At 32.3% G+C, this 126,702-nt stretch overlaps 3 protein-coding genes across 5 annotated transcripts; 1 reads left to right on the top strand and 2 right to left on the bottom strand.

Moving 5' to 3' along the window:
- The first annotated feature begins 19,279 nt into the window (after positions 1–19,279).
- On the top strand, positions 19,280–91,053 carry LOC129983696 (poly [ADP-ribose] polymerase 1-like). 2 transcript variants are annotated; one of them, XM_056093281.1, is made up of 25 exons: positions 19,280–19,468; positions 22,805–22,949; positions 23,471–23,595; positions 28,559–28,689; positions 28,765–28,836; positions 34,555–34,633; positions 40,538–40,654; positions 41,862–41,944; positions 44,285–44,401; positions 44,903–44,968; positions 47,853–47,995; positions 52,653–52,801; positions 58,765–58,816; positions 58,960–59,019; positions 61,133–61,265; positions 66,537–66,738; positions 70,923–71,048; positions 73,799–73,882; positions 79,634–79,756; positions 81,068–81,289; positions 82,584–82,736; positions 85,687–85,808; positions 85,910–85,971; positions 89,688–89,805; positions 90,459–91,053. In XM_056093281.1, exons 1-25 carry the CDS (start codon positions 19,355–19,357, stop codon positions 90,532–90,534), a joined length of 2,874 nt encoding a protein of 957 aa, XP_055949256.1. In that variant the 5' UTR covers positions 19,280–19,354; the 3' UTR covers positions 90,535–91,053. The 2 variants fall into 2 exon arrangements, with proteins under 2 accessions (XP_055949256.1, XP_055949257.1); XM_056093282.1 differs by lacking the exon at positions 40,538–40,654.
- On the bottom strand, positions 91,035–115,436 carry LOC129983697 (constitutive coactivator of peroxisome proliferator-activated receptor gamma-like). Of its 2 annotated transcripts, XM_056093284.1 has the most exons (6): positions 115,350–115,436; positions 113,893–115,210; positions 102,694–102,904; positions 98,170–98,429; positions 94,809–95,015; positions 91,035–91,309 (listed from the first exon to the last, which is right to left on the bottom strand). In XM_056093284.1, exons 2-6 carry the CDS (start codon positions 114,310–114,312, stop codon positions 91,181–91,183), a joined length of 1,227 nt encoding a protein of 408 aa, XP_055949259.1. In that variant the 5' UTR covers positions 114,313–115,210; positions 115,350–115,436; the 3' UTR covers positions 91,035–91,180. The 2 variants fall into 2 exon arrangements, with proteins under 2 accessions (XP_055949259.1, XP_055949258.1); XM_056093283.1 differs by lacking the exons at positions 113,893–115,210; positions 115,350–115,436 and adding an exon at positions 104,446–105,686.
- A 10,288-nt stretch (positions 115,437–125,724) lies between these two features.
- Positions 125,725–126,288, bottom strand: LOC129983964 (uncharacterized). The gene has a single exon (XM_056093696.1). It carries the CDS (start codon positions 126,286–126,288, stop codon positions 125,725–125,727), a length of 564 nt encoding a protein of 187 aa, XP_055949671.1.
- Between the last annotated feature and the right edge of the window lie 414 nt (positions 126,289–126,702).

Here is a 126,702-nt window from a genome sequence, read left to right as displayed (position 1 = left end):
AATTTGAGCATCGGATGCGCTGTTCGTCCATCATCTATCTAATAATGTAGCCGCCTATACCTGATGAAGCAAGAGCCAACGCAATTCCGTTTTGAGATCGAATGTAAACCAGTAGCAAACTGAGGATAAACGTTTTTCCAGTGCCGCCACGCGCATCAAGGAAAAACAGACCATCTCTACCATTTGACACAGCATTTGTAATTGTATCGTAGGCCAATTTTTGCTCCGCAAGCAAAAGTTGTTCGTTTGCTACAACAACTGCACACAAATCATTAGCAATATACTGCTGTTCTCTTACTAAATCGCGATCACAAAGTTCAAATGCAGAACGTTGTGGTGCAATCATCCTTGAATGAGTTCTTTGTTGTTGATAGTTAAGCATATGGCTTCGATTTCGATCAGAGCTTGATTGAGAATATTGTCCGAAAACTCAAATCAATTGTCATTGCTAACAGTATGAACACGATGCAAAATATCTTCGCTCAAATCCTCTTTGAATTTTTCCCACAAATCTTTTGGATTGGATAGCGAACCTGTGGTCAAAATTATGGCGAATAATGTTCGAATTTGTCGTGGATGACAGCTGGCATCGGTGTTGTTTCCCAGTTTTGGTTGTTTTCGAGCAAATGAAGCTTTTGACAAGCTACTCTGTACATCTGGCATTCTACGCCATTGACTGTTCTCAAATTTGCACATGAGGTAGGACCGGACAACAGCATTTTCAAATAGTAACACTCGACATTATTTGGATATACTGTATAAATACTGCCCAGTACGTCCAATGAATACAGATTTTGATATCCTTCAACACGCATGCCTTGCTTACATAGTTGGAATTTCTTAGATGTAGCATTCCATGTATAGTACATTGGAACATCTGCGTACCATAATGTTTTGGCAAATAAATCTTCACGAAGAGCAAAAAAGCGTGAGTTCGAGAGCATATGCACTGGTTCAGCGACAACGTTTTTGCAGTATCTGCCGTGAAATAGAATCTTTGTCCATTTTCAAGATGAATAACAGTGGGATAACGACTGTCAATTGGAAAACTCAGAATACGACAAACAGCTTCATCGCTGCTGATATATAGACCTGATTGAAATTGATTCACTTCATCGTTGCGCGCATCAGGTCTATCAATACTGACTAATGCCATATCGTTGCCTTTATTAATGTATTTGCATATATACTTGATGGATTTGGTGGAATGACAATATTCAACGACGTTTTCAATAACAAAGGAGAATATGGCACAATCCATCTGTTGTCGATTTCTACGTCGACATTTCTCATTCTGATTGTTGTTGTATGACTTCCATCTTCTGGTTTTCGGCATTTATATTGAGGATATCTATCATCACCATTGCGTGTTTCATGAACCAAGTCTCTGGGAAACGTTTTCGTGCATTTGTTATCTAAAATACAAGGAGATTGTGGATTCATCGCTCCGCATGATCCATGTACCTTGCTCTTAGTCACAATATCGAACAGCAGTTGATCTTCTTCAGGATTAAGAATTTCTGCAGAAATGACATCATCAATTTGAGCTGCATGTATTTTCGTTTTGAGCCAAATGAGCATGTGGAAATCCTCTTTTCTGCCATTCAATCGCATACATCCAGCAGTGAATTTCACCATAAATGTGACACTTCACAATTAAGTCCATCAATTTAGTTAGTTTTTGCTTGAATATTCGTGCAATCAAATCATGTCGATCGGATGGTAGCTGACCGAGCAATAGAAGGTCTTTTATCTCATCCCATGCTGGATTGCACGTAAATGTAATGAAAAAGTTTGGGGCGGCCATACGAACGCACGTATGTCATGGCATCCTGTGTATGCTCATGCATATGGCGTGGGTGAATTGAACGTTGCTGGAAGTATGACCATTTTGCCAATGTCTGAAACATTTCCATCGTTTGAGATTGCATCGCGTAAATGAATGTATTCTTCAGAACGCAATGATTTTTGATTTATGCGAAGGAATAGCAAATGTTCGGATTCAATTTTGGCATACATTTTTACCACGTATTGATGGAATAGTTGACGGCATTGCAGAATATGATTTGTTCGATTCCGAGGTATCATAATGCGTTATGAATAATAATTCATCGATGATACTTTTTTATTGAGTTGTTCACCTGTAAGAATAGAGAAAATGAAAGATTTGGAAAATGGAAATTACATTTAGGAAAAATGAAAAGTTAAAAAAGAAAGTGATATTTTCATTTGAAAAAAATGAAATAAGGATATCTAGTTACCCTATAATTGGATTAGTTTGCGTAATACAGGGTTTTTATAATTAAACTTCCTCTATAAACAGCATCCTACAACGCAAGCGGGTGAACGGGTTGCAACAAAATTTGGTGTATAGACTATACACGAGATGAGCTCACGGAAAAAAAAATAATTTAGTTCCAAAATGTCCACCAAAGGACGCTTTTTCCAGAAAAACTTTAATTTAACACAATAAACGACCAAGACGGAATACAGAAACAATGTTAACATTTATTGATTGGTTTCTAATCACCTTGTCGTCTAACCGCATTAAGTAAAGGCAAGAAAAAAATAATAGTACGCTGTTTAAAAAAAAACAGTTCAGTTTGCAGAAACAAGAAAAGATTAGGACGAAATTGCACAAGAGGAGCAGTTCTTAATCATGTCCAAGACGATGTGCGGAAAGGTGCTTGCTCCATGTGACCACCCTCATTCCCCTGCAAAATTTCAAATCGATGGACAGTGTATTCAACAGCAGATCGTATCTGATCAGTTGTGATGCTTCGCACCTGAAGTGTTATGGAATTTCCAACTTTTCCCGGTTTTTCATTTTATTACTCATAATTTTTGTTCTGGATTGTTAATATTGTTTCTGTATTCCGTCTTGGTCATTTATTGTGTTAAATTTAATTTTTTCCGGGAAAAGCGCCCTCTGGTGGACATTTTGGAACCTTTTTTTCCCCCCGAAATTCCGTGAGCGCATCTCGTGTATAGTCTATATACCAAATTTCGTTGCAATCCGTTCACCCATTTGCGTTCTAGGATGTTGTTTATAAGAAGTTTGATTATAACCACCCTGTATTAAAGTGATATCCGTATTTCCCTTCCCATAAAATTATGGGGCACTGGGGCGTATGATCGATGTGATTCAGAGACACGTTGAATTGTATTATTCCGTCGCTGTAGAATTATATCACGTCCTTCACCAACTATCACAATCGCAACTTCATTGACGGTAGGTGCATTGTAATGTCCGGGATGCTGTCCGAGTGGTCTTTTGTCGGCTCGTATTTGAATTTCGTAATTATCCGCCAGTAAATTGTCGATTGAAGTTTTGAATAATTTTATCAATGAATTGCGTTGATGGAAAAATGTTTGTAAATAGAATATAATGCGGCGTTTGGTGCTTGGAACTGCATCGCAGCGTTGATCGATTTGTATATCATCGTCACCCATGAAATATATTTGTAAAAATTTATGTACAGCATCCGAAACGGGTAGAAAGGAACCAACACGCTGATATATATGTCAACTCCGAATGATGTCATTTGGAATGCTGCATTATACTTGCGGACGCTCTGAAAAAGTGTTTGGAATCAGGTGAGTCGCTTGATCCACCACCTGATCCATCAACAATGGATCAGGTGGTGGATGCAGTGTTGGCAATTTAACTTTGCCATTCGCGCAGCACATTCCTGGTGTTTCATTGCTGAGCTTAAGTGAACTGCAATGCCCACAGGCCTTATCCATCTTGCCGATATTTACACTGGGATGCACACTGTAATCGTAGTTAACATCATATTGAAATGCAGCAAGATTCCAATCAACACGTACTGTTTGTTGAGGTCGAGTAGCTCGTAAACCTCTTTCAATTCTTGTCGCATGTTGGTCTGATTCTGATGCGCGTGATCATGTAGCACAAAAACGTTGTCTTTCGACTTTTGCAGCATATTGATCTTGAGATTCTGAAGCACGTAAATTTGCAATTCATAAACGATCTGCTTTATTGATCGCTTGCCGTTCTTCGTTTGTTTGAGAAGCTCGAACTCACTTATTTCTCCGTACTTTGCTGGTAGATCTACTTAGTGTCAACGTTTGGGAGGCATATTATTTTAATGAAGCAATTAACACGATATACGCTTGTATAACCAAAATATCGTTTGATGATTCTTTGAAGTAATAGAGTTGAGTTGGTTTGTTATGGCACAAAAACCATCTTTGACTAAGCTGCGCCACATTCTCTGAAGAAATAGAAAAATTACTGTTTGCACGAGAAAATGTGCATTATATATAACTTATTGGCCATAGATAGTAATAATTCTATTTTGAATGTGTGAGATAAACTTTGAATTGCAATAATTCTACTATATAACCTTCGCGCAAGTGCATAATCTATAGCCTTCTATAACCTTCGCGCAAGTGCAATCAATACTTTGGCAATGTTTTATCGCAATCGGATGAACGGTAAGGCAGTGCATTAAATAAGAACAAACAAACATTCATTTTTATAAATTAAATTTATGTATTCTTTTAGAATTGTAATGCTTATTGTTCTTTCGGAATTATAAAGGAAGAATCTATTTTTTGTATCTTTCGTGATTCGTTTAATATTCGTTCAGAATTTTCAAGATTAATGTTAGAAAATGAGATTAAAATATTTTCTTTTAAAATCGATTAAACACAGAAAATATATTTATACCATAAAATCATTGATATAGTTGAATTATAATTTTTTGAAAATTAAGATCGTACAAATTTTATTTAAATAGTCTAATATTTACGGAAAATACTGCGAAAAACGCTAAAATTTTATTAAATTTTTAATTAAAATTTCCAACCCGTAGGATTGGTTCCCCTAAAACTCACATACTGTATAATAAAGCTGTTACCTCAGAGAACGACTTACTTAGCATTTGCATATAATAGCTACGAAATATTAACTTCTATCTTGAATTCAGCATTTTTACTGAATCTGTTGTCTCCATGGCGAATTATTTGGAGGTTAATCTTTGGTGAATAGATCCGAAAATATTTTCTATATATTAGATAATTATACTATTCCTATAACCATCGCGTAAATGCAAGTAATAAGTTGTCAAAGTTTCATCGCAATCGGATAAGCGATACGGCAAACGCATAACGTACGGACAAACCAAAATTAATTTTTATATATTAGATAGCTCAAAACTTGGCAGGTGTCTAGACTATAGATTTTAAATCTTTGTATCGAATTTTAACCATCTACTTATCTAGTTATCGTGTTAACTTGTATTCGAACAGCAGAACAGATAGACTTCCTCTATATACGAATTTTGCTCATATTTGATGGAAATCTATAAATTTCAAAAAATGTGTTTTTCAAATTCAAGGAGTCTAAAAGGTAAGGATTCGTCAAAATCTCAAGTTCGAATTTTTTGACGGATTACAATACTTTCTCTTTAATTCTTACACGAGAAAATAAAAATAGTATACTTAATCTAAGGTTACAAAATACATCTTAAGCTAAATTGACAAGATAGGAACCATAAAATACAAAAATGCTTTCAGAATTATAATTAGTTCATAGATTTATAGTTGATAAAAGCACTTTTGGAATAAAAAACAAAACTCCTACTTATCGGGTTACATTAAGCGACAAAATAACCTTGTTTTGATGTACACAAAGGATTTTAATGATTTATATATCAATAATCGAAGCGGGTATTTAATTCCAGAATAGCAAATAGCTATCACAGGAACAGACCTGATAGTAATTGATTTTAAAGAGATTTAGCATATGCGTCAACATTCTCATTTTTTGAAACGCCTCTACATGCAATATTGGAACTTTTTTAATTAAATATCACATCTCGAGCTTAGAACTTGGTAAGTTATAATTTGAAGTCACTTAATGATAGCATATTGATTTTAGATTCTGTTGCTATAGTGTTCATCAGATTCAATGTTTTATTTACTGGCTCGATAAAGTCAACGAAAATATAATTAAAAATATCAATGACATGAATGCTTTTCAAAAATTTGTACCTGTTATGTTGAGTTTACTTGAAATATTAATTCTATTTATTCTGCTGCATATTATATCTTGATTCAAAGTGATACACATGTCTAAGAAGATCTTTTAAAACTCAACTAGCTCACTTTAATGTACATCTTGAAATTATTTTAATTCATGTCAAAAAAATATATATATAGAATTGCCTTGTGCAGAAGATAAAAATAATGAAAAGAAGCAGGAGTGCAGATTTTAGAAAAAGAACAATACCAATTTGTAAACTGCAAATTAAAATCGAACCCCAATTTCATCTAAGAAGAACAGATTTACAAACTGGAGTTGTTTTGAACCCGAGACGATTCTTTTTATTGAAAATATTTTCATGCCTCTTTGCATCCATTGGCATAACATTTTCAAATAAAAAATTCACAACATATGTTGCAATAGTTTTCTTTCACGCTCTGAGATTGCTCGATTTTTCGAAATTTGTGACTTGTAGAATTTCATCGAAGAGAGATTATCAAACCCACACTGTTGTTAGTGATGTGTTGGCAACGATTTTATGGTGGAGTTTCTTTTTGCGAAGAAAGCAATTGCTAAACTTAATTAAGTCTCTCGTGGATGATTTACCTTGCCATCAATATAAGAAGTTGGTGCTTTTTATAACTGGAACTATCCCCGTATGCCCTTGCATTGTATATGCTGCCATCATAATTCGCTCAGATGTATCATCATACCAAGAGCATCCTTGTAAAGCGTATTGGATTCCTCTGAAAAACAATTACGGCATTTTTTTAGTTCATGTCATAGAAATATGCTCATTTTATACAGAATTAAATATGTTTTACATTTTTGCTTTGACGTATTGTTTTATATGCCTGTTGATCCTGAATATCTTCAAGAAAATCACAGTATCAACTTCGAACAACCGAATTTATTTTGAATGGATACGATTAAAAGTATTTCTAAACTACATTAAAAAGTTAGAATCAACATTATCGTTTCCACTATTCATCCTTTTTTGTAGAGTGACTCTTGTCATATTTTCCTCAATCATATTTGTTTTAGAAGAACCGGCGTCTTATAACACTTATATTTTGGGCATGCTAAACTTACAGGCCTTGCTGTGGATTGCCATCTTAATATTTCTGGCGGATCGCATTCAAAAGCATTGCTCTATGATGATTGATGATGTATTTAGAAAGAAACAGAAATTAAGATACTGGAAAATAACATTGAATAGCTACGACTACATACAGATCACGAAAATAAACGTTTTAACGGCTTGGGATGTTTGGACACTCAGACGAAGCTTATTTCTGGAATTCTTGTCTTCGATAATAACAATTGCAGCTATATTAGCTGATCGAAAATCCACTGAAATGAAGGAAAAATACTAACTTTGAATTTACTTGAGAGCTGATATAAATCAAGAAATCAGAACTGAAATATATATGTCCAAAGCTTTACAAAGAAATATTTTAGATGTTATACGAATGTCATAACTCGGTCAAATGCTTTCCAGAATACAAGGAAATAAATTAAGCAAATGAAAAAAAAAAAAAAAAGCTCAGAAAATGGAACATATCGCATTGCGTACGGGTCACGAGATACCTCGTTTTCATGTGTTTTCGGCTGAATCGATGGATAACCAAACAGAGGCAAATATTTTTGGTACGTCATCAGGGTAATGAAGCCTTATACATTCTTTTGACAAATGATTCGCAAAATAACTGAATGGCGACATTCCAAGCGTTTGGAAACAATCGGTCAGTATAGCCAGTACGTCGGTAGAACTATGTCGATCGTTTACTGTACCTTATAAAATGTTTTTTATTGTACACTTTGTTACTTCAAAGCTCATGTTTTAATTTGTAAGGAAGCAGCTTTTTAAAATAATATTAGATGTATAAATATATAGTAATATTAAGAAATAGATATTATGTAATAAGTAATATTTACGAATACTTATGTAAATATAATATCAAATGCAAATTAAAAATGTGCATATTTGCATTCTATTACTTGCCAAGCATGCTTCTAGAGCCTTCAAAAATAATCGGACCCTGGGAGCTCGTTGAGTGTACAGAGCGCCGTACACAGTGTGATATACTAAGAATTTCAAAAAATTGTTGAATATTAATTTATTTATAAAAACGATACACATTAGTTATGAACTATAAATATGTAAAAGATATTAGCAATCGAAACATCCTAATATCAATTTGGGGACTAGGAATTCTAAAATATTTTTAAAACTTGTTTCTCTCCATAATTTTTTTTTTTTTTTTTTATCGTCAGTCATTTCCTTAATGTTTTGAAACCTGTATAACTGAGATTCGGCGACTTTATGATCAGGCTGTAGCAAATCCGTTAATTCTTGTTTAAGTGATTTAAATCACTTGATTTTCTTTTTTACCATCCTGAATTTCCAGAACTAGATTTTTTTTAAATGATTTCAATGTAATATCTATATAGGCAGTTTTTAATCAACATATATTTTGGCAATTTTAAAATAACAAAACATTTAATTGTGGATTACTTTTAAGAGAAATGATGCTGTGCGATACCTCGATCTAAGCAGAGGCCAAGCGGGAAACTGGATGAGGCCACTAAAGAGCAACTCCACCTAGGCACGAAGGAACAAGCTACACTTGATGACATTGGACCCTTGCAAACAATAAAGAACCCTCTAGAGAAGGCGCATATTGGTACAGAAACAGAATAGAAAAAAATATTACATTTTACATTACATATTAAGTTGTAAAACATTAAAAATGCATAAAATACATTAAATGAGCGTTAACTTTTTACATTAGGAGAGAGCTAAATACAAAAGATTTGACAAAATGTCCCAAATAAGACATTTAATGACTGCAACATTTATGAGTTCCTCGACGTCAAGATGCATCCAATTTCTTGGCCTGATGATGGATGGCCAATTTCTTGGCCATCCATGATGCACAGGCATTTGATCACGTGATTTATAGATCCTTCTTCAGCGCCACATTGACAAGTCGAACTTTGGTCAAAGAAACGACTTTGATGTACAGAAAATACAACATGTCCAGTATATACTTCAATAAGATAAAAATCACCCACCATTCGGTTTCTCTTCAGAATCGTGCTAATCTTTCGCCGTTAGAGAGACGATTTCAGTATTTCGAATAGAAAAAATGTTTTGGCAAAAGGACGAACAAAATTTCAAAATTCTTTCAGAAAGGTTTAAATATTTTAATGCAAAGCTCGCTATAGTTGACTTGTGGATAAATCAACGAACGGAAAAACAAACTGAACCACATTTATGTGAAACCGAATCAGAAAACTTTAAATATTTAAAAATACTAATTATAATTTTTTTGTAGAATAATGATCTAAAATGTAAACATATTTGATTTTTATTTGAATAGGTTAAGATTTACGGCTTTCGTAAATCAAATGATAGTATAAAATTAAATTATCCTGAAAATATTGGAAAAACAAAACAAAACATTGGGGTCTCGATGGGAAGGAGTTGAAAATTGAAGTGCTCTAGGCAATAGCCTCTTTAGCTATCCAAACTTTCCTAATGGCATCGTTTTTTTTCTTTTCTTACTGTTTTTTCCAAAGGTAATTTAATTGAAACCAGCCTACATGTATTTCAAATTTTTATATTTCATAGTAAATGCTTTAAAAAATTTGCTTTTCAGTCGCTTTTACTGATATTCAATTTTATAGTTTCTGATTACAAAAGCTTTATGTAGTAATATGAATATTCCTAAAGGTTCAACTTTATAGTTCCATAATGATTTTATGTACTATATCATCTATTATTATTGAGGTAATGATATGAATATTCCTAAAAGTTAAACTCTGTAGTTCCTTAATTATTTTATGCATTATATCGTCTATTATTATTGAAGCAAAAATTAGCCTATTTCACACCTATTTCTCCTCTCTGGCGGTGCAAAACGGTGCATCATTTAGACGTTTTATTTATTTATTCATTTTTTAATTTTAACCTGTTAACTGGGTATGATGAAATATTTCACTGCAAAAGGAATTGAATTTAAGTCAAATACCCGGTTAACAGGCTAAAAATACCTACAGAATGGTAGGATGAAGATTAATTCTTCTGGAAAATTCAATTTAAAGCAATTATATATATTGGCAACGGCAACGGCGTGATGTTTCGGAGTACGCGGTGTGACGAAATGGTCACGAGCACCTCCACATCATAATTTGGAATAGCAATTATAATCTGTAAGTTTGAGGCGAAGATTAAAAAATAGAAACTAGTTTATACGAGTGCATAAAGCTCTAACGTCATGAAATTTGGTATAGTTATTTAAATAGTTGTTATAATATAATTATTAATAGAAAAATAATATTTTGATTATTTACGGGGGGAATAGAGAACTTTAATGGATTTATGTTGCATGCACATTATAATGGGTTAATTAAATATTTTGATTAGTTATTTTTAAAAAAAAATCCATATATTTATATTAGAGCCATAAACAAATCCTGGTATTAGATGAATAAGTATGTATCGAATTACTTTTCCGAATACAAAGGGTTGACATTTTGAATGCAGAATGTATCACCTGCGATTCACACCAACTGACTACGATTACCTCTTTTCTATTGCAGTTGAGAGTAAACTGATGGTCTGAATCACAGTTGTGAGTCATAGTAACCAACATGGTAAAGTTTTCCAAGGCAGATGATACTAAAATCAAATCCTATTGTAATACAACGGATTAAAAAAAAATGTTTATGTTCGTTTCATTTTTTTACCCTAAGACTGCATAAAGTATTCTTGCTTACTCTAAGAAGGCACCAAAAATTCTCTCCAGTCTATCAAAGTTTTTGCAAAGGCAGATTCTTTTCACTGTTATGTTTAAATATTTTGCTTTATATTAAATACAATACTATCCCGAGTATCCAGCCTAATGTGGCAGAAGGACAGGCCGAATAACAAAAAAGCCGAATAGGCCGAAGTTCTATGTACTCATTTCTTTACCCACCAATACTAGAAGACACAGTTTTTATACCAATACTCACTGTTATAATGCGTATTTTTCTACTTCTTATTGAGTACTAAGTTTTCCATTTTTCTCAATGTGAAGGCAGCCGCGGTCCGATGAATCATAGAAGCAGTTGCCGCGTCGAGTTAAAATAGAAGGTTCTGTACTGGTAGTTTATGCATGTTTATATACTGTACAGCACATTTCAAGAATTTATTAGAGAGAAAGTAAATTAGAAGATATAAATTGCCCACATTTTAGCATAAATTCTGTAATGCCTAATTTAAGCTCAGGAAACCTAAACAAAACATTATCGTATATCTTAGGCCTAGTTCTTAAGAAAAATGACTCAAATTGATTTTATTTTTCACTAATAAATGGTTACACAGATCTGAAAAAGTAACCTTAAGATGAGAGTCAAAACTTGCTGTTTTTTATTTTTGAAAAAGTCTGTCGGTAATGCTTATCATGTGAGAGCATTATTTTTTGTCTCGTGTTATTAATGGGGTCAATTCACGGTCACGTGTCAGGTACCAAACAAACCACTTCTGTTCAATTTTCAATCGTTCTGCACATGTCGTGATGTCTGCCGATAACGTTGACTTATTTTTTTTAAAGGTATTATTTTGAATTATTTTCTCCAAATTTTCTTAGTTATATAATTTTATTTCTTACTAGCTGACCCGGCAAACATTGTTCTGCCATATAAATTATTTCTAGTGAATATTTTGGTTGTTAATTAAAAAAATAACGACTGTATTATAAGTGTGTGGGGATGGGATCTATGACAGAAAGGGGAATGGAGCGCTGTAGACGACGATCGCCGATAAAAGTAAAAAAAAAAAAAAAAAAAAAAAAAACACCAACCATTCATTTTCTTAATACAATGAATGTATTTCATTAACATAAAGAACATATACATTGTTTGATCTCTTAAAAGTTAAACGTAAAGTGAAAAAAAGTAATACATTTTTTATCCTAAAGAAAAAAAATGAAATAAAGAAAATCAATATTCATTTCGAAGAGCAATTGAGTGTACGATGCTTCTTGTTAGTCCGTATTTTTATAAGCTCGATGGTTTGACAACTCTAGAACATGCCACGTATAATTGTCCGTGTGAAAAACATAGCGTGCCCAAATCTAAGCCACAAACAGACATCGTATGGCTTTGCGACTTATTGATTGTCATTGCGAATGCCAATCTAATAGGAAATTGAACGCGTTTGAATTCAATTGGCACGTCTGTGAGAATCATTGGAATTCGTGGCAGCAAAACATTTTCGGCTTGTAATTTGCCTTCCAAAATGGTGGTTTTGATAACGTTTTTCATCAATTTTTTAATGCCAATCGCGCGCCATTGTACAGCCTTCAAATTCCGAAGTAAAATAACCGGATACCAACTTTCAGTCGTAGAAGGTGTGATGACATGCCTGGGAAATCCAGTGAGCTCAAAAACTGCATTGGATAATTTACAGCTTCGTTAGCATCGCGAATTGTATCTATCGATTTGTATGATACCAAGTCGCCTGGAAATGATTGCTGTATATTGAAGTTTAAATTATCCACATTTTTTTTCTGCCAAGATGGCTCTTTCTACCAGCCACGCATGATTTATGTATTGTGTGCGTACATCGGAAAATATACGGTCAATGAGAGCATTTTACGAATCAACGATAGTGCAGAAATGAGTGGGTAATTTTATGCATCCAGTATTTTCATAGATAGCAACTTTTCAATCGCCGATATCTAACAATTGGTCCGAGAATGTGTCAGCAGATGGATCTTGTAGCATTTGGATGCTCATGTTTATTTTTAACTGCACATTTTCAACATTACGCCACAGTGGCGATGATTTCAAGCAAGCGTTGATCTCATTAGCATACGGTGAACGTGGATAGGAACATCCTAATTACCTAGCATTGGGAAATATACTTTACGACCTATTCTCATACCTACCAAATACACATAAAAAATTTCATGAAAATCGGTCGAGCCGTTTCGGAGGGGTTCGAACACAAACACCATGACATGAGATTTTTATATATTAGATATTAAAATTTTAATTTGTATTTTCAATGTAATTATTGTTTTTGCATAATTAATTAACATCTCTTTTTAAATCGTTTGGTGCCGTTTTATTCTTTCCTTTCCCATATCCTCCCCCCTTTTTTTATCCGAAGGATACCTTTTAACAAATGACTATTTCAGTGTTTTTGAAAAATTACATATGTTCTTTTTTACATATTATTTCAATATTATTGAATGTTGAATCTTATGAATATAGTTCCCCCAGTTAGATCTTTTTAAAAATAATTATTACTCTTAGATAAGTTAATATTTTAAAGCTTACTAATAAAATTATTACATTTTTTTTCTTATGTAACTACTTTTATAAATATTGAGACTCTGATGTTTTCAGTTTGCTGAGAGGAAAGAACATGAAACTGAAATTAGTATATATTGAATAAATTATGTTTACAATTTCAAATTATGAAATATAAAAGGTATGGATGCCTTTTTTAAATCTATGCAACTTATGAATAAATAATTTCATTTTAATTTGTAGAAATCATTAAAGGAAAACAAACAAAATCACGCTTTCATAATTTTTATTTACACATTACAAATATATACAGTGGCTCCCAAAAGTGTTTGTACACTAAAGAAATTTGCAGAAATTGTGTTCTATATTTCTTAATAAAGCATTTTATTAGTTGGTTTTTTTAATTAGCATCTTTAAATAGTTCTTAATAAAACTAAACAAATATTTTTATAAAAAATCTAGTAGTATTGTTCTAAAAAATAAATAAATAAAAAATGTCACAAAATTAGAACACACAAGTCTTCGTACATCCAAACATTATTCATTTAAATTCATTATAAAAATATATTTTTCGGCTTATTTTTTTTTCTAATTGAAAAATGTACTAAAATTGTTTGATTTCAGTATTTAATATCACAATTATTTATTCCATTTGCTTTATTCTTAGATATGACGCGCGTAAAAAAACGAGTTTAAACGTACGAAAATTAATTATATTTCATTTTAAAACTGGAAAATCAATTAGAGGCATTGCAACTATAACTAATCTACCTCATTCAACGGTGCAAAGCATAATAAAACGTTACAGAGAGGGAAAAAGGATTGCAAACAAGCCTCGTAATGGTCGCCCTCAAATTCTGTCAGCTAGAAATATGAGTAAATTTCTAAAAAATCCACGTCTGAGTGCAATAAATTTTACTTCACAATATAATGAATCAAATGGAACTTCTATTTCCAGTGAAACTACTCGTAGAATTCTTCGGAATGCTGGTATACATGGCCGCTATGCACGAAGAAAATTCTTTGTAAGTCAGAAGAACAGAATTGCTAGGCTTAAATTTGCCAAATCTATAAACCAGCCAGAGAGCTATTGGAATCGTGTCTTATTTGCAGATGAAAGTAAGTTTAACATCTTTATGTAAGACGGGAGAATCATTGTATGGAGGGAAAAAAAAAAAAAAAACGAAGAACTTAATCCCAAGAATTTAATTGGAACAGTAAATCATGGCGTTGGAGGTGTCATGGTTTGGGGGTGTATGTCAGCGGCTCGAGTAGGCAATTTAGTATTCATTGATGGTATAATGGATCATAGAGTTTATATAAATATTCTCAATAATAATTTAAAAGTGTCAGGACAAAAATTGGGCATTTTAAACAACTTTGTGTATTATCAAGACAACGATCCTAAGCACACGGCCATGAATGTTCGTCTTTTTTGCCTCTATCATTGCCCTCAAACCCTTAAAACACCAGCTCAATCACCGGATTTAAACCCTATAGAACATATTTGGAAAGAATTAGAGGTGCGAATAAGAAGTCGCGACATTAAATCGAAAATTCAACTGAAAGCAGTAATGATCGAAGAATGGAACAAGATCGGTGCAGAAGTAACCGACCGTTTAGTTAAATCTATGCCCAAACGTTTAAAAGCTGTTATAAAGAATAAAGGATATCCTACTAAATACTTAACATTTATAAAAATTTAGAAAATTTCATATTTAGTGATGTTTTTTTAAAGTGTATGATCACTTTTGTGTCCTATTTTTGTGCAATTTTATTTATTGTCATTTTTAAAAAAATAATTTTCATCGTAATTAAAATTTATTCTTCACTGCTTTATTAAGAACTGTAAAAATATGCTATGAAAAAATTTTCATGTAAAAATAAGAATATATAATGGTAAATAATGAGGTTTTTAATTGATTCTTGTTGGTGTACGAACACTTTTGGGAGCCACTGTATATATATATATAGAGAGAGAGATAAAATATATATGATAATTATTTGAAAAAATATGATCAAAGGTATGTTTCAATGTACTCATTAATTCAAAAAACTATTTACTATTTGTCAACATTTATTTTTCTAGACACTTAGAAATAATATAAACACAGTATGACAAGAATGTCAATGTAAATGATGAAACAAATTTTATTCAACAGAAACATCCTAGATACTTTTTTTTTATCACTAATAAAAAGCAGAACATTTATGAATTTTTTTTTAAATGCTAAAGTTACATTAAATGAATATCATAAAATAAAACAAAAACATACAATACAGTAAATTTAATAAACAAGAATAAGGTCATGATATATATATATATATATATATATATATATATATATATATATATATATATATATATATATATATATATATATATATAAACAGAGAGAGAGAGAGAAGTTAAATAGGATATAAAGAGGAGTTGAAAGAAACCCTTTTATGCTTTCACAGAATTTTATAATTCAAAATTCATATGTTAAAGAAATAGAAAAAAACGTGGAACATGCATGTAGCAATGAAGTTGGGAATAAAAATTATATAATAAATGCTGATATGGAAATTGATTTTCAATGAAAAGACCTTTATTTATTAAAACAGAAATCACTGAGGTGCACAGTGTTATAACCGGATATTATGATAACAGTCAATTTCAGTTTAAATACAATAAACTATTGAGATTTCCTTTTTAACAATAGAAAAGTTGTTTGATATAAATTCACTTTGGGTCCATCACAAATCTGCAAATGTAATTAGAAAACTAGTAATATTCACTTCCACCTAAGTTTAGCATTATAGCAGTTGTTATTTTTGCAACAGGAGTTTGTTTACATACATTAATTAAATTTCGATAAGATTTTGTAAAAAAATGCAACGTAATATTCATGTAAACATTTTAAAACCTTCTAAGCATATTCAAAATTATCAGAAATTTCATCAAATGTGAATAAAGTAAATTAGAAATGCACTCGCGATTTTGTTTGATTGTTTTTGACCGCAAATCGCTTACCGATTTCTTTTTCTTCGAAGAGTTTTTTTTATCAAATTACTGGAACAGCTATATTTAATAAATGGACAAACACTGAATGAATTCTTCAAAATGATCGGAGCATATCACCGACTTCGAAGGTTTGAAAAAATCTATACCAAAGCTATCAACCCAAGTCAGGACTGTTGAAAGGAAAATAAGAAAACATTTTATCATGACAGTCACTCTTGTGTTTCGCATTAAAGCATGCATCCATCAGCCTACCAGTATTTCCTCTGTTAACACATAATAAGAGGAAAGAAAATGACTCGAAAATTATAACTTCAAACGTAAATAAAAAATCCGCTTCATACTTGGTGGAGAACGTTAATGGCAGACTGATCGACGAAAGCGGTGCGGATGAAACTTAAATGCCATGCGCAAGAAGTACATGACATGTGACTTTTACGTCACATGAATTGATCCCATTCGACAGAAAAACATGTTCTCACATGACTCATATTTCGCAATCACCAACAATTAGAAAAGCGATGGTTTTTGACCATCACAAAATCAATCCATTTTTTTAAAAAAATTCTTGAGGCCAGACTTTTTTTTTCGTGAAAAACCAGTTTAAAGCAATTTTAAACAATCACGTGAATATCAGATTATGCATGCATCGATGTTTAGAAATGGATAGTTTCTTTTCATCTCAAGACTTTTCGAGTTCCAAAATTTTATGTCAAGATCAGATTTTTTTTTCTTTGCGAAAATTTGACTTAAACTGGTTTGGAATGACCATATGACTACTTTATTGCGCAATCGTCAACTTTTGGAAAAGTGCTGGGCTCTTTTCACCTCAAAAATCTTTCGAGCTCCAAAACTTTTTTTGCCTACTAGGTAAATTGAAAATTAATATATATATATATATATATATATATATATATATATACTTTTGAATATTACCTCCCGTCGTTGTTTCGCGTTCATTCCCATTTTCTTCTCTGTGCTTCTTCGGGCGATAACTTCTTATGATCCTGTCCTATATTGGTCAGAGAGAAGAATCGGGTACATGGCGGACATTCGTATCAAGTTGTAACTTTTTGTTGGCGAAAAGTCGGCAAATGTGACAAGCTTCTTTATCATTTTCTAATAACCCTAAAAGCGAAAAATTGATGCATCAAAAGCGATTAATCGCCAATTTTCTGCTGTTCATTTTGTGGCTTTAAAAACCCAAACATCATGTTCTCACATGAAAATCTGAAATTCGATTCATTACTTACATTCAACAATCATTGCTTTTTTCGGATGTTCTACTGTGTGCGATAAAAACTTCGAAAATTAATTTTTAATTTAAATTTCAGATTCAGTTTGGACATGGATATTTGCCCTCTACTAACTTCGTTGCTATTTTTAAATCCACTTGCAGATATTATTATATTATTACTCTTTGTAATTGTAATTCAAGAGTAGCCATCTTTATGTGACCGTTTAGTTTACAAGCTTCAATTTTTGCTAAAAATTTTTATTGTATTTTTATCATGTGACACATGATGTTGTTTTGGTTTGAGGGTTTTGAAGCTACAAAATGTACTGGCAGAAAATTGGCGATTTATCGTTTTTCGGGCATTATTTTTTTCGCTTTAAGGGTTATTAGAAAATGATGTAGAATGTTGTCACATCGGCGACTTATCAACAACGAAAAGTTACAACTTGGCGCTAATGTCCACTATAAACCCGATTCTCTTTTCTATATATATATACCTTTTAAGTTTTGAATTTATCTAGTTGGCAAAAAAGTTTTGGAGCTCGAATGATTTTGAGATGAAAAAAAGTCATCGTTTTCTAAATATCGACGCATGCTTAATCTCATAGTCACGTGATTGTTTAAAATTGGTTTTTAGAATCGATTGATTTTGAGATGGCCAAAAACCACCGCTTCTCTAAATGTTGGTGCTGCGAAATATGAGTCATGTGAGAACATGATTTTTTCTTTTGGATTGATACCAGGTGACTTAAAAAAATAAAGTGCTCACATGATAACTTGAAATTTGCGATAGCAGATTTCAATTTTTTTGTAACTTGAACTTAATGGCTTCTTCGGAAAAATATTTTTAAATAACAAATTTTGATAGACACAAGACTTATTGTATTTTACATCGTTCGCATTTTCCTAATTTTTTGTCAATATTTTTATACATACAATATATCACAAGAAAGAGCAACGGCGTTTAAAAATAAGTACACTAATATTTTTTCATTGCTTTTTTCTGAAATTAAACTTCGGTTGTAAATACAACAAATTTCAGAACATTTATTAAAAGTATTAAAAGTCTTTCCTTATAATGCAATCTACTCAATTTGGAAAAATAGGCTGAATCTCATATCTTGATCATCCACTGTGGAAAAAAAGTCGAAAAGAAATAGTATTCGCAACAATGAAAATGACTAAAGTTTTGACTTCAACATAGAAATATATTGTGTAGAATATGTTTAAAAGGTTTCTTCAGAATTAAATAAATAAATAAAACCTATTACACAGCAAAAAATGATATTGAAAAGGTAATTTTTGAAATTTGAAAATGACGTAGAAACCCTTTTTATGCTCAAATATTTTTAAATGTTATACTGAAAAAACTTCAAAATTTCGACTAGTTCTTAATTAATTAAAATTCTAACTAAAATTTTTCAAAAATCATTCCAAGATACCGAGATTGCCTACCCCCCCCTCACCAACTTATGCATATGCTAAGTGTTTTAAATCAAACGAGCAGTTCTGGCCTGTCACACACATACATACATGTATCTTTATTATTAGCAGAGATAAGAAAAAATAGAATAATAGGAAAAGATAAAAATGTATACTTTTTTTCTCTCATACTCGGCTTCTGTTATCGACAGTTTCGGTTTCTATTCTATTTTATTATTATCAGTTCGATAAAGCAAATACGTTTTTTCTTGCAATCTGGAACGATTCTTTTAAAAATAACACTTGATTCGTTTTCTTCACGTTCTGGAGAGTGTGCAACTTTCTCAGGATATTCTGTTCTGTAGATGGGATGGAATCTGAATTACCTTTCCGTGCAGAATATGCAATAACTGGAAGATCTTCTTGTAAGAAATGCAAACAAAAGATTGAAAAGAATTCCTTACGAATTGCAGTAATGGTGCAGGTATGCTCATGTGGAAATATAGTTTTGTTTATTTGAATAATACATTTGCATTTTAGGTATACTTATAGAATCGCCTGAAATTGTATTAATAATACTAGCCACCTTTGGCAACTAGTAGTTCGCAGAGATTAATAGTTGCTAAAATGTATTATATTTTGTTTGTTTCTTAATGACCTCGTCACCAAAGTATTTTAAACTTCAAATTTTAATTGATATGTAACTCATACTATTTTAAAACCATTATGCTGCTTTGTTCATTATTATTATTATTATTATTTTGCTTTTACTTGAAAAAGAAAATGGTTATACTTCAACTAATACAAAAAACTTCATGCTGAAACTAAACATTTTTATTTAAATGAAAAGCATAAGTAGAATCTGTCATTACTGAAGTTCTATATGTACTACAAAATATTTTATAGTTTATGGCATAACTCAGAGAAAAATTCGATAAAATACAATTAGAAATACATTTAGAAAGAAGATATATCTTTATAAATGCAATTAAAACACAGGAAAGAGTAGCGGTATTTGAAATGAAATGGCTGCACTTTAAAATTTTTCACCATTGTTTAATTCTGAATTTAAAGCTTCATTGTACATAAGAAAATTTCAAACATTATTAAAAGCATGCCTCGTATTGAAACCTATTCAACAACAACAACAACAAAAAACAACATAATAATGAGCCGAATATTTATATCATAATCATCATAAAAATTCTTATATTAATTGTATTCTTTAAATTTATTATTGTTTATTTATTTCTTTATTCTTTATTTTTATTTATTTATTTATTCTATTTTTAATGAATTTTTAAAGAAATATTTTCACCGTATTTCGTTTAACAAAAATGGTTTAATGTAGAGTAAAAATAAAGAAAAATCGACATGGTATCGATTCGACCAATTTTTGGTGGTATCTGAAGATATTTTACCCCATTCTTCTTGCAACACTTGTTTCAAAAGGGTTTTGTTTCTTATTTTGTGTTTTTGAAGCTTTTTTTCGAGTATGAGCCACGAATATTTAACGGCATTGATGTCGGGGTACTGTGGTAGGGTGTGTAAATGCTGTTTACAATGATAAAGAACACATTTTCTCGTTAGGAGCATTCTGTTTGAGGTCGTTGTCCTACTGGAAAATGAAATCTCCATCTAAACCCAAATTTTTTACACTTTCCTTTAGATTGCTGCGAAGTATATCCAAGTAAACCATATCGTTTATAATGCCCTCTATAAGAATTAAATTTCATACCCCAGATGAAGCCATGCAACCTCAAATCATGACGGAGTCACCACCATATTTAACTGTAGGATGAACATTTTTTGGATCCAAAACAGTATTAGGATTTCTCCATACAGTACAACGTTTGTCACTGCCAAAAAATGTAGAGTTTTCTTTCATTACTAAATTTAACTTTCTTCCAAAAGTTATTGGTCTTCAATTTACGAGTTTTGCAAACGTCAAATACTTTTTTTGAATTTGCAAGCTGATGAACGATTTATCTCTAACAATGCGACTGTTATATCCAGCTTGTCTAATGGCATTTCGAACAGGTTCAGCACTAACACTTCTGCCTATTATTTGAAAAGTTTCTGCAGCAAGTTGAATGAACCATATAGTCGCAATAATCTAAAGGAAAGTGTAAAAAATTTGGGTTTAGATGGAAATTCCATTTTCTAGCAGAACAACGACCCCAAACAGAATGCACGTAACGAGAACATTTGGTGTCTTTTTCATTGTAAACAGAAGTTGCACATACCACCACAGTACCCCGACATCAATGCCGTTGAATATTCGTGGGCTGTACTCGAAAAAGTGGTTCAAAAACAGAAAATTAGAAACAAAACCCATTTAAAACAAGTGTTGCAAGAAAAATGGTGTAAAATATCTTAAGATACCATTGAAAATTGGTCTAATCAGTACCATGACGTTTATAGGCCATTATAAGAGCCAAAAGACATGCAACTTCATAGTGACGCTTTGTTTCTATGCGAGATATTGCAAAAATTTCATTGGTGTATTCTCAATTTTTTGAGGCAAAAATCTGAGTATGTTTATTTAAAATGCTTCTGAAATATTTCAATTTAGAAGTCTTTCGTTGATTTTTCTTTATTTTTACTTTAAATTAAACCATTTGTTATGTGTAAAAATAAAAACACATGTTTGCACTTCTCGGTAATGTGATATTTATATTGGAAGTCGGATTTATCAAGTAAAAGTAAGGTGTACTCTTAATTGTTTGAGCCACTGTATATTTTATGTAACCTGAGTTGATGAATGCTCTAATAAATTATGAATGTTTAGCTTTTATGTAGATCCTCTTGTTCTGTGAATCATATTTAACAACATATTCTTGAGGCACTAATATTTTAAATAAAAAGAGTTACACTCCACTCAACTAAATTACTCACTAAAACTTAATGATTTATGAAAATCTGAATATCACTATTCAATAAAAACGGGCAATTTTAGACCACTTCACCGACCGTCTGAAATGTGATACCCCAATCAGCGACCAGGGTTTCTCAAGATTAATTAGTCTAAGATTATGAAAATGTTGATTGTTCTAAATTATTCTATTCAAAACTTCATAAATAGACCAGATTTGATAGAGAAGACAGAAACGTTCATTTATTTATTTAAAAGTTAAAATGTCGCGAATATTTCATAGAGTAGGCTTTCCTAAGACCAAAAACTGTATAAAATTTAGACATCAAAATGTTTTGATTTATAGACTGAAATAAAATAAACTATTGTTATTCGCCTCATTTAAATCCTTTTGAAAGTAAAACTAAAAACTGAATTTTATGACGAATCTGTGAAATGTTTGTTGAATAATTCTTGACATATTACATAAACAATGAAAATGAATCGATAATGCAATATTTAAATGCTGAACGACTTTGTTTTCAGTGCTCATATTTAAAAAATGCTTGGTTTCTTTAAAAAATGCTTTTTATATTAATTGCAGTTTAATAATTTACACTTTAATTTAAAGTTGAAATTTTATGGGAGCTGACAGAAAATTAGAGAGATACATATTACAATATGATTTAAGGCCTTTATAATAGTGTGAGTGAATTATATGACAATCAAATGAAATTATGTTGATAAAGAAACTATCAAATGTGGGTTACATAACATAATTAATTGAAAATTTTAACGAGCATTAAGACTGGCGAGCCAGTTGGTTGACATAGGCGGCTAGTAAATAATAAAATAAAACTTTTTAGCATGCTAAAATAAATGCGCTTTTTATTACTTTTTACTTCATTTTATTATTTTTTTGTTAAATAAAAAAATTATTCTAGAAAAAGAACGATTATTTTTCAGTCACAGACTTTTGATGGATATTTAGCTTTGTGGTATCACTGGGAATGCTTTTTTATGGTAAAAAAACGACTACACAGTATTTCACAAATTGCTAATTTTGATAATCTTCGCTTGGAAGACCAAGAAAAAATTAAAAATCAAATAGGTGAGCTTTTCTTTTATGAAATAATATTACAGGAAAGGGCTTCATAAATTTTTTTTCCAGTTACTATCGTCAAACTGATATTCTAAAAAGAAAAAAAGAAAAAAAAATTAGAAATCGAATAATTATGTAAATAGATAAGAAAAATAGGAAGATGGAATATTAGTTTCAAAATAAAGAAAATTTGATTGAATGCTTTATTTTCATGAAATTACAATGAAATATTGCGAATCGATTTGATTTATTTTTAACCAGTTATTATTATTATAATTTTACACATTAACTTAATAATTATCATTACATTTTTCACCTAATTATTAATTTACTATCATTAATATTTTAATTATCATTATTTATGATTAATTTTTAATAATGTATTCGAATGACAGAAATAAGTATCCGCCGGTAATACTTTTGTGGTCTTACATGAGGTTGGCACACACATTTAGGAAGCCCTTTCCTAGATAACATTTGAATCAAATATTTTGTGCCACCTACTTTAATAAAAAAAATTCTCTTTTTAGCCAAATTTCTTAGCAATGACGTTTCAAATAATGGAGTTGCAAGTTCAGCTAACTTGTATTTTTCTGTCGAATATGCCACATCAAGCATATCAGTATGTAGAATATGTGAACAAAAGATTTCAAAGGTAGTGTGTCTAGAAAGTTATCCTTTTAATTACCTATTTTTATGCGTATTAAGTGAAGTATTTGATAAAATATATTTATACTTTTTTATAAATTATTGTCAGAGATCTCACAGCGTTGCTTTAACATATCGAATTTCAGCGAATAAAAACACAGTAACATAAAATAAAGCCATGAAAATGAAGTAAAACCTGCGGAAGTGGTCTCTCCAAAACTTTCTCGCATACTTTCTATTAAAAGTGTTGTACAGGAGAAAGCCTTGCATGGCATCGGGCCATGCAAGGCTTTGTGTACAATAGTTACTAAAGGCTAAAATGTACAATAGTTACGAAACTTTAACCTTTCACCTGAATTTAGAATTTTTACTGAATCTATCGTATTATCTTCGGCGATTAATCTGATTTGCAATTAATAGCATCCGAAAATCGAATCTATGTTTTTTTATGTGTTTTTCCCAAACGATTGAAATAAAAATTTGTTAAAAAGCTACATCTGTAGTCAAAAAATATCACATCAAATATAATTTATTTAACTCATTGCGTTTTTTGAGTTGTTTATATGTTTCTGAAAATACAAATTGATAGAAGATCAACCATTCGTTGAATTTGGCTCAAAATTTGATAGGTGTCTACACTATAGATGTTAAATGTGTATGCTGAATTACATCTATCTAGCTCTCTTCGTTTTATATTTATCATGTTCACTTATTTTTGGACAGCCATACAGACAGACTTCCTTTGAAAGGATTTTGCTCAAAATTTGACAGATATCTACAAATTTGGTGTCAGACCGTATACCAAATTTCATACATCTAGCTCAGAGCGTTTTTGAGTATCTTTGTCACAGACAGATAAGTGAACATTTCCCAAAAATGTGTTTTTCAAATTCAGGGTGATCTAAAACAGGGAGATGCGACAAAATCTCGAGTTCGAATTTTTTGACGATTAATATACTTTCTCTACGAGAAAGGAAAAAAGAAATAATGATTTTTTACTTTCTTCCCATTTGAGCTTTAAAATGACATAGTTTGGTGAACCACAGACAATAAAATTAGAAATAAACAACTGAAATAGTTATAAAAAAATGTGAAAATAATCAAATCAAAAAGTTTATAGCAAACTTTGCAATTAGAATTTAAATTAAAAGTAATTTTTCGTGATTTCCCAATTTGGCCTCCTGCCAAATCAGAGAAGAAACAAATCATCTTCCAAGTACTAACGCGAGTCAGAAAATGAAATCTTTGAGTTCGTCAGAAAAACAATTAATTAAAAATCAATGAAAAATGGATTGATTTTATTCAAAAAATGGGATTTTGATCGTTCTTATTTTAAATTTGAGTGGAATGTTCCAATAATCCTCACAAAAAATTTTGTAAAAATAATCATAGTAGAAAGTCGAATGCAGACATTTGACTTTCAGTTTTTAATTTTTTTTGAAAATTAATTGATTTTTAAAAGTTTCTCAAAATTCAGTACATTAATCAGAGGTGCGGAAAGATTCAATCATTTGTTCTTTTCGATGAAACACTGATTTTTTTTTTATTACTATAAACATTAGAAACGCTAATATAGGCAAACATATGCGGAAAAATATCCAAAGTATTGAATACAAATTTTTTCTACATTAACTTTCAGAATTCGTTTTCTAATTAAATAGAATCCCCATTACGACTATCTAAGTGCCAAATTTTATGTCTGTAAAGGCAATAAATTAGTTTATAATAGACACACGTAACTGGATGTAAACGAATACTTTCGTTTAAATGCATAAACGGCGTGATTTATTTGAATTTGTTGTATGATAAAATAAAAATATTCCAGGTGATTGGGAAAAAACTTCATCGCGTTTTGAAATTATTGGAAAGAATCAATGCACCATCATATAAAATAAATAAATGTCGGTCTAAAGAAACTTGTTTTGAATCGCTGATGAAAGTTACTGAATTTTTGAAATTTGTTTTAAGCCATTGTACCCTAGAAATTTTTAGAATTGAGACTAAAAATTTTGCATCCGATATTCAGATGCAATTTTCTTTTTCAAATTTTGTTTGATGATTATTCGAACATTTTTTTAGAATTTAAAACAGAAACATTCGAAACACTTTTATTCATTGATTTTTAATTAATCAATTCTTTGATATAACCAAAGATTTTTTTTCGCTAGTCTGCATTGACAGTAGTTTTTCATCATTTACTGGAAACTTTCTAATTTCGTTGCCTCAATTCTCCTCCGTCCCCCTTTTTTTAACCCCTTTTTCAATTTCAATTATAGTTTGGATGTTTTTCGTCTACAGTTCACTGGTTATATCATTCCAAGAAGAAAAATAACTTTGCAAAAACTTTATATTACTTTGTTTTCATAGTTTCCTTTTAGGTTATTGTTTTGATTTCTACGACATTCACCATGTCATGAGTAATGCCATATGAGCAAATCTTATATATAAAACTGAATGTTTGTTCGTATTTTATGCACTGCCGTGTCGTTTATCCGCCTACAATAAAAATGGCCCAATTTATTGCTTGCACTTGCGGAGTCACACCCCTCTTTGAAAAGTATTGATCACTGGTATTTGTGACTTTTTGATATTGGTTACGTAATAACTACTCGTAAAATATTTGCCATTCCTACATTTGCGCGAGGATTATAGGTATAGTACAATTATTATATCTAATATATAAAAATCTCATGTCACGATGTTTGTGTTCGTACTCCTCCGAAACGGCTCGACGATTTTCATGAAATTTTTTATGTGTATTTGGTAGGTATGAGAATAGGTCGTAAAGTATATTTCATAACGCCAGGTAATTACGGTGTTCCTATCCACGTTCACCTTTCGCTGATGAGATCAACGATTGCTGAAATCATCGCCACTGTGGCGTAATATTGAAAAAGTCCAGTTAAAAATAAACACGCGCGTCCAAATGCTACAAAATCCATCTGCTGACACATTCTCGGACCAATCGTTAAATATCGGCAATGGAAAAGTTTCTGTCTAATAAAATACTAGATTCATAAAATTGCCCACTCATTTCTGCACTATCGTTGATTCGCAAAATGCTCTCATTGACCGCATATTTCCCGATGTACGCACATAACACATAAATCATGCGTGGCTGGCAGAAAGAGCCATTTTGGCAGCAAAAAATGTGGACGTCGACGATTTAAACTTCAAGATACAGCAGTCGTTGCGAGGCGACTTGGTATCGTACAAATTAATCGATACAATTTGCGATGCTAACGAAGCTGTAAATTATCCAGCAGAGTTTTTGAACTCACTGGATTTGCCAGTCACGTCATCATACCTTCTACGACTGAAAGTTGGATCTCTGGTTATTTTATTTCGGAATTTGAAACCACCATGGCTGTGGAATGACACGCGATTGGTCATTAAAAAATTGATGAAAAACGTTATCGAAGCCACCATTTTGAATGGCAAATTCCGAGTCGAAAATGTTTTACTGCCACGAATTCCAATCGAATTCAAACGCGTTCGATTTCCTATTAGATTCGCATTCGCAGTGACAATCAATAAGTCGCAGTGACAATCAACACACGATGTCTGTTTGTGACTTAGATTTGGACACACTATGTTTTTCACACGTGGCATGTTCTCACGTGGGCAAACTATCGAGCTTATTTGTGTTGGCTAAAGACGGACTGAGAAAAAATATCGTACACTCCATTGCTCTTCGAAATGAATATTGATTTTCTTCATTTCATTTTTATACTTTAGGACAAAAAATATATAATTTTTTTCACTTTGCGTTTAACTTTTAAGAGATCAAACAATGTATATGCTCGTTATGTTTATAAGGCAGAACAACGTTTGCCGGGTCAGCTAGTCTAATATATAAAAATGAATGTTTTGTGGGCACTGTTGTTTCACTACCCACTATGTAACCTAGCTGGCAAGAACTTGATGCTTGTTTCACAGCTAGAGAGAGCTACTTCTACTTGTTCTGTTAACCTTTTTTCTTTGTTCTTTTTGTATAAAATAAATATACAATATTTTGTTCTTGTTAAAAATAGCGTTCTTGAAGCTCTGAATATTTTAAGTAGAGGAATCATTCCATGCCCCCACAGTTTATTTGTTCGTATTTTATGCGTTGCTATACCGTTCATCCGATTGCGATAAAACTTTGCCAATTTATTACTTGCACTTGCTCGAATGTTATAAGTATAGTAAAATTACTATATCTAATATATAAAAATGAATGTTTATTTGTTCGTATTTTATGCGTTGCCATACCGTTCATCCGATTGCGATAAAACTTTGCCAATTTATTACTTGCACTTGCTCGAATGTTATAAGTATAGTAAAATTACTATATCTAATATATAAAAATGAATGTTTATTTGTTCGTATTTTATGCGTTGCCATACCGTTCATCCGATTGCGATAAAACTTTGCCAATTTATTACTTGCACTTGCTCGAATGTTATAAGTATAGTAAAATTACTATATCTAATATATAAAAATGAATGTTTATTTGTTCGTATTTTATGCGTTGCCATACCGTTCATCCGATTGCGATGAAACTTTACCAATTCATTGCTTGCATTTGCGCGAAGATTATAGGCATAGTGGAATTATTATAACTAATATAAAAAATAGAATATATAATATTTATACTTCTTCGTTATATACCATTCAATTTCAATGACTGTATTCATTGTCGACAAGAAAATAAATATCATTATTTCTATCATTACTAATTAAATAAGACAGCTTTTTCAAATTTCAAAAGATATTTCAAAAGTTATTTCTTCTGCGGCAGCAACGCGCCGGGTATCAACTAGTAAATAAATAAAAAGAATGAGAATTCTGATTATATCATTCAGAAATAATATATAATCAGAAAATATTTCGTGATTGGATTATGCTTTTATTATTTTTCACATATTGCTGGTAGCATCTAAATATAAAAGTGGTGCGTTTTACACATAATTTAACATATTTTCAAGGGCGAAATATGCATTTTAAAGCTAGACAACGATTCTGCCAAACAGCATGATGGACATTCTCTAGCATTTCATCACGTTGATTGCTTCGTTCAGAAGAAAGAGGAGTTGGGATTTTTTGATTCTACTGAGAAGTAAGTGAATTTATTTTTCTGCAGAAAATATTGCGAAGTATTATCGAACTTGACTGAAATGTAAAATTGTTTCAGATTGATAGGATACAGTGATTTAAAGAAAGCTGATCAAGAAATGCTGGAAAATATATTTGTTTGCCAATTAACGTATGTACTTTTAAAAACATTTCACTTCTTAAACTTAAACGAATTATTTGAAAAAAATTTATATTACTTTTCGTATTATATAATATGCTGTAAGAATTCTTTTAATGATGAATTGTAAGAATCTATCAATAAATATAACACCAAAGGCTGTAAGCGATGCTTTTACACCAGAAATTGAAGGGTTTGTTGCAAAAAGGATGTAGCTCCAGCTTAGGGGAATTTTGGAGTTACATGTAATATCAAGTAATAATAATAATAAAAAAAATTCTTTGATGCTAGAAAGATGCAACTCCAATCGTTAGTTCTCGCGTTACTCAAGAGATGGAGCTGTTTGTCTCATTAGTTTTTTGCAATATAGAGGTAGCTCCTGGTGCTACCGCCATTTTCTATTGCAGATTCTAATATCTGGTTCAACAAACCGACGACGCAGCAAATGAGCCCGACGTTACAGAGTGGAAGTGTGATGATTAATAGGAGTATAATTTTTTTATTTTTAAAGCCAAGTTGCACGTACATTTTGTTTATATTTTGTTAGTTTTAAATAAAATTATATTATAGTAAATTGCATTTTTATTGTGGAATATTTTTCATAGAGATAGATAGACTATTTTATTGCAAGAAAGAGGTAGCTCCAACATTCCAACATGTGCCACATCATCTGGAAAATATATTTTTGGGTGAAAATGCTGTCGTAATATGTAGGAACAATTAAGAATATTGATCAAAAGGAAAATCTTTACACAATTTAGAATGTGAAATTTTCAAACGTTTTTTACGGATTTCTACAAGTTTGAATAATTGGAGCTACCTTCTTTTTGACGCAAACCCCTCAATTCATAGCAGAATGTGAAAAGATCAGTTAAGGACTTCTTGGTAACATGAATTGAAGTTTTTCTTCCAACTATTGTATGGAGGAAGTAAACAATCAATTCTATGTACCTTTCAAAATAAGTCATCGCACTTCAGATGAACTTGGAACCGTAAGCGATTGTGTAAGCTCAAAGTATGGAAGCAGAGAAAGAGGAAATTTATGTTATTGCTTTCCGCTAGGCAGATTAGTATTAACAGCCGCATAAACTTCCCAAGGTGATTCACTTCAGTATAATAATCCTTATAAGCAGTTGCGAGTCAAACGAGATCTCAATTAATACTCTACAGCAGGAGGGGGGGGGGGACTTTTTCAGGGCACGGGTTACTTCTTTTTTCAAGGTGTTGCGATTCCCCCAGCGGCGTAGGTCTATATCACTTGTTATAACTTAGTAAATACGGAATATGTACTTACCTACATAACATAATAATAACTGCCATAAATCAAATAATATTAAATAATGCATTTTATATAAAAAATTCAAAATACATAAAAAAAAAAATATAGTTCTCGTAGTTATAATAAGTAGAAGACTTCGGATATATACTGTCCACCAATATCTCGGTTTATAATTACTTACTGCTTATCTTTCACTGGATTCTAAGTGGTCGCCTGTGAGACGGGAACGATGTGTTGTCTTAATTATATTAATCGTTGAAAATGCAGATTCACACATGTAGGTAGAGCCAAATAATGATGTTAAATGGTATGTTGACCAAGAACGATGTTAAATGGTACTTTTTAAAATTGTGATACGTCTATTAGATTACAAAAGCTATTCTTAGGTTCTGAACAACGTGCTTTTAAAATTTTATCATTTTGAAGAAGAAAAACTTTGTTTTTCTCAAACGATAAAAAGAATATAATGTTCCACAAATACGTTTCTTTTAGTATGCACGTCTTAGGTCTTGGTAAAGGCTGTCACCCCAAAATGTCTTAATGATCGCAATCGACTTAATGCCCACCTCTGCTCTACAGTCTTGGCATTTTACTGAGTGCTTTCGATGTGATATGAATTAAAATTCTGATTTGAAAACGATTTCAATGGATAAACTGATTTCAATGGAAATTTTTATAAAAGTGTTATTTAGAATAAACATTGGAAATCTATAAAAAAAGCTATTAACTTGGTGCTCCCCTAGGATGAATATTGCAACAAGTTAAAAGTTAAGCAATGCAGAAGCTTTCTTCAGCTATTTTATTCCTGAGATCATTTTAGTTCCATATACTGGAAGAATATTGATTTTAGTGCAAAATACTCGGAAAATATGTCCGAGTTTCTTTTTCAAAGAGAAGAACCTCCCCCCCCCCCCTCCTCCTCCTCATTCTTAAAGGGTTGTTATACAAAAGGGATTTCAGCTTAACTGACAGCTATTAAAGAAATGTATGCTCGGGAATCCTTTGAATTCTTAGAAAACCTTCCTGCCCTTCAAATCCATATGGATGAGGGTCTCTAAAGAATAAAGCATGCAATCAATTACATTTAATCGATGGGATAGGAATATTGGGGTTTGACTTCTAGGTGATGCAGGTAGACTCCATAACTTTATTGAACGGTCGTTTGAGACTTTTCTCTATAGATAAAAAAATCTTTTCCATGTCCTTTGACTCGTTATTTATAGAATGCTTTTTATGTTAAATTTTCAGAAATTTCTGTAAGCAAGCACAAGTAAGCTATATAATTTAAAATTTTATGCAACAATAAAAAAGGATGAATATGGAAATTCCTAACAACAATTTTTGGTAACATTTTATTTTTTGATTATCATTGATGTTCTTGGTTCTACAGAAAGTGAAAGTCTTCTATATACTGCAATACTTCAAAAAATAAGAGTAGATTATAATCGTTTGATAAAACAACTTATCTTTCTATTTCTGCATTTACCAGATTTCTATTAGTGAAGACGATTTTTGGTATAAAGAAAGGTTTAGAATTACAGGGATTGGACAAAAATATGGAAACACCTTATAAAATGCATGCTTATAAAGAAATGTTTGTGGCGCTGGTATTTTTTCCTATTTGCCCCACCTATATAACGACGTGAATGCAATCAGCAGGTCAATCGCTGTCAGTCCACTGTTCTGTGAAATTTCAATTTCGTCATGCTAGAGCTAACAGACTTCGAAAGTGAGGAAGCTGTTGGAGCGCGTATGGTGGGTGCTTCCGTAAGCAAGGTAGCTGAGGTGTTTAATATTTCAAGAGGTACTATATCAAATATTTATTCCGCAGATTTGAAATGCGAAAAATATCATCCACTAAATCGCAGAGTGGATGAAATGAGTGTTGAACCATTGTGTTAGACGGTCATTAAGACGGTTTGTGACGAAAACGAAGCAAACCAAAACTGCCAAAGTTACTGCTCAGTTGAATGTCATGCTCATAAACCTTGTCAGTACCAAAACAATCAGAAGGGAGCTCCATAAGCAAGGTATTTCTGGTCAGGCTGTATTAGCATCATTCATTAGTGATATTAATGTTCGTAACAGGAAAAAGTGGTGTTTAATTCATAAAGTTTGGACTGTGGATCAGTGGAAGACAGTAATATTTTCAGATGATCTTATTTCACACTGTTTCTCACTTCTGGCCGAGTTTATATCTGGTGAACACCATCCCAAGATCATAATACAGACTGCGTATGCCAAGACTGAAACATGATGGAGGTTCTGTGATGATTTCAGCAGCCATAATGTGGTTTTCTGTGGGCCCCATAATAACTCTCTAAGGAGCATTACTGCCAAGTGTTATGTAAACGTTTTGGCCGAGCACGTCCATTCCATGGTACAAACTTTGTTCTGCAAAGGAAATGGTATTTTCCAAGACGACAATGCACCTGTTCACATTGCTCACATTGTCCAGGACTGGGAGTTTGAGCACAAGGATGATTTATCACATCTCCTCTAGTCACCACAGTCACCTGACCTCAATAGTATTGAATCATTATGGTCTACGTGGGAGAGGAAAGTACATGGTCACTATTCATCACCATCATCGTTACTTAAACTTGTCACCTTTTTGCAGGAAGAATGGTATAACATTGGCAACATTACAGAAACTGTATTTATCCATTCCGAGAAGACTGCAAGCTGTTTTGAATGGTTTTCCTGCACTATATTATGCAAGAAAACGTGCATTTTCTTTTAAGTGTTTCCATATTTTTGTCCATACGCTGTATTTTGAAGATTCAAGCTGAAAGGTTAAGGGTTATAGCTCTTTGGTCATGGATTTTCTGCTAGTAAAACTTTAAGTAGTTAAAATGTTTTGCTTTTAATAAGAGATTTATTTATAAAGCTATAAATCGATTATAGCATATTAAAAGCTGTAAAGATCGATATAAATCGGGTATCACTTACAACAACAAAAAAGAGAGAAAGAGAGAATCAAAAGATTTTATGAAAAGTTATGAAAAAAATCCACTACTTTCTCCAAGAAAAATTGAAAACATTATTTTAAAGAATGTCAGCAGTAATATTATGCAATTTATCATAAAGAAACAGTCTGGATTTTCAGCTTTATTGAGTAATAAAAATTCATGGTTTGACTGCCACGTCAAATATTAAAGAGGCTACAAAAATTTAAGAAATTGCTGAATAGGCACAATTATCGGGAAGAAAATGTTCGCGAAATAGTGTTTTCCGAAGTTGTTTTGCTTTGAGAAATGCTATTATGTCAAAAAGATATCTTGTATTCGGTAAACTTCGAGAATATACTTCAAAAATCTTTGAACTGTCAAAGGCTTTCAGAACAAGAATTCGATTACGACTTGGACTGCAATGCTAAACAATAGAACTTTATTCATGATGTTCATCATATTAGTGTATTTACCATTTCCTATTTTGTATCTGTAAAATAAAAAAAAGTAATTTTAATTTGTAAAATAATAATAAAAGGTGTCCCAAAATTAACGCAAGATTTGAATTTGCCACCATTAAAAAAACATTTATCGGATAACTTAGGGTCCGTAAAAATGGAGAGTTACACGATAGAACAACGTGTTTTCATTATTCAACAATATTTGAAAAATAATGAAAGTCAGGATACCACAGTTGTAAAATTTGAGAATTGACCCTCTAAATCGTGTAATTTAAAACTATTGGATTTCTTTTTATGGGGTTATTTGAAGTCAAATGTCTATACCAACAAGCTCACGAGCACGCTTGCATGGAAGAAAGAAATTCAACGCAGCATCAGCGAAATTCAGCCGCATTAATGTAAAATGGTCATGGGAAATTTCGACAAAAGAGAACGTATGTGCCAGCAAAGCCGTGAAGGCCATTTACCCAATGTGTTATTCCATACATAACTCTATCTTGTGTACTTTGCGATTCAATAAAAATATAAAAATTTAAAGAAAAAAAAGTTGTTTTTTTATTTATTTATTTCAAATCTGGCGTTAATACGTTGTTCTATCATGTAACGCTCCAATTTTACTAACCCTAAACTGTCAGCTGTCAAATTGTTTTTTTAATAGGGTTGCTAACATTTTGCTGGACGAATGGTGGCAAATTCAAATCTTGTATTAATTTTGGGACACCTTTTACTTCTAGCATTCTAATTTTAGTAGCGATATTGCTTTTCTATTAACAGCTATGTTTTTATCATTAACTAAGAAGATATAAAATTGTGAATGTAAAACATAATCATCAAAGGAAAAAATTGATAGTTTTTTTTGTTTAATTCTAAATTGTGTAATTAATAAATTAAATGAATTTATTAAAATAAGAGATTGTTTTCATTTCTCTATTTAATTACTTTGCAATTTAAATTTTTATGTTTATTATTTGAATCTAACTTTTTTTTTAAAAATTAATTGACAATTTTGGAATTTTTACCTTCTTTATTTCTTTATTAGACAAAAATTTACAAATAAAGGAAAAGTTTTCAAGACGAAGGAAGAGAAGCCTAATGATAAACAAACTAAAATTTTAGAAGTAAGATTATGTCTTTTAAAAAATTTATATTCTTTGTTTCTATATTTTTTCTTTAATCCATTGCGCAAACTGTTTTATTATAAATTATATAATCCGAATTCATGAAAAAAATATTATCAATATAATTCTTAGGGGAAAAAACTTTTTATCTCTATTTTGCTGCCCTAATTAAAGATTTTCTATGATTGATAGAGTTTAGACACGTTTGAATATGCTAATATATTCAAACTTACTATTACTTCAAACGAACAAGACAACTTAGTATTGCTTAGTAAAGTGAACTAGTATATTTAAAATCGATTATAGCTATCTGTCAATATCTACACTCAGTGGCCAAATTAACATGACCACCTCTTCAATACAATGCTGGTCCCCCATTTGTCCTACATGCTGCGTGTATTCTTATTGGCATGGTTTCTATGAAATGTTGTAGATGGTATGACAAATTTGAAACCTTATCTGATGAGCAGCATTTTTCAATTCCTTCAGAAGTGATGATACTAGATCTAGCTGTCTGATGTCTCATTTGAATTTATCTCACATTATTTTCCAATTGGATTGGGATCTGATGATTGTGCAGGCCAACTACACCAGATGCAGCCTCTATCTTGCTTTTAGAACCATCTGCTAGCTTTATGACAAGGAGCATTGTCCTGCTGAAAGTATTCACCCCTAGCAGGGTATACCATTATTATAACAGGATTCACTTGATTTGCAATAAAACTTATATACCCTTGGACATTCAGATTAATCAAAGGACCACATTAATCAAAGGACCCATACCATAATATTACATCCACCAAATTGAAATGTTGTGTCAGTGCAATTGGGGCGATGCTTTAATGATTTTTTCACCATATTCGCAAACTATCATCTATATAGTGTAGTGAAAACGCGATTCATCGGATCATATGACCTTTTTCCAATCATCTACTGTCCAATTCTTATGCTCCTTTGCGAACTGGTGACGTGTGATTTTGTTCAAGGCAATTACTAGAGGATTTCAAACAGGTCAGCGGCTTCCATCGAATATATGATATAATGTGTAACGAACAATTCGTTCAGAGATCTTTGCAGTTACTCTCTCATTTAGATTCTCCATTGGACAATTCTAGACAATCGAATATTCAATAACCTGTGACGACAACATGTTTGAAGTTGTTACCGGGTTTTCTATTTAATAGTCCACTCTCTGTAAACATTAATAACTGCTAATCTCTGTCACTTCACAGGTACAGCCGTTTTGAATATACTAGTTCTGGCTCTTTGAAAGCCAGCAACCATTCCAAGTTCAATCTCCGTTAAATTATGTTTTTTCCCCCATTTCTTCGCTATTAACACAAAGCAATTGGTTCTTCATTTGTCATGTATTGCCTTTTTATATCTCCGTCTAACGACAATAGTGTCACGTAGATACTTAAGTGTGGAACGCAATGACACACACAAGAAGTAGAGCTAAACCAATTTATTAACTCAACTCTGAACTGAGAACACAGTGACTGACAAATCTTCTGATTTCATACTAGCAGGGAAAGTTCCAGAATACTTTTCTGGAGACAGTAAGTAAAGTCCAGAACACTTGTCTGGTAAACTAAAGAAATGTCCAGAATCTTCTGGAACATGCAATAAAGAGAAACATAAAATCAAGGAACTAAATATTTACACAAACTGTGAATCGCATTGTCTCTTGACAATGCGATTCACAGTTTGACAACCCACAATTTCTTGACTATGCGATCAGCGCCATGACCATTCGGCCATGGAGAGTCGACTGCCTCTTCTCAATGCGGCAATAGCATAAAGTTATGGCTGATCTGCATTTAAGTGCCATGTGGTCATAATAATTTGGCCACTCAGTGTATATTTATTAATCTATCAGTGTTATGCTGATCTCTTTCGTTGCTGTAAAAGCTAAATATTAAAAAGGCGACACATTACGTATTCATTAGATATAATTCAAATTTCACATTAATACCGAAATAATAACTCAAGTATATCAAGAATCTGTACTGCAAGTCTAATTTTTATTGTAACACAGTATTAGATTTGATTGTATTTACTTAATACAGTACACTCCTGAGTATCCGGTTCGCGACTATCCGGCCAAATTTTCTTTTGTCGTAATTAATTGAGGAAGGCAAGTCATTACATTGGCAACATTTCCAAGGCACTGGAAGCGAGCGTCTGCTACGATTTTCCTACGAGTTGTGTGCAAATTACAAGTTGTGACAGGAAAAGAGCAGCGTTCTCCTCTTTATTTATTATTTCGTCAGTATGTAACGGACCTCAATTGTTGCAGCTGGTCCTGACTATAACTGCACTGTACGTACAGTATTCATAAATTGTTCTTGGTTTCGTTAATGTTTTTTTTTTTCAATGCCCCATAGTGAACGATTTTCGATAATGTTTTATTTACGTTTTCTAAATTTTAATTAGACGTTACAGAATTTATATTAAAATTTGAACAGTTTAGATCCTTTAACTTGCTTTTTCTTTAATAAATTCTTGAAACGTGCAGTGCAGTATATAAACATGCATAAACTACCAGTACAGAACCTTCTATTTTAACTCGCTACGTTACCAGTAACTGCTTCTATGATTCACCGCGCCCCGGTCGAGTTCACATTCTGTGTGGCTTAAGATAAATGGAGGGCTTAGTATTTAGTAAGAAGTGAGAAAATACGCATTATAACAGTGAGTCTTGATATAAAAATTGTTTTCTGATACTGATGGGCAAACAATTGAGTTCACAGAACGGTCTATCCGGCTTTTTTATCATCTGGCCTGCCCTTCCACCACATTAGGCCGAATACTCAGGAGTGTACTGTACAATAGAAATGATACTGTCAGACAGCCAACAGGCGAAAACTAATCTTAATGTTGCAAGTAGAGTCCGCATACAATTTCGTTGTCATCAACGGAATAGGACGACGATACTGTCGTAGTTCGTCAATACTGTCGACGTCTGTTCCCAAACGAGCTTCTGTGTTATTTATATACTTTTTATTAACTACTATATTTCTATTTACCACTCATCCACGAAGAAGATATATGATTCACTTGCAACAAATTCCATACTTGTTCTTCTAAACTGTTCGATCAACTCGCCATTTATTTGCAAAGGACAATCTTAGGAGGGGAGGGGCATAGTTAACAAGAAACACAGTTACACAAACAGTTATGTTAACATAACATATGCTAATCAAAAATCTCGCCTCTACAATACTGCTATGTAAGGGATATGAATTCTTCAAATGGTACTTCAGAACCATACACAAATACAGGGTGTCTCATAAATATCGCCCAAACTCTGCATAGCCAGCTTCCTAGTACGGAGTTTATAAAAAATGCCCAAAGAACTGTAACTGTGGTCTGGCTTAAAATCCAGATTCCTTTTGATAAAATAACTACGAACCAGTGTTGCCTTTTTCTAAATTATTTATTGACATCACACAAGACAACACAAAACATTAATATAGATGACAGTAAATTTTGTTATTGTGGGTTTCGATTCATACTTTGGCACAGTGATTACCCACGTCAGTTACTGCCGAAATCCTGACGGCGTCTCTGCGGGTTTCCCCTTGTTTACACTCGTGATCACATGACCGGTTGGGAGCGCGCATGCGCCAACAAACTGTGCGATACAATTTTCGAGAAAAATGCGAAAAACAAAGTATGGCGTCTCATCTGGTGCAAGGGGGAAACGCTGTAGTGGACACATCAACAGTACTATTTGCATGTCTTTCTTGACGATGATGTTCAAAATGTTCGGAACGAATCATGCATGTGAGGGCCGTGGAATGACGTGAAGCTTACTTTTAACTCGTATTTAAAAGGTTGCATCTTGTAACCAGTGGTATTCTTCGCATGGTGATCATGTGTTCCATTCGTGATTATTGCGGCATGTATTTCATCTACGGCCAATGTAATGGCCGTAGATGAAATACATGCCGCATTACGAACAGGTAGGGAGTATACCCATCGATATCCGTCACGCCGTCCTCCCGATGCCAAAGTCATTCGTAGATTGAACAAACAGACTGCAAAATACAAGAAGGTCAGCCCGACAGCCGTCATCATGATGTTAGAAGACCGCTGATGGTCAGAGAGGCTATTAGCCAGTGAGCTTAATTCCACTAGAAGTATTGTGCACATGCTCTTACGCTCAGAGAGGCTGTACCCATTTTTCGGCGCGCTCAAGCAATATGCACGGAGGAAATTTTGAACATCTGCCTTCATAGTTTGAAAGTAAAGCAGTTGATGTGTCAAATAAAGTGGGATTTTTTCCTTGCACCGGATGTGACGTCATATTATGTTTTCGTATTTTTCTCGAAAACTATGTGTCGTACAGGTTTAGTTTTTTGGGCATTTTTTATGAACACCCGCACGAGGAATATGGCTGTGTAGAGTTTGGGCGATATTTATGGGACACCCTGCATATAATTTTGAATACAGGGTTCATACAATTAGTTTGAAACCTATGTTCAGTAATAATTAGCTTTATTTCATATGTTCTGTTCTTTAAGTCCTCTTTAAATCACTTCATTACGCTCTAGAAATTCCAAACAGTTATTGTATTTACATACCTTAGTCATGAGGCTTATGCGATTGGGTACAAACAAGGTATCCTTTCGACATTGCACAGTCTTTGAGGAACTAATATCTTCACAAATGTGCATGAAAATAAAATCACTTAACAGGTAGGTAGGTCTCAGAAGCTCTTGATTTCATGAGAAGTAGGTTTTTTTTTTTTTTTTTTTTTTTTTTAAAGCATGGTGTTTTATTGAGGTTTTGAAACCTTTTAGTATCTGTATATGATATACGTTTACATATCAAAGTCCTTAAAATGACCATCATATAATGAATTCAAATATTTTCCTGATCAGTTACCCAACCTACTGAAGATAATGTCATGAGAGGATAGTGTCATATCGACCTGATAAGGGAGGCGTAGTTTGTCTAAAGCTCCAGTCACTGGGGGAGGGGGTGAAGTGACTTAAGGACAAAGGTTTAATATCACTTTTTTAAATGAAATATCTTGAAAGAGGGGAAATAATACCTTACACTTGCAAAACCACTGATGACGACTGGGAAAGGGGGTGAGATCATATCATGTTTCTGGATTCACTTATCCTCATTACGTCACTTTCTTCTTTCTTCTTGTGTACAGCCGACCACCCCGCCAATACTGAATGAGGCAGTATCGATAGGATTTGTTGTGCCCGAGTGCTGTCTTTAACATAATCCATCCATATTACTGACAAAATTTCCGAACTGGCACCCTCTTCGAGGCGGTTAGTCCTAAGCCACAGATGGTGAATCTCTGACCTTCCTCCTCATCTTCCCCTACATTTTTTATCCAGTTTTACGAGCAGCAGGTTGACACTTTGAGAAAATACTACGCCACTGTCGGGAGTTGGATTGGGAAAAGGGCAAATCTTCGCTGTTTTTATAGCAAAACTTCTTATTTTTTGAAGGTAAAGTACGTATCTCAAAATTTGTGAACGTATTATAGCATTACCACACAAAAATAAACGATAGCTTCCAGATACAATTTCAATGACGACTTATAAAGTAAATTGCCAGTTAAAATAACCCGAGAGGTATCTCAGATTATTTTTGCTCACCTGTAAGGCAAATCAATAATTTTATTTCAAATATTATTGTTATCGGTGTGGTTTTTTTCTTCTTCAATAAAACTTGTAAATGCATGTAACCGATGATGTTACGTTTTTCGGTAGCATTTTTGGAAATTGATATATTACAGGAAAATGATATTTAGAGCAATGTTTATATGATGCTAATTTAGCAGCTCTCTTTTTTGGAATTCATTGACAACAAGATATTGATATTCTAATAATGTTTTATTGCCAATTTTTGACTAATTTCTTTCACATTTAGGAACAAAATAGACTATTTTTTGACATGAGGGATAAAATCCAACAAAGACTGACAAAGAAATGGATGCAATCTCTTTTGGAACATAACAGGCAATATATACCTACAGAAGAGAACAAGGTTATATCTGTTCTAAAAGATTTGAGATATTTAAATGCATTTAAAAAAAAATTATTTCGTGTTTGGAAGGGTATATGTGAATTCTCGAATTTTGTAGAATTATTTCTCTTATATATCTACAAAAAGAGTATTTTGTAGCATTGTTTATTTGAAATTATTTTTTAAATACTATTCAAATGTCTATATCTGTGGTATATTTATTTTAATGATTGAATTTGTTGTCATTTATCTTTAATAAATAACTTACCTAAACTTTACAGGCTTTATTTATGAATAACAGTTATGCTCTGAAATTTAACATCCTTTAAAGTAATAAAATGAATTTATTTTCTCCCCTTTAAATGGAATAAACACTCTTAATGAAATAAACACAACTTAATGTTAGTACCTTAAGTAAGTAAGTAAAAAAAAAAACAACATAATATTAACATAGTTTGAATTTAATGATTTAGCAAGTTCTTTATCTCAAACAAAATGTACTGTCTTGATTTGTTACTTAATTATTAATTAACCAAATTAATTAATTAATCAAATTAAATTTATCTAATAAGCTAAATGAATCCCTTTTCTTATTCTAATTTCAAGCCTAAAAATATTTTAACATAATATGACTAGAAAAAAATGGCCCTTTAAAGGGTTAAAAGTGTTCTTTGTGAACTCCCAGATACACAAAAGGTATGGAGATGATACGATAGCTCATTCCTCATATTTTCTTTATACATTGTATGAAGTATTGGAAGTCTGCAGATATACTTGTATGCCGATAGTTGATTTTTTTTCTGATGCTACATCAAGCAGTAGGTGTTTGTTTTTAACTTAACATGTACAGATCTTCAGCTTTTCAAATTTTCACACCATATATATGCAGCAAAATATGTGTGATGGATTATAGTACGACTTCGCTATCATACATGTTTCTGTAGGGGCTCACAATTATAATAATTGTGTTGAATTCAAAAACTTTCAGGACGAATTTTGTTTTCCGATGTGTAACAAAGCCGTACCTTGCTTTGTATTTTTTAACAGCCTTTTATATTTGGGATATTTATTTATGAATCCCAATATAATTCCAAAATTGGAATGTAAAATACATTCTTAAAATTTACTTCTGAAAAAAACCCTCATAAGGTTACTATCTTCATTTTTGTTTTCAATATTTTTGTAACAATGTAAAAATATTTGTTTACCTATTGTAACTAATTTACAGTTGCTGGATCATTTAGCTGATTGCTTGGCGTTTGGAGCTCTTGAGATTTGCCCAGATTGCAAGACTGAATCCCTTAGTTTCATGTCAGTACATATTCTATTTATTAAAAGTTTGAGGCTTGATTTATTTAGTTAGATTAGAATGGAATTGTGAATATTGAAAAATTTTCTTAAAATATAGTATATTGGAACTTAATTAATTATGTTGATAATGAGTGTATGTGTGCGTGCGTGAGAAAGAGAGACAGAGAGACAGGAGGAGGGAAAAAGAAGAGAGAGAAAGAGAATGAATGAGTAAGTGAGAAAGAAAGAGAGTGAATGAGTGTGTGCGTGTGGTTATGTGTTCGTGAGTAAGTGAGAAAGAGAGAGAGAGAGAGAGAAAGAAAAGGAGGGAGAAACAAAGATAAAGGGAGAGAGAGAGAGGAGGGAGAAAGAAGGAGATAAAGAGAATGAATGAGTGAGTAAGAAAGAGAGGGTGTGAAAGAGTGTGTGTGTGTGGTTGTGTGCGTGGGTGCGAAAGATATATATATTCAGGGAGAGAGAGAGAGAGTGGAGGGAGAAAGAAGGAGAGATATGGAGAGAGAAAGAGAATGAATGAGTGAGAAAGAAGAGAGAGAGAGAATGTGTGTGTGTGCCTGTGTGTGTGGTTGTGTGTGTGCGTGTGAAAGATAGAGAGAGAAAGGAGGGGGAAAGCAGAAGAGAGAAAGAGAGAGAATGAAAGAGTGAGTGAGAAACAGACAGAGAGAGAAAGAGAATAAATGAATGAGTGAGAAAAGAGGAAGTGTGTGTATGTGTGTGTGTTATAAATCTGTATCACTTTTGTAAATGAAGGTCCTGCTTCACTGTAAATTAATTATTTTTAAAAGTTATTTATTTACTCAAGATTTTATTGTCGTGCAAAGCATTCAACCAGAAAAGTATATGAAAGCTCTAAATTTTTTAGAGCTTTAGGCACATTAGACTAGAAGCGTAGTATTTATTTTAAATTTTTACTATGCAATTGTTGTATATTGTTGGTTCCTTTGTTAAAACGAATTAATTTTTCAATTGAATTATTAAAAATTTATTTAATTATAATTATTAATAATGTACTTATTAAAATCATTTACTGTTTATCTATTTTTTTTACATAATTTTAATCAGTTATTTCAGAAATCTCATCAGTCTTTGAAATTTAATTGTTAGGAAATTAACAAAGTCTTTTTTTTATTAATTATACTTCATTGATAAAAGTTATTTTGTATTATTAATTTCTTTTGGTTGTTTATATAGTTGTTAATAGTTGTTTTACCATAATTCATACTTAATTAATCTTACCCCTTGTAAATAAATAATTGATTGGTCATTGAAGTTAATTAATTGATTAATATCTGTTAAAGTACCTTGACTTCTGACGTTTCTACACAATTCAGACTAAAAATGTATTTGTCAAGGTGAAACTATGGTAAAACAACTATTTAGAACAAAATGAGAATTTTTTAAGTTCAAAATGATGATATCAGGAATCAATAATTTAGAAAAAAAATAATTCATTACTTTCTCGGCGGATACGAAATATATCTAAAAGAAACGAAAATATTGTAGTTGTCAAATAATTCGAACTCGAAATTGTGAAGAATCTCCACATTTTCGAATCTGAAAGATTCATTTTTGGAACTTTGTCTGTGGATAAAATTTGTGCTTCTTACATTGAATTTGCACATCTGTATCAAGTTTTAAACGAGATCCATTTGAAGGATGTTTCTCCAAATGCAAATAAACATGTACTTCCAAAAATGCAAAAGAGCTATATAAATAAAATTTGGTTCCTAATTTTAGCATCTTAAATGCAGATCTGTATCACATTTCGAATCAAATCTGTCAAAGGGTGACTGTCTGTCGGCTTGTACATTCGCATGCATATAAAAGTTATAACTCAAAAACGTAATGGCATAGACAAATGCAATTTGTTATGTGATCTTGTTAATAAAATGTAGATAAATGTTTTTATGTGTTAAATGTTTTTTGCAGTCAACCGAAAAAACTTTCTCAATGCATACTCATTTTTTTTTACTATTCACAAAGCACAAAATGCTCAAGCGCGGCATATGCATAAATATTTGACCTCTTGCGCAACTAGAGTATTAGAGTGCTGGCGAGAAACTTTCGAAAAGGTCACTATAGATTTCGTAGATCGTAGATTGCTCGTAGATGGTAGAGATTTCATATATTGTTCTGCATCGTTTAATAAAATTACCTCCATTATATCTTTGAGATTTCACGAAAAGTAAAGTTCACGAAAATTGATATAAACCTTGTTATTGTTGAAGCAATTGACCATAGATGCTATAAAAATTCTAATATTGTTATTAAGTTTTGTTAACATTGATATTTACTGAATTATTCTTTTCATCTTTTTAAAAAATTTGTACCATTCATTTTCAGGAAAAATAAATATATTTGTAGTGGATATTTAAACGAATGGACGAAATGCCAGTTTGAAACTGAATTCCCTGAACGCAAGGAATTTGAGATACCTCATTACCTTCAACATCTGCTTATGTAAGTCTGATTGTTTTTCAATAGCAGAAAACGATCTTTTTGTATAAATTCATTGCATGGAATTGAACCTAACTATGCAAAAGAGAACCATTTCCAAATCACATTTTAAGAGAAAATTACTTTGACTAACCATTATAGCAATAATTCTAACGCTACAAGTTTTTAAGACTGATTATTGCACTCAATGTATAATAGAATTGATTCTTTTTTGCATAAACTTTTGGAATTCCTGACTTAACCATAAAGGTGGGTTTACACTCAGCCAGTTATAAGATTCCAATAAGTTGCGCATGCGTAGAAGGAAGATTGCGCATGTGCTGAGAGAGTGGACAATAGCAAGTTCTATGGGAGTCTCGACTGGACAAGTACTTGCTACTGTACAGTTTCTGCGCATGCGTGGTCTTACTGGATGGTTAGTAGCCTGCTGAGTGTAAACCCACCTTTAATCTAAACTACAACATTTTAAAAGTAAATAAATGGGTTCGTTTCTTTTTATTTCAGCGATTACAAATCTGTTGTGAAGAAAAGATTGTTAGCAACAACTGGTGATAACCTTCCCATCAAACAGTAAGATTGTTTTTATTTGTTTAGAATATTAATGTTTCCATCCGTATAAATCAGATGTAGAATATAAAAGTTCAGGGCCAGTCGTGGACTAAACAGTTCCACTGTAGAACATTAGCAACGTCCATTGAAGATTGAACCTTTCAAGAAGATTGTGCTTACAGCATCTAGACATGCCATCAGGATAAAGCATACGTCACTGATATATGGTTATATTTGCTATTATAATAAAGTGCTATCTTGTTAAATCAAGGAGTCATGTAGCAGACAATGTTGTGTTTATATCCTGAGTTGTTCGATTCATTACCAACTTTTTAGGAAAGTACGATTTATTAAATCGCCGGGCAAGGTATATCTGGCAACTTGGCGTGATGATGTCGTCTACCTCATATTAGAGATGCATAATCCACGATTTTTTGAATAACAAATAATATTGCTATTATTATTTTTAAATATGCGTTCCAAATATCTGTTATTTCAATCATATTATTAATTAAAATTATTACTTAATATTAAATATATAATTTATTAATTGTAATTAATACTTAATTTACTAATTTAAGTAAAGTGTGATTGAATTAATTTATCTGTTTCAGCTTACTTCTTAAATTTTATTTTTTTTTCTCAAAACTATTTATTTATTAGAGTGAACCATTTTCTGGAAAAGGTGAGTTAAAAATATATGTCATTTCTTTAAAATGTTTATTTTAGTCCTATATTCTACCAATAGATGGCGCCAGCAGTAAACAGAATACATGTAATCAAAGTCAATCATGTCAGGAGCAATTAAAAATGATCTGTATGGAATACTGCATCATCAAATACGAATATCGGTCACTCCCGTAAAGTGGAGCGGTGAATTCGCACTTGCCAGTGAATCCTCGCACTTTCCGGTGAATCACCGCTCCGATAAATTTCAGTTATATGCAATTCAATGATACGATACGATAATTCCAATAACCGGTCCGTTCACTTTTCAATCCAATCACAGATTTCTTTCGAGAGCTTCGATTGGACAGATCGTATCGATTGTTACTTTACAGTGAAGTCACCGCTCCGGCAAATTTCAGTGATATCGTATCGATTGTTACTTTCTATCGTGATCCAAAACCTGTAATCGAAATATCATCAGTAAGATCGTATCAAGGATTTGAATCACACCTCTCTTTGAAAAGTATTGATCACTTGTATTTGTGACTTTTTGATATTGGTACATAATAACCGCTCTTAAAATATTCGTCATCCCTACCTCATATCCCAAGTAGCATAGAATGTCGCTCAATATTGTGCGATATTATATTGTAAAATATTCAACAGCATTATACAATACTGCGAATATTGTTTTTGTACAATAAAGTGTGTATCGTATATGTGTGTAACTGGGGATGCGGAGCTACAGAGTTATCAGCATAAAAGCAGAGAGAAGCTCACTCATTGTCTGTCTGACTCATTTATTTTTCACTCATTCGCCTGAACTGGAGTGAATCGCTGATTATCTGCATTTACTGTATATTATTATTGTTGAAATTTTAACAAGATCCCCCCCCCCTTATATTTAACCCTTTGCACTCGGAAAAGCAATTCGATGCATAATTATTTACCTACTACAAAGATTTGTGTGTTGTTCTGAAAAATAAATATACATAATTGTTTTAAGTCGAGTTTCTTTGAAAAATGAATCTACATCTTTTTGCCATTCTGCAAGCGTTTTTAGCAATCACAATTGAAAATAAATAAATAAAATGTCAAAATCTTGAATGATGAGTGAGAGGCATCATCCGAGTGCAAAGGGTTAATATGGTTTTAACTGTTGTTTAAATTTTAAAAATTTTAATATGTAGGTATTAAAGTTAAATGAACTACTTAATGCACGGAGTCGTATGGGGTTTCATCCCTTAGAAGTCTCCCATAAGATGGTGATCCAAAAGTGATTCGAACACACAACCTTCCGCTCTGGAGTCAGATGCACTACCACTTTTGATGACTGAAAACGACACTATACTAACCCTTGATAAATCAGTATGCCAAGTGACATCGCGAGTTATTCTATGCATTATCGGTTTATCTGATGAGTCTGATTTACGAAATCATAGATACCTTACCTTAACTGGCTATTCCAACCCACCACTAAGGTACGCAGATTAATCTGATAGACCGGACTGCTGTGACAGCAACACTATCGGGAACTATGGTTGAGTAATAAGGGCCCTCACCGGTCACGGTATAACCCTTCCCGTGAGAAGCACGTCCCGTCATCGATAGGAGGTAGCCAACTCCACCATTTCTTTACCCATCCGGGTGGCGAGAACCAGTCAGCACCAGCTTATAATCCTCATCTTTGAGGTGCCTGCTGGTGGAATCTAAATCATACATACCACACAAAAGGGATCAATAAATTTTAAAAAATATCTATTAATTTTATTCTAACATCATATATATTGTAGGTGAATTTGGACTTAACAATCTAGAGCATAACATTAATATTAATTTGTTCAATAATAAAGGAATAGCATCAAATCTCACTCAGTACCATTTTTTTTTCAAAGAGTTATGGTATTTGTTCAATTCTGTCTTAACAATAAAAGCATCATATCAGCTCAATTCTGATTCTCCTTGCAAATGATGTGAGATTTGTTTCCTATAATTCTTGATATCGTTGAGAATTATTAAAAATTTTAAATTTTTAAACCTGAATTCAAATACTATTTTGTAAAGGAGAAATCATGAAGGAAATAAAATTTAATGTAACCTTATTTTTGCTTGCAAAATGCGCCTAAATTTTCTTCAGACAGATAATTTAATAAATTTCTAAATATCTAATTATATGAATTTATAAAATTCTGTATCAATTAGTTATTGTGAATTTATTTTTCCCTTTTTATTGAAGTTTATCTTTAGATAAAGTGAAAATTGTTTTACTTGGAAATCTTGCATCTCCAGAAAGCGAAGTACGAAAGCCGCTTCAAGAATTAGGAGCTAAAGTTCAAAAAACACTTAGTGACAAAGTGAATTTGTGTGTAATTTCACCAAGTAAGTCGTGCTTCCTTAACTCTATATTATGTATTTCTAGCTTAGGAATGCTAATAATCTTTATTTTATCAACATTTATCTATTTTTGCATTTGACAGGATTTCTTTAAAACCCTCTCATGACGTGCATGTTGAATATGCATCACCTACGAACGTCTCTTATAGCCGGGCGTACCACACTTGCATTTTTGAAAATCGAACTCATGGGACGGTGATGCATATGTGATTTTTAAACTGGAAGAATTTTTGATCGCCACTAGATGGCTCTCTGTGTCGATTACTTTTGACTTTCAGTTTGCTCATATTCAACTTGATTTTGATATTTTACTTATCAACTGTTGCGGGGTGTGTGTGTGTGGTTGTAATGTAAATAAACAGAACTGGGTTGTGTAACTTTCCACTTGAAAGAATCATTCTTCTTTTTCTGGTCTCCCTCCGAGGTTTTTTTTTGTTGTTGTTGTTTTTGTTGTTACTGTGTGACTGTAGTCTTTTCGGGTTTTACCGTCAGTTCTGTTGTAATTCGCGTAGCTATAGCATACATTTCGCGGACTTCTCTTTTTATTACGGAAAGCTTTGGTTTCTGTTTATTATGGTAAGAAAATGCGTTTTGGCAGAGGGAAAATGTGCTCGTATTATGAATGAACTAATAATCTAAAAAAAGTAGCAAAAATGATAATGTTAAGACAAACTTTATTTTTTTTTGGTGGATTTTTTTTAAAGTTAGGCTTAGCGACGCAAAACCCTCGTCCTGTGGGATGATTCCTTTCGCGTACTGTTCGTCCCGTGTGTGCGTCTAGGATAGAGGCTTCCCGTCTCGAAAGGTGAAAACGACTACAGTTTTAAAATTTAAAATTATGTCATTAATTTTTTTATTTAACCCTTTCAATACTGAAAGGCCCCAAAATATCTATCACCGAAACTACAGCGAGCCACCGAGACGCCTGGATATTACTCTTCCCTCTTTCGTTATTGATTGAATATCTGTGTAGATGTTTTAGTCGTTAGAAACGCTTACTCAGATTGGTTTGGGAGATAGAGAGGTTTTCTGGGAATCATTAAAAGTGACAGAGCATACATTTGCTTATTAGCCAATTAAGCGAGGTCCTCTTTCGTATATCAAACCTTTAAAAACTCGGGTTGTCATTTCGATTTTTGAAGGTGGAGAGGGAGAAAATTTTCTTATCTTTGAAAAAAAAACTCAAGTGTTCCAGTGTTTTAAAGTTCCTGCATTCGAATGATCTTAAGAACGAGAGGGTTATTCTAAATTATAAAGAATACTATAATATTTAAATGAATACTATAAATACTTGAAAACTTCCATTTCATTTGTATTTTGGCTGTTTTTTTCCAACTAATTAAAAGTGGGGGTTTTAAGAATATTTAAAGAGAGTGGCTATTCTCAAGAAGTCACTCTATCCGAGCATTCTCTTGTCACATTGTGCTATCTTGTATTAAACAGTAGCACTTGTCAAATGGTTCAATATGTTTGCTTATAGATATGAATCTTTTCTTAATTTTAGCGAATATTATTGGTTAATATACACCTTGATAGTCAACGACAATAGCTGTCTTATCGCTCAAATCGTATGAACCTCTGAGGAGAAAAGTAATAACATATTAATAACTGCAAATTACAGTTTTCAGAATAATTAAAAGACCACCTCTTCTGAGAAACTAATATTCTTAAATATCCAAATGAGATATCAATCTCGGTAATGTTATTACTCGGTTATAGTTTTTTTTAAACGCATGATACAAGGAATAACAAATGTTTTATATAAACAATTATATATATAAAAAAAATCCAATAACAAAATCTGGATTAGAAGAAATTTCATAAGTCACGATCTTGGAACATATTATGTTTTAAATTGATTCCTAAAACCATAGAGACAGTGCGGTATACTTTGGTTATAATTTCATTTTTCATTTACCACAATACCAATAGTAATAAAAAATTTAAATTTATAAATCATAAATATCTGGTATTCCTTTATATTAACTTCGTCGCATACAATGATGAGTATGACTCGCTCATCGAATGATTGAATTTTGAATTTTAATTCTGAAATTAAGTAAACGTATTAAGATATTCAAAATACAAAAATCATTTTAAAATGTTTCAATATCTCAAAAGCCCTTATATTATTATAGGAACAATAATAAAGGTTCCAAATAGAATGTGTCATCTAATTAAGAAGTTAAATACATTCTTGGGACAAGGAGTTTATAACAAATTTTAGGATAATCGAAGATTTTTTACCATAGATGAAAAGCAGAATTTTTTTATTATACTCCGGATTCAGTTTTTACTTTTAGCTGTTATTAAGCATAGTTTACGTCAAACTCTATTGAATTATGTGTAATGTAAAGCAAATCATCCGGTTAAGCAAAATATCAGTTTGTGAAGTCATCATAATACAATGCATAATGTCTACTATACTTGAGTACTTGAGAGTTAAGTCAGATGTAAATTCACAAACTTTTTTGATTACGGATTTTTATTGCGGGCGGGACATGTCAGTAGTTAAAGAATACAAAGATTGGTATTGTTACTAATCTATAATGTTGCTTCTTAGCATCGTTAGTTCCCTCATAGGAAAGAGCATTTTACGACCAGCTCTATTGGACGCTGATCGGATGCCGGATCAGGGACTTCCGGGATTGGCGACAAACTTGACGGTCATTTAGCAAATTTGGACAAATTTGGCGATTTGGTGACAAAATAGATGATACTAGTATCTTCAGGAATTTAGGCGATAGAGGCAATAGGAGTTTAGATATGCTTGATTGTTCCAGAACCTTCTCAGCCCTGCTCCTGAAACTATAAAAGGTGGGTAGCCCAAGCCGAAGAGAGTGTTGAGGTGTTTAGAGTCGCATAGCGAGTCAACGGTGAATGAGTTGGATCAGCCCAGCTAGCGCAAGCGTTGAGTAGAGCTCAAGTGATTGGTGAATTTAGATGTGTGCCGAATTATAGAAGCAGCATCGAGTAGTTTGTGGAGTAGCCAGTTATATAGTAATGAGTCGGCAGTTAAATACAGCTAAACCGAAAAAACAGTGGCGAAATGCAGGCGTTTGGAGAGACAATAGAGGATAGCTACGTAAATTCCCTCTTCCTGATGAGTTCTGTTTGGCCGCTTTGTGTGCTGTGATTGTTTTTAGCTAACGATTACTACTTGAGGGCTTCTGTTTGTATGTGTGCCGTTGTGTATTGCTTGTATGAGTCTCGGCTGTGTATTTGTTGTCTGTGTATTCATGTCTGCGGTTTGATAAAGTCGTTGTTTGTTATTAAGACCTGCTTACTATTTCACACCATACACCCCCTACAGAAAAACTTTTTGACCTTACGGAATTAATGGAGTAAGTTCCATAACAATATTCTATATAGAGAGAAATAAACTTATTGTAACAAAATGCATGCACATGGGTACAGATTCGATATTTCTCCTTGGGATTAAAAAGGTTTATGGTTTGTAGAACGAATATTGTACAATTATCTCTGTTTCTGTCCACGCCGCATATTCCAAAAGCATTTCCAAAAATCATCGGTAAAAATCTAAAGTGCAGTTTGTCCAAGAGATATAGTAAGATTATTTTACGAATGGTTGTATCAAAATTGTTGGGATGAAGCGAGCGGACTATTTTTCTCGCGTAGGAATATCTGTGTGACTACGCTTCTGGTGCTTCGTTCCGGCACCATTCCTCCCGCGAACAAGATGCTGTGTGCGCAATTGTAAATACCTGTGTTCTTTTCTTTTCCTTTTCTATGTCCAATAAATGTGCTGTCTTCAAAAACCATGCTGAGATTATTGAAAAGTAACAACAAAAATGTCAGTCACAGATCAGTACTCGCATATAAAGTTGAAAAGAGAGAAAAAAACCCAAAAGAAGTGTTAAAAATACGCTTTTATGAACAAAATAGAGCTTAGCAATTATTTTTCAGTAAAATTATTGAGACCAAAACCAAATTGTAAGAATATTATTAGGCACTGGCAGAAACACTGAAAGAAACTTGTAATTTCAGTTGCATTTATAACATCAGCCTTTAAAATTTAAAGGATATAAAGAATTCTTTTAACAAACAATATAATGCATAGTTCATTTTAGTTCCTAATACTATTTTTACGATTTTGTTTGGATTTTTATATTTTTGATTAAAATATGTTCAGCCTTATCATACATTGTTGAATTCATGATCTAAAGAACTTTATATTCATTATTTTTTAATTTTAATGTTTAATATCTTTCATAATTCATGACCAGGGGTATTATAGAATATTAATTTTTTTCAAACACAGTAACAAATGATACTTTTCATATTGAATAAAATTATAATTAATTATTAGAAAAATAGTGATGGCATTGCATTCATACTCGGAATAAACAATTGCAGGAATTTCAGAACTCTGGTGCATAAGAAAACGAAAAATTGATTCCAAAATGTCATCTTTATAAATATTAATTATGCTTTGGCTATTACAATAGTTAAGTTAAAGAAAGTTACCTTGTAATTAGAAAAAAGAAAGTGTGTAATAATGATATAAATTATTTTCTACCTATTCTAAAACTTAGTCTATTTCTGTAGTTTGAGATTGTGTATAACTTTCAATTTCGATTATTTTTTACAATTCTCTTAATATTGTGAATTGATTTTACAGGAGAACTAGAATCAAATATATCTAAAATTAGCAAAGCTCAAGCTTTAAATATAAATGTCGTTTCGGAGGATTTCATAAAAGATTTAAAAGAAGGATCTTCTTTTGTGCAAGCTGTTCAGAAGAATTTGCTATCTTCTGGGAATGATAGAGTAAGCAATTTTTATTTTCCCGCAAAAGAATCTTACACACAGAGAATGATTTTAATCCTTTAAAGCTGGATTTTCCAAATTAAATTTTTTAAAAATACCAATTTGTTCAATGCCTTAGTCAGAAAAGGGAAAAATAATTTAAAAAAAGTCATAGAACATATTTTACATATTTATTTCGAAAAAAAAAGCAGGTATTAATTCTTCTAGCAAAACAGGTTCTTGTTAAAAGTAATTATATTATAGTAAAAATAAGACACTCCCTATCTCAAAATTATTTTTATTTTTCGGAAAAATAAAATGCGTAAAATATTTATTTACGCATTTTTTTAACTTTGTTTAAAAATATGTCACTCGCTCAATACTGCAAAAAGAAAATGTCATATTATTTAAACAATTTTGACAGCTGACGTTTATTTTTTAAAGTTTTCTCAAAAGTATATTATGCAATAATAAAAAAAAACCATTGCAGGTGTACAATTCGATTTAAAAAATTTGATATCAAATTTGAAACTTATGGCATTTAAAGGTTAATCGTTAAAATATCAAACTTCTATATTTTGATGAAGATCTATTTTGTTGAAGATCTAAAATTTATTGAATTCAATCTGCCTGTCTGTAAAGACGAAGATTTAATAAATTAAATATTTAATTTATAACTTTTTTTTCAAAATTATAGATTATCAAACTAACCTCCTTTGGCGACTAGCTTATTCGCCTTGATTATTCACTTTTTTTTTAAGTTGTAAACGATTACAATGTTACATATTTCTTCATTTTTAAAAATCCATCTTGTAACTTAATCTACTGAAAAAAAGAATTCAATTGAATCAGTTAACTGCAAATTAGAAAGTGTATATATTATGAAATAAAAGCGTAAGTGAAAATCTTTACTGGAGAGTTAGTGATTGGCAAAAGCAAGCATTTGAATGTTTTGAGAGATGAATATGAATTCCACCATAGTGTTTCAAAACAGACTGTGTGTCAAACTGAATCAAACAATATTATTAAAATTGAGAGAAGAAATTATGCGGAAATGAAATTGATTTCATTAAATAGGGAATTCTTTTTTTACTCACATTCAAAGAAGCTCCCGCGGTCACAAATAGAGAAAGCCGCATTGGGCACGTGGAACTGTTGCATGTTTTGCATATTTCCTGCTTCTTAATTCATTGGACATTTTCCATTAAGGTCACTTCAAATGACTATTTATGAAGCCTTAAATAATTGGTTTATGAAACCTTATATTAATTGATTTATAGCGGTGTCCTAGACACACCCGGAGTTTAAGATGTAACTTTGAACACAATCTTTAATATCTTCATAATTTATTTTGTTTTTTATACGAGATGAATCATAGATAGGGAATGCTCAGAAAAGATATAGAAAAACCAATTATTTTTTATCTTGAGTATCTCTTTTCACTTTTTATTTTTATCTTGGACGATGGAATTCGAAACTTTGTAGCCTGCCAAAATTTTAGAAACAGAGGCCCATTTTTTGTTGCTTTCTCGTATACGAAATATAGAGAAAGTATTGGAATCGAGAACGTTTTGACGAATCTACACGTTTCAGACATTCTCCAGTTCGAAAAAACATTTTTAGCATTATGTCTGTCTGTAACAAAGAGAACTCAAAGATGTTTTGAGTTGAATGGGGGAAATTTGGTATATGAAAATCATTCAGTAGAAAAATTAATGTTTGTCCGAATATATACTAACACTATATCTACAAATTGAAGAGCTAGATGGATAACATGTGGTACATTTATTTAACATCTAAAACGCATTCGACTTAAACATACCTATCGCTTTTGGAATTCACATTCGGAACCAAATTCGTTAAGAGTTTGGCTTCACGTAGCACATGTATATAGACTCGATCATTCAAAAACGCAATAATCTAAATATATAAAATTTGGTAAGGGATTTTTTAAAATTAGAATTGTATTTCTACATCATATTTTGGTTTGAATAGACCGATTTTCGGGCTCTTATTTCTAAATGCCAGCGGTTGATCACCAAGAAACTCACCACGGATCAATATGCGAGAATGTTTTGGGGAAACCACTTCTGTTTATTTAAAGAGCTTAATAAATACTTTAGATCGCAGCATTTTGGTCTAGTTGAATCCACTCGCTCCCTAGGAAATTACTCTGCATTTTGTTAAGATATCGATATGGGTTCACATACATATCTATCCTAGGTCTCATTCTTTCGTGTCCATTACTGCAAATAATTCTCAGACACGTTTTCCAACAGTGAAGAATCTTATGACATACCGGCTGCAACAAGAAAATATTTTGATTCTAAGATAATGTGCTTCCACGCTTTGTAATATTGGCTGACGCATCGTCTATCCAATGAGTGATAAATTAGTCTTATATTCCTTATTTTTTTGCAACTACGTTATTGCGTCTTATTCTGTATGATTTCCGTTTCCAGTATTGTAGGAATCACAAAAATAGTGAAATTAAAAAATAGTAGCATCTCAGTACTTGCGCGAAATATCACACCATCTGTGGTCAGTAATTGATCATACACATACAGTACACTCCCAAGTATCCGGCCTAATGTGGCGGAAGGATTAGCCGGATAACAAAGAATGCCGGGTAAGAAGAAGCTCTATAAACTTAATTCTTTGTCCACTTAAAAACAGAAGACAAAGCTTTTATACTAAAACTCACTGTTATAATACGTATTTTCTCCCTTCTTATCGAATATTCATGGGTTTTTTTACTTTTATTCCACTTGCACTAACTTGTGCAACACACTAATTATCTATTGGTGCTCCATTTTTTTCCCCAATCCTCCACTATACTTTTTCCGACTCCTAATTCCAAAGCTACATTTTTTGCTGTTAATACAGAGTTTAATCAACTCCAGAGAGGATCATTTCTCCTTCATACTCACAACTTTTTCTCGTTTATCACTCATTTTGAAATCTTTACTGTGGTACACTTAAGAAAACATTAAGCATACCCTAAGAACAATTTACGAATCCTGTACTACTGTGCAGTTATAATCAAGAACAGCGGGCGGCAGCAATTGAGGTTCGTTACACAATGAAGAAGCAACAAAAAAACGAACTGCTCTTTCCTTGTCACAACTTGTATTTTGCACACGACACGTAGGAGGATCGTAGCTTACGTCAGCTTCCAATGCCCTGGCAATGTTACCAATGCAACGCCTTGCTTCTCTCATTTAATTACGATAAAAGAAAACTAGGCCACATAGTAAGGAAGCCGGATAGTGAAGAACCGTATACTCGGGAGTGAACGGTATTTCATCGGCTTTCAAAGATGGACGTATGTAATGGAGCCTTAATGGAAAATAAAGTATGACTCGACCCTGCGTCTGATTTTGTTTTTATGAAATAAATGAATTTTAAACATTTAATTTTCTTTTTTGTTATTGCCATTAAGTTGTAAAACGTGACTTTTATAGGATGGTTTTGTAATTATGCAGTGTGTCTCTGAATTCATGAACCACACTTTAACGGTAGGTATAATATTATGATGTAGGAAAAGAAAAGATTTTGCGTAAAAAACAAAAATGTTGAGAAAAAAAATGAAGAGAAAGTTCGTTGCTTACATAATATTACAATAAGTGCACAAATGTGTCCCCACTAATATCAATACACGCTTGGTAGTGTGTAACAAGTGTTTGACGCATTCTTTAGAAGATCCCATTATATTTCATGAACGATTGTAGCATCGACTGAAAGTTTTGAAGCGAGGTCCTCATGAGAGTCAATTGGAGTCTCCTAGAAACTGCATTTTCCCGCATTGTTTGTATTTACGTATATTTATCTATTCAGCCAACACTTCTCGTTTCCAATCCCATATCGTTACACGAGAGGTCTCCCCAGAACTTTCTCGCGTACTCTCTAATAAAGGTGTTAACCCAGAAAATGCAATCCATGGCACTGGCGTACAATAATTGCGAAATATCAACCTTTGGTGTGGATTTACAATTTTTATCGAGTGTATTATGGCATCACTGGCGAATTTTTTTGGTGAGTAATCCGTGACATGCGGCTAATAGTACCCAAAAATCGAAATTATGTTTTAAACGCCATTTTTTTCCAACCGATCGAAACAAAAAATATAACGCAAAACTATATTTGTAATCATAAAATAACATACCAAATTTGATATATTTAATTCAATGCGTTTTTGAATGATCGCGTTTGCATGTCTCTGAAAGTACAAGCTCACAAACAATCAACACTTTCTTGCATTTGGTTCAAAATTTGATTCATGGTTACAAAATGAAAGTTAAATCTGTGTACCTAATTTCCTCTATCTAGCTGTCTTATTTTTGTAGTTATGGTGTTAACCTATATTCGAACAGTCGGACTTCCTCTGAATAGATTTTGCTCAAAATTTGCTAGATATTTACACATTTGATTTGAAAACTGCATACTAAATTTCAGCCATCTAGCTCAAACACATTTTCCAAAAATGAGTTTTACGAACTCATGGAGGTCTAAAACATGGTGATTCGTCAAAATTTCGAGTTCGAATTTTTTGATGATTACTGTGTTTTATACGACGCATACAAGAAAGTGAAAAAATGATTCCTTTTATGTCAACATTTTACCCTGAGTTCATGGAAATTCTATAAAATTACAGATTCGTTGAATTTTGAATGTTCGTTGAATCCTTAATTTACTAGAAAATATTTTGGTGTAAATATTATTATTAATTACAGTTACAGAATGTTTTACACAGGAATACATTATATGTCTCACTGTATATTATATACTCAAAGAAATGTTTTATGATCTACTGAATATTTACATATTATCATGACAAAAAAAAATATTCCATGACTTTTAACCTCATAAATTGAATATATTTTCATTTTTAAGAAGCACAACTATTTTGTTTCATCGTTACATATTATCCTGGCGATTAGAGTGGTATTGACTTCTAATGATATGGCGGATAGTTATATACTGTTCACTTTTTAATAACCAAAAATTAAAAAGTGAACTTTCAAGTTTGTTTCTAAACATTCACAAAAATTTTAAAATGATTCAAAAATGCTTCAGAAGAACTGTATGAAAAATGTGAAGTAACTTATAAAAATAATTTATTATAAATTTATTCTGTAAATTGTATTACTTTAACGTATAAATTATTTTTGTATTTTTCTCTTTTATTTAAATAGATAATGTTCTTAATTTCTTTAGTTATACTGTCGCTCGTGGTAACAATAAAAAGACTTTTTATGAAACCAACTTATTTAAAATTTTGCTAGATCTTAAAATAATATTTGCCCCTTGACATATGAATTTGCTTATCTCTCTAATTTAATGATATATTCTATTTGAGACATTAATTATTATTTCAATTCCAATATTAATATAAGAGCATTTTAAATACTGAAGCATTTTTAAGAGGTTTTTGCATTTTAAATTTATACTTTCACTTAATTTCACATTTAAAAATTCTGTATTTCGACGATGCGAGTCGGACTCTTTATTATAGGCAAAGAGGTTAGATAGATAAAATAATTTTTATTTTTTTTTATTTTTTTATTAGAGTTATTTCTCCGATAGATAAAAGTAATTTTCTTATAAAATATATATAAAAAAGAATATCTTTTAGCATGTTTGTAATGCTTTTTGATGTATTTGAAAACGATTACCTTAAAAATTAACAAAATTTATGATTCGAAGTTGATTTCAGGTTTAGTTTAGTTTAGTTAGTTATATTAACGTCCCGTTTTAAAGCAACACTAGGGCTATTTTGGGACGGACTTCGTAATTTTGAACCACGTTCAGATGATGAGAACGACACCTGAGTTGCCACGCCCCTCTCCAAACTTCCGTACCACATCGGCGGGAGAGCAAGTTGATTTCAGAATCTAGAACGGGAATACGTTTATAGCATTTGATGTTTAAATTTTTTATAGTTAATTTTGTAATTTAATCTAAATCTCATTATCTTTTCACAGCCTGCTAAAAAATTTGGATCGAATCTAGATCAAGGAAAACAGAAATCAGAAGGTATATTTTTAATCATTTATGCTAATTGCTAGATTTATAAACCTGATTTTTTCTTCAAGAAAAATTTTATTTTTCTCATTATATAGAATAGAAAATATTTTTTTTTCACACTTTTAACATAGAAATTTTTTTTTCTTCTGAAGATTTGCCTAAAAAAGCGACGGTTACTGTTAAAGGAGCTGCAGCAGTTGATATAGAAAGTGGTATGACCTTTAAACTTATATTTTCTTTAGAAAATACATATATATAACATATGCATGTTATATCTAACATATTATATGCTTGTTATATGTTTTATATACATGTTTTTTTTTCCTTCAGAAAATGGATATGCTTGTCTTCTAATGCAAATAATGCTTTCAGCTATAGTAGGCCCAAAGATAATAATTGATAAATAAAGATTCGCCTTGGGATAGCCTGGTTAGTAAGGCGTTGATTTTACATTCTTAGGGTTGTGAGTTCGAACCCCGCAGGCCGTTGTCCCTAGGTATACATGGTAACTGGTGCACGTATAAATCTGTCGTAGCCACAAATCCCTCCAAGTCGAGACAATACCACAACAGTAATCGTTTACCAATTCAGGTTTAAATTACGATCTGTGGGTGAGTGAATGAAGTCCGCCGCGTGAAAAGGGCTGTGATGCATGAGTAGCTAAGGCGTACTCTTGGCCCTAGATAGCGCTACTGAAACAAGAGACGCTTAAAATCGCGAACTTCGTCAGCTGGCTTGTCTATGGCAAGTGCCATAAGCAACAATAATAACAACAAATATAAGTTCTTAGTTTGTAACACTGCTCAAAATGCTTTCGAAAACATTTAATATTATAATACGTCAAGACGAATTCTACGGCGGAGAAGAAAAGAAAAAAAAAAAAAGAATATACTTGTTCCCTTTTTAGTTTAAAGAAAAATAAGATCCTCGTCTGTTTTGACCATTCTGGTTATCTAGTGATCTTATATTTGGATATTCTGAATTAAATACATTTAAACTATTAAAAGGCTTTACAAGAGTAGTTAACTTTAAGCAGTTGGTGAAAGCCATAGTCGTATGAAAAACATAATTGTGCTACTCATTTAAGATATAACTGTACATTATCTTGCTGTTTGGTATTTCCGATAGGAGAAAGAAGGACATCTTGGGTAATAAAGGGTGTCCCAAAATTAATGCAAGATTTGAATTTGCCACTATTCGTGCAATAAAGTATTGACAACCCTATTAAAAAAAACTGTTTGACAGCTAATAGTTAAGGATTAGTAAAAATGGAGCGTTACACGATAGAACAACATGTTAACGCAAGATTTGAATTAAATAAAAAACACGATTCTTTAAATTGCTATATTTTTATTGAATTGTAAATTACACATGATAGGGTTATGTATGGAATAACACTTAGAGAAAGTGGCCTCCACAGCTTTGCTGGCACATACGTACGCTTTTGTCGAAATTTTCCCTTTTGCAAATTTGAATCTTGCGGAAATTTTAGGGTAACCTTTAGAATGGGAAGTTGTTGCAAGAAAGAGCAGTTTCCTTGGAATCTCATTACTGTTAATGAGGTTGATGAATGGTCCATCGCCAAAAGCAGAATAAACTGCCTTTTGAAGCCCCACAAATGAAACTTTTGTAATGGGATATTTTTTCCTGTGATTCCCATTTCCCTTATTACTACCTAAAAATATTTAGGATCATGCATGAACACCAATGAATCACTGTAAACTTTTATGCTACTTTTTAGTTTGGGCGTATGCACGTGGACAAGATTCACACATAGAAGCACAAAAATACGGATACGTATATTAAAATAATGAAATTAACATATCTTGGCTCCTATGGTTTCTATCGCCAAAACTCTTAAAGATTCAAGTATTATTTATTTTGTCGCCAAATTCGTCTCCAAATGGTCGTCACATTTATCGCCAAGTCTGGCATCCGATCAGCATCCAATAGAACTGATCGTAAAAGGTCTTTCTTACAATGGAACTATTCGTGCTGGGAAACAACATGACGGATTCGCAAGAATGTTTTTTCATTGAATGGTTTTTATTAACGATTACACTGTGATATAATGTCGCGTTGTTTTTTCTTTTCAAAATGCACAATGGATGTAATAATTTTCATTCACTAGAATTCAAATAGCCTGTTTTTATTTTCTAGTGTGGGTGGAGGAGGGGGGAAGTTGGCTTAAGTTGCCGAGTCGCTTTTGTTCACAAGTTGCTTGTATCTTTCTGAAACATCTTTAAATTCGTTATATTTCACTTTTTTTATCGAAAGTCTGCATTGTTTTCATCACAAAAGAGTGTCATGCACTTATTTTTCTAGGACTTCAGCAGACTTGTCAAGTGTATCAGAAGGAAGGAGAAGTCTACAGTACAGTGCTTGCGTATGTTGATGCCTCAGAAGGCAAAAATTCTTTTTATAAACTTCAGATTTTGCAATCGTATTCTGGATCAAGGTGAGTAACTATTACTAGTATTATGAATATCATGAAATTTTGGCATCGTGACAAAGCACGTTCTTCAATTCATCGCTAAAATTTCTCAAAACGGTATCAATATTAAAAGAGCGGGATTGGTCTCCCCAAAACTTTCTCGCAGGCTCTCTAATAAACTTGTCATTTTAAAGAAAGCCTTACATGGCAACGACGTACATTATTTACGAAATATTTTTTGGTATGAATTTAGAATTTATACCGAATCTGTCATGTTATCCTTGGCGAGTTATTTGGCTATGAACCCTTGCAATGCGTTGATAGCATTTAAAAATAGAATTTATGTTTTAGATACGTTTTCCCCAAAAATTCTCATATCAAATTTGATATATTTGACTTTGCATTTTTGAATGACCGCTTTTACTTATTTCTGAAAGAACAGACCGACACACAGTCAACCCTTAGTGGGATTTAGCTCAAAATTTCATAGGTGTCAACACTATTGGTGTTAAATCTGTGTCCCGAATTTTATCTATCCAGCCCTCTTCGTTTTGTAATTATCGTGCGAACTTATATTCAAAAACCTGAACAGATGGACTTCTTCTGAACATATTTTATTCAAAATTGTATAGATATCTGCAAACTTGGTGTAAATACCGTATACCAAATGGCAACCGTTCAACCCAAAGCGTTTTTGAATGATCGTTGTCACAGATAGACAGACTGACGGATATTTTCCAAAAATGTATTTTTCGAACTCAAGGAGGTCTAAAATGTGGAGATTCGTCAAAATTAAGAGTTCGAATTTTTTTAACGATTACTATATTTTCTCTATACCGCGTATACCAGAAAGTGATACTGTCTGTCAGTAGTGTAGTTATTGTCCATCAGTACCATTAATGCGTGGCATGGCATCGTTGAAGAAGATAAATCAGAGGATGAAAGATGTCGGTTTTTTTTTCTTCTTTAGTTGCGCTTTTAAATAGCATTGCTTAAAAACTGTCTGGCAGATTCCACTTTAATAATGAACTAATTGCCTTCGGAGACCGGCTGTTCGCTAAATGTATAAATCTGATTCATTAGCCTGGTTATGTCAACTAACTTTGATAATTCACATTTTATCACAACAAAAGTTCCGTTTAAAATTAAACTTAAGTAATAATCACAGAGCATTCTTGCTTTTTAAAATCTTTCAAGAAAGCAATCTACTCCCATCTGCAGAAGCAAAATCATATTGCTCTTTATTTGCTATATACCTACTCCAAATGTGTTTAACCAATCAAATTAAATCACACTTCCTCAGTATCACAAGTTCTTGGCTCATGGATATTTCTCTTGATATTCTAAAAAAATGAACTGAAAGTTGCCATGATATTTAATACCATTTATATTGGACTGCAAATTGAATAATTATTACGTAAGATTTGAAGCATTTAAAAACCCCATACTTCAAATAAATTTACAATAAATGTAGAGTTTTGTTAGTCATGTGACATGGCACATTATTATGAGCTGCAGTACTGCCATTAGTCTGGCACTACCCATGGTACTGCAAACATCGTGAAATTTGTCAGTTGATGTTTGTTTTTTTCTTTCATTGACTGTTCTCAATTTTTCGATCGTGATTATCTCTGAACTATGAACTTTATATATTAAGTGTCCCCTCAGAAAGAAATTCAATAGAATTGAGATCCAAAGAACGGGGAGGAAATTCACTGCTCCTTCTTCGTCTTATGATGTTATTTGATTAGAATTCCAGAGATTAGAATTCAAGATTGGAATTCTAATCCTTTTCTTTAAATTGATACACGAACATTAACTAATGAATTTATTACAATATTTATTTTAGTATATTATTTTATGATAATTTGTTATTATTTTTATTAATCATTATTTAAGCTGCATTATGGCACCTTGATGCATATTATTACTTAGTAATATATATGTGTTAGTCTGAGTGTATATATATTTGTGGAATATTTTGTGTGTTTCAAATTATGTAATTCCTATTATAATTTTCAAATTAATTCTCTCTTATGATGAGCTAATTTTTTATGCTTATTCTTATAACATATATGCGTATGATTTTAATGAGACACATGGAAACAATGTGCTTATGCAGTGAACAACCTGCTTATTTTTTACACTTGCGTAGCTCGTTATTGTAGAAAAATATCTTGAAAGTTATTTAGACTCACTTTTTAGCCTCGTTTTTAAGGAAATTGTTAAAAGAATTCGCACTTTCTTTTGATTTCGTAAGTGACTCTTGAATAACATGATTGCAATAGATCTTTTATGTTTGGATTCCGTTATGCGCATTCTTTAATGAAGTTGCAGATTACTTTTGTTTCCATACAAATATTTTATAATTAATTTTTAAATTATACGTTTTTTGCTTATGTTTTATTCTTTATAAATATAATTTTACAGATGCGGGGCCGAAAAGGAGGCCCTTTTGGAAGTTAACTTCTATTTAAATTACACGGGAGGAATTGTAAGGATCTTTTAAAAGAATTTATTTAGATCGACACATTTTTATCTTTTTACTCGGAGTTCTCTCTCTCTTTGTTCGGAGTGATATATATCAAACTTGTCGATATTTATATATACGTGTGTGTGCGCAATGATATTTCTAAATCTAAATTAAATCCTAATTAATTTCCTAATTCTTATCTTAATTTAGCCCATATTAACTTCATTCTAAAATGTCTTTTATTTCCTGATCTAATTCCACCTTTTTTATTTAATTAATGCAACAGAAGCTCTGTAAAATTGCTGAAATCGACAAGCTCCCTCACTCCGGGTGAAGGAATAAAAATGTGTCGATCTAAACAAATTCTTTTAAAAAGAGAGTAGGGGGCGAGTTATTCTTGATTGTTCGAGAAACTACTCTACACTGCTCCGAAAACTAAAAAAGGCCGGTTGTCTAAGTTGATATCAATTGTGTAGTTTGCCGTATAATCAGTCAGCGATGAATTCAATGGATCAGCGCGAGTGTTGAGCAAAGCTCAAGCGATTAGTGGATGGAGAATTGTGCCCTGGGCCATGTCTTGATTCAAGTATTGAAGCAACATCGAATCGTGTGTTGAATAGCCAGTCGTATAGTAATGAGTATGCAGTTGGATACAGGTAAAGCGAGGTGACTAGGGATTGCAATACCGGTATACCGAGATACCGAATACCGGTATTTTGAGACATTTGTACAATTTTGTAATACCGGTATTCACAAGTTTAAATACCGGTTTTTCGGTATTTACTAAAAATTTTTAAAATTGTCTCCACTATATGTTCAGGGAACGCCAACATGACAAATTAGCATACGTTTTTGTTTTTATGTCTCCCTGACGGGCGAAATAAATTAGCTAATGAATGGCTTAATTAATTGCTTAAATCTAAATGAGCGAAACATGGATTATCCCTGAAAGAAAATATTGTATCCATAACGTCTGATGGAGCAACAATTATGAAAAAAGTTGGAAAGTTGATTGGTGCAAATCAGCAGTTGTGCTATGTACATGGAATTCAATTAGGAGTAATAGGTGTATTATACCAAAAAAAAAAAAAAAAAAAAAAAGAAAGAACAGAAGAATCCAAATACTGTGGACATAGAAACTTCGGATTCCAACTTTGAAGAGAGTAAGAGTGAGAGTGATATTGACAATGAAGTAATGACAATGTAATTGTTGAAGAAGATATTGCTTAATGAGGATGAAATATTAACCTATCAAGAATGGCTTCCTATAATTTATAAGGTTCGAAAAATTGTTAAGATATTTAAACGTTCCTCTATAAAAAAGGATATATTACTAAAATATATACTACCTGAAAATAAAACAGAATATATGTTAATATTAGATTCTAAAACATGTTGGAACAGTCTACTCCTAATGATGGAACGATTTTTGAAACTGGGAAATCCAATCCAAAAAGCAATAATCGACTTAAACCTGTAAATAAATTTTTCAGATAGTGAATTCGACTTAATATACACAACTATATCAGCTCTACATACAATAAAACTGACTTTTGAGGCGTTATGTCGGAGAGATTCTAATTTATTAACAGCTAATGCGACAATAAATTTCATGTTGCAGTCACTGAAAGAACAACACACATCACTATCTAAAGAATTATATATTACATTGAAAAATCGCACAGAAGAAAGGCATACCGAAATAGAAAATGTCTTATGGTATTTAAATAATTATAATGATTTTAAAAATGAAAATGAAAAAGAAGAAAAGAAAAGAACCAATTCAAATCTGATTAAGTTTAGAGTAAATTTTCTTAAAACTTTTTACCCACAAACCTATCCACATTCAGTATTCGGTTCAATTATCGAAGATTATGATGTCACTACTGTCGATAGTGAAAAGGAATTGTCTTTTGAACAAAAATTAGAATTAGCGATAAATAAAAAAAATTTCAACGAACCAAAATACAATACAGAAATCAGCTATATCCAAAACCATCCGACTAGAAATCGATTTATTTTAAGATGAGGGATTAGAGGTAAATACTTGAAAAAAATATATCGCGCATTGCTAACAGCACCACCAACTAGCGTAGATGCCGAAAGAGCGTTTTCGATAGCTGGTAATTTTTACACAAAATTACTTTTCAGGCTTAATGACAGTACAATGGATGCATTATGTTTTTTTAAGATCACATTTCCAAAATTTGTAATAGTACCTCAGACTGAATAGTGATATTTACACTTTTTTTGTGATTTAACTAAATAAGATGTCCCTTTATTTTATTCTTTTTGTGATTCTTTATATACTGTTATAATTTATAGGCTACAAATTATTCTTTGTGATATTTACACTCTCTAATAAAACTGGCAAATAAAACAAAGAAACACCTGTGTTTTCTTTCTTTTTCTAAAATTTCTAGCACCGGTATTAAGATTTAAAAAATACCGAATACCGGTATTGAAATTTTGGTCCGGTATTGCAATCCCTAGAGGTGACAGTGGAGAATAGCAGGCGTTCGGAGAGACCTTAAGTGAATAACTACGTGGATGCATCCCCCTACTTTCTGTCTAGCCGCTTTGTGTGCTGTGGTTGTTGTTTACTACCAATTACTACTCCAGGGCTGCTGTTTGTTGTAAGTGTGCTGCTGTGCTTTGCTTGTGTAGGTCTCGGCTGTGTTTTGTCCTCTCTGCCTTTGCGTTGATAAACGTTGTTACTTGTTGACAGTGTTACATCCTACACCCACTACAAGCTAACCTGTTGACTTTACGGACATAGTGGAGAACAATATATATGTATAATATTTTTTTTGTTTGTTTAGTTATTACCTTTTTAGACAATGGGGAAGAGTAGGCACTGAAATTGGTGGGAAAAAAGTCGAAAGCTTTTATGATGATGTTGAAAGGGCAATCCATGCATTTAAAAAGTTATTCTATGAACAGACGGGAAACCGTTGGTGGAACCGAAAGAATTTTCAAAAGTATCCTGGCCGCAAGTATCCATTAGAACTTGATTTCGGGCAGGTAATAATTTATATTTACATTTTTATACACAGCAATAAACTAAACCATCGTATGCTACGCAACTAAAACCATCTGCAGTGCCGATCAACCGGAAAAAGATGGGGTTTTGATTAAAATAAATATTGTGATTAAAAGATGGGTTATATAAAATAAGATCATGCTTAGTCAATCGGTGTAATTTGTATTGCCGTAACTTGAATAAAAGTAAGAACTTATAGAACTTTGTCAAAGGTCAGAATATGCGGACAAGGTGATTAAATCAAAGCATTTCGAAAGCTGTAAGTGTTAAATATACAGGATTATTCAAAAAGAAGGTGCAGATTTAATATGAACGACAATTGATAAACACATACGATACATTATTTAATAAAGAAGAATAAAAAGTTATATTTTTGGGTTCTGATAATCTAGGTAAAAGCGGTGCTGTTGCATGTTCAAGAGAAAATGGCGATATCCAAGAAATATCATTAATACGCACCTATAATTACTAGATTATTAACAGCAAATCTGATAGGCTTTTTCCTGCTTCTTAAGCAAACGAAATGAAACAAATCGGAAGTCATAGAATTTCATTTATTGAAGTTTTCTACGTTAAGTGATCAAAATATTAGAAACGCACGTGATAAGATGGCAATCTACATTTAACTTTAATTATCCATGAATTATTTTAGTGTTGGCTAATTATTCTTCACAGAATTAACGAATAGTGACATAATGCTAATTCTTTACACAGCTAGGTGGCAAAAGTGTGGGATATTTACTAATAACTTGTCGTATATCTTTTTGCCTTGCGAAGTGCAGAAAATACACGTGGCATGGACTCAACAAGTCATTAGACCCCCCCCCCCCCGAAGAAATACTGAACCCTGCTGCCTCTAAAGACGTCCATAATTGCGAAAATATTGATAGTGCAGAATTTTGTGCACGAACTGACCTGTCTATCATGTCCAATAAATGTTCAATCGGATTTATATTGGGTGATCTAGGTAGCTAAATCATTCTCTGGAATTGTCCAGCTGTGTTGCACTGACATGAAACATTGTCATTCATAAAAATTCCATCATTGCTTGGATACATGAATAGCTGCAAGTGGTCTTCAAGTATCTGACCATAACCATTTGCAATCAATAATTGATTCATTTTTACTAGAGGACCCAGTCCTTTCCAATTAAAAATGGCCCACACCGTTATGGAGCCGTCACCAGCTTGCTCATTGCTTTGTTGGCAACTTTACTACATGGTTCAGAGAGGTCTGCGCCACATTCGAAACACTACCATCAGCTCATACCAACTGAAATGGTGACTCATCTGACTAAGCCACAGTTTTCCAGTCGTGTAGAGTATAACCGATATGATCACGATCCCAGGAGAGGCGCTGAAGGCGATGTCGTGCTATTAGTAAAGGCACTCGAGTCGGTCTTTTGCTGCCATACCCCATTAAAGCTAAATTTCGCACACTCTCCTAATGGATACATCCCACATTGATTTCTGCAGTTATTTCAAGCAGTGTTGCGTGTCTGTTAACACCTACAGATCTACGCATACGTTGCTGGTCTTGGACATTAAGCCCAGACGGCCGGCCACTGCGTTGTTCATGGTGGGAGATTATGCCTGAATTTAGATATTCTCGGCAAATTTTTACATTGTGGACCTTGGAATGTTAAATTTCTGAATGATCTTCGAAGTGAAGTGCCTCATGAGTCCAACTCAATTACCATTCCGCTTTCAAAGATTGTTTATTTGCCTCATACGGTCATAATCACGTCGAAAACCTTTTCACATGAATCACTTGAATACAAATGAAATCTTTGCCAATGCATTGTCCATTTATAAATTTTTTACGCGATATTACTGTCATTTGTATATTTGCAGATTGCTGTACCTACCGTAACTTTCGTCACTTCAGTGTATTTACTCAGATTCAGAATTCGCAAGAGTGCAAGTGATTTTCCCCCGCTTCTCCCACAAAAAATACTAAATATATTGTCTAGTGTATTAGTTTGCAAACAATTGAAGCTACAAGCGGCTGTGCAATATCATTACATTAAAGGCACCGGATGAGTTCAGAATTCTGATCAGTTTCTTAAGAAAGTGTTTAAATTCTTAATTACAATTTTCAGTAAGTACTTTATCTGTTTATGGTTTTCAGCAATATCATATCATTTACACTTTGTCTGGCTAACGATTTTGTTGTTTCCAAGCACGAAATAAAGAGAGTGGTTTCACTGAAATTTTTTTGCGTATTCTCCAATAAACGAGAATCCTTTGTCCCTTATAATTATCCCTTTCCCTCACACATAAAATTGTGGACTTTTGGTAGGGTTGCGAATGCTTCTCATTGCATTGGCGGGGCTTGGTGGTAAGGTCTCGGTTTTGGAACCGAAGGGTTTCAGGTTCGAAACATAATTCCACCGAAGAGCCGTCGTGTAAACAGGTCCGTCCGTAACTAAATCCGTTGGGGCCAAACATACTCCCGCTGGTGTGGTACGGAAGTTTGAAGAAGGGGGGTGGGGCGATGCCAACTTAGGTGCCGTTCCCGTCATCTGATTGCGGTTCAAAATTACCAGGTCCGTTCCAAAAGAGCCCTGGTGTTGCTTTAAAACGTTTAGTTTTTAGTTTAGTTTAATTAAACTAAACTAATTGCATTGGCAAACATTTACGAAATATAGATCTTTGGCGTAAATCTAACTTGTGAATATGCATTTTAAACACTTTTTTACCGACCGAATCAAACAAAATATTGGCAGAAAATTACAATTGTAGTCACAAAATCTCATGCCGTATTTCATTTATTTAAATTATTACATTTATGAGTTATTGCGTTTACGTGCACGCGAGAGTAAGCCCGACAGATGGTCAATTTTTTGTCGATTTGATACAAAATGTGTTAAGATTCTACATTTTAGATGTCAAATTTATGAACCAAATTTTATTCGTCTAGTTCTCTATATTTTGTAGCTATCAGATTCACTTGTGGCTGGGGAGTTGAATAAGTAGAGTTTTCTCAAATGAATTTCATTCAAAATATTGTAGAAATCACTCTACAAATATCGTATACGTTAGTTATATAAACGTCCCGTTTTAAAGCAACACTAGGACTATGTGGGGACGGACCTCGTCATTTTAAGCCGTGGTCAGATGACGAAGACGACACCTGAGCTGGCACTCCCCTCTCCAAACTTCCACACCACATCAGAAGGAGAACGTTTGGCTCCCGAAGGATTTGGCGTGCACCAGACCCGCTTGCACGACGGTTCTTCGGTGGGATCCGATTTTGAACCTGAAACCATCAGGTTTCAAAGTCGAGACCTTACTACCAGGTCACCGCGGCCCCACAAATATGGTATAAAGATCGCATACAAAATTTCATTTATGTAGCGCAAAGTTTGCGTATTCACAGACAGGTGCGTTTTTTGAATTCAGGTAGGCCTCAAACGTGACGATTCGTTAAAATCTGGAGTTCCAATTTTTTGATACCTACCACAATTTCTTTTTACTTCGTTTAAGAGAAAGCAAAAACGAATTATGATGGAACCCATTGCAGTGGAGTTATTTTTCATATTTTTTTTTATTCAGATCTGTTTTCAAACAGAGAAGATAACAATGAATTTAATTTGCTTTGTAGGAATTTATACAGAGATGACTGAGAAATAAAAACTGATAGCAAATATTAATTATCAACCATTCATTAACTATAAAGCCCTTATTCCAAGCCAATCAATGGCGTTATCGAACAAGAGTTGCCAGTTGATTGGCTAGTTTTTCATCGGGGTAGTCATCGAAATAGTCTCAAATCTCCTAAGATATTGATACTCAAATTTTCATAATTTTTATACTTTCAGAAATAGAAAAGGAATATTTAGCAGTGTAATTAGCTGGACGGGACAGTGAAACTGAATCAAAATTTAGATTTTCGATTTTTTTCGCTAATGTATTTACTGAATTTTTGAAATTTTAAGGAGTTAATTGGGGTCGAGTCTCAAAAGTCTGAACCAAAATTAGATGGAGAAATCACTGTAAGAACTTCTCCCTCTAACGTGGCTACGTTTTTGAAACAAAATCCCATTTGTACAAAGTGGCGCTTTCAAACCATAACTGTTTTTTACATTTCAACTGTTAACTGTAACTGTTTTTTACATTTTTTTAAAAAAAATTCTGATTTTAACATTTTCCTTAATTTACAGGATAGCCCAGAGGTGCAGCAGAAGCTGAAGCCAGGAGAAAACTCGAGATTATCAAAACCAGTAAAAGAACTGGTTTGTTTAATTTTTGATGAAGATGTATTGATGAATACTATGATCGAGTTTGAGGTAAAATATTTTTAAATCTTGCAAGCAGTGCTTGACGTCAGATATTCCCTTCGTATATTTCCGCTCTTGCATATTTAAAATAGAGAAAGTCGGATCAATATTTTCTATTTCTTCTTGTATTAAAAAGAATATATTGGAAATAATTTTCGCATATGTTTGAATTCTGGAAATTATTGACAGAACAACTTTTGCTAATGTTTCCTTCTTTTTTTTCTTTTCTTTTTTTTCTTATCGAGAGAACTAATATGTTCAAAATTTTTAGAGCTATTCAGTTACATTTTTCATTGATGTTAAGTATGTTTCAAACTCAATGTATGTTTCAATTATGTATGTTAGAAATTATTTTATTTGAAAAAAAAAATTGTTTACAATAATTTTTATTTTATATTAAAATACAAGTGGCCATAAAATAACTTCACCTGTTTGGCGGCCTCTACACCTAAAACGAATGAGCGAAATGAAACCACAATTCATATACAGACTGTGAAAAGCATGGAAAGATGAATTCCCCCCCCCCAAGAAATAGTACCAGAAGTGAAATAATGGTGCTTCTGTCACGTAAGAACGAGGAAATTTGCATATCGAGATAGATTACGTAAAATTCTTAGTGCATGCGTGACAGCAGCGCCATGCATTCCTTGTAAAATGTGAAAAGCAAATGATCTGCTAGCAGTTCGTTCTTGACTGTTGTCTGTGATTGGCTGTTGATGTGTGCTTAAAATGGGCCCTACCTTACAGCAGTATGCTTTACTGGTGAAACTGTTCTACATCAGACAGTGTAAGGGCCGTGTCTGCTCTTATGAAAATCTGCATGTCTGTAAACAGAAAATAAGACGGGCATAAGCAACCAAATTTGGCGAATATCTATTTTAGAGGATGGGAATATGCACTTTGGAACCATTTTTTGGAAATTTTAATTAAAAATTGATATTTTAGTCGTTTTGCAAGCTAATTCCGGAAGAAATCGAACAAAATTCATTTTTACATCACTTAAAATATATTTAATATTTGTTAGTGTTATTAATTTAATTATTATGCAAATTTAACTGTTATGCAGATTTTTTAATTTGTTTAATTTTTATTGCTAGATTTCATTGTTATACTGAAATTAAAAACATTTAACTGTTTCGTCAAATATTTGATAGAGCGGTTTTTCCCCCCATTGTCATAAACAAAGGGGGGAAAAAGATTTCGTGTAACTGATTTTACAATAAAAAAAATTATTATACCTGGTGAGTCAGGACTGCGGTAACCTGGTGGTAAGGTCTCTACTTTGGAACCGGAGGGTTTCGGGTTCGAGACCCGCTTCCACCGAAGAACCACAGTGTAAGCGTGTCTGTTGCATGCTAAATCCTTTGGGACTAAACGTCCTATCGCTGATGTGGCGTGAAATTCCGGAGAGGGGGTGCAAGCTCAGGTGTCATCCTCGTCATCTTAAAATTCTGAGGTCCGTCCCAAAATAAACCTAGCTTTGCTTTAAAATAAGACGTTAATATAACTAAACTAAAGCCGGAAAAGTTAGTAGATAGATGAACAGGGCACTATGATGTCATGGGACTTGACTCCATTAGGATGGTCCATAACCAATGAATAAAGGCAATGTTTTATTTATTGAATATTGCGTTACTGTCTATCACAATTCGATTCCTAAGAATTTTATTTTGAGAGACTCACGACTATTAAATTATGCATAAGATATTTTATTGAAGCGACATTCCAAGGGAGTCAGCTGATCACCAAAGGCAACTAGTACGAAATAAGAAAATGAGTGGAATAAACATTTGCAAATGGATAACATGTCATCTAAAATATAAGATATACTTGTTGGATGAAATTGATTAACGAGTATATTATCTATCTATTCTTATGAATGAGTAACGGTTATGTTATCCCAATGTAAATATGTATCAAATATTGGACACCGATAAATTGGAAGAGATTGAAATTCAAATTTAATTTTTTTTTCATTATATAACTACCCAGCATGCCACTTGTACAATACCCCCCCCCCCAAAAAAAATTAATACGAAAATATACAACGATCATACTGTGAAAATATACGAGAAAATCAAGAGGAAAACACCTATTAGCATCCATCAGCTGATAGATATCAACTCGCAGAAATGAAAGAGGACTTCATTTTCTATATTTCTGATCGTATGACAGAGCATTTACAGAAATATCGTTAACTACTGTGGAAAGGGTATCTCATCTGACATTGGAATTTCCGAATGGAAGACGACACATTGAACATTTGGTAGCCGTTACTCAGAGACCAGGTTATGTAGTATCACTCTGCCAGCTGTATAACCAGTAGTGTCCATTTAAATTATAAACTATAGTAGCGATTGCCTATTTGAGTGGCGGTTAATGGAGTAATTGAACTCAAAAGTTCTTCACCTCCGCACCTAACAATACTGTGGTAAAATAGCATAACAATTACTGCTACATGGTTGAAGTAGTAGTTATAAATTTATTTTGATCTGTTGCGAGCAAAGGGCATTTATAGATGCTCGTTCATTTGCGAATTATTAGTTTTCGAAGTCATTTAGGACTCCTGAATCATCTGTAATTAATATGAAACTTTTTTTTAATCTTTCATTTTTCGCGATATAGCTTCTTTGAAAAAGATACGGATTTCAAAGGAGTAATGCAATTGAAATTCGATGCCTTCTTATAGATGACGAGTTTTATTTTTTTATTATGTTTTTCTGCGCTTTTTATTATTTCTAAACATTTGGAAATTCCAGATTGATCTGAAGAAAATGCCACTTGGCAAGATTTCTGAAAAACAAATCGCTATGGCGTATGGAATTCTCGGAGAAGCCCAACAGGTAATTTTAAGAAACTACATATTTATTATCATATTCTTCCATTATTTTTAATATTATTCGAGTCTCTTTTGAAATGCCTTAATAAAATGATTCAAACGATATCTATCATTAATTACATAGACGATTTAAGAAAATTAAGAAAGTAATAACCTTAATTTTATAAATGATATAAAATTATTTTTAAAAATGAAATAAAGTTATTAATAGTTTCTGTGATACTTAACCAACAGATGTTTGTTTTCAGATATGCACATTTCCGAAGCCCTAATATTTTTGAGGCATGCATTGAAAATATCCATAAAGAAGATATACTTTTTTAGTTTAGCAAATACAATAACATTGAAGTGTAAATGCGTTACAGTGTGATACCTAGCCATTATGTCTTTTAGTCGATTCGTCTGCTCGTATGAAATTGTTACAACCATTAGAATATGGCTGGTCTAACAAACATATCATCAAGATGTCTTTCTATCTCTTGAAAGCCTCCAATATAAGCATTCGAAAAACTTTAAAATATTCCAGGGTGGAGTATCAGCAAGTGCCACTCTCTTTTTCTTGTCTTTATTTAACTTACAATTTATAAATAACATGATAAAGAAATGATAATTTAATGTATTAAAATGTATTATACACTGTCTGATAGTATGTATTTGCACATCCATGCAAATGTGGATATCTGCGGTCCTGATCTGCGTCCCGTATTTTGTGCTTAAATATCTTGTAGTAAACAGCATTGGTATTAGTCGCATGCAAGATGCTACGAAATGCAGAGCTATCTGACTTCGAGAAAGTCGTAGATACCGGATATCATAGAAATGGCTGATACTTAAAAGGACATATCCAGTGAGTTAAACATTTCAAAATCGACATGGCTTTTGTGATTAGGAAATGGAAGGTGAGTGGTGATTGTCGGAATGTGCTTCGACTCGGCAGAACCACGAAACTAAGAGGCAGAGACCGAAGAGTGCTGTTCAAAGAAATTCGGAAAATCGCACCAAAACAATGACCCACATACTTCAAAAGTTTCAAAAAGCACCCTGGACTGTTTTTTCGATAAATACCATCCTTAAGGGTGCACATTTGCTTAGTTTCCATGGTCGTGCTGCCGCCCATAAGCTTTTGATTCCAAAATCCAATAGCGCGTCTCGGTTGAGATGGTGCAAGGCAGTCGAAATTAGACCATAGACGAGTGAAACAAGTTCTCTGGAGTGTTGAATCAAGGTTCAATCTCGACCAATCAGATGGTAGAGTCTGGATTTGGTGTATGCATGGATAACGCCTTTTGCCAGAATGCATTATGCCTACAGTAAAGTTAGGCGGAGATGGAATTATGGTCCGAGGATGTTTCTCGTAGTATGGACTGGGACCCTTGATCCCAATACATATTAATCTCAACGCAAATTCCAACTACACTATTCTAGACAACAATGTGCTTCCTACACTGTGGCAGTTTTACGGGTTCGATCATTGTTATTTCTAGGATCATAATGCCACTTGTCATGTTGTGAGGTCCACCATGGATTGATATGACGACAGCAGGGTAAACCGATTGGACTGGCCTGTGCAGAGTCCGAACTTGAATCCTATAGAAAACCTCTGGAATGAGTTGGATGTTTGAATGAAGGGGTGCAATAACCGTCCAAAATCGGTGGAAGAACTTATGTGTTCTCCAAGCCGAGTGGAAGAAAATACCATTGTCTATCTGCCAAATACTTGAGGAAAACATGGCCGGAGGGTTAAGGCTGTAATTGCCTCAGGTAGAGGCTCTATTCACCTATTGGACATGAATAAATTATGTTTATCTCTTTTATCACAGGTGTCCAATTACTTATTGGTAGGTAATATATTTATATGCGGATATCTTCCACGCAGTCGAATATGCGAGGTAATGTAAAAGTTTCAGTGTAAATTGTTTAACGATGTAAGAACACAGAAACAAACCACAATCATGTAGGAATGTATGCCTTCTTTCTGTATGCATTGTGAGCGAGAAGTAAAAACAATAAATACTCTTTCAAGGATCTAAAATATATTTGAATAAAAAAGTTGACTATTGCCTCGAACCATTAAGCAGCTAAAAATGAGTAGGTGAAACAATTCTGCATATATCGTTTCGTTAAAAAACAAAACAGTTCGTAAAACCAAACCACCAATCACCGTTTTTTTTTCTCAATACAATCCCGATAAAACTTACTTTTTTTGTTGAAATTTTCAAGGATTTTTATTTATTTTATTATATATTAAGAGTTAATAATATAAAGAAAAATCCTATCCAACAAATGTACGACTTATCACTACAGACGGATAAAAATCTCATACAGCTCTCTCAATATAGAATGACCTCTCTTTTTTTGTGGATGCGCTAAAAGTGCATTATCTCTCAATATAATGATGGTAATCTAACTAGCATTTTAACAAGGGATATTCAGATTTAATTTGTGCCCTGAAGAATTTATTTCACGGCATCATAAATGGATGTTGCAAGTGAAAATTTCACAATTAGCGCATATTTCAATACATAAAGGGTGCCTTAATAATTGTTTGTAGAAGGTCATGTTTCCATTCAGTCGGTGAAATGGTTTATTTATAAATCCTTAAATGTTTAATTAAAAATGAAATTTCGCTAGACACCATGACCAGTTGTTTGTTTAATATATTAATGGCATTAATATAGTAATGCAAACCAACTTTGACGGACTATATCTTTTAACACCAATTGAAAGAGCTGTTTAAAGGATAATTGTATCGTAAATTCTAGAGATTTCTAATTGATTAACTATCTCGCAAATTGGTCAAATGAATTGAAGAAATTTTTTTTCATTTACTAAGGGTGGAAGATACGTTAAAAGTTATATTTTGCGATATTTCTAACCTTTAAAGACATAATTTGTGATATTTTCAGCCTTTAAAGACATATCTAAAATAATACAATTTCAAATAAAGCAAAAATTGGTGGTATCGGTTTGGTGATTGGGCATGAAAGATTCTGATTTTTTTTTTTTTTTTTTTTTTTCCCCCATTTGGTATCTGCACGGAAGTAATGTTTTTGAAATTTCACTCAAAAGTGAGGGAGCGGGGTGAAGAAAGATGGCCATATCTAAAAGTCATGTACTTTCATTTGGAATAAAATAAACTGACGAAATCAGTATAATAATTGAGGCTGGGGAACTGGTTGTTTGGTATTTTTATTATTTTAAATAAGTACACTTTCGAACATTCGGCCTAATGTGGCGTAAGAACAAGAGGCCGGATTACAAAAAAGCCGGAATTCTATGAACTCATTTCTTTGCCCACCGATACCAGAAGACAAAGTTTTTATTCCAAAACTCATCTGTTATAATACGTATTTTTTTCACTTCTTATTGAGCATCAAGCCCTCCATTGCTCGCAAGCCACGTAGAATGTGAACGATGCCCGGTAAAACATAGAAGCAGTAGCTAACGTATGAGTTAAAATAGAAGGCTCTGTACGGAAGGAAGTTTATATGTTTATATATTGCATTGCAATAATTTATTAGAGAAAAAGTAGTAAAAGTAAGGAATATAAACTGTTCACACTTTAACCTATACACTTCACTGTAGCATACTTAAAAAAACATTAAGCATACCCCAAGAACAATTTACGAAACCTGTACATACTATGCAGTTACATTCAAAAACAGCGGCAACCATTGAGGTCCCTTACACAGTGACGAAACAATGAACAACGAGAAGAGTTCTGTTCTGTCCCTGTCACAATTTGCATTTTACACACGATACATAGGAGGATCGTGGGACGCCTGCTTCCAATGCCTTGGCAATATTGTCTATGAAATGCCTTGCCTTCCTCAATTAATTACGATTAAGTAAACTAGGTTGGTCAAAGCCAGATACTCGGGTGGGTACTGTATGTATATATATATATATATATATATATATATATATATATATATATATATATATATATATATATATATATTATAATAAGCTAATATAAATTAGAATTCTTCAATAGTTTATTTAAAGTTCAGATTTACAAATACTAATATATCAATTAACATCTATAATCTATCCTTTACTTCTAATGTGTATACTTAATGAAGATTTTATGACAAACTTACGTTATCTATTTCATCTCTTTGTCTATATACTTATAATAAAGCTCAATGTGTGTGTGTTTGTTGGCGCTCTACAGGCCAGGTCATTTGACATACAGCTATCAAATTTGGTACATGTATACCTTAGAGGTCGGGAATGTGCACCTGGGGTCCCTTCTTTTGAAATTTTAATTAGAATTTTAATTATTAATTAAAAACTAACTTTTCCGCCAAAAAAATCTTCAATTTTCCCCACCGCCAAATGAGTAAGCCTTCAGTTTTTTTTCTCAAAACAGTAATGAGGCCAGGGTTAACATTTTTCGGAGGATTATTTCAAACGATTCTGTTTATTTTCTTAATGTTTGATGCATTTAAAATTAAACATTGTTAATTAATCCATGTTTCAGATTCATTCTGAAGTACTTTTGAATTAAAATAACACAGAGTAAAGGAAATTAAAAATGTATAATCTGCATAGCGTTACATCAACTGGCGTAGAAAAATTCACGCATTTGCGTTACCGTAACTGGCGAAGAAAATTCACGCATGCGCATTGTGTTCTGATTGTTGACATGACAACCATTATCAACGGATGATTTAAATTATTTTTAGGTTAGTTGCGTGCTTTTGTAAGTAAATTGTATTTATGTTAGTTATATATTTTTTGTATATGCTTATAGTTTTAAGTACATCGTTTTTTAACCTGTTTTCAATTATTTAAATTATTTTTAGGTTAGTTGCATGCTTTTGTAATTAAATTGTATTTATGTTAGTTATATATATTTTTTGTATATGCTTATAGTTTTAAGTACATCGTTTTTTAAGTAGTATTTTTAAATCTGTTTTCGATCGATTATTTTAAACGATTCATTTTATTTTCTTAGTATTTGATGCATTTAAAATTAAACATTGTTAATTGATCAATCTGTTCATGATAAATCTGAGAAAATTTTGTTGACAAATTCTTGAGATATTACATAAATTAAGAAATATATTCTTTAGTGCCCATAAAGTTTAAACGCTCAGTGACTCTATTATCAGTAATCATATTATTAAAAAAAATGCTTTGTTTCAGTAAAAAGTATTATTATATTAATTGCAGATTAATCATTTACACTTTAATTTAAAGCATAAATTCTACGAGGGGTAACGGAAAATTAGAGAGATACATATCACGTTATGACTGAAGGCCTTTATAATATTATGAGTGAATTATATGACTATCAAAATTTGAAATTTTAAAATATTTTGCTGAAGAATCTATTAAAGTTGGAATTGCGTAAGATATTTAATGGTACGATCGGAGTTTAACCTCCTGCTTGTCTCAATTTTTAAAAATCGCCAACAACGGCCTTGCGAGATGTTTAAAAGCAAAGGAGCAGATGTTCAATTATAGTGCATAATAAAGATTCCCAACTTTGGTGCGTTATCGCAACTTGGCGAAGAAGGGGGTTAAACTCCGGTTCAACCTATTTAATTATTAAAATTTAAACGAACATTAAGATTGGCGAACCGGCTGGTAGCCAAAGGCGGCTAGTATATAATAAATTTGTTTTTGTAATATACAATTGTGTTTGTTCTTATAATCCATCTCACTTTTTTTTTCCAAAGATCTTTTAATGTAATGTAAACTGCGATTTAAGGAGTATTTTACAAAATAATATACTATGTCATAGATTCTGGCAAGAGGTGGGAGCAAATCCAAAATAACTGAAGTCTCGAATCGATTCTTCACCTTAATTCCTCATAACTTTGGATTGAAGAAGCCGCCTTTATTGGACAACGAATCTATAATAAACGTACGTACTTAGTTTTTTTTTTTTTTTTTTTTTTTTTTTGCGAAAGGAAGCAAAAAAAAAAAAAAAAGAATGTATATAAATTAATACTTTTATGATTTTTTTTGTTTAATTTTATTTGTTATTTCATGTCATTAATAGCAAAAATAAATTAGCTCTTTTCTGTTGTATCTCCAAATTAGCATTTATTATTTATTTTCTTTTGAAAGTTTTGGCTCAGACTGTTTGGCTCCTAGCAAATACTTCCTATTTATTTCCGAAGAACTTATGATCCATGTATTACAGGGGTGGGCATTAAGTCGATCGTGATCGACCGGTGGACCACCAAGACATTTGGGAGTGACCGCCTTACTTAAGATGGACATAATAAAAGAAACCAATTGTTACTTTCATGTGTTAACCATTTGGAATGTTAATGTGGAAGATATAACTGAAAATATAAATTATATTTTCTTTTTAACTCTTTAGGAAAACGAATATCTCTTCAAAATTTATATATTTTAAATATCTCCTTCAAAATGACATAATTTTAAAGGCACATAGTTCAAAACCTAAGAATAAATTTTGGAATCAAAAGAACAAAGTAAAGTATCCCAATTTTAAAAAAGGTTCCATATCATTTAATGTCGTTCTTTGGCTGTACCTACATGTGTGAAACTGCATTTTTAATGAGGCGTATGATTAAGACGACATATCGTTTCCGTCTCACAGACGTCCACGTAGAATCCAGTTCAAGATTAGCAGTTAGTAATTATATACAGAGACATTCAAGATGGGTGGACAGTATAAAGACTACGACAACTAGTTTTAGATGAAAATGATTTATTTTTAATTGTTTTATATTATTATATTTGTGGCTATTATTATTTTTTGTCGTTATGTAATCAAGCACATAATCCGTATTTATTATTAAGTTGTAATAAATACTGTAGAACTATTTTTTTATCTTACCACATCTATGCCATAGGGTGGACCGCAACAACTTGAAAGAATTACAAGTAGCCAGTACCCTGGAAAAGTCTTCCCACCCCTTATGTTTTAGATTAGTAAATAGATTTAATTCATTGATTATAAGAAGTGAATTATGTTATTAATGTCATATCATCTTTTAAATTATTTGAAGAGGGAAAAAACAAACAATTTGAAATACTCTTTCAGCAAATAATATGTTACTCAAAGTTTTTTTTTTTCAATTTATTTATAGAATTATTTATTTATAAAATTTCCTTCATAAAGAATAATTTTATAATAGAAAATATTTTGAAAAATATGCATTCGAATTTATGAATGGAGTAAATGTGCTTCTATTTTCAGAACAAAATTGAAATGTTGGACTCCCTCTTACAAATCGAGATAGCCTACAGCATTATTAAGGGAGACGGGGAGGATGAAGACCCTATTGATGTCCATTATAGAAATCTGAAAGCGGATATCGAAATTGTAGAAAAGGACACAGATGAGTACTTGCTAATCGAAATATACCTTAAGAACACTCATGCGCCAACCCATAGCCAATACGGTTTAGATATTATAGAGGTATTCTACACTTCTTTGTCTTACCTATCATCTAATTTTTAAATAAAGCTGTATTAATTATAATTCGTGATTTATTATACTTAATGGCGAAATTTTTAAAAATAATAATGCGTTGATCTGAAATTTTTTATGAAGCATTTCTTTCTTTATAATATATACGTAACTGGAACTAAAATTTCATTCAAATTATGTTAAAAATGAAAAACCTTAATTTTTTTTAATTTATGCATTTTTACTTTCTTGTAGAATATATAGAGCAATTATTATAATCATCAAAAAATTCGAACTGAAGATTTTGACGAATTTTCATGTTTCAGACCTCCCAGAGTTTGAAAAATACATTTTTGAAAAATGTCCGTTAGTTTGTCACAAAAATATCGCAAAAACGCTTTGAGTTAGACGGATGAAATGTGGTACACCGCCTGTACGCCAAATGTGTAGATTTCTATCAAATATTGAGCAAAATTCGTTCAAAGAAAGTCTACGCCCGGTTGTTCGAATATAGTTAACACAATGGCAGCAAAATGAAGAGAGCTAGATAGATAAGATTTGTTACACAGATTTAATATCTACAATGAAGACACCAAATTTTGAGCTAAAGAAAGCAAGGTATGACCGTCTGTCGTTTTGTATTGTCGTCAGAAAAGTGTAAACTAGATAATTTAAGACAGCAATGATTTAAATATATCAAGCGACCACGGTGGACTGTCGTAAGATCTCAGCTTCGGAACCGCTGGGTTTCAGATTCGAGACCCGATTCCACAGAAGAGCCGTCGGTGCACAGTTCTTCCATCGGGTTGCATCGGTGCACGTTGAATCCGTCGGGGCCAAACGTCCTCCTGTTGGTGTGGTGTGAACGATTGGAGAGAGGAGGTGCCAGCTCAGGTGTCTTTCTCGTCATCTGGCTGCGGTTCAGAATGAAGAGGTCCATCCCAAAATAGCCCTAGTGTTGCTTTAAAACGGGATGTTAATATAATCAAAACTACAACTTAAATTTAGTTTAGATATTTATGGCTGCAAGTGTAATTTTGTGTTAAAGTTTGGTTTCAATCGGTATGTAAAAGTGCCTCTCAAAAACAAATTTGATTTTCATCTACTATTAACTGCATGCCAGAGATCGTCAATTACAAGATCGGTTCTGTAAAAATGCTAAATTCACGCCAAAGGTTAATGTTTCGTAACAACAATATATTTTTCACTATGCATTTAGAATTTTTTAAATGATTGTCCTCATCCATTTAATAAATATTTGAGCCTCATTACGTGATTTTTTTTTTCTGTTTTTAAATTTCAGGCATTCAGAATAAACCGACACGGCGAGAGTGAAAAGTACAACAAATTCAAGAACCTGCATAACAAGAAACTTCTTTGGCATGGCTCCAGGCTGACTAATTTTGTGGGAATTTTGTCTCAGGGCCTGCGTATAGCTCCACCAGAAGCCCCAAGTGTAAGCAAATATGTCGCATCCCACATTAATCGAATACTTAGAGTCTATAATGTTATAATCAATTAATATTTTTTATACTTTTAAGCAGCTATAATATCAGGTTGGGGAAAAAGAAATCCCTTATTTTTAAGACTTTATCTAACAAGTTTCGGATTACCAATCTTGATCAAATATGCACCATTTTGTTCTACAATTTGTTGCTCTTTTAAAAGTAGCTCCATAATGCCTCTCTCGTAGAAGTCTTGGTCCCTATTGGCGAAAAACTCTAAGAATTGATTTTCACAATCTTCTCTTGATGCCAATTTCTTATCACTAAGGCAGTTTTGCAATGCAAGAAAAACATGGTAATCGCTTAGTGCCAGATCCGGACTATATGGTGGATGCATTAAAACTTCCCAACCAAGCTCCAGGAGTTTCTGGTGAGTCACTATAGGCGAGTATGGCCTGGCGTTGTCCTGATGGAACCCAAGACCTTTCCTTTTGACCAATTCTGAACGTTTCTAGTCAATCACTAACTTTGAGTTCAGTTGTTGACAGTAGAGATCCGAAATTAGAGTTTGGCCCTATGGAAGCAGCTCGTAATAAATTATTCCTTTACAGTCCCGCAAAATGCACAGCAGAATCTTCCTGGCCATTACATCTAGTTTGGCCATCGTTTGAGCTGCTTCACCGAGCATTGACCACGATCGTTTTCTCACAATGCTGTCTTATGGGACCCATTTCTCATCCCGAGCCACCATCCGTTTAAGAAAGGGGTCGATTTCATTTCGTTTGCAAAGGTTTCCCAGATGGGAATTCGATCCATCATGTTTGTGTGTGTGTTAATTAATGTGGAAACTAAACAGCAAGCTTTTTTTTCAATCCAGCTTTGTGCAAATGGTTTAAAACTGTTTTATGGTCGGTCTTTAGTTTCTAGGCGGTGCTACGACTGCTAACATGCCGGTCAACTTCGAATATTTCTGAGATTTTATTGGCATGACGGGCCTACCAGTGAGAGGTGCATATTTAACATCAAAAATACCTAAATGGAATCGACGAAATCAAAATTGCACGTAATTGGCTGTTATAGTATCAGCATCATAAGCATTATTCCCAATTTCAGCTCCCCGGTTTGAATTTTCGCCTTTATCAAAGAAAAACTTTAAAATGTGCCGAACTTTCTCTTTGTTGACTTCCATTTTTAACACCCTGTAACTCACAACTGAAAGGACCAAACAAATAAAAGAAAAATAATTTTTTAGTGCGAATTGTCGCCTTTTGAATCCTACGAGCATAAATCCGTGATTGTTTGATTAATACTTTACGAGAAACAGCCATCTCCCGAAAAAATAATGGATTTCTTTTTCCTCAATCTAATAATACTAAAATAGGTAATATTTTCAATGAAATATTACTATGTCAATCAATTTGTCAATTAAAATTGCATTTAAAAAGTTCTAAGTGAGAAATAAATGTGAGGTAAACAAATTAACTGCGCATTCAAAAATAAATAGTGATTTTGATTTTTAAATAAAAAAATTTCACATGCCTTAAAACAAATTTTTCTGAATTTTTTTTATAGTTACCCGTTGGTATTTAAAGGTTTCCAAATAAGTCCATTCGCAATCACGTGATACATATAAAATGCGTTTATCCAATTAATTTCAGCATGCATCTTGAATTTAAAAATTCTTAATTAGATGTATTATTTGAATTAATAATTTGTTTTTATTATCTGAATAATGTAGCTTTTGCATTGGAACTTTAATTAGCATTGATTTTATCTTTTCAACTGAATTTTTTTTAATATCGACATTTATTTATGTCAACAGTACGCGACTATTTTAATAAATTTATGCTTGTTAAAATTATTAAAATAGTTCAGTGCAAGATATTTAAACGTTTTAGAATTTAGAATATTAGTTAAATTATTTCTTAGCTTTTTATTATGCTTGTTAATAAATACATTTACCTAATGGGAGAAACTGCACGCCAATGAAGGGTAGGCTATTAAAGGGTTGGCTGTGGATTTAAATGCCTTTTTATGGAATTTTTATTATTATATTCCTTTCTATTACTCGTGATCATTATGGTGAAGTTTGAAAAATGTTTTCACATTGTGTTTTAACGGCAAAACTCGAAAGGGTGACTTTTTCTTTTCTTTTTTTCTTTAAATTTTATCCACAACCTCAACACAGCAGAAATTATTAAATGTCAGAAGTGCATGTGCATTAAGTCATACAATAAAGTTCCAGAAACACTGGTACACCAATCTAGAGCCCCACGAGCACACAGAAGTGCCGCAACACGGCTTGGCAGTGTACAGTATCTTCACAAATTCGTTGATTCAACGAATTTGTGAAGAGACTGTAGAGACAGTTCACAACATGATTCCTGCAGGACAGTCCACTATGTCATGGGAGTGCGAGGTGGTGGATCCCAGATATGCTCGATAATGCTCATGTCAGGGGAATTAAATGGCCAAGAGAGGGGACGAAATTCAGAAGAGTGCTCCCTAGCCACTCGGTATTGTGGGGGAATGGTCGTACGCGAAAATCCACATTTCATCGCTACTTCGGAAATGCTGTGCCCCACCTCTCGTGCACCGACAGCTAGTCCCTGTCGAAAATCACTTAAATCTTAATGACCTGCCATTGTAACAGCAAAAGTCTACGTATTAGCCTTCTCAGAGACCTTTTGTTAAATATGCACATTGTCGACCGCATTGCGTTACGCTGATTGGTTGAACACCTCCGTTATTTGCACACGACCTGCCATACCAGTTTTTCTTGCTCTTCAGTATACAATTATGTGACTGTGGAGCTATTTGAACTAACTCTAATTATTTGCGCCATTTTATCATTGAAAGTTTTTGTTTGCCTTAAAAAGTGAACATAAAAATGATATCTGACTAAATAAATACTAATTTTTAGATTTAACAGAGGAAAAAAAATTATAATTCTTCTTTTAGACTGGTTACATGTTTGGAAAAGGCGTCTATTTTGCTGATATGGTGTCTAAAAGCGCCAATTATTGCAGAACAAGGGACTCCATTGGTTTATTGCTTCTATGTGAAGTGGCTTTAGGAAATATGTAAGAACCTGGTTTTTGTCCACTATTGGTATAAATTTTTTTTATTATACCGTAAAATTATTATCAGTGTTTTGAAACTGTCTTCTTTTTATTCCACTTAGGTACCAAAAAACTAGCAGCGAGTACATTGAGAAGTTACCTGAAGGAAAACATAGTACCTTAGGTAATGACAATTCATTTTATTCAATCGTATAATTAAATATGAGATATTGTAAAACTGAAATAGATCGTGAAGTGGCAAATATTGAAAATCACTAAAATATTGTACATAAAAAACAAAATCATAAAATATTAAATTAATAAATAATTTTAAAAAATCTAAAAGTGAAAGCCATTGCTTATTTTTATAACAGATCGTTCGACGGGTTCTAATAAATTTCAGTGATAGTTTATTAAACCAACAGATTTCAAAAAAGACCAAACGATATTGACTCATATTATTGGGTTTATCTTAGAAGAAATGATCGCTCATGGAATGTTTGTGAATTATTAATTGGGTCAAAAATATTAATTATTGTGAGTTGACCGTTTGAAGTATTATTTATTTTGTAATAGTATTTGTTTTATAATTTTTTATTTATTTTTTACTTTATATATACTTTGATGAACATTTTGGAATATTAGGAGGATATTAATTTTGAACTGTGAATGAATTATGGAGAACCTTACATTAATGGACGAAACAAACCAACTGAAAAAAGGGGGGGGGGAAACTAGGAAATTTTTTCTTATATATTCACTACATTTATTATTGATTATAGCCGGTGATAAAATGTGCAAACGTGCACAAATATATTTACAATGAAAGCTTTACATTACATAAAATGCAGTGATTACTGGATGACTGAATTCACTGATTTTGATTTATTAATTATTAAGTTATCGCTTAAAAAACATAATTCGTTCCCTAATTTTATTCTTAATGCGAAACATTTTTTTCAACAGAAATCAATTAAATTGGGCAATGCGTTCTATTCTGAAAAAAAAAAAAAATTCAAACAAATTTATTATAATGTAATTTATTATTTATAATGCATACTTTTTTACATAAAAATTATGTAAAGATATGTCTATAGCTAAGCTTCAAAATCTGGTGAATATGTGATATAGGATTACCATTAAATAAATTTTGCAGCGCTCATAGCTACTGCTATACCAGGCCGATGTTTCTCAGCATACGATGCAATCATTTTCGAAGATTCTCCCACCTCACTTATTTCACGGAAGATTGTTGCATCCATTATTTCTTCCCTGCCTGACGAAATCTCCGCTGCAGCTTTTTACTGTGACATAGCATGCAGCTCCATAAGCTTTTATGTTCTGGCTGTATTCTTCCACCCATATCGATATCATGGGGTTGCCCGGATAGTGTAGCTTCATAATCTTGACCAAAAACAAAATATCATCTATTAATGTTTCACAAGTACGTGGTCACACTCCTCGGAGTCACGTTCGGCAACACTATCCGGGCAACACTTTTATACATGACTGATACGAGCCAATTCAGCATGTGACAGCACAATTCATTCATGCTGTCTCCTCGCCACTCGTTCTGCGAAACATCGGTAGTTAAACGAGTCACTTTTTTACATTTTGTATTGCTCGTTTTGCGAATCTCTTATGCGAAAAGCTAGTTAGGTAAGATTAACTCTACATAAAGGAATTCGATTGTTGCATTCGATGATGGCTTGCTGCATTTGCCACATGCAATTTTTAAAAATGGTATCATAGATGAAAAAAAAAAAAAATAGTTGCATGAATTTAAGACTGTGATTATTGGTGGACGTTCCTAGACTTGAGTATGGTAAGATTAAGGAAAAGAAAGAAGCTTTCCTACTATCCAAAAATGGACTTAACAAAGACTTATCATATAAATTTAAATTCATTTTAGAAAGCATATTGTGTATAAGAAATTGATATAACGAAGAAATTAAGAAATTTTAATAAGATGGCACAGCTAAGTGATATGCGGAAAACTGTATCTTTGATATCTGGCGACAGCAATCAAAAATATATGTAATATTTTAGTGCTGTTTTCATGTTTTATAATTAGTAATATTTTAGGCTTCCTAAATGGAGATTTAGTAACAAATAGTTAATATGCACTTTTACATATGGGACGGCTATCAACAGAGGCAGAAGAAGTCGGAAGTAACCATTTGTCTTATATAAAACCAAACTATGCACAAACTTTTAGAGAGAATATAACAATATATTCAAAATAATGGTTAATATAGGAATGAGTCGAATAATATTTGACATAAATTTTAATCAACTAATACTATAAAAATTACATCCAGAAAATAAACATGGGGTTGCCGCATGCACGCAAAGGAACTGCACACCGACTGAAGCAAACTTTGGTAAAGTTTATTTTTCGGTGTGAGGAGTTGCCAGAATGTTCTCCAAATTGCCAAAGGCAGAGATCTGCCATCTTATTTGGCGACAATTCTGGCGATTAGAAAGAATTCTCGTTACATTTACTATTATTATTTATTATTTGGAGTCACTCTTATCTGCTTTCAAAGCAGTGAAGGAAGTCTATAATTTAAAAAAAAATTAGACAAGCTATTATTTCATAATATGGCAATAATAAGACAAAAAATAGTGAACAATAATATGATAATAGAAAACTGACAATTTGATCTGATGTACTTAAAATGACAATATCGACAAAAATAATTCTTGCTCTAATCTTTTATCCATTCCCTTAAATGCAATATTAAATTTTAATTTAGATACTATTTACATTCTTATTTGTAGTCATTAATAATCATTACACAGATGAAATGTGTTGATAATCTAAACTAATAACAAATACATATGCGTCTCTATTCATGCTGGTACTCTACGGGCTAGACCATTTGACATACAACTACGAAATTTAGCACATAAAAACTTGAAAAATGGAAATGTTCAACTCGAAATGTTTTTTTTTTGTTGTTGTTGCAGTTTTAATTAGAAGTTTAATGAATTAAAAATTAAGCAACATTTGGGGATTTCTCTGCAATAACTTCCAAAAATATCATAGCACAAAAATGACTTTCATAAAATTTCAAAATGCAACAAAGGGTTTTTTTAATTATACCAATTTAACAATCGTACAAATTTTTTCAAAATTTTCGCAATTTTTTTATTAAAAAAAATATTTTTTTGAATATTTTTTTAAATATTTTTTTAACAATAGATTACGTTTTTGTCTTGTAAAGTCAAACTATTATCATTGCCTTGTCAAATATTTAAAATCTATCAAATTTTATATTTCCTTCTATTTTTGAAAGCCAAAGGAGAAGGATTTTATTTAATACCTGTGTAGTTTACAAGACGAATAAAAAAAAGGAAGCTAAACCATAAAAGTTAGATGATAGGTGAATCAGATTTTTACATTTTTAATAGTGCTATAATATCCTTGGAATTGGTTTCCATTTGAAAAATTTATGTACACAATGATAAATAATTAAAATAACACTAGTTTATTGTTTGGCAATCAGGAGAGCAAAAAGTTATATTTAAATGATTTGACTGACATTAAATTTAACCAATACCCCTGGCAAGCCAACCTATCTTTAAAAGTGAGTAGTATTACATAATAATGCCATACGCTATAAAAAATGCAACATATTTTTTTCATACAATTTCACTTGTGTCATAGAAAATAAATGTTTGTCGGTTGTTTGCCAAATACATACTAGCTAACAGGTGTTAATATTTCAAATACATACTAGCTAACAGGTGTTAATATTTCATGAGTGCAATGGATGTGCTACAATAAAATTCTGTATATTAGAACAAACATCATAAAGGAATATTTTCTGCTAAAATTAATAAATTTGAAAAAAAATATTCACCTATGCATTAAAAAATAACATTTATTTTTAGGTATGGGTACTACAATACCAGATCCGATGGAAAAATTTTATATTGGTGATGTCGAAGTACCTTATGGAACACCAGTGCGGAGAACAGATATTTCAAATAGTCAACTCCAATATAACGAGTATCCTTCTTAAGATAATTAATGAAATTTTATATTTGTAGTTTTAAATGCAAATGAATTTCAGGTCTTAAATAATAGATTTTAAAAAAGAATTCATCAAAAAATTATTTTATTTTAAGCAATTGCTGCATCAATTTCTGTATTATTTATTAAGAAACATTTAAATCTTTTTCCTATAAATCTGATTATTTCTCTATTTTTCAAATTACTTTTTTTAATTAAAGACAGCTATCCAAGTCCTTGAACAACTAAATAAATTTTTCTCCAAAAAATATACTACATAGTAAATTTGAAATTAATTGACAGATGAGATTATAATTTAGTTCTAGACAGCTACGCTCTTCAAATAATCAAAATTCAGCCCAGTAAATCTTCAAATTTAAAAAGAAAATTTATATTTATAGTTTAATTTCATTGAGATCTTTTTACAGCCTAAAGACTCACATCAATGATATCGACTTTTATAACTCTATGTAGTTTGAAAAACCTCTTTATATAGAAAATTACATTGATTGAAGTTGCTAACTATTGTAGGTTGCTAGTCATCATTATATAGATGCCACAAATCTATTCTTAATGATGAGTAAATTGTTAAAATATATTTAAAAGTGTTATCTACTATAATTTGATTTATTTTTCCTTATAAGTTTAAGATACATCGTTTATGATACCAATCAAATCAATATCAAGTATCTGTTGAAAGTTAATTTCAGTTCGACTCGATATTAATCGAGAAAAAGACAACAAATTCTAGAAGAAAAAAAAGAGAAGAAACAGCATTAATAAGGATCTGAACATGCCTGGGAACCATGTTTATAAAAATGATGTTGGCAATCTATATACGATATTTGATAAATGTTTGCAAAGATAAATGCAAAATGTAATTGAAAGCTATTTATGTATCCAGTGCTTTTATCACATGGATTTAATAACAACAAAAATTGTCTAATATGAAGAAGATGAGAAGCTTAATAAAAAAATGTTTTATCCAAAATTATGTATTAAGAACACCTAAATCTAAAAACAGATGCAATAAAAGACAGAAGTTCTTAAGCTTTGTTTTTATATGGCAGTTTTAATCCACAACAAATAAATAAACCTGAAGCATTTTTGATGGATAATAAATATACTTTTATAAAATATAATAAAATGTATACATTTAAAATTATAATTAAAAACTTATAAATTTAAAATATTAATAATCTTATTAATAAATGCAATTATAATAAAACTTCAAAATAAAGAGTATAATTCACATTTCATGCACTGAATGCTTTTAAATTTTTTTAAATTTATTATCTTTTTTATATATATATGCTGCCACTTACAATAAATGTGGCTAGCACAAAGTACATTTTTCATTAACATAAAATTTTCATGATTTGATGTTCTGTTCCAAGTAAAAATCCTTCAGTATATTTCTCCATTCGAATCGTTCAGGGTCATACTCTGTGCGACTGGTAACAACAGGAAGCAATTGGTAAAACCTTTTCACAATTTCATCCTTAAAAAAAGAGAAAAAAAATATTTGCCTTTTAATAATTTTTTTTAATCAAATTCAAAATAAGGTTAAAACATTTTGATTTAGAATATGTTTTTGGCTTAATTTGCCAGGAAAAATTATGGATTTTATGTATTATGAATTTTTTTACGCATAAAAACAGTTGTTTGGGATATTGCATATTAGAATTTCTTTTAAATGTATCTAATTATATGATTTTTTTTGGATAGATCAAGAAGATGCTGTGGAAAATTATATTGCAATGTATATAATATCGTTGTTATATAAGTATTAAAAATACTCATAAGCTGTAAATTTATAGTGTAAAAAGTAAATTCAATGAATTAATAAAATTCTTTAATTACATGTTTTATATCTTTTGTTTCTTTTACAAGAAATGTACTCTATTATAATTTTGTCAGTATTTTATATATCTTATCGATAAGAAAAATAGGTTTTTCAAAAGTATATTCTGTTATCTTGTTGTAATGTTCCCTAGTTATGCATTTATTCGAAATACACAACATCACATCACACCACATCTCCTGCTTTAAACTTCCTACGTTTCCTCTGAGGTTCGGAACAAATGTACCATAATTTCTTGCGTATAATCCGCGGATTATCTGTTAAAAAACACGAAAATAATCACTAATAATCTACGCCGACGATAATCCGCGGTAATACGGCAGTATAGATTATCTGGTTTTTTTTTTTTTTTTTTTTTTGTCAGGGTTAAAAGTAAAACCTGTGGATTAGACGCCACTATGGATAATATGCAGGAAATTACTGAATTAGTAGATTGAATTCTTTTTTTTTAATTTGCATTATCTGGCATATTGAATTACACAATTATTTTACCGGAGGAAAAATAAATATTAGTCCATTCAAATTGTCACTAAAAATATCAAACCATTGAAATTGTTATTATAAATTTTCCGTGCATTTTAAATTGTTGGTTCGACCATCTGAAACACAAAATCGTATTTATTCCAGGACATGAAACTCAATAAAAGGAAAGAAGTAAACATTTGTTTTTCATGTTTCATTTTAAGATTGAGAAGAAAAATTTAAATAAGAAAGTTGTACGTATTAAAACACTCTGTACAACAAGCCATCAAATGTTAAAATAGCTAGCTGAATTGGAGCGGGAGTAATGTGTAAAAGTATTTTCATTTTCTCCCCTCATTTTGAGTGAAATTTGTGTAATCCCAGTTAAGGATGTGTTATTAGAAGGGAATGGCTGGTAAAAATGTTAAATAGATCTCCAGATTAGCTTAAAACATTGCGATAAATAGTTCTCAATCTATGTGAAAAAGGAATTTTTAAAAAAATCCTTTTCAAAAAGTGTTATTCCAGGTGATATTTTAATGATCGAAAAAATCTTTTAAAAAAACAATGTACGCGAACGTAACAGCCATCAGAAGATGGACTGAAGCTAAATAATTGAAACGAAGTTTGGTTTCAAATTTAATTTTAAAGCGTTTATTCCAAAAATTGACTATTATGACGCCACCTTAATTAATAAATCTTAAATTAATGATAAATCACATTTTCAGAATGTGATTTCTATTTTGGCTAATGAGTTTGGATGGTCAATAGAGTACTTATATACATTTTTCGATAACTCTGCTCACTTCGATAATGTGGAACGATTTCGAATGTAATGTAGATATACCGATCTGACATTTTTACAGGACATTTCTTTCTTTGTAACACTCATTTAAGAGATACTATAAAATTTCGCACAAACTGAAATGAAAAATATTTTCCTAATTACTTATTTTTTAATGTATTTCTGCCTTAATTAAACTACTTTACGATTTGACGACTAAAGGTTTAGGTCTTAAGTACAATAATTGTCGCTTAATAATCATTTCAGAAATTAAGAATTTCGAAAGCATAAAACGAATGATAACAACAACCCAAAAGGATGAAATCAACACTATTTTAATCACGTCAAAGAAAAAAAAAAGATACACATTTATTTCAGGAGTATCTGTAATTTATTTCAAAATTCATAAATTGTTGCTATTGGAGTTTATTCCTTAATGTTCATTTATATATTAATTGAACTTGTATTTAAAAAAAATGCAAAATGATGTTACAATCAGGTTTTTTTTCCAAGAAAAAGAAAAGTTATTATTTCGGCGTTTATTAAAGGGGTTTCTTCCCCGAATTCGGCCAGTCGTAATAATCAATGCTTATTTCCTTGTCTTCCCCATAAACAGCTTAAGATGTTTCGAGATTTTAAAAGAAAAGGCTGTGAAATGTCCAACTGCGTCGTAGCTCAGTACTAATTCGTTAATAGGTAAATTGTCATGCCTGTTTCAACTTAGTCTTTAACACTCTAACTCCCCCCCCCCCTTTTCTTTTTCCCAGTTCAGCAGCAGAACAGCAATGGTTCAAATTGTTCAAACGGATTCGAAGCTAGCTCCCCCAATAAACTGATCTAGATCGCTCTAGAAGTAAAGTTTAAAAAATGCGAATCCTGTCCTATGGACGAAGTTATTCCCATCCGTTTCCTTAGAAATGGAGCAAGAAGGTCATTCACTAACTCTAGTTGAAAATGAAGTATTGATCCAACTTTTCTCCAAACGAGATAACATAGATACGATAAAATGGTGACACTGAACGAATATTGTTAGATGTATTTGAATACATTCAGAATTTGATCGCAAATAAAATTTAAGAAAATGTTATTTAACAAATAATTCTGCTTATTTTTAAAGGTAAAAGCAAAAAAACAAAAAGAAACCCTCACACTATCACCTCTAGATCAAGGTTAAATATAAAAATTCAAAGAATAAATCACAGAGAAAGATAATTACTTAGAAATTTGATAAAGCGGTGCCCCCAGTCGCAGCTTTTAGAACTACAAACTGAAATCGTCTGCTTGCCGCTTTTAGAACTTTCCAACCAGTCTCTACGCGATGTCGATGTGGAATGATTGAAAATAAAGAATGTTGCTGTTTCTTTATTTGCATTCATTCGACCCTCTTTTTAGTTTCTAACTATAAAGACTCATGGCGTTTAATCATTTTTCAAATAAGAAGTTAAATTATTTATTTATTTCAACTTTTTTCTTTCAGAGTGGCAGTATAATGCAAATAATATTTAACTGCATCCACTATACCTGCAATTTTAGTATTTAAACCTGAAAAAAAATGCATTGTAATTCCACTCCTTTTATTCTGTTCATTTGGAGAAAATATAGTTCAGATGGAAAACCCATCCATTTAAAACAATAAAATTGCTGTAATGTATTTTTTTCAAAACATAGTTCTACGAACACATTTATTCATAGAGAATAAAACGTATGTACTTACTATATATTAAGTACAAAAATATAAATACAAAACACTGCATTATGTAAGACATACAATAGTGAAGAACAAAACAGCATGTGATAAGAAAATAAAGATTAAATTGCACACAATAGGATTTCAAGTACACTGTGAAGACACAATTATAACAGTTACTCAATAAATACTCAAGCACTAACCTGATCATTACATAAAACTCGAACTCTCGGCCGATTCTTGGCTTCGTTGTGCAAAAAATGGAAAAGTTTGCCGTCAAAAAATTGCCACGGCAAAGTGTATTTGTACGGAGAAGGAAAGCCACACGTCTCTAATGCCATGAGGACTGGTTCAATACCGTTCACGAATAGGGTGGATAAATTAACGGTTGATGGGCACACCTGAGGATTCTGAAAAATGGTAAAACGAATATATACTATGAAATAACTTTTATTATAATTTGCATTCTTTATTTAAATACGGATGTTAATAGATTGCATAAACACTTTTTTTCTCAGTTCAGGAAATAAAGTTGTGGGACCACAATAAGAATTCGATTTTATTAAAATAGTAAATAATTAAGAAAATCTAGGTCTAAATAGGAGTGCAGCTAAGGAAAACGACAATTTTTCATATAAATAACAGTAAAGATTTACAGTACACTCCCGAATATCCGGCCTAATGTGACGGAAGGGTAAGCCGGATAACAAAAAAAAAAAAAAAAGCTGGATAGGCCGGAGTTCTATTAACTCATTTCTTTGCTCACCAATAAAAGAAGATAAAGTTTATATACCATAATTCACTGCTATAATACGACTTTTTACTAAGTACTAAGCCTTCTATTTATCACCATGTGAACTTACCCGAGGCAGAAGCAGTTGCCGGTAACGTGTCGAGTTAAAATAGAAGACTCTGTACAAGTAGTTTATATACTGCACTGCACGTTTCAGGAATTTATTATAGAAAAAGTAAGTTAAAGGATATAAAATGTTCACATTTTAACACAAATTTTGCAATGCCTGACTAAAATGCAGAAAATATAAACAAAACATTAACATAAATCATAGACCTAATTCTTAAGAAAATAGATTCAAACTGATTTTAATACCCATTGATACATGATTACACAAATATGAAAAGGTAATCTTAAGATACGAGTCAAAACTTACAATTTTTAGTTCGATGTTTGTCAACGTTGCCAATGCAACGCCCTGTCTTCCTCATTTAATTACGATAAAAGAAAAGTAAGCCGGATAGTCGCGAACCGGATACTCGAGAATGTACTGATTTTAATACTAAAAGTTTTTAATAAATATGTAAATTAATAAACAAACTGCAAATAATAATAATAAATAAAGTAATAAAACTATATTTAAAGAATTTCGATCATTTACAAAATAGTAATTTTAACAAATAGTTATAACAAATAAATAATATATACAGGGTTTTAAGTGCAAAATGATACAATAAAACTTCAAAATAAACAAAAAAAATTCTATTCCCTTTACTTTTGTTCAAATGCATTGTAAAGTGCTAAAATCTTCGAATCAATTAAAGGTTTTAGAAAAATATTCATTTAAAGAACATCGAGAGGATAAAGCACTAACGTATTTGACTAACGTTTTTATTTATTTCTTACATTTTTTAGATTAAAGTTCGAATTAATAAAAAAAATTCGGAAGTATATATTCTAAGGTTTTTTTACCATACTTTTTACCATTTGATAATAAAAATTTAGTTGACGGGAGGAAATATTCAAATTAAAGAAGTTCAAATTCGTCACATTCCACTATATTTGAATTAAGACATTTAATGAAGAAATTTTAGAAAAATAATTGAAATGGCAAAAAACCTTAGGTTTTTTCAACAATTATCAACATACTAATATCAAATCCTTTAGACTGTTTGAAAAACAGACATTCTATTTAATTTACAATAGTACATAGGATGATTCAAAAATTTTCAGTCGAATTTTAAGGCTAGATAAAACATTAGAGGTTAATTTTACAATGAATTTGTAAATTATTCATTTTTGTATTCAGTTTTTTGGGGGTGAAGAAATTAAAGTAGACAGCTACAGAGGGCTATATGTCAACGGATTAGGTAAAAGAAAAATATATACTAAAATGTACGATACAGTTTTAATATAATACAAATCCACAAGAATGCAGTCATATAGATAAGCCATTACAAATCATATGCAGCATAATAGATCCAACCGCAAGTAAGACATAGTTCCAATATTAAACCTTTAGAATACTAAGTGTTCAAAGGATTTTCCGTTCGAAATAATACACGCTCACTTTTGTTGTTACTCATGCATTCGTATTGTCCAATTGTATGTTTGTATTCCATTAAACCTGTGTTGTACATTTTATTGGATACTTTCATTTTTTTTACTTAAATTATTGACAAAGAGTCATTTATAACGGTCACCCTTTCAATAACAACTTCATGTTCTATTACACGAATAATTTGCTAATAAAAAAAAAATTGGACGCAATCTGCAAATTATGTAATGCGAAATGCACCGTTCTAAAATCGTTCTGCAGAGCACAACCCATTGGACATAGAGATGCCAAATTTAGCAAGTAATTACCTCCAAGACAGTAGGTGCTTATTTAGAAGACGTGTTTCAAAATTTTAAGAAGATTTCAAAGATAATCAAAATGTTAAGAATTTTCAAAAACTTCGAAATAAGTAACAGCACAAAAACCATTTTTGCATCACTTTAAAATTCTAAAAATAACCTTTCCAAACATATCACTGCAAATTCATACAAAATTTTTTTCCTAATTTTAATAAATTTGTAAGCATTATTTTACAACAAAATGTTTCATTGTTTTAATTACTACGTACATTTTGTTACATGTCTGCGACGATTTTAACTATATACTTTTTGTATACATATTATTACTGCCATAATTAAGAGTAATTTATTAAAAATAATATAAAGGGAGGAATACAATAAAGACAGACAAATCCAACCTAAACGTAATCAAGCTACAATGCTTTGGATTAGAAATTCGGTTCTCCTTTAAATCTGTACACAAATGTTTGCATCATCAAAAGCCAGACGTGCAGAAACCAACATGAATTCCCATTACAATTTCTCTTTTGTGAAGGGGCCGCAGTGACCTGGTGGCAAGGTCTCGGTTTCGGAATTGGTGGATTTCAGGCTCGAGACCCGATTCCACCAAAGAAGCGTCATATAAGCGGATTGATCTGGTGCATGTTAAATAACGACGGGGCTAAACGTCCTCCCGCTGGTGAAGAAGTTTGGAAAGGGGGATGTCAGCTTCGGTGTCGTCCTCGTCATTTGACGGCGGCTCAAAATTGCGAAGTCTGTATCAAATTAGCCTTAGTGTTGTTTTAAAACGGGTCGTTAATATAGCTAAAACTATATCTATTTTGTGAAATAAAAACAAACATATAAATTTTTTTAATTGGCTAAATCAAATACATTAAAACTTATTTAATGCTTTTATCTACCCAATGTAAAACTTTAAACAATGTAGAATTTGATATCTGTAATTCAAAGAATAATTTCAAAAATAAATTTACCTCCAGCTGTTTTATATCAAGCGCGCTCGGTTTCCATACAGCTTGAGCAACAAAAGCCGCAACATCCAAGGGCTCTAAAAGTGGTCCAGATTTTAATCCACCGATTAAATAATTTAGTATGCACGATATAGCTACTTGATCTTCTGGCAACTGCATTAGAATGTCAAATTCCATTGGGATCTGAAGTATATGCCAGAAAAATTCAAATCTCCTTTTTTCTGAACAACCAAACCAAAGATCTTCAATTTTTATTAAATCACCTGGAAAAGTAGAAACGTGAGACATTAATTTTTTTAAATTTAAACAATAAATAAATTTTCTTAATTACAGTAATTGTTTTACAATAGATTTTCTATAATTCGATAAATATTTGCCAAACGAATTGCAAATATAAAATATATATATAAAAAAAACTATAGTTGTTATTAATAAAGATGAATGAATGATTGTGTGTGATATATACAAACCAAAACGTTCACAAAAGACTGCCTCATTTTAATTAATTAAAGATTACACCAGGCTTTGGAGTTTTTATTGCGATAAATTCTATATTATATATATATATATATATATATATATATATATATATATAGGGTGTTCATTAATTATTGTCAGGGTTTCCGTACCTCATAACTTTCGAATAAAAAATATTACGCAAAAACCGATTACGTATTCGTAAATTACAGCTCAAAGAATTTTATTAATGATATTAAAGTGTAAAGCTTGCACAATTTGCACTTCAGGCATTCAGCTGAAGGCGATTATGTATTCGTAAATTCGCTGAACAAATTTTGACTTTTGATAATCGTGCGGGTTCTCCGAGCCCCATATTCTACAGTTATGTTTATTCACTTTTTCACACACACATGAAAAGTGGATTCGTCACTGAAGAACCATTTTCATCATCCTCAATTCGAGTCAAAATTTGTTCAGCGAATTTACGAATACATAATCGCCTTCAGCTGAATGCCTGAAGTGCAAATTGTGCAAGCTTTACACTTTAATATCATTAATAAAATTCTTTGAGCTGTAATTTACGAATATGTAATCGGTTTTTGAGTAATATTTTTTAAACTTTTAAAAAATTATCTTTTTAGTAATATGAACATCAGTAATTTTATATTTCAATCAGTTATATTTAAGTAATTTTTCGAAAAATATTTCGTAAACGTGTGATCTGAGACGTTTTTGCTTCGATATGAAGCTTCGGCCACAGAGAAGCGGGGAGAGGTGGTTTCTCCTTCTCTGTGGCTTCGACCTCCTTGTCAGTTCTCCAATTCAATGAAATGGTGAAATTCATTAGATTCTAAGCCGCGTTTTCGATGACGGTGGGCAAGAACATAAAATTGTCGCAACAGAAGATCTTGTTCCAACCACCAGTTGATCAAGATACTTGAATTCCAAAATACTTGAAACAGAGGATACTTGAATTCCAGACATGCCAAAAATTGCAGTTTTGGAGAGAGAATACATCTCTACATTCTTTCCGTAAGAGAAAATACAAAATACCTTCACAGGAATGTTGAACTTTCACACTAACGAGTAGCTTCACAAGAACGTTGAATTTTCACACTAACCAATAGCTTTACGGGAACATTGAACTTTCACACTAATGAGTAGCTTCACGGGAACGTTGAATATCCAAACTAACGAGTAGCTTCACAGGAACGTTGAACTTTCACACTAACGAGTAGCTTTACAGGAACGTTGAACCTTCATACTAATGAGTAACTTTACGGGCAACGATGAACTTGCATGCTAATGAGTCGCTTTACAGGAACTTTGAACTTGCATGCTAATGAGTCGCTTTACAGGAACTTTGAACTTTCATGCTAATGAGTAGCTTTACATGAAAGGTGAACTTTCACGATAACGAGTAACTTTACAGGAACGTTGAACATTCACACTAATGAGTAGCTTTATAGGAACTTAGAACTTTCACACTAAGGAGTAGCTTTAGAGGAACATTGAATTCCAGCTCACATCATTGGCGGCAACATTCTTCGAAGAGGAAATCGAAAATATGCTCAGGCTGATAATATGACAAATAACCTGAATCTTCATGGTGGTTATATCGAAAAGTGCAATGTCTGTACATAACTTTCGGTAATTAACTCAATTAATGTACTATTCTTGTCTTTCATTATTTTTTTTTTCATTGGTAGTTGGGAAGGGGGAAGGAGAACGACCGCCATATTTCGTTTTGGTTGCACATTTTTAATAATTCATTAACCATACAAATAATATACAGGGTGAACGGTAAAGTCCTTTAAATTCAAAACGACCTCTCGTATAGCTAGGGAAGTAACGAGTATTTAGTGTAAAATGTCTATACTGAAATATTTAAGGCAGGTAACGGCACACCTAGTGACGAAATAAGTTACAGAAATTAACTCAATAAAAACAATAAACGACATCGGCCAGATCATAATAAAAACACAGGAAAAAGTTTTGTGCAGTTATCGATAAAATTGGCGAAGAAATTTGCTTAAAATTATGAGCTTTCCGTGACTTCAAAAGGTGTTCCTCTGACTCAGGAAGGTTTGAAAATCCGATGTCCAAAATTTCGATTCTAACTGGCGAGACTCTTTGTGTCCTTCGCATACAAAAAAGTAAAAATAGGATTAAACGTAAAATCAAAACATTACTAAATTAAGGCCAGATATTTGATTTGTTTTAGTAATAAAACCTTTCTTGGATGAAAAAAAAGTTAGTTGCGTGTGCGTGTAGAGGATCTATGGCAAAAAAGGATATTCAAAAATAAAATGAATTATCATTTGTTATTGGGGAAAATAAAGATTGGAAACCACTGATTGAGAAGAAGAAATTATAAAATATTGACGTCCTAACTTTACACGCCAATTTCTGTTTATATGACTTCTACATTTTAAAAAAAATAACAGAATATTCCTATATCTGATAGACTTAATTTACAAGATTGCAATATTATATACATGAATGAAATTTGGTATTTACAAAATTACATCAAATTTGGAGATTTTTATCGACTTTTTAATGTAATCAATACACAAGAAATGTGTCTGCCCGTCCAATAACAAATATAATAATTTTAAAACATAAAAAGCTACATAGAAAAAAAAAACTGGTACACAATTTTACTATTAAAGTGTAGATTCTTATCAAATTTCGAACCTAATCGATCAACGGGTTAATCATCTGTCGGTCCGTACATTCTCAATTTGCAAAAAAACGCATTAACTCAAAAATGCAATAATTTAAATAATGGATACTTGGCACGTAATCTTGTAACCAAAACTACTTCTGATTTTGATTCAGTTTTTTGTAGGTCGAAAGAAAAAACGGCGTTCAAAATAAATGAAACAAGAGGAATTGGTTTTCCCAAAACTTTCTCGCATACTCTCTAATACATGTGTTTTTCCATAGAATGCCTTACATGGTATTGGTGTACAATGGTTAAGAAATATTAACTTTTTGCATGAATTTAGCAATTTTACGAAATTTTTAGCCATTAATCCCTGGCATTGCAACCGAAAACTGAATTTGCGTTTAAGAGACGTCTTTCCCAAACGACTAAAACAAAAATTTGACACAAAACTGCACTTTTAGTCACAAAATCCCATACCAAATTAGATATATTTGTGCCATTGCATTTTTGAATTATCGCGTTTACATGTTTCTTAAATTACAGATCACCAGACGGTCAACCTCTCATCGAATTTGGCTTAAACTTTGACAGGTATCTACGCTAAAGATACAAAATATGTATACCGAATTTTATTCATTTAGCTCTCTTCGTTTTGTAATTACCGTGTTAACTTATATTCGGACAAACGGATTTCCTCTGAACAGATTTCACTCAAAATTTAATAGAAATATCTAAATTTGGCATAAAGACCGTTATACCACAGACAGACAGACATTTTCCAAAAAAATGTGTTTTTCGAACTCAGGGAGGTTTAAAACATGGAGATTTATCAAATTCTCGAGATTCTGATGATTACAATACTTTCTCTGTAGCTCGTATACGGGAAAGTAAAATGTGAGGAGTTAGTTAGTTAGTTATATTAACGTCCCGTTTTAAGCAATACTAGGGCTATTTTGGGACGGACCTCGTAATTTTGAACCGCGGTCAGATGACGAGGACGACACCTGAGCTGGCACCCCCCTCTCCACACCACGCGACAACAGCGGGAGGATGTTTGGCATTGATGGATTTAACGTGCAACAGACCCCCTTACACGACGGTTCTTCGGTGGAATCGGGTCTCGAACATGAAACCCTACGGATCAAGAGCCGAGACCTTACCACCAAGCCACAGCGGCCCTAAAATGTGATGAAGAATGAAATGAAGTTGACCCGTTTTTAAAAGACAGGCCACTGATTAGAGACACAAAACTCATACATCCGCCAATGGGATTAAAATGGCTTTAAAAAACTCACTTTTTTGTATAAGGTTTTTCTTTGTAAAGTTCGTATACAAGTACATAAGAAAAGTAATTTTGCTAACAAACGTAAAAAGGATCACATATTTGAAAAACTTACTTGTACTGCGCAGAGGTAAAGGGTGGATCCTTTCAGGTTCACGCAAATTGTTGTTTTCATTCTGATTCTTTTTATACCAACATCTCTCTTCAATAACAATGGAATCCTCACTGCCCGGTTCCACAAAACAGTTGAAAAGAATTCCATAGCACCTTTGTCGAATTTCTCTGTACACTAAAGCAGAAGCCATCCTGGATCCATCTTCGAGGACCTTGAAAAATATCAATGAAATGTTTAAGTAGACTATTTTGTGCAAAAAATAACGGCGGAGTGATCTCCGAGACTTCTTCGCATACTCCTTAACACATCGACTGCCGTGCCAATTGTTATCTTTCTTTTTTATTCAATTGTATAGTGGTTGGAGACAATAAATGTTGTTGTATTGTTGTTTCTTATAACACTTGCAATGGACAATCCCGCTTTTATGAAGACAGCGATTTTAAGCCGATGGGAAAACAATTTTTTTTTTTTTTAGTAGAGCCATATAGGGCCAAAAGTACGACTTTGCTACTCACGCATCGCTCATTCGCTTGCACAACCCTTTTTTACAGGAGGGCACATTCACACATCTCACAGATAGAACAACCATGCCCAGAACAGAACAGATAGAACAACCATGCCAGCTCTAACCCAGGACGCCCAGATCCCGGGGAAGATGCGCTACCCTTATTACCCCTATGCCGGGACGCCGGAGGAGACAATAAATACACTTGTTTGTTGTAATAAGCTTTTTGGGACCAACCAACCAAGTGTATTTATTGTCTCCTGGTTGGTTGGTCCCAAAAAGTTTATTACAACAAGGGTGGCAAGATAATGGGACACAGCACAAACACATGCATATAACACACTTGAATAAGAATTACTATTAATTAGGGCACATATCATTATGCTACCAGAACTTCGGTTATCATTCAGTGATAGATATCCCACAGCATTATACATAATTTCACACCAGTATCGGATATCTATATGGCTCTACTACTCAGAGAGTGCACATCTCCCTCCCTCCCTCTCTCTCTCTCTCTCCAAACTTTTTTTTTTTTTTTTCATTCAGGTGTATTCCAGTCGCCTATTAGCGGCTGGTTCTAACACATTCATATTCAGGTGACAGCAAAACTCCGCTCAATTTTTAGGCTGATGGGCATTTAATAATTTTCCGTTTTATACTACGGACCAATTTTTAGATGAAATAACAAAGTGTTATATGCAGGTGTTTAGTACAATAAACAGGACAGTATATAAGGTTTCTAAAATAATGCACATACTCTAATAGAGAATATGTATATCAAAATCTGAAATTTAATATCACTTTGTCAAAGGAACCATAAAAAATATAAGAAAATTCTTTGAAATTTTATGCTTGTATTCATTTTGGCGAGCTAAATAGTCGCCAAATACTAAAAATATCTAATAATTCATATAGATTAAAATTGCGACGGTTAAATAAACTTCAAAACTTTCAATGCTCTATTTTACCACCAAATTTGGCAAGATATTATTATAAATGTAAAAATAAAATGTGAAACACAATCAAATCTTTCATTTGGCTTTAAAAATAGCTTGTAATTACAATTAGCTATTATACAATTATCCAATATTACTGCAGTAGATCAGATAATAACTTATAAAGCAAACATCTATAAATAAAAAAATAAAATTTAGACGTGAAATCAAACTAATATCATTACAATCTAGAATAGTAACAACAAATTTTTTAAAAAATTGCCAATTCATTTTAGAAAGCTTACATACCTCAGACGACCAATATTCCCTTTTACATAACAGATTAAAAATGCAAACATTTGAACAATTGAAATGTCTTTCGCGGATAGCTTGTTCAAAATCGGGGTTCATCTTTACAAAAAGTGTGAGGGGAATGGCCACTTTATCGGTCACATACGATTCTAACTCATGTTTAACAAGACCAGATTTATTTTCATCGCCAAATACTTCACCAGCTATAGAGGACAATTCTTCTTCGTTGTTGAAATCTCCGGTCCATTTCTTCTGTGTGATCAATGCACACAGATTCTTGAATTTGGCATCTATGCTGGGTTTCTCAAACTCCGCTAAACTTTGATTGAACTGTGTCAATTGTTGAGGAGGGGTATAATTCTTTCCCATCAAACAGGCAAACAAAGGCAGCTGTTTGACAGATATATTTAAGTAACGTTCTGCGAAACAACGTCGATCGTACATAACAGTTTCCAACTGTTTGAGTCTCAACTGAGACGTTAGCAGCATTGGCTTTGTGTTCATAATGATGAATTCAGAATTATTACTTAAAATAGCGAAAACGGCTCTGTTTTTGTTCGCATAATCCGCTATATAGTTATCGGCGTTCACCCCTTTGTCTGTTTGATATATGCCAACGGCCGATTCTTTCAAAGCAAATTTTGCCAAAAGCTTCAAAGCCGGTGACGCATGTCGACGTGCTATGACTTTTCCTTGAAGATTCTGAGAAATATCCTTAAAAATGGAAGCGATTTCTCTGTATTTATTCATTTTGCGCTTAGCCCAATCTGTCAGCATTTCTTCACTAGTGGTGCCATCAAATATGAAGACAAGCTTAATTCCTTTACTTGCAAATTTCAAAACAAATTCTTTTAAAGCTTCTTTCAACTCGATCCATTGTCCTCCATAGATGCTTTTGGGGGAGCCTTTTCGGTAAGCACAAAAAAACGGTAAGAAGTGTGAGCCGTCCACGACAAGAACAGGAGAGCAACCAGAAGAACGGCGGTGCTCATTAGACATTTTTTCGATGGAAATAATTCTACATGCTTCTGGGCAATCTTGAATAAGAGAAAAAAGACCTTTAACTACCATGGTAATACTTGAACAAAACTTTTTATAATTAGGAAACTTATAAAGTACGATTTCCGTTGATTAGTAAATCTCCTACTAAATCTAAATCTATTGATTGTAATTCGAATTAGCTGAAACCGAACTGTTTTTAGCCGCTCATAAGTAAAGCTGCTCTCCAACAGTGCGAATGAAATGAGATAAGACTCTGAAAAGGGCTTTGTTTCTTTAATCGCACGGTTTCGTTTCAAAAATGATAAAGTCGCTTGAATTTTTAAGATAAAAGATATTATATTTTTATATCAGTATAATTGTTTCAGAATCACTTCTATTAAAACTATCAGTATAATTGTTTCAGAATCTCTTTTATTAAAATTTCATATCTGATATTTAAAAAAGAGAAAGAGAGAGAGAGAAAAGTAACAAATTTGAATGTTTCGATTGATATGAAAACATTTAAACAACAAGACGGAAGAAGAAGAAGAAAAAAAATAAAAAAACTGAATGCAAAATTGGGAACTAAAAATCATGTTGTCATTTGTTGTTGCTGTTGCAGCTTATGGAACTTGTCATAGACAAGCCCGCTGACAAAGTCAACGATTTTAAGCCTAGTTTTAGCATCTCTTGTTTCAGTAGCGCCATCTGGGGCCAAAAGTACGTCTTAGCTACTCATGCGTCACTGTCCTTTTCTCGGAGCAGACTTCATTCATACTTTTCAATCACTTATCCACAGATCGTTGTTTAGATCAGAATCAGAGAATGATCATCTCTGATCCAGTACCCCTAGTGGTATTGTTTCGACTTGGAGAACTTGGTGGCTAAGACAGATTTATCCGCGCAACAGCCACCATGTACATGGAGATTCTTCTGCCAGCAGGGTTCGAATCGTCATTTTTTACTTTCTCCTAAATGAAGTATAGAGAAAGTATTGTAATCTTTAAAAAATACGAGCTCGATATTTTGACGAATCTCAACTTTTTAGACCTTTCTGAGTTCGCATTTGATGGTCGCAACACATTTCTGACATGATGACTATCTATATGAGACAAAGATAATTAAAAAATGCTTTGAGCTACAAGGATGAAATTTGGTATATGTTCTTTACATCAAATTTATCTATGAAATGTTGAGTAAAATCTATTCAGAGTAAGTCTGTTGGTCAAACTGCTCGAATATAAGTTAATTCGATAACTGCAAAACGAAGAAAGCTAAATGGATAAAATTTTGTACACATATTTAATATCTGTAGTGGAGACAACTATCAAATTTTGAGTTAAATCCAAATAGGGCTAACTCTACTTTCAGAATTATGCAAACGCGATAACTCAAAATACAATGACTTAAATATATCAAATTTGGTATATGATTTGTGACCACAATTTTACTTCTGAATTAAATTTCGAGTCCAATCATTTGGGAGAAACTCGTCTAAAACACAAATTCGATTTTTGGGTATTATTAACCGCATGCAAAGAAATAATCGGGGAAAAAATACACCTCGCCAAAAGATACGTGATATATTCAGAAAAATTGCAAAATTTTCGCCAAAGGTTAAATAGTTACCTGTAATAAAAAAGGCACTGGCGTAAAATAGTTACCTGTAGGTAACTATTTTACGCCAAGTGCCATTTTCAGAATGATTTCTTTGTTTTTGATGGCATTGTTTCAAATTTAAATAATCCTGAATACTAAATTACCATGATTTTCCCACTAATGACAATTACTGATAATTAATGTGTGCATTTGTTGGAGCTCTACAGGTGAGACCGAATGACCTGCAGTTACCAAATTTAGCACATGTATATCCTGGGGATCGGAAATATGTGCCTTGGAATTTTTTTAAATTTTTAATTAGAATTTTAATTAATTAAAAATTAAGCGAAATTCTGGCGTTTTTTCCCCCGATAACTTCCAAAAATATTATCGAACAAAAATGATTTTTACATCAAGTTAAAGTTCAAAATATTATCCCTTAAATAGATTTGAATATAAACAGTGAGGTATATAGCGACAAGGGCTGTTATCCCATAGGAGCGAAAAAGTTACAGTTAATGGATATCAAAATACTTGAGGGCTTGAATAAAGATGTTTAAATGATGTCTCTTTAATGATATCACTGTTTTAACCTATAAATTGGCTTCCTTTTTCAAATAAATATTTTTAAGAAAATATTTTAATCATATATTTCAACGATTTCAAAATAAAAATAAAATTTAACCTGTATGAGCACATTATGCGCACATGGGAAAAAAAATGGTTTTAATCAACTAATTGGCATAAAATTGACAAAAGCTCAAATTTAAAAAAAAATTAAATATTACTGTAAACGTAGAAAAGTGTAATTTTCAGCATCTATCTCTATGAAATGAAATAAATATGAAATATGATATATTCTAAAAAGTAAAATGAAGGAAAAATTTTCTATGGTCTTTTACAATATCCATATTACTAATTCAATAAAGCAATTTTATTTAAGACAAATATGGTTTAATATACATAAGACATCCATTCTAATCAGACTCAACAGCTAATCTATAAATCTATAGTAACAGACATACATCTGCTAATAAAGTGGTCTAAATGAAATAAAGAATTATATTTTATGTAACTTGAGTCAATAAATCCTCTGATGAATTACAAATTTTAAATTTTTACATATATCCTCTGCCCAATGAATCATGTTTAACAAAATATTCTTGAGACACCAATATTTTAAATAAAAAGAGCTGCACTCCAATCAACCAAATTAATCACTAAAGCAGATCGATGTATGAAAATATGAATATCACTATTCAGTAAGAACGGGTGATTATAGACCGCTTCATCGACCTTCTGAAAGAGTATAGACAATCATCTCCCAGTGCTTATCAAGAGCGATTGGCCTAAGATTATAAAATGTTGATTGTTCTGAAATTGTAATATTCAAAACTTCATAAATCGATCAGATTTGATAGCAGAAGATAGGAATGTTTATTTATTTATTTATAAATTGGAGAGTTAAGAATATTTTGCACAATAAGAATCCTTAAGATCAAAAGACTGTCTGAAATTTAAATTTCATAATTTTTTAAGTATATTTATGGACAGGAAAAAAATTATTATTCATATCATTTAAATCCTTTTGAAAATAAAACTAAAAACCAAATTTTACGATGAATGTGTGAAATTTTTGTTGAATAATTATTTGAGATATTACATAAATTATGAAAATTATTCAGTAATGCACATAAGACTTGAATGCCGAACGACTCTGCTTTCAGTTTTCATATTTAAAAAAAAAAATGCTTGGTTTCAGTTAAAAAAATATCTTTATATTAATTGCGGTTCAATCATTTCCACTTTAATCTAAAACTGAAATTTTACGGGTGCAGACAGAAAATTAGAGAGAGTTGCATAATACATTGAACAGAACGGTTTAAGGATTTCATAATCGTATGAGTAAATTATATGACTATCGAAATTTGAAGCTTAAAAATATTTTGCTAAAGACCTATCATAGGACCAAGTTACATAAAGTTTTAATTGAAAGTTTTAGCAAGCATTAATACTGGCGAACCGGCTGGTCGCCAAAGGCGACTAGTTCTGAATAAAAACGTCTTTTGTTGAGTATTTATGTTAGCTGATAATGGTCAATAGTATTCAACAAAACATCGCAGTAATATTGCATTCGCGAGTTCGCAAATTGTACAACGGCAACGGCAACGTCGTGATGTTTCGGAGTTCCGCGATGTGACAAAGTGGTCACGAGCACCTCCACATCATAATTTGGAATAGATACTTTAATTTGTTAGTTTAGGGAAAAGTTAAATTTAATTGAACTAGTTTGGACGAGCGCAATAAAGCTCTAACGTCATGAAATTTGGTATTTAATTCATATTATTATAATTTTTGATACAATTAATTAATTTAAAAATAATATTTAAATTATTTATGGGGTAAAATAGAACTTTAGTGGAATTACGTTGCACGTGCCTTAACTATTGGGGCTTTTTTGGAACTAAACTTTCTGAAGGAAAAATTTCAAGGAATTTCACGCGTGTAGCTCATCGTAGCTATCTGAGGCCAAAACAAATAATTTTGAAAAATTTAATCCACCAGATTGGTAACAGAGTTAATTAATTCTCAGTTTTTTAACTGAGGGGAAATTTATATAGACATTGTCTATTGCAGCTCTAGGTCTTTTCCTAGAGCTGGGTACTGCAGGATCATAAGCAGGTAGATTAAGTAACTTGTTACGAATCTGGGGCAGTTTTTCGAAGAAATTTATTGATGTTCTTCTAATAAATTCCGAAACAGGTTCAATTTTGAGATCGTCATGTAAGATCTTTCTCCTGATATACCAGGGGGCGTCAACAATCTTCATCAGATGCCTATTTTGAAAAACTTGCAACCTCTTAATGTTTGTGGCTGATGTCGCCCCCCATATTTGGGAGCCGTACATCATTATTGGTCTTAAAACAGCTTTGTAGAGCAGAAGCTTGAGCCTAATCGATAGCTTACTCCTAGGAGAAATTAAGCTGTTGAGTTTAACACTCGTTCTAGTAGCTTTGGTGAGGGCTGCTTTAATATGACTATTAAAGCTTAATTTTGCGTCTAAAATTAACCCTAAGTATTTGTATTCATTTACAAAGGGGACGGGTTGGCCAAAAATTTGGATAGGGGCTAGGTCAGGCATATTTACTTTTTTAGTAAACAGGAGGCACGCGCATTTACTTGGGTTGACTTTTATTTTCCAGCCGATGAGCCAGCACTGCAAAATGGTCATGTACTGTTGAATGTTTGATATGACTATGTTTGGGTCCCTATGCTGTGTAAGAATGGCGGTATCGTCTGCAAAAATTGCTAAGTGACAATTGCTAGCTCTAGGTAGATCGTTAACATAAATGTTAAAAAGAGTTGGAGAGAGTAAACTTCCTTGCGCACAACCGCTTCGGATTGGTCTGGGGGAAGAAATTACATCGTTAACTCGTACCCGAAACTTACGAGAAAGTAGGTACGAGCGTAAAATTTTGACAAATTGCGCCGAAAATCCAAGTCGCATGCACTTGAATAAAAGCCCTTCGTGCCAAATTTTGTCAAAGGCTTTGGCTACGTCCAGAAAAAGTGCACCTGTGGTTTGGGACTTCTCAAAGCCACTGTGAATCAATTCTGTAACACGAATTAGCTGGTGATTCGTCGACAGGTTTTTACGAAATCCGAATTGCTCGGAAATTAAAATATTTTTGTCGCTGAGAAATTGATTCAGGCGTTTGAGGAGCACAGATTCGTACACTTTGCTCAAGCTACTAAGTAGCGAGATGGGACGGAAATTTTGAGGTAAAGTCAAATCAGAGTTTGGTTTTGGAATAGGGACAACCACAGCTGTTTTCCAGCAGTCGGGAAAATAACACAATTCCATTAATTTATTTATTAGAAAAGTTAAGTATAAAATAAATCTAAAAGGGAGGTTTTTAATCATGCGATTTGTAATTAAATCCAATCCTGGCGATTTATTCGGCTTGAGGTTATTCATGAATTCCATGATTTCCGTGGGCCGAACGGGCTGCAGGTTGTTTACGTGTTGTTGCGATAAGAAGCTCTCCAGCTGATCTGTGACGAATTGAGTCAGTGGGGGGTTCGCCAGCCACGCGTCCGCGTGGGGGGCAAACTGGTCCTGTAGGCTATCTGCCAAAGTTTCCGCCTTTTCAATGGGAGCTAGAGCGAGTTCCCCCGTCCCCCCTCTGAGGGGGGGAATCGGGGAGAATGGTTTTCTGATAAAGGAGGAGCGGCGCCAGAGGCCTTTTGTGTCTAGGTTCTCTAATTGACTAGCTCGCTGTTGCTCGAAGTGACCTACTTTTAACCCTTTGATCTCATCCTGGGTTCTGCGAAGTTCCGTTCTCACTTGAGGGTCGCGAGAACGTTGCCAAATTCTTCGCAGGTAGTTTCGCAGTTTAATTTTGGTTTGGATTTCGAAAGGAAGCTTTTCTGGAGGTTTATTAAATTTTGGTTTTGAGGCTTCTGCGAGCGCCTCCGTTAGAGTTTTTCCTAGACTTCCAACTGCAATTTCTGCGTCATCATTGCTATGAATTTTGAAGGGAGGGAGGGGTTTTAAATTTAAAATATGCCGAAAGTTCTCCCAGTTGGTGGAGAAATGTGCTGGTGAATTTAGAGAAAAGGTTCCAGTATCAAAAGTCAAAACTACTGGAAGATGATCAGAATCTAAACAATTTAGCACTCTAATTTGAGAGTGGAAAGGAATTCGCTTTAATATTGCGAAATCTATGACGGAGTCATTTGAGCTAACTTGATTAATGTGGGTTGGAGAGTGGGGCGCCAAAACATTGACTCCGTCCTGCGTTGCAAGAAAATTAAACAACTGCATTCCATACCTAGTTGATTTATAGTTATTCCAGGCGATATGACCTGCGTTCATATCGCCCGCAATGATGACGTTTGGGCCTAAATTTAAAAGTTTTTCTAAATCCTCCAGAGGGAACATGTACGGACTCCCAGATCGTACATATGCTGACACAATTTTGAGAGGGGGGAGATTTCCTAATTTAACCTCAATAATTGTCGCGTCTATCCTCTCTAAAACGGGAGTGGGGATGACGTGATGTTCAATTATTGATTTCACATAAATACAAGTACCTCCATGATTGCCTGGCCGATTATTATTATTTCCGGATCTATCTGTTTTATAGATCCGGTAATTAGCGATTAGGGGTGTGAACTCCGGGGGGAGTCGGGTCTCTTGTACCAAAAACACATCAAGATTTTGCTCTGAAACAAAGTCTCTTACTTCCGCGATCTTGTTACGCAAGCTATTTGCGTTCCAAGTGCAGACCTTAAGATTATGCAAGTTTATTATGTTGTTACGATTGAATGTTAACGTTGGGGACCGTAGCTAAGACTGACGTATTCTTGGAAGAGAAAATACGCCATATCAGCACCGTGGGATGCAGCACGAATTGCTGGTAATGCCTTTCTAAAGGCTTCGAGTAGAAGAGGTGGTTCACACCAATCTTCTCTCATTACTGTTGCTAGGCCAGAAAAAATGTCGGTGAATATTTTAGAATTTTTAGCATCCACTGGGACCGACTGTTTTGGAATAGAGGTTTTAGCAACTGATGGAGTTGTTTCGCTCTCCACTGGGGTTTCTAATGGAGGAAATTCTGACTCTGAATTTTTCAGAATTTGAGCGAATGACACATTTCCTTCCACTTTCCTGAAATTTTTAGGAGGTCGATGCGTCCTGGGTACATCCCATATGGATTTTTTGGAGGGGTGATTTTTAAGGAAATTAGTAGTGGTGTTATTTCTACCACTTTGTCTAGGGAAGCGGGGACATTGGCGCCAGTTCGCTGCATGCTCACCTGCACAGTTTGCACACGTAAGTTTATCCTCATAGGCTAAAGTACATTCCTTAGCCCTGTGAGGTCCTGCACACTTGACACATTTAATTGGTAATTTGCATGCTTCAGAGCTGTGGAAGAAGCCCTGACACCGCCAGCATTGAGATGGCCCCTTCCTTCCTCTGTATCGCTCCACTGAAATTTTCGTGCCAAACATTTCAGTGAGAGTGTAGACCGTCTCAGACAGAGGTCCGTTTGCTACTTGAACGTAGAATAACGGCATCGGTGATTTTGTTTGGAATTTGGTCAGTTGAGTTATGCTAACAACTGAGAAGCCTTCCTTATGAAATTCCGATTTAATGTCCTCAATAGGAGTGCAGGATGGAAGTCCTCGAATAACTACTTTTATGGGCCTATCTTGTTTCAGCATAAAAGTTTTAAACTCAGCACCCTGAGATTCGAGGAGGTGGGATAGGCTTCGGTGCTCTTCCTCAGTTTCGACAGTTAATTTTAGAAATTTATTGCTCATTACTGAGCGTAGGGAAGGAGCCTCTAATTTTAAGATGTTAAGCATAGTTCTAAAATCTGCTCGGGGGGTAACAAAAAAGGGCGGCACTCTTTTTTGTTTTGGTTGTGCAGGTGAGGGATCGGCATCGACCTCGTTGTCTAGCGCAACCTCTTCTATTCCTTCAGGAACTTTTTTAATTTCGATTTCTTTATTTTTGTCACTATTGGTTTTTAAGTTTTTAGCTTTTCTGACGAGGTGGGCAGCCGGGGCTATAAACCCATCCTCATCAGCAACACGTTTTTTCCTTTCCTTAACAGGGCTGCCTTTCGGCGAAGTTTGATTTTTATTAATCACATTTCCACTCAGATTAATTTTCTTTTTAGGAGTGGTTTTAACTTTACAACTAGCATTATTTGTACTATTATTAGAGGTTGTGCTAGGGGCGTTTTTTAGCCTAACTTTTTCACAAATTACATTTAATTTCCTGACATTTTCCGGTAATTTAAAAAGGGGGATCCCTAGTTTAATCAATAATTGGTTCAAACAGCCGCTTACCTGCTGTATCTCCTTCTTGACTTGGGTGTGCTGGTCTTCAGAAGTAGCAGCTGCCAGCGCTTGCGCCCAATTTCCCAGGTTCTCCTTGAGGGAAATGGCCTGTGTAATTTCGAGGCTATGTTCAGCGATAAACTCGTCTGTCACTTGGATGGAAGTTGGGGATATTGGTCTTGGGACCGTCACGCTCGCTTCATTTCTTGCGATTTCTTCTTCGCTGGGGTTTCCTTGGCCCTGCTGAATTTCCATGTTGCTAACATCATCCGCTAGTGAGCTCATCTCCCCCTTTCCGCTCCGGTTCTGATAAGAACCAGTCCGGGGGGTCTGCGCTCCAGGCATCGTCCGCTTTGTCGGCGTAATCACCCGTAAAAGCAGCTCCTGCTCCGTCGGAGACGGAGCTCTCTCCACAAACGTCCTCTCCATTTGGAGTCCAAATCGAGAATCGCAAATTGTACAGACTAAGTCTGTGGCAAAGGATACTGACGTGCTCTGATTGGTTTAAGCCTTGGCATCTTTTTGGCAATGTTTTGCACTCATAATAGTGTAGTTTTCGCTTATTTGGCACAAACCTTGTACCTTTCATTAGTTTTATGGAAGATACGAGTGAATATCAACACGATCTAATTTTTATTAATATAATTGTTTTCTCTAAATATTATTAGTAATACTGCTAATAGTAATTAATAATAATAATAATAAATATTACTCATAATACTAGTAACACAAGTAACTAATGTTGTTTATGCACATAAGTATAAAAACTAAATAAAAATAATTACTCGACATATAATGCAGCAAATAAATAATTCATATTTTTCTATGATTTTCGTACCTTTATTCGATAATTTATGCAGTCATTGAAACTTGTTGCTGAACGTTTGTTACTTTCCCATCAACTACATATGCGAAGATGATTACTTAATGCCCAAAACATATAAATATGTGATTCCGCAGCTAATTTTTTTAATTATATCAAAATAATATTAAGAAGAAACACACACAAAAATATTTTTAATAAATTGCAATTTTTATATTTCCTGAATTTAGGTTTCACGATTTGATCTTTTCTGCTGCATATGTGTTCTAGATTAATATTGCATGTAAACCCTAAAAAATAGGGAGGCGGGGATAAATTCACAAATTTTATTTATTTTTATAAAAATATATTTCGGTATGGCATCTTTTTGGCGAAACATTGCCAAAAAGATGCCAAAGCTTAAACCAATCAGAGCACGTCGGTATCCTTTGCCATAGACTTAGTCTGTACAATTTGCTAACTCGCATTGCATTCGACCAAAATCTTGAATATGAAACAAAATAGCTGCAAATAAAAAAAAAATCGAAACAATGGTTAAAAACAAAATACTTTTTAAATACAAAATCTAGTAAATACATATACACTGTTAAACAGCAACAATGAAAAGAAATGTATGAGAATTCGTCTCAGAAAATTGACATACCTCAGACGATCCGTATTCTTTTTTACACAATAAATTAAAAATGCAAGCATTTGAGCAACTGAAGTGTCTCTCATGAACAGCTTTTTCAAAGGCAGGATTCCTCCTCACACAAAACGAGAGAGTATCGGTTCCATTCTTAATTGCATACGATTCTAACCCTCGTTTAATGAGATCAGATCTATTTTCATGGCGAAATACCTTTCGGGATATGGAATACAGTTCTCGTTTATTAGTGAAAGTCCCAGTCCACTTTTCCTTTTTGATTAGTAGACATAAATTTTTGATTTTGTCCTGCTTGCTGGGATTTTCACGGCTAGAGAGTCCTTGGTGGAACTGTCTTAGTTTTGGAAACGGAACATAATCATTACCCATCAAACAGGCAAACAAAGGCAGCTGTGTTGACGGAAATGTTTAAATAGCGTTCTGCGAGGCAATATCTATCATACATAACAGTTTTCAACTCCTCCATTCTCAGATTAGAAGTTGACAGTACTGGTTTTGTGTCTAAAATGATGAAATCAGAATCATCACTCAAAATGGCAAAAACGGCTCTGTTTTTGTTCGCATAATCAGCAATGAAATTATCCGCATCCACTTGCTTATCCGTTTGGTACATCTCAACATCCAGTTCCTTCAAAGCAAATTTTGCCAAAAGCTTCAGAGCGGGTGAAACTTGCTTGCATGAGATGGCTTTCTCCTGGAGATTTCGAGAAATATTATTAAAAATGGAAGCAATTTCTCTGTATCTATCCATCCTGCGATTTGCCCATTCAATGAGCTTTTCTTCACAGATGGTGCCATCAAATATGAAGACGAGTTTAATCCCTTTACTTGTAAATTTCAAGACGAATTCTCTTAAAATTTCTTTAAACTGTATCCATTGGCCACCGTAGATGCATTCAAGGGAATCTTTTCGGTATGTGTAAATCCAGGGTATAAAATTTGAGCCGTCCACAAGAAGAACAGGGCAACAATTGAAAAAATGTTGATGGTCCTTGGCCATTTTTTCGATTGACACACATCTGGATGCTTCCGGGCAGTCCTGAAGGGCGGACATAAGACCTTTTACTCCCATGATTATGTCAAAGTAGATTTCTTGTGCATTAAAGAGCTTGATATAGAATGCTTCTTTTTTCCTTTTAATTTGTGAATTTATTAAATCAACTAAAAACGAGAGGTCTTAATAGAGCTACACAGCACAGTTGATCTATTGCGATATTTAAATGAGATAAAAGAATAAACAAAGCTCTGTTTTTCAATCGCTATATATCAGTTCCGAGAATGATAAAATCGACAAAGCACAGAGTTCTAAATTGTTTATCGTAGGCGCTCATTAAAACGCTGAGTCTGATAAGTAAAATAAAAAAGCTATTTAAATATATAAATGCCTAACAGCGATAAAAAAGTGCAAGCGAAGCAAAAAAGGTAAGTGAATGTAATTGTATAAATAGGAACTCAATGGCATTATATTGCAGATGCAGTTTATTTAGCTTCCGCTTTGCTGCAAGTTTCAGTTTTCAATACGTCGCATAGCAAGCTATACAAATAAAATATGATTACAATCGAACGATTTTTAAATTGTCCTCAAATGAACTAAATATAATAGAAAAAAAAATGGAATTTAAATGTATAACACTCAAATCTGGAGAGAGAAAAAATCCCTTTATTTATCCTATTTGTATATGCAATATGAGAGAAAATAGGTAAACAGCCCTCATGTGCTAGATATAATGGCATAATAATACTCCATAATTTTAACCCTATGAGCCCTGACCGCCCGATATCGTCCCGTTCGACAGGGGACTGACCCTGGCTTTTTGGGGCGTTTGAATGAGCGCTCGTCGAGAAATACCTTTCAGCCCTTAAACTCATTTAACCGCCTTAAAGCGCCTGAGTTAGGCCTCTGTCGAAAGGTGCGATAACGGGCGTTCAGGGTTCATAGAGTTAATGCGCGGAAAAAGAGAGGTTCTTCAATAAATGTGGATTTAACAAAATGCAATTTTTAAAACCGTAAAATATTTGCACATGCATTCCTATATTTTTTTATAGTATTTTTCACAAACATAAAAGGCTCTGCTAAAAAGCCTCCCCCACCCCCAGTTTCAATAGCTCCACTAGTAATCAAGTAACTTGTAGTCATTATTCTAATATCGATTTTTTTTTTTTTCTCGGCCTTAAATTTGTAGGATCATCAAGTTCTACCAGAAATAAGTATCTAATGTTTTTACTTCTTTGATTAAATGTTTAACAAATTGAAAAGTTTTTCCTATAATAAAAGTACCATTGGTACAGATATCTGAATTTTTTAAAGAAAAAGTCGAAGGATATTAGCAATATAAGAGAAATTAATTTAAGAATCAATTTATCCTGACAGACATTTATAATATTATCACTCGTAACAGATTGAGGAAAAAATTTTTTTTAAAAAAATTGAAATCTATGTATTTCTCTATGTTGTCAAAAATCTTTAGAATACTTTGACTAATACTGATATTTTCTACCCAGCGGAAAAAATATAACTTCAATGAAAATTCAGAAGAAACAGTAATTTGTAGAATATCAGCACTTCTAGCTGGATTATCTTTAAATGTTCTATACATCACTCTTGAAATAACATCTACTTTCCATTCAGTAGATTTATGTTCATACTAAAATACTCAATGGATTGTGTGTAGACCATAAGTACTTATATTTAAAATTTTACAGTCATTTTTACACGGAAATTCTTTATTAATATGCTATTAAAATTTTAAATTTACATGTGGTCTGTCCCTACTAATTTGTAAAAGTAACTATATGTCCAAACTTAATACTACTTCTTTAAAATTCTCAAACAATTCTCGAGCGGTAGCACGTCTTAAAAATATTGAATTCCAATATCTTGTGGAGATTCTACTGGTTGATTCACCCCAATATCCTACAATAACATCCATTTGGTATTTTTGTGAAAGGCGGTTCAAAGCTTTATCAAAGCATATTACAAATATCTTTTATTATTTAAAGATTTCTTAAGAGATTATTGAAAAAACGAAGCTAATTCGTAACAAATAATATACGATATTTTTGTCTAAAGTGTATGTATGTGTGTGTGTGTGTGTGTGTGCGTGCGTGCGTCCATGTGTTTCAAAGACAGTGCATTTTTTAACAGTGCAGACACTTTGCATTTTTTAAGTTCACCTTAATTCGTCCCGCGAAAGCATAATTTATTTACAAGAGGCGCGAACAAGGCAAGTCCGTTCACAACGCAGCACAAGAGAGAGAAAAAGACAAGAAGAGGGCGGAATAAAGTAATTCTTGGTCTTATATTATATGAGATATTGATAGGGAAAATATTTTTTCATAATGCTTATATACTAATAAGATTTTGATAGGGATTTCTCACACATGTCGATTCTGATAAGGAAAACGCAGGGATCTTTTTTTTTAAAATGTGCTTGCTGGACAATTTTCTATCCCTTCACGCGGAGCATGTGAAAGTGCAAATGTAAGCATTTTTAAAAACCTTCTCTTAAATTAATTAAATAGAAAAAGTGGAATGGGATCAGGAAATAAGAGAATATTTTAGAATGAAGTTAATATGGGCTGAATTATGATAAAACTTTGGAAATTAATTAGAATTGAAATAAGAGTTTAATATATATATATTGGCTATTTCACTATCAGCAAACACATATGAAAATATTAACATAGTTATAATATGTGAAAATATAAATAAAATTGAATGCAAGTTTTAATGGCCATAAAAGTTCAATTTTAAATTATTGTTCCTGAACTAAAAACTTTGAAATCGGCTTATTTTCGGACATCAAATTTGACGTTTCCAGACTTGGCACACCATCTTCTTTTGTATTCTTTTCAGATACAAAATCCAATATCAATTATGACTTGTTTTGAACTGCTCAGTCTTGTACGTTTCGGTCTTTGCTTACTTATCACTTCGTATCACTTGGTCTTGTTTAGTCTTGTATGTTTTCCTGTTTTGGCATGACTAGTAAGTGCCTATTTTCCCATATTTTTAGGTTGGAAAAACATAGATGCAGTTCTAGTTTTCAGAATCCTGGCTTGATTCCCTATATTTGTTAATGATAAATACAAAATATTCTACTTCCCGTTTTCCAAATTCGCATTAGCATAATTTCAAAGTTGAATTTGCAGAAGGCAATGCACTTTAATTGTTTACCTCGAACACTCAATGTTTACTTTCTCTTATAAGTAGTACAGAGGAAGTATTGCAATCGTCAAAAAATTCGAACTCGAGATTTAGACTAATCTCCATGTTTTAGATCTTCCTGAGCTCGAAAAGACCTTTTTGGAAAATGTCCGTCTGTCTGTGACAGAGGTAACTCAAAAACGCTTTGAGCTATAGCGATGAAATTGCGTATAAGGTTTTAATAACAAATTTGTAGATTTCTATAAAAATTTTGAGCAAAATCCATTCAAAGAAAATCTGTCTCCACATTATAGACATCCCTGTCAAAAGTCAGAGAAATTTAAAATGTGGAGAATCGTCAAAACCTCGAATTCGAATTTTTTTGACGATCACTACGTATACGAGAAAGTAAAAATTGGTTATTCACAGGTAAAGATGTTTCTGATGCTTTCGACATCTTTATGATGCATGAAAAATCATTTTTCGAATTTTTTTTTGTTGTTATCTTGTTTTGTTTTAATAAAATCATTTTGAATTTTGAATCATTTGCAATTTCATTCATTTCTCTGGCAATTAACTAAGCCACGTCATACGGAAATAAACCAAGCAAATGAGTAACTCATGCACTTTCTGGTATATCTGCTTATTCTAGCTACGCACTTAAACATAATTAAATATAAACATATTGTTTTAGTCTGCACAAAATGATGAAGTTCTAACTATGGCTTCGTTTGCATGTTACCAACATTTAGATTGGCGAAGAAATTTGTAAGACTATTTTTTTGCTTCAATACGTAATTTTTACAGCTCAAATTTCATTTCATTCTTTCATTGTCGTTCCTCATATTTTTCAATCTATGCCCTACAATTTTTTCTTTTCATTTACATTTTTCAGGTTTTTGTCTGCGTTCTTCAGTTTCTTCTTGACGCTTTTGTTCCATTTATTATTTTATTCAACCATTTCTTCGCATATACTACGTCTTAACAGGAAGAAGAAAAAGTATTATTACAAAGTTAACTTTTGAACTTGGAGATGAAGTAAAAATATTTTTTGTGCAGTAATATTTTTGGAAATAATCGTGATAAAACGCTAGAATTTTGCTTAATTTTTAATTAATTAAAATTACAAAAAATTCTATTTGTGCAAAGCCTGGTAGTTCTAGGTCAAACGTCTGGTTGCAGAGTGCTACACATACGTTCTCCTTTATTATCAGAAGAGATAATAATACCACACTTTTCACATTGTTATACAACGCATAACATTTTTTTTAATACAAAACTCTATAACGTAAATTAAAAACTGAATTTGATGCCCCATTATGATCAGCAAGCAGCTATCAACTTTATTACTGATAATGTGGATAGCTGCATGAAATATCGTCAGCTGTTCATCTAATAAATACAGATTTAGGACTTTATCCCTGATTGCTTCAGTACACTTGTGCATTCATAAAGAGTTATGAATACTTTTTAAATTTACATATTATTAAATCAATGACTATCAAGTAGCAAGTTTGAATCATATCTTTACTTTTAAAATATCTAATATTATAGTTAAATAATTTTTTTGATTCACAATTAAAATAAAATAAATATAGTCAATTATTAGATAACTTTGGTTCAATCATATTTCTGAGTTACAGCCCAATTAATTTACTGATAAGTTAGCCACATAAAAGTCTTTTCATCAAAGAAAATTGAATATGTAATTACATATTCAAGAAATTTTGACCATGACTTCTATGAAATTTTGACCATCTTCAACCATGACTATGGTACTTAAGATGTTGTTCTCAATCACATAACAAGTACCATAATCATGGTTAAATTCCAGATCTTTCAAAATCTACACCATAAAATTTATTCATATCACTAAAAATTTTATTTCAAAATTATTGCTGCAATGCTCATTTTATGAATTTAGATCATTCAAACCAGATACTTAGAAAAACAAATATTATAATGCAATATTTATTTGATTAATAAAAATTATATATGCAAGATATTAGCATTTATATATAATAGTTTTGGTGTAGATCTTGTACTCATCTTATTTTAGAGACCAAGATATTAAAAAAAATTTTTTTTTTAATGTTACTCAGATATTCAGAATCTAGTATTTGGATTTTGAGCCCTGATGATATAAAAGTCATAATTGAAAGGTAAGGAGAATCCATGTATTGCAATGTTAAAATGAGTAAATGTAAAGCTAAAAGAAATTGTGAAGGACTCATTTTAAGAATCCAATGCAATAAAATATACAATAATTTAATAAAAAACAGAAAACTTTATCAATTGAAATAAAATTTTATTCACCTATCCAAAGTTAAAAAATAATAACCAAAAAAAAGATATAATATGCTAACTAGGCACATTAAAATATTGAAAGATATAAATTTAAAATAAAATTATACCAAATAGCAAGAAAAATTTAAATGATTTTAAAAGACAGTAGTTAAGGTAAATTACTTTGCTCATTTATTAAAAGGTATATTATGAAGTAAAACCAAAAATGAAATTGTCTGAAGGAAACAATATCATTAGCAAAAGAATACAAATAAATAAAAAAAAATTGATTTAATACTTTAGCAAAAAAAGAATTGATATAAATTGTGGTCAAATAAATTTTGAAAGCAGCTTAAAGTGGTCTCCCAAAACTTTTTCACATACTCTCTAATAAACTTGTCATGCCAGAGAATGCCTTACATAGCATTGGCATACAATAGTTATGTTTTGGCATAAATTTAACATTTTTTACTGAATCTTTCATACCATCCTTGGCAAATTATTTGGCACTTAATCCCTGGAATGCATAAATAGTATATAAAAAAATTGCATTTGTGTATTGGGCAGTTTTTCTCAATCAAATGAAACAAAAATTTGAAGCAAAACTGTTCTTGAAGCCACAAAATTCCCATATTAAATTTGATATATTTAAGTAATTGCATTTTTGATTTGTCGCGTTAACATGCTTCTGAAAGTAAGACTAACAGACAGTCAACCCATAGTTGGATTTGGCTCAAATTTCAACAAGTGTTTACATTATAAAGTTAAATTTCTGTACCAAATTTTATCTATTTAGTTCTCATTGTTTCATAATTATCATGTTAATTTTTATTTGGACAGATGAACTTCCCCTGAAGAGAATTTTACTCTAAATCTGATAGAAATATGTAAATCTGGTGTAAATATCTTATACCAAATTTTAACTATCTGGCTCAAAGCATTTTCATTTATTACTCTACATTTGATAGAAATATGTAAATCTGTTGTAAAGATCTTATACCAAATTTCAACTATCTGGCTCAAAGCATTTTCATTTATTACTCTACATTTGATAGAAATATGTAAATCTGTTGTAAAGATCTTATACCAAATTTTAACTATCTGGCTCAAAGCATTTTCATTTATTACTCTACATTTGATAGAAATATGTAAATCTGTTGTAAAGATCTTATACCAAATTTTAACTATCTGGCTCAAAGCATTTTCATTTATTACTCTACATTTGATAGAAATATGTAAATCTGTTGTAAAGATCTTATACCAAATTTCAACTATCTGGCTCAAAGCATTTTCATTTATTACTCTACATTTGATAGAAATATGTAAATCTGTTGTAAAGATCTTATACCAAATTTCAACTATCTGGCTCAAAGCATTTTCATTTATTACTCTACATTTGATAGAAATATGTAAATCTGGTGTAAAGATCTTATACCAAATTTTAACTATCTGGCTCAAAGCATTTTCATTTATTACTCTACATTTGATAGAAATATGTAAATCTGTTGTAAAGATCTTATACCAAATTTTAACTATCTGGCTCAAAGCATTTTCATTTATTACTCTACATTTGATAGAAATATGTAAATCTGGTGTAAAGATCTTATACCAAATTTTAACTATCTGGCTCAAAGCATTTTCATTTATTACTCTACATTTGATAGAAATATGTAAATCTGGTGTAAAGATCTTATACCAAATTTTAACTATCTGGCTCAAAACATTTTCATTTATTACTCTACATTTGATAGAAATATGTAAATCTGGTGTAAAGATCTTATACCAAATTTTAACTATCTGGCTCAAAGCATTTTCATTTATTACTCTACATTTGATAGAAATATGTAAATCTGGTGTAAAGATCTTATACCAAATTTTAACTATCTGGCTCAAAGCATTTTCATTTATTACTCTACATTTGATAGAAATATGTAAATCTGTTGTAAAGATCTTATACCAAATTTTAACTATCTGGCTCAAAGCATTTTCATTTATTACTCTACATTTGATAGAAATATGTAAATCTGGTGTAAAGATCTTATACCAAATTTTAACTATCTGGCTCAAAGCATTTTCATTTATTACTCTACATTTGATAGAAATATGTAAATCTGGTGTAAAGATCTTATACCAAATTTTAACTATCTGGCTCAAAGCATTTTCATTTATTACTCTACATTTGATAGAAATATGTAAATCTGTTGTAAAGATCTTATACCAAATTTTAACTATCTGGCTCAAAGCATTTTCATTTATTACTCTACATTTGATAGAAATATGTAAATCTGGTGTAAAGATCTTATACCAAATTTTAACTATCTGGCTCAAAGCATTTTCATTTATTACTCTACATTTGATAGAAATATGTAAATCTGGTGTAAAGATCTTATACCAAATTTCAACTATCTGGCTCAAAGCATTTTTATTTATCTTTGTCTCAGACAGACAGATTGACATTTTCCAGAAATGTATTATTTGAACTCATAGAGGTCTAAAACATAGAGAATCGTCAAAATATTGAGTTCAAATTTGTTGACAATTATTGTACTTTCTCTGTACTGTATATGAGAAAGTAAAAATGATTGAAATTAAATATATAGCTTTTGTAAATGAAATTTGTTTTACTAAGCATTTTTTTTTTATTTATAAGATGTAAAAAATAATGCTTATATCATGATAAGTTCCAAAAATTAAAAAAAAAATCTCAAATCTTTTTACTTCTATTTTATTCTCTTTTAGGGACATAGTAGCATCATGACAGAGCAATAAGTCCTTCCAGGATTCTAAGGAACATATGCACTAAATTTTATTTGAATTTATTATGACCTGTAGGATCCGAACAAATACATAAACAGCCAGTTAATTACATGTTTAGAGTGAGATGCTGACTATTAAAATTCAAAAATTCTTTTTAAACATATTAGAAATGCTTTTCAAAAATTTTTGAAATGCTTTGCAAACATACTGTTTGCAGCAACCATACATACCAAAATTTAATTTAATTATTCCAATTTTATTATATATGAATACTGTGCTTAAAGTAATGGAATATAGTTTACAGGCTTTATATGTATAGTTTTATAATAAATAACATTCGTATTCTTAAAAAAAATTATGAAAAAATAAATAATTAATATTTGTTTGAAAATTATATGTATACTTATTTAATGCTACAATAACAAAATATAGAATCTAATATACTGTTCAGCAACGGATTGTAAAACCCTTCGCGCTATTGCGCATGCATAAGGATAGATTTAATCCGTCAAAATAGGGTGAAAGGGAAGATGAAAGGAGGAGAGGTTTAAATTTACTAGTATCTAATAGGAGAAATCCAAGGTCAAAGGGAATACCGGAAATGCACTCATCATTCCGCGTCTTAGACCTTAATGAGATGGCATCGTCGAAATGTGGTCGTCTCAGAATCCATTGACAAACAGTAACAAATGTTTTTATGATAAATTTCTGTTAAGCAAAATCAACCTATATATAGAATATTTAATAAATTATAAATTACCCTGTAATTATTAATACAAATTACCAGTAGTGAAATCAGAGATATAATATTTATCACGCACATAATTTGCTGTGAGTTTTTACTAAAATGAAACACGTACAAGAGTTTTTATACAATAAAAAATATAATGTTCTTATTCAAATATTTAACTTTTCATATAATATAAGCCTTGTACATGTTTATAAGTACTGTATTGCATCACTGAGCTTCTAATTATACTTGATGGATATTTTCCACCCAAATGTATTAGCATAGACAGTTAACTCATAGGCTGAATTTCTTCAATTAGGTCAGTTTCTTTTTCCAAAGATTCATGATTAAATTTCAGTTTCTCTACTTAAATTAGTTTAGCTTTTATAACAACCAATAATGAAAATATAATTTTTCATTTTTCTTTTCAATATATAACTTAGGTATCAAATTTAGGAGCTTTCACTTTTCTGTTTAGGTGAAACCAAGGGAAACCACACGATTTCTCTAATATCACTGCTGTTAGTCAAAATCATTGTAAATCTATCAATACCAATTCTTCCACCAACAGTTGGAGGGAGTCCATGCTCAAGTGCAGCAAGATAAGTTTCATCAATCATTGAAATTTCATTATCTTCAGAAGTCCTGTCTTTTACCAAATTTTGAAACCTTTGTTTCAGTTCAATAGGATCATTTAAAGCTGTATAACCATTAACAACCTTTATTCCTTTAATGAACAATTCAAATCTTTCATTAAGCCCACAGATATCAGGATGCTGTTTAGCAAGAAGGCTCATTATTATTGGATAGTCACACACGAAAGTTGGATTTACAGTAGTTTTTTCTATGAAATGTTCAACAAGTTTATTCAGCAGTTTGGAATTAGTTTGTGGTTCAGAACATCTTATTTCGTGCTTGGCACACAAATCAAGAAGTCTTTTATTTGATTTCAAAGAAGTCAGAGAAATAAGATCAGGTAATTTCATTTTTACTGCAGATTCTAGATACGGCCACATTTTTACTCTCTTAAAAGGAGGTGTGAAATCAATTTTATATTCCTCACTAATAAAGTTATCTAAATGGTATTTAATTTCATATGATCCACTCAATGATCTTACAGTCTGAGAAACAAGCGATTCAATAAATTTCATCAAATAATCATAATCTTTATAAGCCATATAAAATTCACAGGCTGTGAACTCAGGACTTAGAGCTTTATTAAGAGGCCCATTTTTAAAAAAGCGACCAATTTCAAATATTTTATTAAAATCACCTACCATTAATTCTTTAAGATATAATTCTGAAGACATTCTTAAATTTAAATTGAGATCCAATTTATTGTGATAAGTTTTGAATAATCTGTTACAGGTGTTATTAGAAATCATGTTCAAATATGGAGTTTCTACTTCAATAAAATTCCGTTTGTGAAA

Source organism: Argiope bruennichi, chromosome 9 (assembly GCF_947563725.1).
Source record: "Argiope bruennichi chromosome 9, qqArgBrue1.1, whole genome shotgun sequence".
NCBI classification, from domain to species: Eukaryota; Metazoa; Arthropoda; class Arachnida; order Araneae; family Araneidae; genus Argiope; species Argiope bruennichi.
The sequence above is the reverse complement of the archived record's forward strand: the minus strand, read 5'-3'. Positions and strand labels throughout refer to the sequence as shown.

What these genes read in the sequence shown, in the direction of transcription:
- LOC129983696 (XM_056093281.1), top strand. Translation starts at nt 19,355, where the DNA reads ATGGAATCTGAATTACCTTTCCGTGCAGAATATGCAATAACTGGAAGA. An exon ending in ACAACGAATCTATAATAAAC is followed by an intron (nt 79,757 to 81,067) that starts GTACGTACTTAG and finishes TTCTATTTTCAG; the next exon opens with AACAAAATTGAAATGTTGGA. An exon ending in GAAGTGGCTTTAGGAAATAT is followed by an intron (nt 85,809 to 85,909) that starts GTAAGAACCTGG and finishes TATTCCACTTAG; the next exon opens with GTACCAAAAAACTAGCAGCG.
- LOC129983697 (XM_056093283.1), bottom strand. Translation starts at nt 105,519, where the DNA reads ATGGTAGTTAAAGGTCTTTTTTCTCTTATTCAAGATTGCCCAGAAGCA. An exon ending in TTGATATAAAACAGCTGGAG is followed by an intron (nt 95,016 to 98,169) that starts GTAAATTTATTT and finishes ACCATTTTTCAG; the next exon opens with AATCCTCAGGTGTGCCCATC. An exon ending in GAGTTTTATGTAATGATCAG is followed by an intron (nt 91,310 to 94,808) that starts GTTAGTGCTTGA and finishes TCTTTTTTTAAG; the next exon opens with GATGAAATTGTGAAAAGGTT.
- LOC129983964 (XM_056093696.1), bottom strand. Translation starts at nt 126,288, where the DNA reads ATGTGGCCGTATCTAGAATCTGCAGTAAAAATGAAATTACCTGATCTT.